The sequence below is a fragment of the Coturnix japonica genome, chromosome 1, assembly GCF_054131305.1.
Source record: "Coturnix japonica strain WE chromosome 1, WE-NBRP24, whole genome shotgun sequence".
Classification (NCBI taxonomy): domain Eukaryota; kingdom Metazoa; phylum Chordata; class Aves; order Galliformes; family Phasianidae; genus Coturnix; species Coturnix japonica.
Window position 1 is genome coordinate 140,616,372 of NC_140663.1, and position 144,179 is coordinate 140,760,550.

The 144,179-nt window shown below is 37.8% G+C and overlaps 2 long non-coding RNA genes across 2 annotated transcripts; one reads left to right on the forward strand and one right to left on the reverse strand.

The window, feature by feature from the left end:
* Window positions 1–14,319: 14,319 nt before the first annotated feature.
* LOC146762754 (uncharacterized) lies at window positions 14,320–19,529 on the forward strand. The gene is made up of 2 exons (XR_014948333.1): window positions 14,320–14,696; window positions 16,480–19,529. It is a non-coding gene; the product is annotated as an uncharacterized LOC146762754 (long non-coding RNA).
* Window positions 18,227–76,074, reverse strand: LOC146762755 (uncharacterized). The gene is made up of 3 exons (XR_014948332.1): window positions 75,994–76,074; window positions 75,853–75,911; window positions 18,227–18,326 (listed from the first exon to the last, which is right to left on the reverse strand). It is a non-coding gene; the product is annotated as an uncharacterized LOC146762755 (long non-coding RNA).
* Between the last annotated feature and the right edge of the window lie 68,105 nt (window positions 76,075–144,179).

The window sequence follows — 144,179 nt, forward strand, 5'->3', positions numbered from 1 at the left end:
TTCCAGAATAGAGACTGTAAAATCAGTGTGCTAATTTGAAGAGAGAGAGAAAAGAATATTAATTCTAACAGAAACCTGTTTCATTTGGTCACAGAAAATGGGACTCCATATGTACAGTAACTGAATTATTAAATGGACAGATTATTTGCCTGAGGGCATATTTATTTGGCCTAGAAAAAAAATCTGTGCATTGTGTTGTAGTAAATGAGTTCTGGCTAATATAAAGGCACAAGCTATGGTTTCATCACCCTTTCTTTCTAGCTCGCATTTTGATGATTATTGTTCTAAACATTAGTGTTCAGAAAGACATGCTTTAGAGATCTATGAAAAACCTTGTAAAGATTTGGATACTCAGTTTATCCCATCATAGACTGGGACTCATGTTTGCTGCGCCTCTTGGTCTCTGGTTCACCCATAATTTGATGAGTTTAAACATGTGGCCACACCAGCTGGGGACAGTGCGGCTGGGCATGAACACAAAGCTGGGCACATGTTTAAATTCATTGTGGAATTATGCCTCCAGCTATCAGATGAGTGCTACAAATTCTACAGCTCTTTGAATCCACATTTTTTACCTTGCAAACAGTCATGTATAAAATCACTCTTTACAGCCAATGCTAATTTCAAATTCTGATTATCAAAAGCAGAACACCTCTGTAATTTATGTAATATTTATTTAAACCATTACAAGAGAATCTGCTAACATCAAGAAGTGCTAACAGAAATTACTATGCAAAGGTTTTTAGCAGAAATGAAGCCTTCTTCATAATAGAGTTATGTAAAACATTCAGACTCTCTAATTTGCTGAGTTTCATTTTTAAATTTCACTTTGCTTCTGTACGGCTGTAACAATTTACTGGCCCTAGTTAAAATGTATTTTTATTGTAGGGTTTCAGTAATAACATACACATCTATTTCTGATTCTGTGAGTTTACTCGACAGCAGGAATGTAATTTTTATCCAGTCTCTTTCTTGTCTTTGTTTTCAAATTATTCCAAGTTTCCAATGGCAATGTTAATATATTAATAAATTAATATTAATTTTATTTTATTTACCCATCCCTGTGGAAAAAAAGAAAGAATAAAAGAACAAAAGAACGAAAGAGGAAAGGTAAAAGCCATGATGAAAAATAGTTTTTCAGAAACTTTACTTGTATTATAAACTTAGGAAACTGTTGTAACTAGATTATATTAGACAGATATAGAGAGAAGTTTAGAACAATACCATGTTTTCTTAGAGGCCTCAAATGAATTAGCATGAACAAAGGATAACCTGTTGTGGGACATGAATGCACCTACGTCATCTTTGAGAAAATACACTACAAAAATGTCATCTGACATATTTACACTTTTTGCAAAAATAATCACTTTCAGATGGAAGAGACTTAAACATAATCTGTATACACTTTACTATCTATCTCTCTGTTTTTGGCCAACTGAGATAAGCTGTTGTATATACGTATGTATATTATACATCCTATATGTACATATGTACATGCACACAAACATGAATACTAGCATGCATTTATGGGCATGTAGAATAAGATATATTGCTGATTCAGACTGGCAAGCAGATCCAACACCACCATGCTGTGAGTGCTCTCCAGCTCCCAGCTGGTGTTTGTTCCTGCTGTGCCCTGCCCATATGTCAGGCTAGTATCAAGACATGCACTCTCTTTTCCCCTATTCTGAAACCTCTGTGCTTTGCTTTCTGCAGGAGGGGGACACTGTGCTCTCCAGCACACCACCCTCTACAGAGGGCGAGGGCTTAGTAAAGACACTAGGATACAGGGATTTTAGCAACCTGTACTGGTAATCAAAGAGGACCAGTTAGCATTCTTCGGGACATGGCATCTGCTGCTACTTAGTATTTATCTGTCTGTCCCTGTCTGTCTTAGATTAACCCAGTCATTTTCACCTAGATATTCCCTGAGAAGGCAGTAGTCCTAAGTAGTCTGACCATAAGCCAAATCAATGCCATTTTCTTCCAAAGACAAAGATCAGCACATAACTTGCCTTTGTCCATCAGTGAAGACAGGCAGGGAGACTCATAGGTCTGGAAGTAGGCAGGAGTTCAGAAGATCAGACTGTAAGAGGTTACAACAGTGTACACCAATAAGACACAGATGAAGAGGCATGCAGTGGTCTATTTTAGAGAGAACTTGGCATCTTGGAAGTAGGTGCAATTTTCTTCTGAGGGATCTGAGAAATGCATAAGCTTATGATGAAAGGACTATAGTGTTAAGAAAGCATAAGGTAAGAGAAAATTTATAACATGCTACAGGGGTCATGGTTTAGGGCGAATAGGAGGTGGAAAGGGAAGAGAGAATGGTGAAAGTTGTTATATTGTAAACATCTGAAGTGAAAGGAACTTGAAACTTGGCGGATCAAGGGCTTGGCCACTCCCCGTCTCTAGCAAAGAATATTTATGAGTAAAAAGCATTTTCAAAAGAGCTACCGTATATGAAAAATACTGGTGTTACTACCTAAGGATTGTTTCTTGCAGCAGTCAAATATGGCATATTGGATATTCAGTCTGAGAAGTGGACAACATGATGAAAGAAATTCAGACAACATGCCTGCTAAGGAATGAATGCCAGAACAAGAGTGATTATGGCCAGCCAGCCTCCAGCCCCTAACATCTATCCAACTAATCAGTTGCCCTACAGCCTTAAAAATTTAAACCAAAAGATCTATTTCCTAATGCAATGCATGTGATTTTTAAAAATCTTTTATACATCCCTCTTGTCAGAAGCTAACAAAATTAATCCCAACTATCAACTCAAAGCTGAACTGCTGAATTATGTTTCTCCACTCTGTTGATGAAGACTGATATTAATAAGATAATTTGAGTAATAAATTAAGAGATTTATGGATATCTTATTTTTAAATGGTCTTTGATACAATCCCTTTAAATTTATTGCATTTCCACTCTCACTGAATTTTATTTTTTCTGTTGTGTTCTAATTGATAATTCCGCACCTCTGTGAATTTTCAAGATTTGCTTGCAATGTAATGGAAACAGCTAGGGTTACTTCCCTTCAAAGAGAAGTCTTCAGTGTTTTCAATTGGAAAATGCTAAGGTGAAAAAAAACATATTTGGCATCTTGTCTGATGAATTAAACAGAAAAAAAAAATACACAGAAAGGTGACTTTGGGGGTATTTTTAGATGATTATATTATTTGAATGTTTCCAGAAATCCAGAAGGTTTTGAAAAAATCCTGAAATACACAAGAGTTCAAGTGAAATAATGGCCAATTGGTCTCATTGGTCTCAGTCTTTTAAAAGATTTTTGTGGAGCCAATGCTTTATTTTGCTATTTATAAACAAAGCCAAACTTCTACATAGTCTAGGAGAAACATATAGCAGTTAAGTACATTCTGCGTACTTGATGAATAGCTCTGAGTTACAGATCAAACTGGATGACTTTTCTCTTCCAAAGCTTTTATTTGAGTCTATGAGTTGATCTACATATTTCAGTCTTCTCATTTGACTGCATAAGCCTGAAAATGTACTAGTGAAAACACTACTAAAATACAAGAAAACACAAGAAAAGAAACTAACTGTTCACCATTACAGCTCACCAGACCTGTTATTTTTCAATTTATATGACTCTTGACTATGGGGTATGGGGAGAGATATCTGACTTCTATATATCGATAAAATATGAGAGATTTCCCAGAGAAAATGTTCTTGAAATTAAAATCTATAATTTTGTGCATTTTATTAAGAGATATTAAGATGACTGCATCTTTAGTATGTATTCTGCAGAATAGGCTTTCATTTAAAAGTGTGCTCTGGGATATATTTGTATGTGATTTTGAAGTCATAACTAGAATCAACAGAATGAATTAGTTCCTTATTTAATAATCATTACAAATTCCAAGAGATATTATAAAGTATTATAGTCTATATACGTCAGCGCACATGAGGGGACAAGCATCTCAGTATTTTCCATTTATCTAAGTACTTTTCTGTACCTACGTACTTTAACTGTACTTATATATGTGCATTCCAATTCCCACTGCAACAAAAGAAGGCCTTGCAATTCACTTTGAAGGTACCTGAATCTAGTTGTATTTTGATAAGGAGATATGTTACAAATTAAATAAATAAATAAATAAATATCTAGCTCAAATAATAGTTCACACAGCATAAGAGCAAACCTAAGGCCTACTGTTCTGACCAAATTTGGTACCATGCCACACTGAATATGAGCATCTTGCTGCAGAGTTTCCCACACGTAAGTTTAATTTTCAATTTGTTAAAATTTAGGTACCTGAGGTGTCTCTAAGTAATCAGCCTGAAGTTTGTTTGTAGTATATTGTGAGAAAATGGTAGTTTCAGACTGATTCATCACTCCTGAACTTGGCTATCTACTACAGAGTGTGAAGGACGATGTTTCTAATTTTCATACCTTACTTCAGGTATTATTAAATTGTCTTTTCAAAATACCACACATGTATATAAACTGAGCAAGTATTTTCTACTCAAAATAAAGAAATGGAGGTCAACCAAATAGAGAATACTTGTACATTCCTGCACGTTTTTAAGTAAGCCGTATCGACTGACCGACAGCTGACCTGTACAAGGCAATTTTAAATTTTCAGTAATTCTGTTTATACTCTACATAGCCATCATTATCACACAAAGCAATTATTTTTGCCTTATTATTTAATGTTATTCATTCCCTCCATAATTATGAGAAAAAGGTATTGTTTTAATCGTTGTACAAATAAGAAATGCTTAGCTTCTCGGCTTGCAAGAAATAGAGAACTTGTGTTTGTTACCCAAGGGACTGTTACTTACACCACCTTCTGTGTATGCTAATAGGAACATTTACTAATTTATTTATTTAATTTTATGTATTAAAATGTGCTCTTAGTCATACTTTTCTAAAAAAAGCCAAATCTTCCACTTGTAACATAATAACTGGTTGCTATGGGAATTATTATGATGCCCTGAAATGACTTTGGGTGAAAGAGAGATGAAATCTTAAGAAGCAAGGATATTCTCATGCAGCTATAATATTGTCATGTCCCTAATGATAAAAATGATAGAAGAAAAAACAGAAGCTAAATGACACACCGACAAAATGTTTTTAAGTAGAACATTTTTCAAAGTTTTCCAGAAGACATCAATTGCTTTTTAAGCAAATTATTTTGTACAGAACTCCAATGGGAACATTATAAAATGACCCTCTTCAGCCTACAATTAGATTAATCATGTAACTGAGGACTTGAATTTGTGCACATCCTAATTCAACAAGAACATCAGTCCCCATCAATTTACAGCAAGAAAAAGGCTCTGTGAAAGCAGTTTTCACATAAACACCTACCCTGCAATGGCTCCAAGTTCTTTCTGTTCTTAAGAATCATATTTTTAAGTAATACTATTTTTGAAAAAGGGATTATCTCTTAATAGATAATTTAAAAAATTAAATAGAGGTAAAAATATTTACTATGAAAGATGATTTATTGAATTGAATAACAGAAGTCAGAATATCTGAAAATTTCCCTTATACATACATAACTTGGTGTAATAAAATTGCAGGTCTGGGATGTTTAAGTTACATGAAAATTGATGAGGGTGCTTTTGTATCTACTCTATGATTTGATGGCATGATGTTCTTTTTTCTGTCTTGTGTACTTAAAATAAATGTAATTGCAATATGAGAGGATGCATTAAGCCATCTACGGTCTCCTTCCTAGAGTGAAAAAGTCATTTCTTACAAGTAATCAATACCAGCACAGATATTCATTGGAATAAATGGGAAAGAATTGACAATCTCCCTTGTCTTCATACTTTACAGATACTGGGAGCTGTGAGGTTTCCACACACATATGGAAGTAAATTCAATTTCTCTGGCTTCTAGATAGAATAACAACAATCATGAAGTGAATAGGGATTGAACATCAAAATCGTGGGACCACTCTCCATTAGAAGGAGGTAGTATTCCTCTTAGGATTATCGTGGCTTTTTCAGGAGTAACGTCATAGAATCATAGAATCATAGAATCATAGAATGGTTGAACAGGACCATAATGATCATTTAGTTTCAACCTCCCTGCAATAGGCAGGGCCACCAACTACTAGACAAGGCTGTCCAGAGCCATATCCAGCCTGGCATTCAATGCATCCAGGGCTGGAACATCCACAACCTCCTTGGGCAAACTGTTCCAGCGATTCACCACCCTCTGAGTGAAAAACTTCCTCCTAATATATCACCTAAACACCCCGTCTCAGTTCAAAACAATTCTCCCTTGTTCTATCACTATCCACCCTCATAAACGTTTAGATGTTTGTTGTTTGGGATAGTTTGAACACATGCAGACCTCAGTTCACTTAGAATACTTCAGGCATAACTAAAAGCTATGTAAACTATGTATGTAGGAAGGGAACTGCAATTGCAGTATTGCACTCGGATACCTTAGACTTGCCTACACGTTTAGGTGTAGGTGTTTCATAAACTCTCAGAAGGAATTCTGGCACCTCCTGAAATCACTAGCAGTTCTTCGGCTGACTTAAAGTGCACTAGAATGGCACCCTTTAAACTCAGGGGAGGGTAAAGGTGAAGAGAACTTACATGTTACAGCTCTATAAGCTGTCCGGCACAAATAGATTTTATTCTGACCCTAAGCAGAACTGGAATACGAACAACAATGATAAAGAAGAAATTAAGTGAGAACTGTCAAATAATTTAGACATTGTATCAGCTTTTACATTTGTAATGTTTTGTATTATACTTGCAATTTCAGGTATATTTATCAGTCTGATACATACTACTTAGTCTGACACCAGGGAGGTTTCATTGACAGCAATTAGTATTATCCATGCTATCAACTCAACATTTTTCATTGCAGAAAATATATGGTTAATCTCTTTTAAATTATGTGGACTGCTTGAGGAATAACTTGCTCTAAAAAATGCACTGGGCTGATTTTGGAACTGCAGGGAATGCCTTCCTCATTTGTTACAAGACAGTTCTTTCATAATATCTGAGCCAAGCAGGAACTCTCTTCATGCCTCTTTCACATCTAATGATTTCATAAACTAATGATTCCCAAGCTTGCAGAGGTGACTGAACTTGTATATTTTTACAAGAATAGAACAGTCAGATTTGAATTTGTTGATGGAGATTGCAATGGATATCTTAAGCATTGTGATGTTTAACTGTGAAGGCAGATATGCTGAATCTGTACCTAAGAACTGAAATAATGATTTTAGTGGATAAATACCAAAGATCAGCTTTTTCTTTTCCTACTTACAACTCCTTTAGTATATAATCTTGCAGGTACGCACTTGAAACACTTCCAAGATGAGATGTCTTAAGAAATACAGACAGAAGACCATTCAGGATGTGATTTCTGCCAGGCAAAAAATGTAGAGCCTGCAGGAGAATTTTGACTGGCATTACTCAGAATTGCTGGGAGAAAGAGGATTAGACAGACTAGCAGAGCTTCATGGTGAAAATCTTATTCTCTGGAAGACTTTAACTAGATATAGTGCAGTAAAGTCTCGGTGTGTCTGTACTTAGATGCATATTTTTTATTTCTTAGCAAAAGCAACAGGTTTAGGATACTATGCTAGTCTTTACGATGCCATGTTACACAAGGAAACTAGCACATAATCCTGAACCATGTAACCTGAACACTTTACATGATTTTTAGACTAGTCAACCAGCTTTAAGAATTGCTGAACGTATACATATTCTTTTATTTGGACCTAAATAACTACCAAGATCTAGATGAATGTTCTATTATTGAGCTATCTTGTTTTCTCTTCTTAGCCTACTAGACAGATATCAATAAAATGTTCTGGATATTTACTACTTTGACATTTCCTAATCTTTGCTTTTGAGAAAAACAGATGAAATTTAGGCAGATTTGTGAAGGTATATACTATAAGGAAGTATAAAAAAGAATCTTATAGGCTGAGCTGATTTCATTCAAATCATGCTTGGACCATGTACTAGTCACAGTATATGCTTTATAGAGTTATGAACAACTGCTTTCAGGGCTGAAACACAAGAAGAGTAACATCTCATAAAAAATATCTCATGAACAGATATTAGTGAGAATTTACTAATTAGTGAGAATTCACTAAGAACTGCAGCCACTTCCATCAAGTCAGAATGATGCATTAGTTTCACAAAAGCAAATATCCTAATAGTTTTATGTTTTTGTTCCTTTAAAAAAACGTTTTAAGAAAAAATATATTTAACAAGTTTTGTTGATTATATAAACAAACTATATTATATATTTTGTATGTGGCCCAAAACAATTCCTCTTCATTCAAGGAAGAGACCCAAAAAAGCCAAAAAATTGGACACCAATTATATAGAAGATACCAAAAGATTTTTCTGTCACAAACCTCCAACTAAATCAGCTGTGAAAATTGATCCCTATAATAAAAGAAATAATCAACATCATACCCAAATTTACGTCCTAAGAATTTTAAATTATTACAGTTATTAATTATTTAAATCCCTGCAAAATAAGAGCGCTATTAATTGTGTCATTTTTTTGTCAATTTTTGCTGTTCTGTTTTGATTCAGATACAGGATAAAAAAAACATCACATCCTGGAACAGAGAGACCATGGCCCAGTGGTTGGATCATAGAAAAACACAAAGTAAAGAAATCTAAAACTAATCTCGAGGTAAGAAAAGGTAACAGCTTTTGCTGAGTAAACAAGTCATTTCTCCCTTAATAAAACCCAGTGGTCTAATGATTTCCTCTGATCACTGGAACAGGCTGCCCAGGGGGGTTGTGAAGTCTCCTTCTCTGGAGGTATTCAAAACCCGCCTGGACGCCTACCTGTGTGACCTGTTGTAGGGAACTTGCTTTGGCAGGGGTTGAGTTGGACTCAATGATCTCTGGAGGTCCCTTCCAACCCCTACAATTCTGTGATTATATGATTCTGTGAAGAAGCCAGTGATGAAGTTTGTTGTCCCCAAGGTTCCTGTACTTATTGAATAGACACAACTTTACTGAGCGTGTGGCGTTGCTCTTCAATTTGTGAAGTAACTGCGATTTTCAAATTTTGATTATAGGTGGAATTCTTTCTATCAAATCACAATGCCATTAGTAGCATAAATTGCAGTTGTAGCTGTTAGGTCCATCAGGTTGCTTCCCAGCAGTCATGGAACTGTACGTTTTTAAAGATGCAATGAACACCATTCACATATACCAAACTCTATATGACATTACCAGTAAAAACATTTCCAATATCTGATCTAGCCACTAGATTTTACTGGTACGAGATACACTTTTAGTCTTCTTACTAATGCAGTTCCCTTTTAGCATTCAATGTATGAATATGTTTATAGTCACTTTTCACTTCTTCACTTAAAAGTATTTTTCTCTGTGTTAAAAGATCAAGTGAAGTCATCTGTGTATATAGCTTCCATCCTCAAAGAAAGTTTATCTATTATAATTTCATTCTGCTAAATATGTGAAATGTTTTGATTTCCAAGACAAGCAAACATACAAACAAAACAAAACAAAACCAACCAAACAAACAAACAAAACCAAACATTTACTGAATACATAGAGCATTTGAAATATTTTGGTAGAGCTTCTTTCACCATTTCTTTATGAAGATATCCACCGCTTAAATCAGGTAAGATTATTATTACATCATATAAAATAGAACTTACAGGAGAAAGAGAGTATTGATTTGCCTTAAAGAGCTGTTTTCTGCAAAGCTCTGTGAGGTTTCATCTGACATTTTCAAAGCAGAATCTTCTGTTTTCCTTCCCTGCTCCAGATGATATTCTGATATGTGGATTACTTTACTAGGATATTACTTGACTTCACAACATTTCAGCATTTAATCAGATCTCTGTTATGCTTTGACAACACTGTGGCACTGAGATGTCACTTTAAGTTAACTAATTCAAATATTCAAATATCCTCCCCTATAAAGTTGTCAACTGAGACTTTGGTTCCAAACACCATGAAAAACTGAGTACCTACACATGAAAACTGTCTCCGTCTTCTGGCTGCCCACTTATTTATCATCCTCACTTTTTTTTAACTTATCAGTTTTACCCCAGTCACTCAGTTTCTCATCTACACACAAAAAAGTGGCAATCAGAAAGACACATCCTTATCTGCAAACTATCCTTTAGTGCCCCAGTGGTGCAAGTGGTAGGAATGCTGCCTTGCAACACCAGGGCCCTGGGTTCGCATCCCCCCTGTGGCGCAAGTGGTAGAAGTGCCGCTCTGCTACACTGAGGCTGGAATCCCAGGGGGTTGGACTTGATGATCTCTAAGGTCCCTTCCAACCCGCACCAGACTATGATACTATGATGAACACTTCAAACTTTTATCACTTTTAACTTAAGTTAATCCCCCTAAAAGTATGTGTTACCCTGTGACATGAGGGAGAGGATTTCATGTGCAATAGTACTCTCACTGAAGGCCCAAGGTCTTGCCATGTGTATGCCAATATGCTTGACAAATATTATAATCTGTTTACATTTGCTTCTTAGGAATCATAGAATCATAGAATTGCTCAGGTTGGAAAACACCTTGAAGATCATCGAGTTCAACCACAACCTAACCATACTACCCTAACTAACAACCTTCTGCTAAATCATGTCCCTGAGCACCAGATCCAAACAGTTTTTAAACACATCCAAAGATGGTGACTCAACCACCTCCCTGGGGAGCCTATTCCAGTGCTAAACAACCCTTTTTGTAAAAACTGTTTCCTATATCCAACCTGAGGCCATTTCCCCTCATAATGTTACCTGTTACCAGGGAGAAGAGACCAACCCCCCTCTTGCTGTAAACACCTTTCAGGTATTGGAAGAGAGCAATAACATCTCCTGTCAGCCTCCTCTTCCCAGACCAAACAGCCCCAGTTCCTTCAGTCTCTCCTCATAGGGCATATTTTCCAAGCCTCTCACAAGCCTTGTTGCCCTTCTTTGGACCTGTTCCAGCACCTCCATGTCCTTTCTGTACTGAGGTGCCCAAAACTGATCACAGCATTCAAGGTGGGGCCTCACCAGTGCTGAGTACAGGGGCAGGATGCCATTGGCCTTCTTGGACACCTGGGCACACTGTTGGCTCGTATTCAGCTGACTGTCCATCAGCACACCAAGGTTCCTTTCCATCAGCAGCTTTCCAGCCACTCCTCCCCAAGTCTTTAGGGTTGCCTGGAGTTGTTGTGACCAAAATGCAGGACCTGACACTTGGCCCTACTTAAACTCAGTTAACCTTGGCTCATTGATGCTGTCTAGGTCCCTCTGTAGTGACTTTCTCTCCTCTGGCAGATCAACACTCCCTCACAACTTGGTGTCATCTGCAGACTTACTGAGGGTGCACTCAATCCCCTCATCAAAATCATTAATAAGGATGTTAAATAGAAGCGGCCCCAGTACCAAGCCCTGCGGGACACCGCTCATGACCCGCCGCCAACTGGATTTAACTCCAATGATGACAACTTTTGGGGCCTGGCCATCCAGCCAGTGTTTCACCCAGCAGAGTGCACGCCCATCTAAACCATGGGCAGCCAGCTTCTCCACAAGGATGCTCTGGGGGACAGTTTAAAAGGCTTTACTGAAGTCCAGGAGACAGTCTTACCCTCATCCACTGAGTCACCTTGTCATAGAATGAAATCAGGTTTTTCAAAAAGGATCTACCATTCATAAACCCATGCTGACTAGGCCTTTAACTGGTCCATAATGGCTGCTGAGATTATCCATTCCATAACATTCTCCAGCACCTAGGTGAGACTGACAGGCCTGTAGCTACCAGGATTGTTTTTTCAGCCCTTTGTGAAGTTAGGCGTCACATCTGCCAGTCTCCAGTCAGCCAGAACATCTCCGGTCAGCCAGGTCTGCCAAAGAATGATGCAGAGTGGCTTGGCAACCACATCCACCAACTCCCTCAGCACTCTAGGTTGCAATCCACCCGGCCCCACAGACTTGTGAGCATCCAGCTTTTAGAGCAGGTCCAAAACCATCTCAACATGCATCATGCAGGGCCTATTCTGTTCCCCATCCCTATCTACCAGTGCAGGGGGCTGTGTTCCCAGGGACTAACAAGAATGAGGCTAAGAAGCTATTAAGCACCTCAGCCTTATCGTGATCCTTGGTCACCAAGTTTTCCTCGACATCCAACAAGGGATTGAGATTCTCCCTAGCCCTCCATCTGCTGTTGATGAATTTATAGAAATATTTCTTGTTGTCCTGTACCTTTGTGGCCAAATTCATTTCTAGCTGGGCTTTGGCTTTTTTAATTTTCTCCCTGCATGGCTTCACTACGTATCTATAATCATCTTAAGTAGCTTGCCCACTCTTCCAGAGACTGTAAGCTTTCCTTTTGCTCTTGAGATACAGCCAAAGGTCTTTGTTCAGCCAGTCTGGCCTCTTTGCCCATTGGCTCATCTTCTGTGACTTGGGGACGGTCAGCTCCTGCACCTTTAAAGTTACTTCCTAAAAGTATTCCCAGCCTTCCTGGGCTCCCATGCTCTCCAAAACTACCTCCAAAGCAGCCCTCTCAACCATGGTCCTAAAGAGGTTAAAGTCTGCCCTCCAGAAGTCCAAGGTAACAGTTCTGCTGACTCCCCTATGTGGTTCAACAAGGATCAAGAAATCTAGCATCTCATGATCACTGTGGTCTATACAGATGGTCTCCAACATTTACACTCCCCACAAGACCTTTTATGTTAACAAAAAGCAAGTCCAGGATTTTGCTTCCTCTTGTTGGCTCCTTCACCAGCTGTGTCAAGAGGTTATTTCCCACACACTCTAGGAACCTCTGGGACTGTTCCCTATCTGCTGTATTATAAATCCAGCAGATGTCTGGGAAGTTGAAGTCCCCCACAAGAACAAGGGGTAGTGACCGTGAGACCTCTTCCAACTGTCTATAAAGTGTCTTGTCAACCTCTTCATCCAGGCTGGGTGGCCTGTAGCAGACTCCCACAATAATATCAGTCTTATTGGCTTTCACTTTTATTCTGATCCATTATCTCTCAGCCCTATCATCACAATCATTAATTTCCATATGTTCATATTCTTTCTTAGCACAGGGGGCTACACCATCACCTTTCTTGCCTTGAATTGTATGCTCACATAAAAACTTTGACTGAATTTCTTCATAACCTAAAGAAAAGCAAAAGAACTAACAAACTTTTGCATCTTGTTAGTGGGAAGTGTATTGCTCACTTTACAACCCAGTCTGCATTAAGTTTAGCAAGATCGGATATCCTCCTCCCTCTGAAATCCAAAATCTTAAAATGTTAATTCTTGTATAACTGATCTTTTCGGAGAGATAAACTCTCTGAAAAAAATCAGACAGCTTAAAAAAAAAAAAACAACAAAAAAACACCCTCACATCATGCCTGACTGATATCAGCCATCTACATAAATGAGAATTTTCAGAGTTTCTGCACCCTTGCCTAAATTATAAAATAGGAGTGATGGAAGATTCCCACTGGGAACAAACAGAATCAACAGAAGACCTGGCACCATAGTGCTCTGATCCCAGAGGAGAGGCAGGTAAAGAGCTGGGAGAAAAATGTGTACTTTAATCTTTCTAATGAATATTTTCTTCTCTGAACATGCTATGTTATACTCTCCACACTATATAAAACTTCAGTTTTCTAATAGTCCCATAAATGTTATTGGTATACGACTCACAGAAGTACAAAAATTTCACAAGTGTCTGTTAATTAACTGGCAGCTACTGCATTTGTCTTCACTTCCTGGTGTGCTTACATGAAATCTGCAACCAGTGAAGGCACTAACAAAGCCTTTAAAAATTATGCAGGAATTTTGTGTTTAGAAATGTCCTGATCTTGGCAGGAGTTCTAAACAATGTAGTGTATCTAACAGTTGTTGATTAACAATTCCTAATAAAAGTTTCTCTTAGAAATGTCCCTACTCTTTCAGGTCTGAGTGATCTGTAGAACGCATGTGTTACAGACTTTATATTCTACAGAAATGTGGTGTTCCTGGTTTTTTTTTGTAACTACAGTTAGTGAAGGAGACTCTCCTCTTTTTATATGTGTTTTATTAATAGAACCCAATGGGATGTACCTCTGTCTTCAACATCCAGTTCATAACCTTTCCCTTATTTTTGACTTCACAATCACATTTCTCAGGATATTTGTTTGCAAATGGTTGAAAATCCACTCACATCTGGACAAATGAATGACAATGGATCTCAAACCTACATGCAGCTATAACAAGATATATTTCATAGAATCATGGAATCATAGAATTGCCTGGGTTGAAAAGGACCTCAAAGATCATCTCGTTTCAACCCCCTGCCATAGGCAGGGCCACCAACCATCAGACCAGGCTGCCCATATTTCTTTACATATTGTAGCCACTTGCTGAATAACATTTTCTTCTGTTGTTACAGCTGGTAATGTGAAATCAGTTTGGGAACAGAAGTTAGTAAATGTGAATGAATACTGTTGCCATACTGACTATATAATTTAATCCACATATTCATTCAACAATTTCCATTCAGCATAAAATGGGAAGAAATGCAACATAAACCATTTACATATTTGTTATTAATATTTGTACAGGAAGCCTTCTAGCTCCTTGGTGGATTTGCATTCCTATCTCTGATACTAGCAAGTTCAACTGTACCTCTGTCATCTTGCATTTGGAGGCCTGGAAGGACTGACAGAAAGTCTCTGTAAAAGATGACAGTTTGCATTCTCAACAAAGGTACTTCCTGTCTTCACATTTGAGCCACCAGTCCATTTGATACATCAGTCACAGACCTTAAGCATAAAAATCTGTCAAATACCCTTGAAGTATATGTTCATATGCTGAGTTGGTAAAGTGCTTCTCAGATAAGAGCATTTTAGTTATTTAAGGGCCGCTTCTGCCACCAGGAGTATTTTTATATTAGTAAACCCCATTTACTGATGACACCACAAGTCACAGTCAGAAGTCCAGACCAAGAAGAAAAAAAACAAAACAACAACAAACAAAAAACAAAAAACAAAAAACAAACAAACACAGAAAAAAAATTTCAATAAGAATTTTACTGAATTCTTCAAAATCCATGCTTATAGTACAGGGTATCAAATTAATGTACAAAGACATCTGTCACTGGAGATATTGGTCATGTATTCCCCATCTTGTTCAACTATTTTAATTATCTCAGGTTAAGTAAAGGAAGAATCTTTCTCCCTGCCATAAACAAAAACCTGTCATACACTTCAACAGGAGTGATCATGCACCCATTCAGTATGAAGAGATACTAATGAATCCCTTGACTTTCCTCATCAGCACCCCCAAAAAGATCACTCACATCCTGTGTAGTGTGGTATCTGAAGGGAGCCTACAGAAAAGCTGGGGAAGGTCTTTTTATAAGGTCATACAGTGACAGCATGAGGGGAAATGCCTTTACAAGAGGCAGAAGAGGGTAGATTTAGACTAAATATCAGGAAGAAATTCTTTACTGTGAGGGTGCTGAGACACTACAGCAGGTTGGTGCCCTCCCCCTGGAGGCATAAAAGTCCAGGCTGGATGGGGCATTGAGCAACCTGGTCTAGAGGGAGGTGCCCCTGCCTATGGCAGGGGGCTTGGAACTAGATGTTCTTAAAGGTCCCTTCCAACCAAACCATTCAGTGATTCTATGATTCTATGATATGCCCCCTTCCCCATGTAGACCGTGACCTTTATTCTACCTGTCTACATCCAAGCACTCTAACTTTAGATGTCTAATCAGCTCCAGCTTTTTTTTTTTTTTTAATAGAAAAGGGAGAGAGAGCATTTACAGATCATGGTGTAATTTTTGGTGAGTAGAATGGCCTCTACAGTTTTCTTGTAGGGATAGAGGGTAACTGTGCTTCCACTTTGGTTAGGTGGAAGGTAAATCTAATAATCTCAGGTGACATAGGCTCAATCTGCCTTGAGCTCATCAATCCCCATGCAAAACTTTCAGAAAGTTGCAAAAGGTTAAAATAAAGAAAAAAGACTTAGGGTGGGGTTTTGCTATTCAACACATGGAAAAAAGAAAAAAACAAACGACAAACTCACAAGTCCCAAACTGTACAGTTCCCAGCCTTAAAAAGGAGCATGGCATTTGGTTCACTGCATCTCACTCAACAACCAGAAGTTCTCCTCCAGTGCAGTACTCCCACATGCTGTAGTTACTAATGCCATAGAAAACCTGTAAGTCAGGAATTCTCTGACTGAACTAGGTGGACAGCTTTTCACTGCTCGCCCCTTCTCTACTTCAGGATTTTATATGTATCTTTAAGTACATAAATAACATTGATTTTTTTTCCATGTCACCAGTGTTCCCAGAAATTCACATTAATGTTGTGGACAAGCAGAACTATTCATGAACACTCAGTTTTGCACAAAAGTTTGAGATCTCCTGCTACCTACGCATGATACTGCAAAGCACATGTATGGTTTAGGAGGACTGGAGAAATCACTTATGCCCGGTACTTTTTATATCTCTACTTTTTAACTTTCTTTCTGTTACTCTTAGGATCACAGACCAAATCCGGTTCTGGCGTAGTTGTTCTCAAGCCAGTGAAGTTACTACAGGGATGAATTTGACCCATTTAAAGCTTTTCAAGAACCCAGGTAACAATAAATGCCACAACTCTGCCACAGTTCTAATGCTGTTCAGCAAAGGGATGTACAATACATCTTTGTCTTCTTCCTGCTCATAACGAGCAGTGTAAGGTCATCTGCATCATTAACATTTGCAGCTGATGCATTTGTGTAGTCTGTATACACTTCTTGGAACTGCACAGACCTTCTCATTGTTTTCAGAACCTTGATTTTTCTTAGCATTATCAACATCCAAATGTATTTAAGGATGAAACTATTAGAAACACAATTGGTGAATTAATGTCATGAGGACTGCTGCTGGCAGCTCATCAATTTTTGATATGCCACTCAGACAAATGAAACATAAGCCACCCAGAACAAGGGGACCTTTTGACACTTCAAAGGAAACCCCTATGGGTGGTTTCCTCTTGAAGCTGCACTAAACTGGCTCAATCTCCTCAGCTGGAAGCTGCCAATGTCTCATTAACCCCTAAACAGGCCCTGCATGAGCTTTTCTTTTCAGCTATAATTATGCCATGCACTTCTGTTATGCTGTACTGAATTGCAACACTGTCACCAGCACATTATAAACATCCACCCTAATTGAAAAGCAGATTAGACTCGTGTTAATTAGCCAAAAAGCCCGCCCACTTGCATGCATTATGATTGCCTCTTAAATACTGAGGATGTTGAAATCCCTCAGAAAGACAAGGCAGACTTAATTGCAATAACCTGCAAATTAAGTTTAATTTACTTTAAATTTACCGGTTTAGCAGGCTCATTTGATGGCGTTAATGTTCTAGCAAATTAATTATCTGAATTAGTCATGCCTGCTGGAGTTTTGCAGCAGAATACGTTGTACAGTGGCCTATTAATAACAGACAAACAGGACAGGATTAATGAGAAGATTACGGTAAAGTTCTTTTTTAAAAATAGGGATCTTGCATGAATTCAAATATAATCACCAAAGTGCAAATACAGACACATAATATAAACAAACTGAAATTTATTATACTCTATGGCATGCCATCTAAGAGAAATGGTAAAACATTACCCGTGAAATATTTGATAGAAAGAGGCCTCTTCTATGCACTCAAGTAGATCGCTTCTCACAGCAAACCATTTCCCATTAACTGGTATCTCTACAAGACTTCAAATATGTAAGTGCTTTTGAGAGTACTTGTAGTACAGAGAGAGAGGAGATAAATTAGAAATAACATCTCATACGTTAATTCCATAGTCCACTTTGTAGCTTATGAGGCAGTAGAATTGCTTTTTTGTATTCCATTGCTAACCACAGTCTGCTCCAGTTAAAAACAAAAACAAAAACAAAAACAAAAACAAAAAAAAAAAAAAAAAAAAAAGAGAGAGAGAGAGAGAGAGAGATAGGGAGAGAGCACAAAGAAGACCTCCACGGAGATATAGCTGCAAGTAAACTGTAAAAGAAGCATCCTTGCTTTCTCAGCTTTCTACACATACAACAAGAGGGGGAAAAAAAATCTCTTCTAATAGCCTTTGGAATAGCTCTGAAAATAAAGATATAATTGGCCTTGTAAACAATGTCAAGGTACAATCATTCACCCAGCAGAAAGTGCTGGTTAACACTGTGGGGGAAATGAAAATACTAGTTACAAATATCCCTTTTAGATGATCTTGATCATGAAACTTTAGTCTGCTTACTTGCTAAGTATTGCCTCTTCCATTAGGGTCCACAGCCATCCCAAATATAATGAGGTATATTCAATTCAACTCTGGCTCCCTGGGGAGGGCAGGAATAGCCTATGGGAGCATAAAAGATAATCCATGATGAATATGAAAGGAATGTGATTGAAAATAAGATTCTAGATTATTTATTGGACTTTGTATGTTAAAGCCATCATTCACTGACAGTAGTTGCTTCTTGTTCTGGGTTCAAAGGGCTTTCAGGCTCTTGTGTGGCACTGGCAAAAAAAAGGGCCAAATGTACATCATCCTTGCATAGACTGTATTGCATGGAAAATAAAAATGTCACTCTTTGGAAAGAAGGACTGAATGATGCATTCCTTAAAAACAAATTACTTCATTACAGAATGAAATGTTTGGTGAAAGTAAAAATATTCATAGTGTCTATATGGTACATATTTTAATTTTTGAAGAAAAAAAATGAAAATAAAAGAAATGATTTCAATATTTTTTTTGTATTATAATGATATATCATGTAGACTCTTTCTGACTTCCTTATTATTTCTTCCTCTGTCTTTCAAATAAAATTACAGTTTGAAGCACTAAATGAAACCAGCACAAAGGCAACCATTATTAAAACCAGGCAGAAAAATAAAAAGAGAGAAAAAAAAGAAAAAAAAAAGAAGGAAAGTAATTCCACTTTAAAAAGCTTCTACATGAAGGGCTGAGATGACTTTAGTAAGAACCCATTGGGAATTGGAACTGAACCGGGAAGAAAATGGATTCCTGTGACACATAAACAAAAGGCAAATGACTAATATATTTACATATAACATGTGGTGTATTCATTGCACACCATGGTGACAGAATTGTTTATTTCATTTATAATTTATACAGCAAAACCTTATTATATGTGTAACTAATTTACCTGATGATAATATACAGTAGAAGAATTAGGTTTCCATTATATTCTGTCATTAAGAACAAAAGATTTTCATGTGTTGGTTAATTTTTTCCTCTTGGTTCCTATCCCACAGCACACACCCTGCATGTGAGTATGTATTTCTGAAATCATTATGATGCTGAGCTAAGTAAAAAGTGGCAAGGAACTTCTAAAAAAAAACAACAAAAACCTGTAAAATCTCTCACACATGAATCCACTTTAAATACTCTTCAGTTTTAGAATTTCTTATGATATCAGTAACGACAATATACAAAGAACCTCTTACAGGCAATGTGTATGCACCAAAAAAAGAAATGTCAGAATAAATATAGGCTCCAGAAGCGCTTTGCTCTGAGAAGGGGAAAAAAAAAATCAAACATCTTACCAGAAGCAGCATTACAATGTGTGACTAGACAGTTCATCTCAGACTACAGGGAGCGGGTGGGTGGGTAGGCAGTGATGAGGGAATTATCTTGATGTATTTTCCACTGTGGCACACAAGACAGCGCAATTCTCTGAAAGGAATTGTTACCACCAAGCCAGTAATTTCCCTCTGTGGTGTTACAAAGTGTATGCATTACAAAGGGAGTGAAATAGCCTGCAAAGTACTATGTATGTTTCCAGTACTAGAGCATATATGACCTTGAGTCAATTCGAATATTCTTATCAAAACACGAATACTGTGCCAAAAGAACATGCACATGTACATGTTTTGAACTTATTTCTTTGTTACCCTCCAGAAAGCAAAAATCTAACAAATCTGTTAAGATGCCCAGCTGCTTAATCCTTCAAAAATCTAATTTGTATTGCACAGTGAATTCAGCCAATTGCAGAAAAAAGATGTCTGAAGAGAAAAATGTTTTTAGATGATAAAGCAATATTTTCCTGTAACTTGGAGCTGTTAAGTACTTTAAATACAGTGGATCACAACTGCTCAGCAGAAAACTCTATGAGAAGCTTTGGTAGTTTCAGAAGACTTTGTTAATGTAAGACTTTTGTTTGGATAAAGTGGTAAGCATTAGTGAAGCTGTACATAAAATGCTAAAACCTTTTACTACCTAAATGAACATACTGCACAAATATTTCCTCAGGAACAGCCTATCAGTTGCCAGATTTATAGTTTGATGACCATCAACACCAACAAGCCTGAAAGTTCAGGCACTGCATGAGATAGTGCATCTCAGTGAGCAGGTAACAAGCACTGTAAGTTTTTGGGAGCAGCCTGTGGTCACCTCAAGTCAGTCCTGACTAGAAAGTAGCTCTGCAGAAGAGGACTAAAAAGAAGTGTTCTGGTGGGCACTCAAGATGACCATAAGCCCACAGGGCTTTCTTGCAGGAAAGAAGGCTAACTTCCTCCATTGCTGTATCGGGCAAGACATAGCCAGAGGTCAAGGTAGGTGATGCTTACCCTGTAAAAAGCACTGGTAAAACAAATTTAAAGTGCTGGGTCCAGTTGTGGACTCTCCCAAAACACATGGAAGTACTGGACCAGCAATGGGGCAGGAAGATGATAAAAGTGCTGGAGTATGTCAGTTGAGGCTGAGAGCTGGGACTGATCAGCCCAGAGCAGAGAAAGCTTTCAGGAATTTGATGAGGAGGGATGTAAATGGAGCCGCACTCATCTCAGTGTGCACAGTGACAAGAGGCAATAGGAACAAACTGAAACACTGAAGCTTTAATTTAAAATTAAGGGAAGACTTTTTCACTATGAGAGAGGTCAAATTCTGGATCAGAATGACTACAGAGGCTGTGGAGTCACCTTTCTTTGAAATATTCAAAACCAAAACATGCTCCTGAACAACCTGCTCTAGAAGTCCCTTTTTGTGCAACAGAGTTTCTCTAAATCTCCAGAAATTCCTTCTTACCTCAGTAAATCAATACTCAGAAGAGTATTGAAAGTTGAGAAGCCTTAGCTGAATATTGCAGATAGTTTTACTCATGTAAATAGATTAAAAAAAAACTTGTGCATTCATTCTCCAGCTGCACTCAGATGAATAAGGACCTTGTCTCGTCAAGGCTGCTCTACTACTGTGCAGCATATACAATTTATTAATGATTCTGATACCCAAGGAGCATAAACCTCAGCTGGAACACACAGGATTATGCAGGACTGTTACTTCTGCAGAGTTTTGCAAGGGCTGGAAAAGGTCTAAATATCTGTGAAAGATCATAGAGATGCTTCCTTTCCCAAACATTGAATCTACATAATATTATGAAAAGAAGGGCTTGAGGGGTATTCACAATACATCACACATTTTTTAAGGGTTATAAGTTAGCAACCTAGGTTTCCTACTTGGAAAAGAACTGTGTTCTTACAGGAGATGCTTCAGAGCACCTGACTATGACTGTATCCATCACTGAAGCCTCCAGATAAACACCTAAAGACAGCATTAACACCCCATCTGGTATTTTAAACTTATCTAAGAATCAAAATAAAACTATTCACATAGTCACTGACATCAGAATATTTTCTCCATTGTTATCCTTTCTTTGTACATATCAGAAGGTGAGGCAACCACAGGTTCTGACAAAATCTGACATTTCGTGGTATGCTGAATCAACAGTAATTTCAGTATCATATCAGCAGTTGACTGAGTGTTTCCTTCTTGCATTCAGTTTTGTAAGAAAACATGAATTATGTTAATGTCTGTGTGACTGCAAGTGACTACCATACTTATATTCCATTCCCCTAAACACCATAAGAAAAGCCCTATCATTTATTACTGTTAAAAGTTCAAGGCCAAAACCCCTCCTAGGTAGTAGATCTTCTCAATATGACTCTCTCTTAGGATGCCTGTCACATATGTGTAGGTTTTAAAATTAGTTTTCTTCATGTCCATACATGAAGTCAGACACTGTAAAAAAGAAGATGGCTACAGAAAGATAGACTTTTGGTTGGTTGTCTAATGGACAGAATGGATTTCTGTTGAATCTTTTCCATTTCATAGTCCTCCCTACGCGGTGAAGAACATCAGTATCCAAATTCAGCAGTCTGGGAAGCCCAATGGGGTTTAGCTGTCACTATTCAGTTGCCTTTTCCTCTAAACAGTGTGTGAAAAACTCATGCAATCTGGTCTTGATAGTATAAAAAATAGCGATTTGTACTGTACAGTTGTTCTGGTATTGCAATGTTTTGGAAATAAATTTTATATCCAAGACATGAAACTTGTGTTCATTATGTAGATACTGAGCTATTCTCCAAAGAAAGAGACAAAAGAACATGAACATTTTCTCTACAATTTAAGAGACTTTAGAAGGAAAATCTTTTATTTTTTTGGCCAAAACTAACCCAGTTCCAAACTTCTCAAAAACTTTTAAAACTCATTTATTTTTCTTTAAAACTTAGAATAACTTTGAAGAAAACATTGGTAATTTTTTTTTTTAAATTTTATTTTTATTTTTTCACTCTAGCTTTGGTTTGGGCTGTGTTGGAATGGCTTTAGTAAAACTGATTATTTCTACTAGATCCATTTCTGGACACAAATATGAAGACTACAATCTACTTAAATGACAATTGCAAAAAATCTTTTTTCCTATATTTGAATGAAGTTTAATTCTTACTTAACACCAGAAAAGAGATGACAGTTGTTAAGAACATCACTCATGACAGTATAATAAAAGGGCATAAAGTGTTAGCTGCTTGTGCAGGAGAAAATAAACCTGTGAAGCACACAAGGAGAGGCAAAAGAAGATTGTCATGGTTTTGTAATTTTTGCTATTGGTGTTCCACATCATAACATCACATAGAGCAGAGAGAAGAAAAACTACACGTCCCAGAAGACCTCACTGTCAAAGAGGAAAATAAGACACAGAAGAGACGCTCAGTCTCACAACCTGGCAGCAGCTGTGGGTGTGCTTCCAAGCCATGCGTCTTTAATTTCAATAGACCCAGTTCACTTAGCCTTTCTTCACAGGGGAGATGCTCCAGGCTCTTCACCATCTTTGCAGCCCTCTGCTGGACTCTTTCCAAGAGATCCCTGTCTTTTTTGTACTGGGGAGCCCAGAACTGGACCCATTCTTCAGATGAGACCTTACCAGGTCAGAATGGAGGGGAGGATCACCTCCCTCGACCAGCTGGTCATGATATTTTTAATGTACCCCAGAATGCCATTGGCCTTTTTGGCCACCAGGGCACACTGCTGGTTCATGTCCAACCTGCCATCCACCAGAACGCCCAGGTCCCTCTCTGCAGGGCTCCTCTCCAGCAGGTCTTCCCCAAACCTGTACTGGTGCATGCAATTATTCCTCCCTAGGTGCAAGACTCCATGCTTGCTTTTGTTAAACCTCATCCGGTTTCTTTCTGCCCAGCTCTCCAGTCCATCCAGGTCTCGCTGAATGGCAGCGCATCCTTCAGGTGTGTCAGCCAATCCTCCCAACTTTGTATCATCAGCAAATTTGCTGAGGGAGGCCACAATCCCCTCGTCAAGGTCATTGATGAAGATGTTGAACATGACCAGACCCAGCACTGACCCCTGGGGAACACCACTAGTTACAGGTCTCCAACCAGACTCTGCACCACCAATGACAACCCTCTGTGCTGTGCTAGTCAGCCAGTTCTCAACCCACCTCACTGTCCACTCATTTATCCCACACTTCCTCAGCTTTGTTATAAGGATGTCATGGGAGACAGTATCAAAAGCCTTACTGAAATCAAGGTGGACTACATCCACCGCTCTCCCCCCGTCCACCCAGCCAGTGGCAATATCATACAAGGCTGTCAGGTTGGTTGAGCATGACCTCCCCTTGGTGAAACCATGCTGAATACTCTGGATAACCTCCTTTTCTTCCAATTGTCTGGAGATGGCATCTAGTACAAGCTGTTCTGTCACCTTTCCAGGCTCAGAGGTGAGGCTGACTAACCTGTAATTACCTGGATCCTCCCTCTTGCCCTTTTTGAAGACCAGAGTGACACTAGTTATCCTCCAGTCTTCAGGCACCTCCCCCATTCTCCAAGACCTCTCAAGGATGATAGAGAGTGGTTCAGCAATCACCTCTGACAGCTTTCTCAGCACCTGTGGATGCACCCCATTGGGTCCCATGGATTTATGAACATTGGTGTTGCCTAGGCATTCACAGACCACCTCTTCCCTGACTAAAGGGAAGTCTTCCAGTCCCCAGACACTCTCATTAAACTCCAGGGTCTGGGGAATAGACTCATTCCAAGAGGTTCTCGCATGGAGATAATTTCTACAGTTCAACTGGGAGGACAGTTGTGCCAGTACATGACCAGGAAAACAGTCTTGCAGCCGATTCCTATAAGAATAGGCAGATAAAATACCTATTCACAGGGGGGCCCTTGGTATCAAAGAGCTGGTTTACAGTGCCTACATCCCAAATAACTCAAAGTCATTAGATGTTTATTTTTAACTTCTTGCCTTCCTGCCTCTTCTAATTTCAAGAGATGTATATTTACAAACTTTGTTGCTAAGCACAATTGGGCCCAGCAGACAAGTCGGTAGCACCTTGGGGAAGTGTATTTAAGAAAGCACAGAAAAAGACAAATGGACAGAGTAGGAGTTAGAAATAAACACCAAAGAAGAGAAGTAGGAGAGGGAGGAAGTGGTGTAGCTCTCCAAGCAGAAATTTCCTTGCGGCCCATGGAGCATGCGGGAACAGTATTAACACTGTAGTCCATGGAGGACTTCACACCAGAGCAGGAAAAGCTCATGCTGGAGTAGTCTTATCCTGAAAGATGGCAGCCTTGGAAGAGCTTACTCTGGAGCATTTCTCGAAGGACTGCAGACTGTGGATAGGACACATCATGGAGCAGAGGATAAATGTGACAAAGAAGTAGTGAAGATGAACTGCTGTGGATGGATCACAACCCTATTTCCCTCCACTTTGAGTTGCCTTGTGCTCCTGCAAAGGAATCAGAATTGCTCGAGTTGGAAGCAACCTATAAAGGTTGTGAGAAAAAAAAAGTGGGTGGGAGGAAGGTGCTGGTACTTTTTTAATTAATTTTTTTGTCTTTGCTTCTCGTAGCTCTAAACTATTTTAACTGGTAATAAATCATTATTCCCCAAGACAAATCCATTTGGACCATGGCAATGTCTGGTAAGTGATCTCACTGTCTTCATGTTGAACCATCCTATTCTCTTTCCTTTTCCAATGAGGAGAAGGAGAGATAAACTGAGTCAGCATTTGGCAGCTGGCCAAGATCGATTAACCATACAATTTTCCTTTAACTCCTATTTGCCCATTTGCTTTTCTGTTATTAGTTCTCTGTATTTAAGCAATCCAAAGATTTATACTGAAATAACATTGAAACATTTCTATTCATCTATTTATCTACTTGTGATGAACAATGTATTTTTTGAAAAATCCCCTTTTGGAAGAAGTATTTAAAATCTGAGTCAAGTCCATGGTTTCAGAAAAGAAACGGATACATTTTGATATTGTCTTAAATGTTATGTTAATCTCACTTTTTTCTCAATACTGTTTATGTTTTTGGTGAAATTATTATTATTATTATTTATGAAAATTCCAGGAGTATAATATGCTTATGGAAAAGTGTTACATATCAATGTTTTCGTAGAATCATAAAATGATAGAATGGGAAGAGTCTTTAAAAGTATCCAGTTCCAACACTCCTGCCATAGGCAGGGACACTCTCCAATAGATTTCTTGTTTCTTGTCATTGTATTGACCCTATGACATACAAAAAAATTAGGTGCCATGGCAGCTATGGAAGCTTGCAGTCACAGATGTAATATAAATGAGAAAGTACAGTGTACTCTTCTCAGGGTGACAGTCTACAGTCAGTCCACAAGGCATTCTGGCCCATGGTGAAATCACAGTAGGAGAACCACGAACAGTAAAATCCATCTATAACTCCTGAAGAAAACACACAGGGCAAAGTAATCCAAAGATATGATCAGTCTCAGTGAATAAACACTACACTACTGCATATATAACTCCCACTTCTGTGTACTGTAGCTCATGTAGTTGAAATAGAAAAGAATTGAATTCTTTCATAGCCATGATAAAACAAGTTTTGATACTTGGAATGATGAATCAGAAGATCAGCCTTTACTCAGTATTGAGCTGTCCTGTGAGCTCTGAGCTTTCATCTTATAATCATAGAATGGCTTGGGCTGGAAGGGAGCTTAAAGATCATCGAGTTCCAAGCCCCCTGCTGTGGGCAGTGTTGCCACCCACTATTTTCCAAGGGCTCCATTTTGTCTTTAGAACAAAAAAGTCTTCTTCCTTCTTTCTCCCCTGATGAGGAGGAATGTTCCCAATTCATAAATCCCAGTCATTCTACATGGCAGCGTGAAGGACTGAAAAGGTCAAAAACTAACTTTCAAATGACTTAGATATTGTACCTGCTCATAATTAAGATATGCCAATAACAATAAAATATTTGAACGCTTCCCACAGTGCTGGAGTAGTCAGTGTATTTTTATGTAAAAACATATGCCTTAAGTAAAAAGGTACGAGTGGTATCTATTCCAAAGCAGAAAATGCACAAGAGATGAAAATAGAGGCTGATAAATATTCAGGTTGCATTATATATTGGACTGCATTATATATTGACAAATGGATAAAAGAGAACTGGCTGTCTTGGGGGTTGGTAATGAGATATGGACTCTTTCACCTTTAGGTCACCCATGTGATTCTCAACAAGGTCAGGAACGAAATGTGGTCTGAATTGGTGATTGCAATCCAGTTCCTCACTGCCAGATGTTCAGATAATAAAAATAACTGCAGCGACTGGCATTACACTACAGCTTTGTTGGGGAATCCAAATTAGCCTCCTCACTGGCTACTCAAAGTCCATGGAAAAGTGGATCCTCCAAAATCCAGGCTGAAGCATAACAGATCAGATGGCCGCTCAGATTGTATCTGTTCTATGGTTGAACAAATGGCTCCCATTTCTACAGTTATCAAATCAACACTGAATTCATTTCCATTGCAGATTTAAAACAAGAACAAAACTCAGTCTGTTCAATGCAAACATCGAAAATGAAAGTGAGTATACAGTTAACATACCCTTTCTTTCACGCAGGATTTATTGTTCACACTTAATTAGTATGTAATGGACAACCAGCACCATACCATTCAGTTTATTTCTGTGTTGTTGCCCGAGTATCTGAAGTTCCTTTCAGTGGACTAATCAGCCCTCTTTATTAGATATGACTGCATATTCATGATCCTATTGGGATAGATAGATTTTCTGTAGTTTGATAATAAAAAAATATGCTAATGGGTCTCCTTGCTCTTGATTTCTTGTATGAAGAAAGTGTGAGCATTAATTACCCACAGGTAGAGTAAAAACTATAAAGGTAAAAGCCTTTCCCATGCAGTATACCACTCAAATGTAATAATTCCTGTGATGCTTATTTTAGTAAATGAATCAGTCATACTGAGCCAAGGAAAGGAACCATCTATTATTATGCTATAAATGTTAAAGGCTCTATTTAGAGCCTTTATCTCTAGAAGAAACAAAGCAATTTTCACTGATATTTGTATGACATCAACAATAGTACCTCACTATATAGTGAATAGACATTGCAGTTGCAGTTTGCCCAATGTTTTTTCACTGGTCATCAGGGAAATTCATGTAAAACAAGCGAAAAACATAGATATGTTTGCATCATATTAATAAGAGGAGAAAGCGAGGTAGCTGCCAATTGGCAGCAGAGTATGTTTTGGTGGTTTGATAAGGATACTAAAGAGTTTATGATGTGACAGATGTTTCACTACACTATTGTGAAATGAATAGATTATGAGAAGTAATTAGATGTACATTGGAATCAATGCTGTTATCATCGAGGCCTTCGGGCGATGCAATAGATGAGAGTCATGGCAGCAGGTGGTCCAATGGCTCGGAGACAGGAAGACACACCGCAGGAGACTGAGTGACAGGTTTCACAGATCCAGGGGGTGAGAGATCTGAGCTATTGCCTGCATTTGTAATCTTTACTCATGTATAAATAATAACAACTACACTATTGACTTCATATGCTATGTCATAGCCTCTGCTACCCCCTACACACACACACACCATTCTGGAACTATTTCTCTCAGTAAAAGCTTTTATTTCATTTTCAGGTGAAAAAATATGCATGCATCCCTTAGATGCTAGAGCCAACTCCATGTTTTTTTTATTAAAACACCTAAATAAGAAATCTGACATCAGCTTCAAATACAGTGCAGTATATTCTGCATATTGTGTTTTAGTGCAGAAATGTGTCTGCATGTTTACACAGGACTTAGCAGAAACCGAGGGACAAAAGGTAGAGTTACTGTTATGCTGCTTTTCTTCAAGGTTTTCCCTATTTTACTTCTTTGCCCAGAAGGTCCAAAACTTAAAGAAACATCACTATTGTGCCTAAATTTACTTTGCAAAGGAACTGGCAAACTGAGTTGTCAAGGCGGATATCATATGAAAACTGCTGAATTTGGAATGATTTAGATCCTGACCATGCAACCTCAGTTGTTCTCTGTGCCCAGTGCTTTGACCTGGAATTTCTGGGCTCTCCTTCATCAGGTGAGGTGAAGGATAGCAACAGCAGGAACCTAAATTAAGTGCTTTAGCACTCAGCTTCTAACTCTGTGAGTGAATTTGAGTAACAGGAGGCAGCTCTGGAAAGCCCTTTGGTGCTCCACCTTGTCAGTTCCCATGTGCAAGTGTTCTCTGAACAATCTTATATTTTATTGTTGAGGAGAGAAATAGTGGGATAAAAGGGAATACTGAAACATAAAAACATTTATTTAAATATTCTGAGTGTAAACATAAATACCAAAATATTTATTTGAGGTATCTGAATATCAGCAGGAACAGTTAAGCTTACATTTGTGATGTGTGGAGGATACATCATTTGTTCTGTACAAATTCCTAACATGGATCGAGGTCCACACAATTTAACGGGGTGAAAAGAAGTAAATTACATTTTTAATATTTATCCGCCAGAGAAATGGGGTTTGTATGATGGAGTTTGTTAAAGGAGAACATGGGGCAAAAAAGTGCAGATACACATGTGCATTTATATATATGAAAAGCATAACAACAACTACATTGATTTAGTATTGCAATCTATGGAAACTTGACTTAGAAAAAAACAGAATTCATGTAGTCTGTAAGAATATTTAATTAACTGTCCCTACAGTGATGTTTATCTTCAAGTGGATTGGTCCAGGGGAAAACATAGAGTTTGGGACATTGTACAAATGCCAGACAGTCCCTTGAGATCAGAAGCATATGTTTTCCCTGTGTGAGACAATATACAAACAATTACCCACTTATCAACAGATATCTCCTATTACTCATGTCTTCTCACATCATATAGAGTTATTCCAATATACCACTACTGAAATCAATCACAGAATCATAGAAGAAGCTGTTCAACCTGTTGAGCCAACTTCCAGTTAAGTGACATCTTAGTGGGATAAGTGGCATCAAGGAGCAAGCTGGATATCAAACAGAGCTTATCCAGCGTGATGGGATTGCAAATCCAAATTCCCTTTTGAAAATCTTGATCACTGCATGTACCTCTACCTGCCATAAAGCTGCACATTTAAATTATGGGGCCTCAGGAGACTTGTATATTGGGATAGCCATTCTGTATCAAAAAAAGTGAGGAAACCTATTGTTTGGTTGATTGAATCTAACGAGGTTCAAGTTTCTGTACTGATAAACTCCTCTTGAATTATTTTGTTCCTCCTCTCCAAAATACCTACACCCTCTGGTACTGTAGAAAAAAATAAAGAAAAATAAAGAAAAGAAGAAAGAAAGAAAAAAAAAAGGATCTTTTCCACTGATATTTGTGCTTTTTTTGGCCTGATTTCTTCCCTGAGAGGGATGGGAGCAGTAGCACTATCACCAGTGAACACTTACTGCTTGCTTCAGAACTGAACTGGTCCAACTAATTTCAGAATATCAACTGTCTTTTGGGAGTTTGCTCAGAAAGAGCTTGGTAACCATGACCAAACTAGCTCTTGGTGAAATAAATTGCAAATATTAAACACATTAAAAATAAATGTGTGTCTTCTTTAAATTATACAGCAATATACAGTGCACAATAGAGTTCCCAGAAAGGGAAATGCTTTATTCCTCTAATTATGAATTCCGAGATCCTTCTTATTAGTTTTGGAATAGACAGATGTTCCAATTTTTTGGACTTCAAAGCATCCTGAGTACTACCAGACATTCAGTTTCTACCAGACATCCCAGAAAGGCCACCTGGAGGGAAGTTCTACTAATCAGATTTCATGGGTCAGTGAAATGCCCTGAGAGGAGGAAACTGAGTTCAGCTCTCTCCCTCTCCAAGCAGGAACCAAATCTCGGTGGGGCATTGTCTTAACTGTATTGATATTTCAGACCTCTAAAAGGAATGGTCTCTCATTTGTTCCTGAAGTCTTTAGTGCCAATGAAGATCTCAGGAAGACTGTGAAGTTTAACAGCCTCTCCCAGTTTCTTTACCTGCTACCCTGCTCTCACTTATAGCAGAATTAACTCTATTGCAGCCAAAATCAGTACAGGTAATAACACTTAAAGGAAAAGTTCCTCAGTAAGGTCACTTGAACACACCAATATGAGTCATTCTGAGATATCCTTCATCTCAACCTTCTTATCTCTTTCTCCTAGTATCCCTTGTTCACTATGCCTGTTTCCCTTAGCTCACCTTTCCTTACTTCTTTTTCCTCTTCACTTCTAGATCCCACCAACAGGTCACATCATACTTACATTTATATCATGTTCACGAACATATAAAGTAGTAAAAAAATCAGTGACCAGAAAGGAGAAACTCTAGAGAACTGGCTAATGTAAAAGCAGTGAGTCTCAGTAACTAAAATAGCACAAAAGAAAATCTTACGTTCTTGATGCATAGCTTTCCAAGTATCTGTCTTAAGCTTTGTCCCTAATTAAAAGTTGAGCTCATTTTCAAAGATCTCCATCTCATATAAATGCTAGAAAGTGCTCGTGTAAACACAGGTACTTGTCACAGAAGAATGATTAGGGTCATGCTTTTAGGAACACTGCTGCCTTAACTTGCAAATAATCTCGGATAAGACTTGTGTTACCCTACAATTTTTGAGTACTGTTTAGCTAAAAAGGCTGTTGGAAACAAAAGACAAAAGATAATAGGAGTCATAAATAATATCAGTTTCGTGACAGTAGGTCTCTTATGGTTAAGGTTCAAAGGCTCTTCTACTGTAAAAATGATGTTGAAACATCCACCATTTGCTGAACTTCCTGACAAAGCTCATGCCTAGAGGAAAAAATCAGTTGAGAGAGACTTTGAGGTTAATTACACAAGCTTTTATTTTGAGTTGCTGTGCAATAATAATTAATACATACTTAGCACTTGCCGTAGGTTTTGCTGCAGTCTTACCTTTCTAATATATGAGAGGCTTTTTGTCCTGTCACAGTTCCTTTGTTTTTCACATCATTGTTCTATATACTCATTCTTTTTCAAGAACTGCTTCACAGGCTCCTTTTGCTAGAATACTAATATTTTTACTTTGAGGAAGTGATGTCTCACAAATGCCAGGGAAAGCACTGTGACTACTATACATATCTACTTCTCGTATTCTAAATCTTTAAAAATCCCTACTCTTTTCATGGTATGCTTGTCTCTAGACATCAAGAGGTATACATTCCATACCAGCCATATTTGAACATGAGTTTGTGCATATGATATGCATGGCCAAACATAAACTAATGGCTTTAATTTCTCCAATCTTTTAACTGTCATCAGTTTAACGGCTAAATCTATTTTCACAGCAATACTGGGAGAGTAGAACTTTGTATTCAAAACGCACTGTGGTAGACTGACACTGACAATGCAAGAATGGTAATGCTCATGCTAGCACTGAACATAACTATCACAGAACTGTGATTGCTTGGATAAATTTCCTTGGATAAATTTTTGTATGTAGCTTCACCTTCTCTTTCTCTCCATCAAATAAACAGATATGATGGAGAAAGTAAACTTCTTCCATAAAACCTGTAATACTCAACATGGAAATAAGAGATGGTTGTAAAAATACTCATCTAAATTGCAAGATGTAGTAAGTGCTAAATGAGTAATGCAGTGTCTAACACTAATTACATGCACGTCTCTGTTTTACTTTTTACTAAATAAAATTTTCTGATTTGAACAACTCAAATAGCAAAGGTAGGAGCAATGTAAATTGCATTATTTTGTTCAGCTCTGAAACTAAGTCTAACGAAAAACAACTTAATTATGCTGGAGAGTTCATATGCAATTGCCTAGTAATTCCATCTACTCTTGGACTCCAGCATATCCGCTTTTCTTGCATGGCTAATATGACCTGGCCTTTCATAAGGCTGAAAGTGAACAAACAAACAAACAAACAGAAAAGATAGTTCTACATATGTTTTTTTCTGTCTGATTATTGAGAAGTAGCAGGAAGACAGCAACAATGCTAAAAGATCACTCGTGGTCTAACACAACTTTACATGATACCTGTTGTGTGTATGCTCAAATAATTGTGTTTCTAGGTCAAAGAGCACCTCTGACTCACTCCAGTTAGAGAGCTTGTCCAAAGGAAGTAACAGCCAGAAACAATGATGTTTTAGAATTATAAAAACAGCAAATAAATATTGTCTTCTACTATGAAAACTCTAAACCTTTGAGTCGGCATGCCTTAGTTTCCTGAAACTGTAAGAACATTGTTGGTTCATTTGATTTACTTTAGTAGAACTTTTTCTGCTTCTCTATTTTCTGCTTTTCATAACTGGTATATAAGATGCTGCTTCTACATATAACAGGCAAGACACAGTGACATGGAATATGCTGCCCTTTATTTGTTGGACTGTATAGTAGGGAAACTACAATTGCAGAATAAATTTCTGGTCAGTTTTCAGTTCCAGGGACAACAGCTTGCTCTGCACACTCCTTAATAAAAATATCTGAGTATAATTAGTTTATAAAACTAAATTAGCCATAGGAATTTTAAAGGAATCTGAACACTTTTTGACTTAAATGAATGTGCCACAGAATAAGATGTATGGAAGGTGCGCTGGAACTGGATACTACTGCAGTTGCAAAAAAGTTTTGTACAGACAGTCATATCAGTGACAGAACTTAGCTTGTTCTCTGATAATACCTCAGGTCAAACTGAGAGTAAGGAATCCTTGTTCTATCTCTGAAATAACTGAAACCATATAAAAATACTGTCTGAGAACTACATCACAAATTAATGTGTCAGACAGTAGTAACTTCTCTGAAATTAGTGAAATCAAACTAGTATAAATGGAAGTAGGATAATATCATGTACCAAGAGTTAAAGACAATGATGTATCCTGGTCACAAAGACATATCCTGGGTAGATGAACAATTAGAGGCATCTACTTTATGATAATGAATAATGTTTCAGAATGCTCTTAACTCTCTGCTGGCACTCTTTTCATCTGCACACAACAACAAAGCTAGACGCCTTTTTAGGATATTTAAACATACACAGCAATGTCTTGCTTTTAATGTTAGAACTAATAATAGATGCTATGTTCAAAAAATATAGGCAATCCATAAGATACGCTAATCAAGGAAGGAGTCATATGTACAAAACAAATGGAATCTTCCTCACCTTTGGCTTGTGAAAACAAAAAGGAAGGGATTTCAGAAGCATTGTCTTTAATCCAATTTACTTTGGATTTAATCTCCAAAACAAGGCTGGTCTGCTAATTCCCAATTATAATGGCACATGTAATCAGAGCCCTCATTAACAAAGACTTACTATATTGTCTATTAGGAATGGAAATCTGAAATGCAAATTCAGCAAATCAAAACATTAAATGAGCTCTACCCAAGATGCTTAGAGCTCCTGCCAGGGCAGCACATGCTGGCCAACACCTGCCCTGAATTCTCCCTCCAGCTGAATGTTTCATTCTGTTCCAGTCTTTGCCTCCTAATTGACCTGTTTATGATCTCTGCTACAATTAACATATGCTTATTAGTAATGGCTGGTTAAAGATTTCAAACTGCCGCAGTTTACAAAGTCTAATAGAGATGGCACACCACAGGAAAGATGAGACCACTATTTCCCTCATCAGCAATGTCTTAGTGGTTTGGTTTCATGTGATTCAAATGAGATAATTTTTCACATCATCTGATGTCTGAAAATCCATTCTAATTGAAACTGGAAATCTGCACACAAAGTGGCTTAAGGCTCCTGATGCACTAAATGAAAATCAGTTAGTGAATATAATTTTTCCCCCTTTAACCACATGCTTAGCTGCCATGGGAAAAAGATTTTCTTTTAAAAAGGGGAGGAAAGGGGAGACAGTACAGGAATAAAGGAGAGAGGGAGGGAAAAAAAACTGCCTTAAATAATAACACACACACACACACACAAAAAAAAAAAAAAAAAAAAAGAGAGATTTTATGTCTAATTCCTTAGTCCATTTCTTAACTGTTAATGAAGGTTTACAGACAGATCTATGAACAGAACAGTTGTGGGGTTTTTACACTGTGGCAAGAGAATCATAATTCTGACAGTACCAGAATACTGATCATTACTTTTGTTCATGTCCCTTATCCACGAAAACAGTCTTAATAATAATGAAAATATTCACTCCCTACTTTCCCCCCCCACCCCCAAAATACAAGCAGTTAAATACGTGAGTGAACTCTTATATGACAACCACTGAAAATATCTAATTAGTGCTAGTTAATCACATTACTTATAATTCTTTATATGGAAAAGAATATAACATTACTGTTGTTTTGGCAAGACAGTCTACTTTCATTAAATTTTCCTCTGTCTTGAATGTTTTTCTGTATTACTATCTCCAGCCTGCAGGAGCCAATGGGCAACACATAGATCTATTCCACCTGGTTTCTTTCCAGGTTCATTAGCAATGCACTAGTACAGCAATTATGTCTAATTCTTCTCTACTAGCTGCATTATTATTATTTATCTAAGTTTTTTTGCCCACTTTATTTGTTCCCTCTAATTTTCTCCCTTGATCTCACTTTATCATACCAGACTCTTAATCAGAGGATTGGACATTTTGTAGTCTTCCTTAACACTATCTTTGCTTATATAAATCACTTACTCCACTCTTTGAAATCTCACTCTAATGAAATTCCAGGAAAGAGAGAAGGGGCACGACAGTATTTGGGTCTTGTATTGCTCCTATAACACCAACAACTTCTTCTTACAGACAAACACAGATTATATATATATATATATATATATATATATATATATATATATATATAATTTTATTTTTTTGCGGAGACTTCAGTTCTAGTCCCAAATAAATTCGGTGGCAATTTTGTCTTTATTTCCTGAATGACATTTCTAAAAAACTAATGCTTTATGCTTCATTAAAAAAACATGCTCTCGACAACAATTCTTAAACTCAGAATGCAGGATTGTGCTGTTGGTATAATCCACACAGGCTTTGCAAAGGCATAACAAGACACTCACTGCTCCCAAAAGGTTACAGTTTAAGTCAGACAAATACAATAGGAAGAAAAGATTAGGTTCAAGCAAAGGGGAGGAGAACACCAGAGAGCAAATTTATGCTCAGCTGTATGCTGGACTTGCTGTCTTTATGAAAGGATGTAAAGAAGATGGAGGCTATATCGCTCAGTAAGCAAGGAAGAAAATAATAATAATAATAAAAAGGCATTACTGCAAGATATAGGAAGAGATACACATCAGAAAACAAAAGAAATAACCAAAGGAGTCTCCAAAAACTTGCTGTAACAACTCTTATGCTTCATAATACATGGATAGTTTTTGAGAGTGACGTTCCCATTGACTTTTCAGCCTTTACTCTAAAGCAGATAGAAAACTGGTTGCCTCAGATGTTTTGACGTCATCAAAGTGAATTGAGTTATAGTAACAACAACTGGATAGATTCCTTGACAAAAAAAAAAAAATGGTTCTGTGGCTCTCAGCTTGCTGGACATTATAATCAGCTTTACGCTCTGTTAACGATGCAAAACTGATTCAGAATTTTAGCACTAAATACAGAATTAGCCAAAACTACCTGCAATGCTCCAAGAACTTATGCCGCCCTTTCTGCATCTGGTTATTAACTTTACAGGACGTGTGACTGATCCTGCTTACATCAGAACTACCTTTTCACTTTTCACTGTAATAAAACCAAGTATGGGATTTAATTTACTGAAAATTAGCAAAGTCAGAGCTCTTACTTCTTAGAGCTGTTCACTAAGCCTCAGACTCTGACTGGCAGAGGGAAAGACGCAGGCAGACTGTGATTCATCCCATCCCAAGATATGTGTTAAAGACAGATAGTTTTGCGTTTTGTATCTCAAATGACTGTATGGGAAGGCTCGCTGTTGAATTCCAGTCACACACTTAATTTCAAATGGCTCCTGAAAAAGCAAGTTACTATATCCCCTGTAAGAGAAGCAAATTGAATTAGGAGTATGATCAAGGTAAATGGTGCAAAAAGCTTCTCATTGCTGGTCCTACTGCCATTCCGCCTAGTGCCACAGCTTTAAAATGGTTTGTTTAAATAGCCTCCTACTATTTCATGTATCCAAAGTGGATAGTATAATACTGTTTTACAACTAGCCTATGACAGATAGTTAAAAATCAGTAATATACTTAGATTCAATCTAACAGACTCTGTAACTGCTCAGCAGTGCATTGTGTGGGTGTACCACTGTGGTTTTTTCAAAGCAAGACACTTGAACTGCATTCCTGAAACTCATTGGTCAAGATTCTATATGAAGTTCTTGCCCACATTTATTAGAGATCAAAGAGTAAGGGAAAAAATGAGCGCTGGTACTTTTTAATTCTTGATATTAAATCAGATACAGAACAATGAGGTTATCTGATTGCTTAGAAATTCAAAGAGGAAGGAATTACTTGTAGCAAAACTCCTGTCTGTTCATTACGTTTGAGACTGAGATGTGCTTAAAGTTCTCAGAATCTTCCACAACTTAAGAAACTTACTTGGACAGCTGCATTACAGACTATTTGTGGCTACTAGCCTTAGAGGGTCAGAGTATGCTACCAAAAGTCAGCTAGACCAGGTCTCTGTGTGCTCCTTCCATTGCCCCAATAGGCAGGCTGAGTGTGTCTGTGTACATCCGAATTCTCTCGTGCAGGAAGCTGGAAGAGACCCTCCAAGAGTGCACCTGGCATGTGGGCAACAACTGCTTCCAGGTAACGATATTTAACAGAGATACCTTGATTTTAGCTTCCATGTTCAACATTGGGAGAACCTTTCTGCCTAGAATCACAGAATTATAGAATAGCTTGAATTGGAATGGACCCACATGGAACATCAAGTCCAACCCCTGGCTCCATACAGGACCACCCAAAATCCAGAGCGGGACAGCCCCTCCCCTCACTTGCTGGCAGTGCTGGTCCTGCCACACTGCAGGGTATTGTTGGCCCTTTGGGCTGACAGGGCACACTGCTGGCTCACATTCAGCTTGTTGCTGACCATAGTGATTCATCATGATACACCAGTCACAGAACTCTTCACAGTAGGATTCTCCAATTCCAACAGTGCCCTGGGACTGAGCCAAAACTTCTCGCTCCTACTGCTTGTTCCTCATGCTTCCCATTGGCCTCCATCCTCTCCAGATGCTCCATTCACTTATGGGAAGACTGCTAAAGTAAAGACTGCTTCCTAGATCTTCTCCTTGTTAGAGAACTAATCACAACATCTAACTTAACATTCTTATGAAGGAACATTTATGACTGAAAGTAGTCAGAGGAGATCTACTTTTCCAGCCTGGGTAATTCTACTCAACACACGCAGTAGATGTGGGTCATGATATGACCCATCTGAAGTAGGTGCCTATACCTCATAGAATTAATTCTTTTCACAAAATACCTATTTCTGTCACTGATTCTGAAGGGAGCCTGTGGTGACCTACATAGTGGCAGATGTCAACTCTGTAGGTAAGTCAGGCCAACCCTGCAATTGTGTTTTACCCCTGAAAAATGATGCATTATGTATCACTACTGTCTTTTGATTGTGCAGACAAAACCTTCAACAACCTGGAATGGCTGCAATCTGAATCAGGCACCTCTCTCTTGGATTTAAAAGTCATAGTAATTATGACACCTCTGTTAAACACATTCAGTAGGTGACCTACACAGAATTCAAAGTGAATATAAATGTAATCATTAATTGCTAGAAAGTTTTTTCCTGTAGTTACATCTTGCTTGTGCAAAAGAAATAAAACTTTAAGAAAAAATGTAATGCTAAAATTGAAATAAAAATCCACAGTTGCTTTCTGTGACAAACAGGTTGGAACTACACTGCCTTTTAAAATAAAATATTTTATGCTTAATTATGAATGAATAAAAATATTACTAAAACCCCAGGAAATTTATGCACATCATAAATCAATACAGACTGTTATTTGCATTTAATTTTCATCTGTGCTTATGCTTTTAAGGACACTTTCTCAAATTTAAGTGTAATAAAATTAGAAGCAGATTATCACCTAAAGATGAAATATAACAGGAGGTTTTACTTTTTGTTGTGAAGAAAATCTTTAAAATATGAAAATGATATCCTAGGTATAAGTAAATTGGTATTGAAAGTGGAAAGGAGTCCATATCAACCATGGTACATAGTTTCTACAATTTAATATACATCTAGACATTTCTCTGAGAGCAGAGTTCAGCATACATACAAATAAAACGGGAATGCAATAAGTGTAAATGAGTTTTATTTTTTTAATCATTTTTTTGTGGAGGGGATTCACAAAATTTGAAGTATAATTTCACTCATTCATGTGCCATTATCTGTGGTGCTTTAAGGTAACATGTGAGGTTCTTCCTGAAAATAAGCCCTAACTCTCTTTATGTCCTCTGCATAGTGACAAATGCTCTTCTACTAAGTCATTCAATTAGAACTGTGTAAAATCAGGCTTACAGTTCCAACTTTGCCACAGGCTTTTCAACAATCTGGTACAACTCACTTGACGGGATCTAACGTGAAGAGCTACTGAGAGCCAAAAATTCAGGATGAAGGTGATGTCTATGGTAGATACTCGGCACCTCAGAAATGCAGGCACCTAAACTCTTTGTACTCGGTGCCCACTTACTGGTTAAAAGATAAAAAATAAAAAAGATATTCCCCAGCTTTACAGTTTTCTGGAAAATTGTTCCTTCTTGTTTATGAAGTACTTGGATAGTGCAGTAATGTGGGCTCACAGAACACCTAAACAAATTCTTGTTCTACAGTTGCTAATGAAGTTAGCTCTTGCATGTGGATTTATCTGTCTATAACGGTGGAATAGTAGTACCAGCTATCAGGGACAGCTGAGTCTGTATGGGCACTCTGGGAATCTCCTACTTCTCATAGCACAAACAGTGACAACTTCTGCTCATCTGTTTCCCCTGACTGTATGGAAGATTATATGCCTGATTAAATTGCTATATTCCAAGGAAATTAATGTAATATATTTGCAGTGAAATTACTCCAGTCTGTAAAAAAGGTTAAAATTCACTTAAATACATGAAAATAATACAAGTTTTTAACTCCAAGTGGAACTTCACTTGCAATGAAATCATATATTTTAATAATCTATGTGTGGTTTGTGATGTTGTTTTTTTCTTTGTTTTTTTCTTCTTCCTTTTTTTTTTTTTTTTTAATGCAACACACATTTGGTACAATTGTTTTGTTTTTTTTTATACACTTTACTACTTCAAAGATCAAACTGCATGAAAGTAAATGGACAAAATTTCTTTTTAGTGTGCAGATCTTTCATTAAAAAAATTACTGTGGTTTAACTAGCACCCTTATGATATATCAAGTCTACATTATACATGCATTAAATTTACACAGGGAAATTATTATGTTGCTTATACTCACTTTTCTCTATGTTCATTGATATATACACAGATATGTACTAAAAATGTATAAAATTACAGGGAAAAAGAGGAAGATTTCATCTTTCATCTTTTTTCAAAAAAAAATTATTATTAAATTTCATTTATGCAGATGCTGTTTTACAGTTGGGTAGAACATTGGGGAAAGTGGATGTAAGTTTTTCCCCTCATGTAACCTAAAACTGTTCAGATGGATATATATTTTTTTCTATTATTTTTTTAAAGTAAAAAGAAAGCACTCGCTCCTGGGATTTGACTTTGTATGCCAAGCTCATGCCTTGAAATAGAATTTTAAAAATAGAAACTCTTGTATATATTGTAGAATAAATGGTGCTGCTTTAATAAGAACTCTTGGAATGCAAATGAATCCTGGAAACAGCATATGAAAAAACACTCAAAATGAAAGAAAAAAAAGAAGAAAGCAATATAGATGATGATTTATTTACTACCCCTCAACTCCTAATTATAATTATTTTTGCACTATGACGTCCTCTCCAGCCTTTTTGTTCACAGTATCATCACTAAAGTTAAGAAAGGTCTATTAAATAAATATGTTTTATCATATTTTTATTTCAAGATGAAGGATGGTATCCTTGGAATCTCAGAAGACTTCATTCTGCCATTCCAAAATTTCACATGCAGCATCAAAGTATAACATGTCTATATTCTTATTTAACGAGGAATTATTTTCTCCTAATTGTTCAGACAGACTACCACTACAAAATCTGTAACACACAGGAGTCTGATCTTAGCACTTTCAGGTCTGCAGCTTTCCATCATAGCAGCTGTACAAACAAAGATCAGAAAGATAGTTCTGTGCTCTAAACTCCAAATCCCCTTCTTCTGTTGACACTGGAAAGACTTCAGCCCCAACCACCTCAACATTCAGTCATTCTGGATCTGTCACATCTGAGTTCCAAAGCTCACAAAGTAGAGTAGAGTAGAGTAGAGTACAGTACAGTAGAGAATTATTTTTTCTGCTTTGAGACTGAAGCACCTAAAATTTCCTTGTAAAGATTTCTCAAACAGGGTACATTCCTTGACCCCAGTGAAAAAGTTGAGGGCATTGATTCAATACTTGCTTGAGTGTTTTCAACTTCATAACCATTATTAAAAGCAAACTGACAGCAACAAAACCCTTAAAATTTGTGTTATAGTAATATAAACTGTTTTCCCTCTTTACTGCATTGCTTTGCAAAATGGATGTCTGTTGTCCCATACTTAAGCATGTGATGTGCAACTTAGGATGAGTTAAATAATTTCCAGAACCCTGAGATGCATCTTCATTTATCACGGCAATGACACCAATTCTACATTAAGCTGTGAGACAGCAAAGATAGTCAGAAGGATTTCTATGATATATTAACATAGGCAAGAAGTATACCCAGATGTCTTCAGTTTTTCACTACACATCATGGGAATTATATCTGCTTTCTCCAAACCAGGAGTAAAAGTATCTGAGAACTTCTTCAGTCATTCTAAAAAGATTTTGTGACCCTTCTGTACTCTTAATACTATCCACTAACACAGCAAAATAAAAATCAAGTTACTAAACCAAAAAAATTGTTGGTGCTCCTGATTGTCTGATAAATAACCGTTTTGGTTTTTGATTACTGTACATCAGAGAACAAGAGGAAAAGTCATTAAATTTTAGCTTTTAATGAAAACTCTGTTTTCTTAATAATTTTGAGAAGACCTCAGTATCAGCAAAGTCTTTTGAATCAAGATTTTACCATATCTAACAAAACCACCATAGCAATGCTGAGTCAGTCTAGCTCATTTAATTAGTACCCAAATCACTAACAACTAGGTCAGCTAAGCAGATATATTCCCCTGACATCTCAGTGCTGAAATATCTTATACATTGCTGTAGAAGTGTTAAACAGAATTGTAAGGGAAATTATTTTGCGTCATATGATTTTTGAAAATATCCTTTTTTTTTCCTTTGTCATTACCGATACGAGTTTGATTTTTGGAAACGATACTGATATCTATGCTAGGGAGACTATATAGTCTACATCCTGCTTCTATTTACAGTCCTCTGAAAAGAGGAAGACCTGGGTTCATCTGTTGTTCAAATGAAGAAGAGTGGAGGCATGAACCTGTATCCCATAAAAGCATTTTACTTCAATGGGTCACCTCTCCTGGTGGAGATCTCTGATTAAAACGTCACTGGGTAAGAAATAGACACTAAAAATACAAAAGGTTAGGACACTGATGTTAAATTTCTCACCTCAAGTATCTTATTTTTCTTCATCTCACACAATTGCCTCAATCAGAATGACTCTTCAATGCCATAAGCAGATTTGCTGCACTCGTTGCCGCAGTCTGGTTGTGTGCTGTAGTTACTCATAGCCAATGGAGAAAGGCCAGCACTCCTAGAGGACAGTTCTCCCCACCTCAGAGCACTTGCTTTGTATGGTCCAGAAAAGTCACTTGACTTTTTTCTTGATTACAGAGGGAGATTGGCTGAGATCAGGCACCTAATTTTGGTTGACAAAATGTTAGTGGGAAAAATATCACTCATCATAGTATCATAGTCTCGTGCGGGTTGGAAGGGACCTTAGAGATCATCGAGTCCAGCCCCCGGGATTCGAGCCTCCTGTGTAGCAGAGCAGCACTTCTACCACTTGCGCCACAGGGGGGATTCGAACCCAAGGCCTCCAGTGTTGCAACACGGCATTCCTACCACTTGCGCCACCGGGGCACACAAAGCATACTTACACACTCATAGCAAACTTACGGTACTTCTGTTGAAATCTGATTAATAGAGATTAGCCCAGTAAGGTGACATAAGTCCTAGAACATGTATAAGTTATGTGTACTTATGTCAGTATTTGACTGCTGTATATTTCTATCAATGAATGCTAATCATGATAAGTGATGATATTATTTGGCTCCTCCAACTTCTTACAAACCCTAACTAGTCAAAGTACTCGCAATGAAGTCACTTCACTTTTTAATAGATGAAGAAACTGATGTACAGATGAATAAAATACTTACTTTCCCACAAGTACAAGCATCAGGTTAATGACTGAACAAGACCAAATGCCTCGCCTACTACCTGCCAGTTTCATGGCATCATCACTCAGTACAGGAATATTCTGTTCTTTTTTTTTCCTACTTAATCACTTATCATTGCTATTCCAGTATCAATGGGCATCCTGAAAAACACATCCTGAGGCTTTTTCCTCAGTGCTTCATTGTCCTACACTTCTGTTAAGTCTTGGGTAAGGATCTAAATAATCAGTGCAAACCTTGTCTTAAATGAAAATTAATGTTTGCTGGCTTCAAAGCTTTGTGTGTGTGTTTGTGACTTTGTTTTTCTTTTTGCCTAATGTCTTTTTGTGAGATTGGCAAAGGGACAGTTATTACTCTGGGGAGGATCTCTTTCTTGTCAGCCTCAGTCCTGTTTCTTTTTTCTTTCCTATCTATGCAGATCTCACAATGCCTTTTATGTATTTTTTGCAGAGTTCAGTGTTCCTAGCGGAACATGGTGTGTAGTTTAAATATGTTTCTCTCCTGATATTTTAAATGACATCCAATTGACCTCATAAATGTCTTATGAGACCAAACAAACTCCATACTTGAGCAAAAACTGTCAACCACTTCTACCCTACTTGTCCCCAGGCTGCTCTGGCATGTTGCCATAAAGCATCTGTATTGATATTTTGTGGCATTCAAATTGTTAAGTACCTAGACTAAGCAACAAGAGCAGAAATATTAATACAATCTGGCCGTGTCACTGATAATTACACCAATATAAACTAAATTTATAGCTCATGACATCTTTGATATGAATTGGCAGCAGGCATCAAAACCTTTTCTTGACATTATCGTGTAAACCTAGGAGGCACAGAGATAGCATTTTATCTAAGGTGTTTTTAGAGAGAAGCATAAGAGATGCAGCAAAACTTCTGCATAGGTTTATCATACCCTTCACGAAGACCTGTTCATTGTCAGTAGTGACTTTCAAAGTGGCAAAAAAAATTTCTCATAATGTTTTATAATTTTATCTGAATAAACTCATAAATTCATTCAAAGCATCAAAGGACACAGCTACACTAAGCAGTAACATGATAATTCAGCTTAAAAAGCTGCCTCTAGTTTTCTTGATTGAAATTTTTTTTTTTTAAATATGAAAAAAAACACCACCACCACCAACAACAACAACAAAAAACAACCCTATCTGAAGGGAGTCTTTTATGCTATACTTTTGCATTAAAACTTATCAGGTGTCTAGGGAAATGTGTTCTTGAAATCCCGTCATGATCCATGTGTCATTGAAGACAAAGATCTGATGTGCTATGGAAATTTCTTGATGCATATTATGAGCTGTTGTTTGCCGTAGTGTCTGGATAATCCTGCTTCATTTATTGGAGGGCCATCTCAGCTGCACTGTCAACAGCCTGGGATGTTCGGGTCACCTTTCCCTAGAAAATTATGTAAAAGCTGTCAAATGGGCAGGATTATAGGCACATTAAAGGTGCTTTAAGATTTCATGCCTATAAATATTAGCAAAGAAGATTTAAAGGCAAATTTGTCATCAGTACATGTCCACGTTTCTACAACCTTGCTTTACAGCACTGCAATGTTAACAATGTTTTATCATGTAACTGTGAAATACTGTGGTAGGGAGCAGCTGCTGGCAGCCTTATCTGTTTAACGCATATAGCAGGAATTAAGCATTATATTATTAAAACTAATAATTTTTGAAAAGCAGCAGTCTACTATTTGTCAGTCTTTGGAAAGGAGTTCTCAACACTTTTATTTTCCAGCAAAACAAATCCAGTGGATCAATGTAAACATTTTGTATTTGGAGGGTCATCTTATTAAAAGCCATTATATATTTAATAAAGACGTTTTCATTATGGTAGCGATTATGAAGATCTTTGCATGAAAGTAATAATGCAGCAGATCATTTTGCTTAGTATTTACTTTTAAGTGGTGAACATTTTACTACAGTGTTTTGGAATGACTGCTCTTATTTATTGTACATTATGAATGCCACAGACATCTCCAACATAAATAGATATTGGCAGCCCCCAAGCATTTCTTTAGAGCTCTCTGGTATTTTTGATAGACGAGTGTAGCATTTTAGTCATATTTTTGTGCTGACAGGTTGCTAGCCAATCTTTCTATTAAACAGACCTAAACATCTCAGAGGAGAAAGCAAACTTCTTCACCCCCCAAGTTGTTCAGGGAAAAAAATGATCTCAAATCCCTACTAAGGAGAACAGTAAATTGTGAGCAAAGCTATGTCAATTGCAAATGTCTGCTCTGGGGTTTCATTCAAACTCCACAGACATCAATAGAAAGTTTCCCATTTCAATAAGCTTTGAAACTGGCTGTTGTTAAGCCAACATACATCTCTCTCCTCTCTATCACAAGCATCCAGGTCAGAGGGCAACACTAGATGGAAACCTGCGTGTAAGTCATAACTGGTACATCAGTCAGTAGAGCATATCTCCAATGAATTTGCTGTTGCAATGCGAGTTATGGAAGGAAAATGCTTGAAAAATCCTGAATGCAATTAGGCACAACATGGTTGTTCTCTCCAAGCTTCATTAGGCTTTGCTCTTGGTTTTCACATTCCCTGTTGGTTTGGGTAAATGGCCAATCTCTAGCTAGCTTCATTGGGAACAGAAACAGCGCAGAGGGAGAAGATTCACCTGAAAACAGAGGGGGAAAAAAAAAAGATACGCTGTCTGAGCTGAGGTCTGGCTGGGGGAATATGGGAAGGGAGGAGGAGAAAAGGGAAACAAATGGTGATCAGTACACCAGGAATAAAGCAAATTTAGCAGCTGCCTATGGGGAGGCAGCAGAGGAACCTACTAACTTGCGTATGGATGCAAAGGCTTGTTTCTTTCAGGAGTCCCTTTCAAGATAAGCTGGGGAGCTGGTTGAAATGTCCTGTAAATTCACAGTGAGGAGATTGGTGACTGACATCCAACAGCAGTGGGACTCAAAGAAGAAATTAAGTGTAAAATTTCCTAGGAGGTGGGCAAGTAGGAACTAGAGCAGCGTGGCTGATACTTCCACTGAAGTTTTTTTTATGGTTTGTTCACTCTGCTCTGAGACAGAAGCTATGTGTGTAGGAAGCTCTGGGCTATGAGTTAACCGCGAGTAATAATAGTCCTAGAGGAAAACGGAAAAGTAATTTCAGCACACAAAGAAGATTAAATACAGAAGTTAATGGGATTTATTTTGTCCTTGCTCCATGCAGTCCGGAAGGGACAGAAACCTACAAGATCTTGGATTCTCCATGCTGGGACTGATCAGCTTCTAGGGAGTAATCCCTCAGAAGCTGAGAAAGCTGTGGCACAAGAAACTGGGATGAAAGTAGTGAAAATCAGCTCAGAAAGTACAATGTTTCAGCTTCAGTACCTAAGATCCAATTTGAAGAAAGAATATAGAAACAATAATCAGAAACTACTGAGAGATCTGTTACTACATGGAATAGTTATTTGGCAAAAGAAACATCCCCTTAGGTGACAACCTGCCTCTGCATGAAACCAAGCAAAAGATGCTTTTGGTAAGCAGTTTTTATGGTGAAGAAACTCACTTAAATCTCAATAAAGAGAAATCCACACTTGGAGACACCAAGTTACAACTGTCCAAAGCAAAAATGAAGATCCAGGAAAATAAATAAATAAATAAATAAATAAATAAATAAATAAATAAATAAATAAATAAATGAAGGAGAGAAGAAAGGAAAGGAAAGGAAAGGAAAGGAAAGGAAAGGAAAGGAAAGGAAAGGAAAGGAAAGGAAAGGAAAGGAAAGGAAAGGAAAGGAAAGGAAAGGAAAGGAAAGGAAAGGAAAGGAAAGGAAAGGAAAGGAAAGGAAAGGAAAGGAAAGGAAAGGAAAGGAAAGGAAAGGAAAGGAAAGGAAAGGAAAGGAAAGGAAAGGAAAGGAAAGGAAAGGAAAGGAAAGGAAAGAAAAGAAAAGAAAAGAAAAGAAAAGAAAAGAAAAGAAAAGAAAAGAAAAGAAAAGAAAAGAAAAGAAAAGAAAAGAAAAGAAAAGAAAAGAAAAGAAAAGAAAAAACGTGGAAGATACTGCAACAGTTGTTAAGTTTAGGGACTTACTGATATGAAAGAATCAATTCAACTGCCTGTGGAGTTGTCTACTATATTTGAGACACCCCACAGTATTGAATAAATCCTCTTAGATTTACTAGATATGACACAGAAATCCTTTGCCCTTCTGGAGTAGCAGAAATAAAGTCACAGAACATTTCAAAGGGTAATAGACATCTATGGTTAGATATATCAATTGAGCCCTAAGAGAAGAAAATGTTTCAGCTAAGCTCTCTGTCAAAACTGAGAATGAAAACTGAATGTTGTGAGATGCCTGTGCAGATGTAGCTAAGGCCTCAATCTACACCTGGTAAACTGAGGCATCTTGTGTGCATGCAACAGAGCTCAAAAATTTCCATCAAGGTGTCCCTGGAGATTAAAGGGATGCTGTTATTCCTTTACCTAGGAGACACTGAGTTAGCTTGTCTTTCTGGTAGATACTTCAGGAAAAGATGATTTAAAAACACCTGGAATCCAACACATACAACGCAGCTGCTGGTTGGGAGAAGCACCAATGAAAGAAATGGGGAACTCTTGCTCCATCTTCACTCCCATCCCTGAGATATCCTGTGCAGTTTAGAGACAGCAGGTACTTCTGCACATTCTTAATAAATTGGCAGGATTTCAGACATTGACTAAGACAGCTGGGGATACAGCAACCTCCTCATTCCTGGCTAGAACTTATTTATTATTAAAGACAAATTAAGTGATAGAAGGTGGGCCTTGAATGTTGGATAATCTATTTACAAGTTCAATAGGATTCCCCTGAAAGGAGTTTCTGTGCCAGAAGTAGTTTATAGTGAGGTTTGTAAGTTGAGTTAGTGCTGTGAGTACGTGAGGATGTTTGTAAGGATAGCAGGAGCAGTGTGCTCTAAGACCAAGAGGTCTGAACAGATGAGCAGAACGTGAAGAACCACAAGATGTCAAGAGATTAAGTGTGTTCAGGGATGGGAATGGCACTTAGACAGTCCAAAACCAAATAGTAATCAATGGGATAAATAAGCCATCCTGGGGAGAGGGTTCTACCTGCTCATGTGTATTTCTGGCTGATGTGAGAATGATTAGCTCTCTGGGAACCTGAGTGGGACAGCCTATCTAATTGCTGGTGTTTCCTTGTGGCATGTGATCAGTGCCTGTGTTTGTTCCCCAGGGCACCTGCTTTCTCAATCAACCTGAGATGAAGCAAATTGAAATCTCCCGCTAAAGAGGCAAAAGAGGCTCTAGTAACAAATAGGCAGCACCCTCTTTACAGCCTCTTAACCTTCCTCACAGGGGAGGGCAGTGGGGTCCTAGCTCTGAGTGACAGCTCTCCCCGAATATGTGGAAACAAGTGAAGAAGAAATGATGACCTGCACTACGTATTATTGCTGAATGATTCCCAGGTGAGTTCAGTCAATAAAGTCACAGACAAATTAAACCACATCACTCACATCTTGTCATTATTTCTGCATGTCAGGAACTGATTTTTTTTTTTTTGGTGAAAATGCAGCAAATGGAGTTTAGTATGTAGAAAAGCTGGAGGGCTGGATCTCTATAAAATATTTTCACAACAAAACTCACTTAGAATGTGTATAGGCTTATTTTATTGGACAGGTGTTTTTATTTTCTTATTATAGATGTGGATGATAATGTCCTCCTTCATAAATCAGCTTCTCTGTTTTAATTCCAGGCCAGTTATTAGGACCTTCCCATATTTTATCACTATATCACAGAGAGCCTCCTGGCTTCTTCTTCAGTGTTGTTTGTTTTCTTTTTTTTCCCAAAATTAAATGTTTCTGCCAGCTATCCCCCTTCCCACAAACAGAGACAATGATGTTTGGTACGCAATTCAGAAGCCCTGCCCAAGCAGCAGGCAACACAAGGTCCACAAATGTGGTTTTGAATCTTTCTAAAAAAAGGCCTGACAGAGAATGAGGCAAGCTGATGATAGGAACATATACATTTGTACATCAGCCCTGACTTCTGCAACCTTTGCTAGAGACATGGCATAGTTTGAGTCCCATCACACATGCTGAGGCTGTTTTTCAAAATTACATTTTAAACATATATCATCAATGTCACTGTTTACTTTGCGCATACTTTCTGTAGTCATACATATTCTATGAATAACATTAAATATAAACATTTGGTGTCTTACACTAATGGAGATTGTTTTTGTTTGATTACATATCTCAATCCATTCTTCATCAGAGAATTCTTGATCCAGATCGCTTTTGCACTTGATCTTAGCTTTTATCTCCCCTGAATTTATTCAGCCTAAAAGGATATCAAGTGCAGATTCTTTTTACTGTCTTTATCCATAATTAAAAGCTAGCATTCGAAGGGAATGAACTCAGGGGTACAAAAATTCCTCAATTTATTTCCCACAGATAATGTCTTATTTGTAAATATCTATAAACGTGTTGTTTTGGTGTATGGCATATATTTCACTAATCTCTCAAAGGGCCCAAATATTCTTTCATTACAAATATCCTTGAGAGTCGTCATGTCAGAATCATTCTGCAATTAATAGAGGTTGGCTCCAAAGGCCTCGGGGAGAAGCAGAGTGTTAGTAAGTGGACAAATAGGAGATACTCTCTGTCCTGCTTTAAAATGCTTGAAGACATTATGCCATGTGCTGGCAGGGTAATCTTTGGTAAATTCTCAAAAATCCTTTCTGTTCATGTGTGTTTCCATGGTAGCAGAAAAATTTTACCAATGACAGGACGATGCGAGGTCTTGTAATATTTTCTTACAGTCACCAAAAATATAGGAGGCAGAATCACCGGCTTAAGTGAAGCTGGGACAGTCCCTGAGATTTGTCAGCCAGAGGTGTAGCCCATAACTAGACAGAAACTGATAAATTATGTTCTTTTCATAGAGAAGCATTAATTTTGAGGCAAGAAAAGGGAACATGTTATTGTGTTTAATTTTTAGAATGGGTGAGAATCACTGGTTATTGTAGCAGTTCTGACCACTGTTCATTTAACCAAAGTTCATACAGGATTTTTCTGATGGAAATGTAATTTCTATCTCACTGCGATCACTGCTTAATCTAGTTGGAGAACATTTAGTCTGGTTAAATAAAACTTCTCTGCATTGTCAGTTGAACAAGTTATTTTTTTAAGAGTTAAGTCATCGTAACTAATAAGTCATCATAACTAAACCAAAGGTGCCTTTCTCCTTTTGTTTGCAGGAAGGGGTCTGGCAAGATAAGGTAGTTGTTTCTGAGAACAATACTTAGGCAACGTGAAAGAAATCTTTTTTTATCTGCTTGTGGTTTTAAAAAAAAAAAATAAAAATCTGCATCTGTGTGGTTTTGAACTTGTGATTAAAAATATGTTATTAATACACATTTATGTAAGACTGGATCAAATTCTCTATTTACTTTGCATGACTTTATCAAGCAGTCATATGGAAGTTTCACATGGAAGATCAAAATCAGCCGTAAAATGAGACTGTGATTGTAACCTTAATTATCGAAAAGATATCCCCTCCAGAGGATCATAATCTGGTTTGAGAAGCAGAAAGACGGTTGCTTCCCTATGGGAGTCTGGAAGCGATCCTCTCTGAAAAGCTTGGTGACATAGTCCTGTAAGGCTGATATGATTTCACTTTCAAATGTATTTAAAAATTCTACAGTAAATCCATTGGGGGCATAGGCTTTCCCGCTTTCCAACACAAATACTGTTTCCTTAATTTCATTCTCTGTCCTGGGAATCTGCAACAGTTCTTTTTGCTCTTGTGTTGGTTGTAGCTGCTGTTATTCCACAGCTGATGAAAGAATTGGATTTTAATGTTTGTTCAGAGGTATGTAAGTTGGCATAATAATTGTGAATAACTGCAATTCTCCGGGGTCAAGAGGAGTTCGGCCTTTGTATTTCCCATTTTACTGGGTTAGTTTGTATTCTTGCTTCTTTGTTTATCAAACCAGCTGACAATGAGTTTGCTTAAGGAACAACTGTCAAAAACATACGCCTCTTTTTTCAAATCTTTGTGTAAGGATAAGTTTCATAGATTCATAGATTTTTCACATGAATTATCATGCTCCCATGCTTTAAATTTGTTGAAGACAAAGTTGTCTAAAGTCAGAAAATATAGCATGAATTGTTGTCTCAACTTTTTGTTTAAATAGAATAAATGCTTTATTTTCAAATCAAAATATCTGTCAAACTCCATGACCCCATAGAAAGGGACCAACCCCCTAAATCAAGGCAAAACTACAAAGTCACAGAGGAACTCCCTGAAAATTCAAGGAAGATGGGATCCAGCTGACCTTGGTTTGGGTGTTAGTGGAAAAAAGATAAGCTCCTGTTCTACAATATCAATCAAAATTACCAGGGATAGGCCAACTTCTGGAAAAGCTTATTTATTTCAATCAACTTTAGAGAGCATAAAGATCTATTTTAAATTACAAACAACTGACCTTCATGTTGCTAAAGTTGGTTAGTTAGTTGACACCATGCCTGTCAGTATTCTAGAAACATTTGGACAATGCCCTCATTAATAAGATTCAACTTTTGGTTAGTCCCAAAGATGTCAAGCAGTTGGATTAGATGAACTTTGGGGTCCCTTCCAAGTGAACAATTCTACTCATTCTATACTATTCCACCTTGAATATCTTCATATATCCAGTACAGATTTTCCATGTTCCACCTCTTCATTCCACTACTGTTGCTAGACTTTCAAGGCAAGGACTAGTCCATCACTATTTTTGTAATATCTTTGTTTCCTAAAAGCCCACTCTCAATTAAGCAACCCAAAGTACAGTTTTTCTACAGATTGTTTCCTCCTCTCAATGTAGACTCACACTTTCATGTTGCTGAAAGATCTGGTAGCTCTCAACCTGCTGTCTAGGCAAGGTGCAGAGTGGAAAATAATTGTTTTTATAGTCTGTTCTCACCATTTTTCTGGATACTAACCCAGAAGTCTTAAGTTGTGGTTTTTTTTTGAGTTCTAATTTTCAATAAGAAAAGCTGTATCTTCTGTTCTTGTGAATTCATGCTCATAGGTAGCCTCCAGCTATCCAGATTTATGCCACTAAGACCCACTGGACAAATTGCCCATTGAGTTTTTAGGCATAAAACAGCTTTACTCCTTTTACTGCTCAGATATTATTTCCTGTTTGATCCCTTAAGCATTTTGAAAACTATATATGGGCATGATTTCAAAGCTGTCTCATTACAAAACTTTCTCTACTTGTTCCACTTTGCTTGTACAGTTTGGCTAAAACAATAACCCCCTACCTTGAACCCTGATACCTGTACCAACAGTTTCTGGTAATTCAAGATTTCTGTTTACAACCTAGGGATAAAAACTGACTTCTTCTCAACATCTTACTCCTCACCATGGTTATACCATTTTGCTATAATTGTCAGAACCCAGAACATTTTAGAGAAAGAAAAAAAAACAAAAAACAGGCCACTTCCTCCCCCTCTACCAACAGGAGACCCTGGCAGTCATCTTGTTTCTTTGCAGGGTTTTCCTTTAGGCACTCCATTTTCTGTTTTGCTTGTCTCCATCCTGGTAGAAAGGAACTCCAACCCTGTGGTTGTTCTCACTCTTTCCATTCCTGCTGCCAAATCTGCTACTGCTTAACTTAAACTGTTTTGAACAGATCATCTCCAGTAGCACATTGATTAAGTACAGGAAGCATTAGTGACCAGCAGCTCAGGGCATTGGGTTGATATTGACTCTGACAGAACAATTTGTTTCTCCGATGTTCATTATTCTACAGAAGGGGAATATCAGACAAGGCAATTGGAATGTACAATGTTGCCACCTATCTCTTTTCTACCTTGATTATGTACAGCCCAAAGCTCAACTCCAACATACACCAGGACCTCAGAGATTTGAATCATAAAAACGAAGGTAATTAGGATTCCAGACTGGCCCAACTTGGAACAAAGATAATTAATGCTGGAAGTTCCAAATGAGCACACACACAAGTAAAAAAAAAAATAAAATAAAAAAAAATCAAAATTAGACAAAAGTTTCTATATTTCTTAGAATTATTAGTGTGTGGTCACAGTGACACTTTGTGTTCATTGCTAGGGAATGCACTCTGCTGAAACACTGCAATGTGCTGGAGTTAACATCTATTATCTATTACGCTCATTAACAGTAAGTGACCCAACGTCTGCAGTGAGAAAGCTGCAGCTAAATTATGGTGAGGTCAGTAGCTATTTATGAAGCAGAAGCTATTGGACATAAAAAGAAAACCAAGCAGAACATGCTGCAGGTTGAAACATACTCACAGTTAAACTAAAATATAGTGCACAGTGTACTGCTACTTCATTTTTAATGCATGTACCAACATGTTTGTCCTTCGCCATGAAATAGACGAGATTTTTCCCCATCTTCACCTTCTGTCCTTCTCTGTCAATAGACATTTGTTCTGCGAATCTCCATTCATAAAACATACAGACCTCCTAACAAGACATTCCTGGTAAGAACAAAGATATTAAAATTCCTTAGGAGTTGCTTCTAGATGCAGCTAGAGATAAAACTTAATACCACTAGTACATACTGAAACTAATTCCCATTGTCATCCATCATTTTTGCTTTCGACTAGTGAATTAGCAGAGAATAAGTTAGAAATTCTGTGGTAGTAACTAAATGTGGAAAAATACTCCAGAGAAGTTTTAGTTGCTTGATTTCTCTTCCTTAGAAGTGCTGATATCAGCGTGGAAAAAGATCTATTTTCCTCCCACTGCTTTTGTAAAATTGTTTCCCATTAGAAGTGATACTTCCTTATCACCAGTGACTTCTTGCACACTCTCCTGTCCCTCACACTTGTGAGAAGGGACACACAATTCTGCTTTGACTTTCTGCACTGCTCTGGCAGCGGAAGCAGCTGTAAACCTGACATGGAGCCAACCCCAACCAGCCCAGTTAATTCAAGTTTACAGCTGCTTGACACCACCAAAGCAGCACAGCACAGCCAAAGCCTACCAGTCAATCTGGCCCTCCAGCTGTGTGTTGATTTTAAAACTGGAACTTGCAAAATGAATAGATTATTTGGAATGGGTATTCAATAAAATTCATTTGATTTCCATAAGCTCTCGCAAGGACCTCCAGGCTCTGACAGCAGATTTGATTTTCTTCCTAACCAGATTTAAACCCAGATGCTGCTTTTAATGAATGTGACACATACTTATGGTGGAGGCAAAAGCCGTACATTTCCCTGTGCTTTATGAAAGCAAGAAAAAAATATGCCTTTCCTTAGTATTTTGGTAAAGAAAGACATTTACTGAGTCCATATGAGCTCAGTTAAGACATGTAGCATAGCACCCCTGCCAACCTGCAGGGGACAGCTACACCTGTCTGGTGTCCTCTGACTTCCAAGGGGCACTTAGAGTTAGGCAAAGTGAATTCTGCAAAAATATCAAAAACAGTGTCAGCTTCACTGGTGTGTGGAACAATTTTGCTGTTGAGTAGTAACTAGATTTTCCTGTGAGTGAGCTCCCAGTAACCACAAGTTTCTTTCCTAAAGGTGAGGTGAATTTTCAGACTGCACAAATCAACATGTACAGCAGTTGGGAAAACCCTGAAGCAGAATACCCAGAAAATTTGAACCCAGTTATTCGACAGAGAAGTTATTTTGAAAGAATCTTTGCCTAAGCCCTCTTTCAGACTGGCCGTACTAAACACTCTTTTAAGACAGGTGACTTAATTAAAATGCTTGTAAGCAAAACTTAAACTTACAGAAATTTGACAAGTTGAAAGCTTCCTGACCTTATGTTTCCTGAAAGGTGTGTGTGTGCATCTAGGAAAGCAAATAAATCTTTTGAGCATTCAACACCCTGTAAATTACTTCCATCCGCAAAGTTCTTGCTGATGTGTGAGTGGATTTGAAAGCACTAGGTACCAGAGGATGCTCATTCTGTGACTTCATAGAGATTTACGTATTGTATGAAAGGTGGCAAAGGCAATTTAAAAATATGTGAAATTAGTGTGTTCCATTGATTAAACAGTGATTAGTACAATTATTATTCTTGCTTTTCCTTATAAGCTTCAAAAGCATTGTTTTTCTATCCAGAAAGCCCAGTAGTAAGGCTCAGAAAGCCTGCTGACAAGATCCAAACCTTCTATAAGAGTAATCCTGGCCTTTTCAAAAACAAAAGAGGGGCTTAACAGCTGGGGGGAGAAGAAGGAGTGAGGGGGTGTTGCTTGCCTTTGCCATATATTTTCCTTCCCCTTTTCATTTATTCTCTTTTGATTTTATTTTTCTTTTCTTTTTAATATTTTGTTTCCATTTCCTTTTCTCTCTTTTTTTTTTTCCTCTTTCTTTTTCTTTCTTTCTTTCTTTCTTTTAATTAATGAGCTTACTGTGCACTGGCTGTTGTTATCTTGGAAAAACAGAACTGTAAGTGCTTTTTCAGCCTAGGTGCACATGTACAGCAGTGTTTCTCCCTGCTGTGCCTTCCTACCTCTTATTTGTAAGGAGATGATATTTTGAAATTTACAGGACATCTCTATCATTTTTTAAGAGACATACAACCCCAGTTCCTCCTTGCAGGATGCAAGTTATGCCCATTGACTTCAGTGAGAGTTATTCATAACGTGCAGCAGGAGGTGCAGGCTCCTACTTCCATGTAACTGCTTGTGGGGCTGCAGTCCTAGACACAAAGCTGCTCTACACCAGGGCCACTCATGCCCACGGGAAGGTGCCCACAGGACCAGGTTCAGAATGCCAGGCAGCCCAAAGGTCACCCCTCCTGACATACACCTGCACAAGGCACACAGTCATCTCCAGCAGTGGCAGAAAGCCAGGCACCGGGACACAGTCTTAACAAAATGTGGTTTTTGGTCAAAACAGACACATAGTGTTATCCACAGTCACATCAACTGATAAGCTGATTTATCACAGAATAGTGCATTTTAAAATATCTCTAAATGTCTACACTGAGAGAACACCAGCCCCAGCTGCTACTTCAGCGGCTGGCTGCATGCCATTTAATTCTTGTCAATCAGCATCCATAAATGGCAGAAGAAGGTGGGGAAGAGGAAGTAAAAGGGTAGTGGGAGAAGGAGTAAACACTGGAGAGAGGGGAGGAAAGATCTGTAGGAATATATGATATACCAAGTGAATGTGAAGAGGCTAATATACCACCAGAGCCCCTCCCTATACAGCTAAGCCTTGTGTCAGACCTCATTTAAAATTCTTACTCATGCACTCCAAAGCAGTGTTAGCTGGCTTCCTGCTATTGCTTTTAGTTTGCTTCAGTTTGGCTCATGAACTGAATAAATATAATGGATGATTTTTATGTTTTTAAAAAGGCAATCATAAAACAGCTTTTTATTTAGCTCCACACTTGCAATCAGATCTCTGAGGATCATTACCCCTCATATCTAAGGGTATCAGTAGTTCTGTATGAAACTGTAATTTTGAAAGATGTAGGTGGGTTTTGGGTTCTGAGGAGAGGAGAGAAGAAGAGAGGAGAGGAGAAGAGAAGAGAGGAGAGGAGAGGAGAGGAGAGGAGAGGAGAGGAGAGGAGAGGAGAGGAGAGGAGAGGAGAGGAGAGGAGAGGAGAGGAGAGGAGAGGAGAGGAGAGGAGAGGAGAGGAGAGGAGAGGAGAGGAGAGGAGAGGAGAGGAGAGGAGAGGAGAGGAGAGGAGAGGAGAGGAGAGGAGAGGAGAGGAGAGGAGAGGAGAGGTAAAAGGAAAAAGTTTTTGTAGACAGCATATATTTTAATATATTTTTATATCTTGAATGATTGCTTGAACATGCCCTGAAAGTGTAAATGTTGACATTCAGAAACAATCTATGATAAAAAAGAAAACATGCAAGTAATTGAAAATACATGGCAAGAATGGATTATAAAAAAACTCCAGTTTCACCACAAGTGAATTTAAAATATATATATATACAAGGCAAATGTTTCTTCTGTGAAAACCTCTCCCACAGCCTCCTCCCCTTTCCTCACATATTACATAGATCTGCAAGCCAGTGCTACAGACAATACACTTTTGTTGCCATGCAACACATGGCAGCAGAGAGGCAATCTGACAAAATGGCGCCTGACATGGAAGTGCAGATGAAGCAAAGGGGTGTGATTGAATTCCTCCAGGAGGAAAAACATGGCACCCACTGATATTCATTGACATTTGGTGGGCGTTTATGGAGATCCAGCAGTGGATGTGAGCACAGTGAGGTGGTGGGTGTTGCATTTCAGTAGCTGTGACAGCGACAGCGGGTCACCTCTGCTGGTGCAGATGCTTCTCATTCATTGCTGGCAAAAATGCACAACTAGTGGTGGTGGTTATGTTGAAAAACAGCATTTTGTAGCTAAGAATTTTCTTTGTCAAGTAGTGTTACTGTGCTCTTTGTATCTGCTGTAGTTTCCATGGAAATAAATAGGCGGTATTCCTTTCAGAGCAACTAATATATTTCTCTTTCCAACACCAAGCACTAAATCTTGCTTCCTTCCTCCTGCTGGTTTAATAAGATCCCAAAAACCCTATCAGCAACACCTTCAACTGCCGACTGTAGGTAGATGTCAGAACAGGGCTAATGATCATGATAAGTTACGTAGGTCAACAGATAAAAGTCCTTCTCCTTCCTTCTAATCCTTAGATTGATTCATCTATATTAGAGACAGTGAAGCATACTTAAAGTTTGATGTGTCTGTTATCTATCTGCTGGTTTTGAAACAGAGTTATTAGCCACAGTCCCATGAGGAGAAAGACTTGTGAAGAAGACTGTGAACTAGAAACGTCCCTGAAAATCTGTCCTCCTATTGAAAATGTCCCTGTGTAGGAGATGCTCCCACTGACTGGACAGAGGAGGAAGAGTGTCACTGGTGTGAAGGCAGTTGCCTGGGGTATGGAAGCTTGAGGGAGGAAAGAGACAAAATTAGCAGTGTATCAGTTCATTACTCTTCAAAAGTAATAACTTTTATCTCTGACGAATAATTTTTAAACTACTAAATTTTAGTAGTCTTCTACCCTGTTTTTCCTCACGGTGAAAAACTGTCCCAAATTTAGAACTACACTTGCATGCATTAGGTGGCTGCTGCAAATAGCACACATCAGCAATGCTGAGTCATGAGAGCAAATGTTACTTATGTTAAAGAAATGTTAGATTTGTCATTTTACACCACGGCATTAAATCATTTTCTCTTTGGCTTTCCACACCAATGGTTTTCTATATAATATATCCCTCATTTTGACTTTAACTGAGAAATATTTTCTGTGTTAACAGTATTTATCTTTCTATCTCTATCTATCTATCTATCTATAGATACATATAGATAGATAGATACAGATAGATTAACAGTATATATATGTATATATATAGTTAATGTGGGTCAGAAATAGTCTCTGTAGCAAAGAGAAAAATACCAGTGTATTTCATCCTCCATGAATTATTTCTCCAAAATGACTTTTAGGAAGTTGGCTCACACCTTAAAAATAGTTAACATAAAAATGCAAATGATAAGACTTGCAGAGTAACATTTGGACTACTGGAGCAGAATTCTGCAGCCAGCTCTTAAAAATCAGTAAATAATCATGTAAACACTGTAGATTGCAAACCCTATGGCACAAGGACTATTATTTGTTTTCTGTGTTACAAACTGTGTTTAGCAGAGGTCTATCAGACCAAGCCAATGGTATTTGGTAACAACTTACTAAATAAATTATAAACTCATCACCTAAATCAAAATAATGCTAATTCCTCTAGCTTATATAGTTTTATATGCTCTTTAAACTACTGCATTCATGCTTTCTGTGTTCTGCTATACAGCTCTTTTTGCTGTACTGTGATTAGCTACAGTCTGAATTTCAGCTATACAGTCTGAGGACCATGTCTGAAGTGGTTTCAGAAAGCTCAATTTTGTTCAGTGCTCAAGCCCTATCAGCAATTAATAAGTTAAAAAAAAATAGTGAAAACCTCACAGCCTATGCAGTTTATCTGTTTGCTGCTCTGTTCCTGGTTTGAATCTGTTCTTTTTTGTGGTTTTAAGTTCCAGCAAGATATGAAAGCAGAGAGGCATTTGTGGAGATATTACAGACTCCCCATCATGTGTAGAATATCTGAAGGATTAGTAGGATATTACATTTGTTGTTTGGAGAAAACTGTGGCTGTCACACAAACAAATGGCATCAGGGTTGAATACATTTGAATACATGACACTACCTGTAGTCATCTGAACTAGTCCTTCTTTGTCTGGAGAACTTTTCAAATCAATAATTCCATGAGCTGAATTGCTCATGGGGTAGCAGCACACTGCCTTTCCCTTCACTACTGAGTGAGAATTGCTGACTACTTAAAACTCAGTGACCACCATTATACTTCTAAGAAGTGACCCAGAAGTGATTTGACTTTTAGGAAGTGATATAATTCTTGCTTTAATTCCAAAGTGTATTTTCTTTCCTTTTCTTTCCTTACTTTTTTTTCTTTTTTCTTCTTCTTCCCCTCCCCCCCCAAGAACCTCAAAAAGGACAGACGGAACTGCAAAATTCCAGTGAAAAAGTACAGCATTATTTATTTTGTTAGTACCTGTATACTTTTTTCTATTCAAGAGAAGTGAAAAGAAAGAGGGAAAGGAATAAATGTGTGTTAAGTGTCTACCTTTTAAAATTAAAAAATAATAAGAAGAAGAAATTTTGAGAAAAATATTCAGAATTTTCTGCTTTTATTGCAATACAGAAGGGAAACAGCCTTCAGAATTTTAAACACTGACATTATTTGAATAATTTTCTGAAATTAGGAAAAGTCAAATACTTTAGATTAAATTCTCATTTTATGAATACAACTTAGTGCCAAATATCTAATATATCTAATGATGTCTGGAATTTTACAGCCCAAACTACAGTCATGAGCTTCCCGGTTCCTTCAGGTTTGGATTATTTTGGGTTTCTGTTTCTGTTTTAATGGTGATTTTCCTGCAAATCTTTAAACCTGATCTAGCATTCCACACTCAGTTTAAACTTATACTCTTTGCATAGCAAGAATCACAATAACAAACCTTTAGCCACAGTCTGGGGGCTTCTGTTTATCACATAAATCCATGAAGAAAATGTTTAGCAAAGATACATTAGGGTGTATTCTAATTCCAATTTGCAGCCATCCACCTTTTCTCCTCCTCCTGTGGCCTTATTGGCCAGACACTAAAAAGACCAACTAACCAAAAAGACAAGATTCTGGGGGAAAAAATATTGCTTATGATTACAGGCACTATTCTGGGTATTAAAATTCCAGTATTGTATCCTTGCCAGATTACGGGAAGGAAAACAGGAAATAGTGCAGCTCAGAGCCATTCCCATAGCAAACAGTGAAAAGAGGAACCACAATGGTAAAAAAAAACTCAGCCCATTTACATTACAGCTGTATTAGCTTGCCTTCTTTGCTGTTTATCGGATTCCAGAAAGTAATGTGGTTATAATCAAGTTGTAGTGATATATTCCCTCACGGAACTCTAGTATCTTGGCCACGAATTTCAAAATAACTGCTCAAAGGGATGATAAAAAGTAGATTTTTCTACTGGAAGTAATGGTGATTCCTTCCATGGTTTTGCACAGCATATGCTGTTCATAAATAATGTCAGAATTGGGCCAAGTCTCCTTAAGAAAGGTGGTCATTTAATGTAAGTAAATCCACATTAAATATTGAAGATCAGAAAAAAGCTGCCTTTTCAAGGAGGTCACTTTTAAGTGAAGGAAACAACAATGCATGTGTGCGGATGGCCAGCTCCACACTGGGTGACACAGAGTTAATGGCTCATAGAGAGCATATACATGTTTTTTAAAGATGTTTTATTGCTTACAAAAGGAAGTAGTCTAGAGAGACTGGATACATAAACTGGCTCCAGCCAGCTGCGGCTGTCAGGCTAGGAAGGATCCTGTTCAATTAGTGTTGTAAAATAAAATACTTTGTAAAGGAAATAAACACTATGAGAGCTAAGATTCATGCTTTCAAATATACACAAGGTTTGAATTTTTAATTAGGGCTGCTAATTACAGTCATCAGAAAGCAGAACAGAATAGATTTTACCTTACATTTAGCAGACAAGCCTTCAACCCCAGTGTATTTTTCAATTTCATTAATATTTTATGAAAATGGCCCTTGCAGCTTCAGCCTATTCTGTGCCTCCTACAAAACTGCCCCACATTATGGATGCCAATGCCTTTAAGCCATGTGCATTAGTGAGATGACAAAATGCAAAACAGCATCTTGTCAACCATTGCATCAATTGATTCTATTAGATAGTGTAAAAACAGTTGGGTGTGAGTTATAATCTAGCTGACACTAATGATGAAACAAGACACTGGCTGGGAGCAGCCATTAGCTATAAGCAAGAAATTAATGCTTCTAATATTTTTGAACAAATTAACCTTAATGAACTGGCCATGTATATACTGTAGTATATAGTGATAAGTCAATTAGCAGAGAATAGAGGTTATGTATATATAGATATATTTAGAAAAAAAATATGTATGGTTATAGAAAGTTTCATGTACATAATGCTATAACAGCAATTCTACAGTAAAATCAGGTCTTTTTATTTTTTATTCTTTTTAACCTTTACATACATAATAATTCTAATGTGCAAATGTCCAGCCTTGTACCTTTCAGCAATTTCTGCATGCAGGAGCATAAATAATCAAACACAAAATTCAGTGTAATATCAGATCAGACGCAGTGTTGGTATGTTTATAAATACCTTAATTTCACCAATATTTAACTGCAACGAAGTTCGGGACCAGGTTGTCTGGATTTCCTGTTGAATTCAAAATTCAGTATGTTTCCTTTCTGATTAACACTAATTCAGAGTATTTTCTAATTAATAAGTGCTCTAAAGCTGGTGACTGCCTAGAAGACTTAGACTGTCTATATATATATTTAAAATAACATACCTAATGTGAGACCCTAACCTCTAGGAATTTCATTTACAAGCAACCTAGAAAACACAAGTGGCTAATTTATAAAGAAGCACAGAACAAAGGTAAGGCACTTGCCAACAGTAGTTTGTTGGTTTAACTTTGACTTGCTTTCCTGGGAAAGAAGAAAACAGAATTTTCAATGTGAACTGTCAGCCCCAGTTATGACAGGGTTTCACTAGTTAGAAATTCAGAGTTCCTCCTCCATTGGCAGAATGATGTAAAGAAAACCACCAAACAGAATTCTTTCAAGTTTCAACTACAACTCTACTTAAATAATTTACTTTTTAGTTTTACTCAGACTATTCTTTTTAAACTTGGTTGACATTTTCGTTGACAAGCACATTTTATTGCACAAGATCAGTAGTAAAATTGGCAGCAAAAAAGAGAAAGAGAAAAAAAAGCTGGCTCTACTCAATGAGAGCTACTATCTTGCCTTTGGGAAAAACAGTGTTGGCAGTGACCCCTTCTGAAGCCAACAAGGACTGGTAAACCAGTCAATGTAAGTAAAATATTTGGTCACTTATAATGTTTCCTTTTACTATAAGAAGACTAGGGGCTGTTTAGCTAACATATCTAGATCAAGACAGCACTAAAAATGTTATGTGTGAACATCAAACCTTTAAATTAATCCATTAGAAACAAATAAAATGATGAAATCAGTGAAAACTTAAGCATTGAAGCATTTCTTTATGAACTACTGACAGCTGCAGTTAAAACTGGTGGAGACACACCCCCCCCCATCACCCTCCCTTCTGACACCTCCCCTCCACCCCCCACCAAAAAAAAATTTGAAATAACATCTTAAGTGTAGTTTCTGGTTTCCACAACATGTAGGTCTCATATTCTAAATTTACGATACCTCTAGATTCCAAAATATAAGGCAGAAAAAAGCAATAGATATCTTCAAGAATCTCATATTTATGTAGATCATGAACTGAATGACTCATGCTTTGTAATTATCTTTAGTAGGCTGCAAATTCAAAAGGGTTACAGTAACATCCTGGTCGGCATTACCCTCAAATAGATTTACTCCAAAAAAGAAGTGGCATGCTAAGGTTGCTCCGTGAGCTCTGAAACCTTAGGCTCTTATTAACATTACATTCATTTGGGAAGAGTATGTATTAAATTGGAAATATGGGTTTTGTGTGTTGTGTACAGTAGTTGAAAGGGAGGCAAATTTATTGGATTCTGAGCAAATGGTATCCCGGGCTTCATCAGAAGAGGGTGGCCAGCAGGGACAGGGAGGTGATTGTCCCTCTTTGCTTTGTCCTCGTCAGGCCCCATCTGGAGAACTGTGTCCAGGTCTGGGGCCCTCAGTACAAGAAAGACAGAGAGCTTTTGGAGAGTCTCCAGAGGAGGGCCACAGAGACGATCAGGGGGCTGGAGCACCTCCCTTACAAAGACAGGCTGAGGGAGCTGGGCTTGTTCAGCCTGGATAAGAGTGGCTGCAATGAGGTCACCCTGCAGCCTTTCTGTACCTGAAGGGAGCCTGTAAACAGGAGGGGAGTCAACTTTCTACAAGGGTGGATAATGGCAAAACAAAGGGAAATTGTTTGAAGTTGAAGCAGGGAGGATTTAGGTTGGATATCATGGGGAAGTTCTTTACTATGAGAGTGGTGAGGTGCTGGAACAGGCTGCCCAGAGAGGTTGTGGATGCCCCATCCCTGGAGGTATTCAAGTCCAGGTTGAATGGGGCCCTGGGCAGCCTGGTCTGGTATTAGATATGGAGGTTGGTGGCCCTGCTTGCTGTGAGGGGGTTGAAGCTTGATAATCATTGAGGTCTCTTCCAACCTGGACCATTCTGTGATGTGATTCTGTGATGCCAATTCCATCAGAAAATGGTTTTGGTTAATATCCAGAATTTACAAGAGTGACCTCAGGAGACAATGTCAAATACTTATGATAGTAGCCTGCTCTCAAGTCACTGAAGTATAACATTTAACCAAGCCACAGTATCAGCAAGACAACTATCCTTGTCCTAAAATGTTTTTCCTAAAGCATTCTCTTTTCTCATTTTTATCATCCTGCTAAACACCTTCACCACCATTACCGCCACTGCTTTACTGAATGTGTTGGCTTTTGGGATAGTTTCTCAGGACAGTCTCTGAAGAGAAGTGATGAACTCAGATAAGACAGCCATCCCTAGGGAATACATTCAGGTGCCTGGTAGACATGCAGTTGGGTCTGACCCAAGAGCTCCCAGACAGATCACTTGGAGCCCAGTCATCCTATATTGCTGAAATCCTGTCATCTTTTAAATCAGTGGTCCTCAACGTAGAGTAATACAGCTGTTTCTATGGCTGTGCTAGGAAATACAAAAATGCATAGGGCAGATACAGACATTGTCATCATCTGATATGGTTAATTGTTAGCACACTATCTGGCATAGTCTCGACCTCTGATGATTAGCGCTGTACCAAATAATGATCAGGGATTTTTCAAGAGATGGAAAGCACTGCGGATCCCTCTTGAAAGAAGATTCAAAAATAGTCTCCCTATTTTTTTCAAGAGAAAATTTAAAAACACAGAATCACAGAATCACAGAATTGTAGGGGTTGGAAGGGACCTCTAGAGATCATCGAGTCCAACCCCCCTGCCAAAGCAGGCTCCCTGCACCATGTCACACAGGTAGGCGTCCAGGCGGGTCTTAAATATCTCCAGAGAAGGAGACTCCACCACCTCCCTGGGCAGCCTGTTCCAGTGCTCCATCACCCTCACTGTAAAAAAGTTCTTCCGCACATTCGTGCGGAACTTCCTATGCTGTACTTTCATCCCATTACCCCTAGTCCTATCCCCACGCACTACTGAAAAGAGACCAGACTTGCCACTATGGCTCCCACACCTCAGGTATTTATAAACCTGGATCAAATCCCCTCTCAGCCTTCTTTTCTCAAGGCTAAACAGACCCAGTTCCCTAAGTCTCTCCTCACAAGGGAGATGCTCCAGGCCCTTCACCATCTTAGTGGCCCACCACTGGACTATTTCCAAGAGATCCCTGTCTTTTTTGTACTGGGGAGCCCAGAACTGGACACAAACACCAGATAGACTCAAGCCCTGCTGCATGGGTTGGCTTCAAAGAATGAGAATGGTGGCTGAACTGTGTTATTTAAGGCTGGAGATGCTAAAATTTATTTAGTATCTGTAGCCATTTCTTGATATGTTTTTGATAATGGCCACAGCTGTATGAATTACACATGGCTTTGGAGCACAAAGGAATGTTCTGTTTGAGGTCCTTGTCTAGAATAAGAGAATGGAAATGTTGAGTTGTGGAAATCTACTTCCTTTGAGGAGGAATGTAAAAGCTTCTCACAATCCTGTCCCACATATTTTCCCATTCCTGAAATGTCCCCCTTTACCTCTATAACATGTTCATAAAATTTACACGAGTGTCTAATATACTTCACAGAACAAAAAAAGGGAAATTTAATTCAAAAAAAGATCTCCATTTAATTTCCCTAGTGCGAATGTGCATATCGAAATGTGTTGCAAAATTTCCCAGGCTTCTTTAATCTGATTGGATCAAGAAGGTTGTGTGATGCAGGTGGTTTAACTATTAATTTTCTGTGCTCAAAGACTCTACATTATAATAATCATTTTTAAGTTCTTAGTGAGGTAAATCTCTTTGTGGGGTAAAAGTGAGTTTTTTCTAATCTAAAAGCTTAGCTTTTTAGAAAATGATTTAATGCCCTACTGTCGGCAGATTCCTCCTTCTGTGCACCTTGTTTATAAAGGATCCATAGTGAAAAATGTATCTTTAAAGATATTCACATGAGAATAGCCTGTAAAAGTCATTTCTTTCAGTACTTCTGGTTGTTGTTTTTTCTCTCTCAGTGTAGAGCACTGGTTGAATTTGCATGGAGGTATAAGGCTCATAAACTTCCTGAAGTAGTTTGAACCACAGAGCACAATTCTTCCCTCAGCCTGTCATTCAGACTGCCACATGTCATTACATTTAAAGTAGACTAGGGCCAAAGCGTAGTGCAGTCTAGTTGTGGCCCCCTCACCACTGCAGATCCACAGGCCAGAGGAGATGAACAAGTACTATGTTCCTATCTTGCTGAATCTGTCTACAGTGATCTAGCGTCTTCCAGCCCTCATAAGAGCACAACAAGGATTCTGACCATTCACATCCACCTCCCATAGGAGTTGTGGGTACTTCTGGGCTGAACTCTCTGCACACTGCACAGACACAGAAATGAAACTGCTGTCCAAGCAGAAAGGAACACTTATGGAATTCTCTGCTTTGTCATGGTTTTACCATGCAAGCAATCAGGAGAAAAAACTAATAATAATAATCATAACACTGTACGTAAGGTTTGATCCTGCTGGCTCTTCTAACTTCATTAAGAGCTACATAGAAGGTCACAGCTCTGATGGTCAGTTTTCAGCACTTAAAACAGGGTTAAACCCCTTGGCAGTCTTTAAGCCAAATTACAGAACAAAGAGGAAAAAGTATTTCTGTCCCATCAACAAGCACTGATGCTCTGTCATTACTTCAATTTGAATAGGTTACAAATATAAATCAGCTTCCTTAATGAACCCCAGAATGATCCAAAATTAATCTTGGAAGCTCTTAAGTTCATCTACAGAATTCTGATTATCAGATCCCATTTCAGTTATAACCTGACAGCAGTTGTTCTCATGCAGTGAGCTCAATCCCTATTTAATTCTAACAAATACATCTATAAAGTTCAAGGTAACATCTTGCCCTAGGAGATACTTGACTCTCCAGACTCTCACTGGTGTCAGTGGGTCCTGAAGCCCCTTAGCTACAGGCTGAATTGCTCTGGGAGAGCATTTTTCCACTCTTAAATCTTTACCCAGTAGGTGTTTTTTTGTTGTTTTTTACCCCTTGTTTATTTTCTCTTAAATAAATACCAAAGACAATTTTTGTAGAAGAATCTATTATCGTGTAACTTAGTAATGGCAGATGATATACAAATGTAGTTTAATCTTTCTTAGGGAATGGTTCTGGTAATTCTACTACAGAGTGGTTTGAGTTTGTCACACTCCTCTGTATAGGCAGCCATGTGGAGTCTTGGCAAACAGTTATACGAGACTTTATTGAAAGAAAAATGTAGGGTCTGTTCAAGCCTGGTTTAAAACCCTCATTTGGGGTTTATCTCTTGCATTGAATTGCTATTCTGCCCATTTCTGTTCTGGTGACAGATCAGAAGAATAGTTTACAAAGAGCACATTTTTGGTGAAATAGTCCATTTCTCATTTCATTAACGTATATAATGAGAATACAGTCTACAATAAGACCTGTTTATTTGCACCCCAGCTCTGCTGAACCTATTTAATTTTGCTCGAATAGAAATGTACTCTGGAGCACACACACTTTCACCTGTTAAATAAGACCACAGAATGGGAGGAAAAAGTGTCCCCAGGATCCAAACCTGGAAAAAAGAGGGAACAACAGAGATTTTGTGGAAATACACAGAAGCTAAAAGTGAAGGCAGCAAGCACAAGGGTAGGTAAAAGAGGAAAGCTGTTCAAATATTTCTTTCCCTCTATCCTCCAAAAGCTGGGTCTTATTAACTAGATGGGATTCTCTCATTGCTAGGCTCCTCCCCCTCAAGTCAATGCTGTAAGTGTCTTAGTGGACTAAGAAGTAATTACAGCCATAGTACTAACTCCTGGAACACTTCATTGCAGTTTTCTGCCACCAGACCATGCTATACTCAGTATGTCACTGCTATTTATATTTGTAAACACTTGAAAGTCTACACTGATGTAACACCTCCCTGAAGGCAGAGTGGGAACCATAAAAGTGGGGAAAGATGAACTGGGTGGTTTTTTTGGTGGTTTTTTTTTTTTTTTCTATAATTTGTGAAGCAATTGGGTAAGCATCAAAAACTCAAGTTTCAATTTTCACTTAGGATGTAATAAGAATCTAAATGAATAAAGACCTTGCCAATCACTGTGTATTGTCAGGTATGTCTAAAAGTGATCCTGCCGCAGCGATATCTGCTGAGGCAAACCTTTTGTCAACAGTAATTGGAGTTTTGCTCATGTAAAGAATAAGACTTAAAAGTAAGCACTGCAACAATAGATACTACAAGCACTGTAATTTAAGGAAATTAATAGAACTGCAAGGTACACCTCCCTCTCTTGTACTGTATGTGAATGTATGTGACCACAGCTCTGGTCCTTACAAATCAAACTCCCATTAATTTCAGCTGAAATTTTACCCAAGATCTGAATACATACCAAGATGAAAACTGCAGACTTTAGCTCTATGTTCACAAAGAAGGTTTTTGTTTTCATGTGGGCATTACAGAGTTATGTTTCAGAAATATATCTTTTCAAATTTGTCCAGAAACACTGTTTTTTAGACCTTTTAAACTTAAAATTTAATAAAATACTCCGTTCAGAAAATAGGATAATGCAGACCAAATGACCGGGGGTGGAGGGAGAAATGAAAATCACACATTATCACAGAATGGAAGGGGTTGGAAGGGACCTCAGGAGATCACTTACTCCAAATACCCTGCTAAAGCAGGTTCCCTACAATAAAATGGGGAGGAAGAATGAAAAAAAAACAACAACAAATGGTGCATTTTTTCATGTAATCACTAGAAGAAGCATTTTATAGTGTTTCCAAGGAATTACTGCCAGACCTGTTTAGCAAATGTGAAATACTCATTAGCAATTACTTAACTATACATATATTAAAGCTTAATTAGTAAATAAATTAAGCACATAATTAATTGCTTTAATCAGTAGGCTTTTAATATAGTAATTATCACTTGATACATAAAGGGCATGTTAAGAATACTTTTCTCCAAAAAATACATTGTTAATTAATCATTAAAACTTATCTTACTACATGCTCATTAATGATTTATTACAGATGCTGGGCCAAATTCTTCTCTCAATTACAGCAGAGCCACCTCTGTAGAAGCCAACAGAGCTTCATGTGCATAAATTAAGGGAGAATTTGGTCCTATTAATTAAATGTAATATGTTTGTCAGAGTATATCACCACAGATAGAAGGCTGAAGTGCCCTGCTTGCTTTAACCTGGCTTTCTTTTATACTCCTTTGCTGCAGCTGAACAATATCCTTCCACAGCCCAGGCTCCAAGGCAGCATGTTGCAATAGCGGCACAATGAGGTGGGCTCATAGAGGTCGAGTTTTATTTCTAGCCCTGCCACTACTTGTGAATTCTGGGTCAGTGTCTGGGTAACAGCTTCACCTCAGCTAGTTGCCCAAATGCTCCTTAAGGAGACAAATAGTTGCTTTTAGGGTCAGTTAACTTTTTCCCAAATATTGAAATCTAAAACAGATCTTAATAATTGGGGTCTGAGGTGATAAATTGAAGAAATTGTAGAGTGACTATCAGACCCAGAAGACAAAGGAACAATAAGGTGAATCCCAAATGCAAACTCTGTGACCGTGTTTTTTTCTTGTCCTGGACTATATTAGTCTATATAACCTCCTCAGGAAGGAAATTTTTTTCTTGATTTTGCCTATGTGAAGTATCTGACAAAAGGAAACAAATAGGTCTTAATTAAGCTTTCTTGAGGCACCTAAATAACAGTATTGTTTACAAAGGTCTTCATATATAAACAGTCCTGCTTTCAGTTGTTACAGAGAACACAGGATGGGCAGAGTGAAGGAACTACTGATTTTTGTGCAGGAGGCATCTATTTGTAAACACAGGGCACCGTTCTGTTGCAGAAGCCTTTGAAATGCGAATGTGAGGACCTCTATGGATTTCCATTCACAATCCCAGTAGGACTCCCCTATGCACAACTTATTTGCACAGATGCAAAAGCTTGGTCAAATAAATCTAAATATATAGTAAATGAGTAAACTGAGATTTAATGACAGAGATCTGAATGTGGGATATGTGGTATGCTTTTTGCGCATACGCATATCTCCTGGTAAAACTCTGATGAAAACAGAACTTATAGTTTTGTTGAAAGTATTTATAGTAGCTGAAGTTAAACAGCATTCAGGGCTTAGTAGAAGGATCCGTCTAAGGTCTATATTGAAAAATAGTACTATCCACTTATTTCTGTGTTTTGGGAGTGCTTCCAAGAGGTCTTTGAACACATGAAAACCTTGATTTCCTCCCTAAGCACAGAACTTCAGATACTAGGGCGCACGTATTCCATCTCTCTTTCAGTGACTGTTCCAGACAAAAGGACAGAAAGAAAATATATTATTTAAAATGTGCTATGATGAAGCAGGTATTTCTTAATCTTAATTTACAACAAAACGTTTCACTGTGGGGTGAATAAAAGAAAAGCACTGTCCTGGAACCATCCATGAATTCAGAAATCATTGTAGGTTCTATGAAAGAAGTCCTTTCCTTTAGTCACTTTTCCACAGAGGAAGGGAAAACAAGTAATTAAAAAAAATAATAATTTGGAAAAAGAAAAGATTATGGAAGCTACCTTCAGGAAAATCTGTCTCATCACATTGGAGTAATCTATTACACTAACAGCTACCGTAGTCTTGTAGACTTTCTGAACATCTTTTACACATTTAGAGATGTTTAGATGATCTTTTCCCAAGCAGAAAAATCAATGAGCATGATGAGTCTTACCTAGATATCCTTTCCTAGGTTTAGAGGCCAAATCCAAGCAAGATCATTATGCAATCTTGTCATTGCTAAGGGAATTCTAGGGCAGGTGAAATGCATAGAGATTTGGCAACAGAAGCTGTGTTATCCAAAGGGATCAAGAGGAGTATTTTCACTTATGTGATACTATTCTACATGTTTTAGAGAGTTAAATACCAACAACAGAATGACAGAAACTTCCTAGTTACTCCACCATTATAGAAACACACAAAGTCAGAAAGCAAGTTCACAGTTTGCCTGGATAAAATCTTTAAAATAAAAATTAAAGATGGCTGCCTGATGAAAATAAGTTTATGAGTAACTCCAGTGCACCATTAAAAAAAAAATAAAAAAATCTGAGATTCTTCTTAGCAATGAGTTCTTTGTGCTTCTGACACAGTATATTCATGAAAGCTTTTGCTGTAAAAAATCATTATATATTATCTTATCCTGAAGGCATGAGTGTCATTCCTATGTGCAACTTATAGATAGAAACTTTGCTGAATATACATTGAGAGAAACGCTTCATTCATCTTTAAAATTACATAAAAGAAATTTGCTTTTGACAGAGGCAGAAGATATATTAAAGCAGACTTTTTCAAGTATACAATATTTAATATAGCAAAGAGGACAATATAGATAGAAGTTCTTTAGTGATATGAACCATCTATTCTTTACCATCCTTATGCAGAGGGATTCTCATGATTTTGGGAAATAGATGTGAGAAGTTGAACTTGGCTGTTTTGATAGTATTTCTTCATACACATTATGAGTCTGAAGGTATATGTGATTCACTGTAGAAATCAAATGCTCTCAAAAGCAAAATAAAAATATATATATTTGATAGAAAAAAAGCTGACAATTAAGCAAGTAAGTAGCATTGGTTTGTGTCCTGCCAGAGGAAAGTGGTAATTATTTTCATGCTTTAGTCTAAACTTTTTCAACAAATTAGCATCCCCACCACGTGGCAAGGTTACAGTGGTTTAAATGAATTTAGTTAAACTGATTTAGATTCTTAATATAGACTTGTCTAAGCTGGATTCTCACATATTCACATGTGTGCTGCGTGTTTGTTGGTTTAACTTAAAGCAGCAAATAACTGGCAAACAAAATCAAGGTAGGCAAGAGCTAAATCAGTGTAAAATGATCCAGAATAGGACTTATACCGGTTTAATTTGAAAACTATACTTTTGATTAAACAAATGCAGCTTTTTTGTGCTCAGAAGTTCTTTGGAGATACAGAAGTTAATTGATATTGTCTGCATTATTGTACATATTATAATTTACATGAAAAGCCACGTGAAGCTATGTTGGTTGCCATGTATTATTAGGATGGTTTACTGGTATTTGCTTCATGTGGAAAAGGCAATATACTGGAACAGAGAGCTCCACTTCTCCTTTTTTCTGATTATTCCAGCTACAATAATTTGAGGAGTGGTTTGAAGCAGGCTCCCCAGAGAAGCACTGAAACTTGCCAAACAGGCACCAGGGCCACTGAGGGCCTCCAGACGCCTGACTCAAGGGTCTCCTTACCTAACTTGTATGCCAAACACAGCCAGATGGGACCTCTCTTCAAGCTTCCAGGGCACACCACTCTCCCCTTTAAATATACATAGAATTTCAGCACTTCTTTCAGAGGGTTGCTGGTTGGCACAAGTACTTAGTACAAGGGAGAGTGGCAAAGGACAATGCCCAGTAATGTCCAATGCAGCATTGACAGCATTTGTCTTCAGGTGAGGCAAACACTGCACTCTGCCTCATGAGGAGTTTACTTTTGTAAACATGAATGCCCTGGCATTCCTGAATCAAAAAGACTCGTCCTAGAGTAAAGGTACATGTTTCTTTCTCGTTCAGATGGAAATTCTCCATTAAAACAAGGATCCCAGGTGGACCTCAGTTTATCTCAGATGAGTGTGGAGTTTCCAAAGTACACTAGGGGAAATCTGAGAGTCTAATTCAGGTCACATTTTGAAGTGAAATAATTTTTTATTAATAATCGCTGCATCTATATTTCCTTGGATGTCACCAGTGGAGGCAATAAGAAAAACAACTATAAACTTATAAAAAGAAGCATTTTATTCCTGCCCTTGTCGCCACATGCTCTGGAAAGGAACCATATTGGCTCTTTTTTAGCTAGTAATGTCTAATGCAGGAAGACAGGAATAAGCAGAGTAGAAAGCACCTGTCAGCTCTATTTCCCACTCTCCTTGATTAGCATGAAACATTAATAGGGCTCTCAGAAATTCTGGTCTGAAATGGGCTTTGCTTGAAAACGTGTCTGCCGTTACTGCACTAAAGCCGCTGTCATTAAAAAAGGGCAGATAACTAAAGAAGACTCTTTCTTGAAATTTATACCATTTTTTCATACAATGACAAATTATTTTAATAATGGGAATCGCACACTCTGCCATTTGTATAATGTTTCCCATAAAAACCCCCCATTAAATTTGCTCCTCTACTTGACTCATATCTTTTTAAAAAAATGACACACACAAAATGATACATCACGCATTCTTACAAAGAATTGGAAGTGAACATACTGTAATGGGTTAACATACGTTTTAATAAAATTTTCATTGTTGCACATTTCACTTTTCGGTACTGAGAGCCAGGGCTGTACCAGTAACCCCAGGCAATGCCTTAGGATAAAACAAATCATATGGTAGTGAACTATTTTCACCTATTTATCCTTCTACTGAAAATATATTCATAAATACAAAATGAAGCTAAGATACGTAGCCAGTAACGCTGTATATAACAAAGATATTCCTTACTATTTGTATTCTATTATTTTTTAATAATGTACCTTCTGCATTCCTAAGATGCTTTGGCTTTTGTTTTTATTGCTTACATACATTGAAAGCCACCAAAACATTTTAATTTTGTCTCCCCAAAGTAGGCACTAACACATACTTGAATAGTTAAATGAAATCCTATTACACAACCTATTATGGAATATGCACTACATGCCAAAAATGTATGCAGGTCTATTTATATATATCAGCTGTAGTTTTCTGAAGTAGAAACTTTTGATTTGTGGCATATGTAGGTTTATTTATGTGTAGACAATCTGTTTTATATGAACTGCCTCATCAAAAATGTTCCTGTATACATCAACATATTAACTGCTTATTAGATGGGATTATCTCAGAGAACAAATATTGAAAAAAAAAATCCCTGAATATTCATTTTAATATGGAGATTCGGTAGGGATTCAAAACCAATAGTTTTAATTTCTTTGTTATTTTATAAGAATTCTGGAATAAGAACCATGTTTCATTACCACAAAGGTAACGTGGCAACAATAAATAAAGCCAATTCAACTCACACCAGATCTCCAGATTTCATGCTTGTTTATTTTGTTGTCTACCTGCAGAAATGTAAAGGTGGAATCAAAAAGGCAGATGCAGAGAATAATTTGTTTAAAAGGGGTGGGGGGGGGGTGGGGGGGGAGGCTGTAGTTATTCTTCTTCATTTGCTTACGTGCATTTTAGGATTTCCAAGATTATTTCAAATTTAAAAATAACAAAAATAGCCATCTTTTCTTCCCCCTTCTCCTAATCTAATTCTGCTAAAAGAAAGATACTTCTGCTTAACTTTCTTAGTATGTTACTGAAAACAGATTCTTCTATGAGAACGATGTTATAAATAATGAAATGCAAGCCTTCGTAAGAAAACAAAACTAAGTGAGTTATCAACCAACTTGTAAGTTAAAAAATTTACTTCTATTAGCAAGAAATTATTGGAAGTACATAAATCAAAGAGACGTAGTATGAATAAAACTTGTAATTTCCATAATTTTGAACTAATTCTTTTTTTTTTAATGGATGAAAAAATATTTTTTCTTTGTGTTATTTTATAAATTGATAACTGCTCATGGAAAGCAGAACTGAGGATGAAATTACTGAGACTTTTATCACTCTGCCTGTATATGAACAATGCTGATGAGGAACTTGCTCCTGTTCACAGACTCCGGTAACATTAGTAGGATTTACATTTGCATGTTTCTGAATGCATCTCGATAGTATAACACTGAACCTGAGAAAATGAATTGAAGAAAAGCCTACATAATTTTACATGAAACAATCAGTAATAACACATGAAAAACAGCTAGAGAGAATTCTAATGCATGTGTATGTTACTGTCTTTCTTTCTCTCTCTCTCTTTTCTTTTTACATCATGCAAATTCTTCCTAGTCAAATATTAACCAATAACTCTGTAAGAAATAACAACAACAACAAAATCAACTCTAAAACTGTTAAAATATAGCATCAGAATAAAAAGTATAATGCATATTTGCTATCCACAGTGCATTTTCTAGTAGAAATGCTTTGCAGTCTGCCGGCTTGTCAATCTTTAATAGAAACTCATCAATTATTTGTAGGCAGGAGATTGAAGCGGCTAATAGCTCAAATATATTCCTCCATTTCATTGCATCAGTAGCTCTAAATTAATGCCTGCATTTTCCCCCTCTAAAATAAGTTAAAATAAATAAATAAATGAAGATGTAAAAATGTATATGCATCATTTGAATAAACAGTTAAGCATCACAGCACTATGAAATAGAAATACGAGCCACAGAGCTTTTGTTGTTAGACATATTCGTTAGAATGCAGAGCAAAAGGTAATTTCCTAGCAATCTGACTAATCCATATTAAAGAAATTTTCCAATATCAAAATTACCAATGGATTTGCCAAATATATCAAAGCACTCAAACGTTTTCTCTTAAAAAACACCCTCCCTACTTTGACTTTTCACTTGAGTGACATCATTCCTTAACCTGAACTATGTACATATATATATCTATACCTCTCTCCCCCCTCTCTCTCCAGGAAGATTGTAGGTGGGACATATAGCATTCCTCATAAAACAAAGTCTACTCATTTCACCTAATTAAAAATGAAACTTCTCTGACATTAATAGGCAGTAAAGCAAATTTATAGTCAGACACAGAACATTTCAGTCAAAAAAGTTAGCCTACAACTTGATAGAAGGCAGGTTTTGCCAATCACATGCCATGAATCTACCCCCCCTGACCCCAGCCTTCTCTCAGATAGCGGATACTGGCATTCTTTGCACATCAGAAATGCGCCAGCAGAGACCATTCATGAGGGAAATAGGAAAGCAAGTCACATTTGAGCAGACAACAAATGCTCCGAAACCTTGACCCACTGCATGCAACAGTGAGTGAGCCACAAACCCAGCACCCAGCAATATCAGGATGAACAGCAGCTGCAGCTTTCCTGACCTAGGACCCGGTCCTGCTGCTCCCTGCGCACAGCTGCTACTTAAAAAATAAAAGGAGCCTTGCATTATCATTTTTAAGCTAGTAACCGTAGAACAGCGCAGAATAGATGACACACTTACTGTAATGTCCCATGGAGCAAAGTTCCCATCTAGAGAGAGAGGCACTCTTATTCCACTCCCTGCAAAAGGGTTAACCATTATGAAGAAACATTATGCCAGACATTAGCAGACAGCCTACTTAGCTATTACATTTTTCCATACATGATAAATCCCGGGTAAACCTGTTTTTCTTTTTAAACACCTTGCAGAGTGAAGCCTAGCACTGCATCTAGTTGCCAAAGCACAATCAATATGGAAGGAGCGGTATTTTATGATTGGAGAAGTTGTTGTGTTTTTGGTGGTGAAATTCATTATTTAGTATCTGAACCCTCAGCATTTCAGTATCATTTATTCATAAAGTCCCTTTTTGCCAGGAGGAAATGGATACAGCTGTAGAGAGAGAGAGTGCGAGAGAGGGAGAGGCAGAGGGAGTGAGACGGATTGATGATATTGATCAGGTACCATCTTGAAACAAAGGCTAGGTGCTCTATTTTAGTTGACAACTGTGACACATAAAAAACAAGCAAGAGAGGGGGAAGGCTAGGGCCTTGAACATCACAGGCTTTAAAAAGCGTTTGAAGAAACCATTATGACAAGCAGGTCTAGGCAAGCTGCTGCAAAAATGTATTCAGAAGAGTCATTAAAAAATGATGCTTTGTTTGCCTTGTGAATATGAGGTTTGTAGCTAGCTGCACAGCACTCTCCTACAGAGGAAATGATGAGGTTTTTCATGCTGCACAGTCGCCTCTCTCCTCTTTTTTTTCGCCTTTTAAAAACAGAAACTTTTTTTGATGTGTTTATACTCTAGACTTAAAACACAATATTTTGGGATTCAGAGTCAATCAATCACATTCACTGTCAGCTGTCCTCAAGCTCCTCAGGTTTGCTATTAAGAATGTTGGGATCGAAATAAAAGCAGTGATTTCCTACACTTTCCAAGAGTTCAAATTGCTACTTTCTGTCCTGCCTATACCTCCAGAAAGGTAGCATACTTCTGATGGGCTGATCTGTGATAGCCAAGCATTCTAGTGCAGAGAGGTGTTACTGGCATCAGCAGATGTTGGACTTTCTTTTTTTCCTTTCTATCCCCACAAACGTAAATCCCTGTCTGCCACCAGTTTCTTTGTGTGCTCAGTCCTATTTAAAAGGGAGAGGAGCAAGCCCTTATACTTAAGGCAAACCCTAAGTGTTGGGCAGAAATAGCTCACGTCTGTCACAGATATCTCAAGTGCCTTAAAGAGGTACCTAATGCAGAAGAGACAGTGGCTAGCTTTTAATCTTCTTATAATTCAGAATCTTTGAAGACCCTTGTCCAAACAGAAGAATAAGCCATACAAGAAGTGGAAAGCTTTTAACATCAAGAAAGGCATTCCCTTGCCTCAGAAAACATTCCCCTTGGTATGCTGTTGCTTTCTGAGCATTGCCATTTCTTGTTATATTCAGTTTTGAAGGAAAAGAAAAGAGAAAGGAAGGGGAGCATGGAGCTAGTTTTGAGAAGTGAAGAAGTACTGCATTAATGTTAAGGAAAGTTTCCAATCCGGCTGCAGGTTCCATGCTGGTTAAATTTTCAGAAAAGAAGTATATGATATTTTGAATGATAAAAATAAAAACTAAAAATCCATAGATGCTGAAATAAATGGAAAGGCTCCCACTAACCTAAATAGTCTTTAAATTACTTTTTTGGATGCCAAATTGTGCTTGAACCCTCATAGAGCTGCTGTGGTAATACACATGAGGGATCTAATTATTTCCATGTCTAAAATTGTCCAGTGGTCAGTTGAAGGAATCCTGTGTGGAAACTGCACCTGAGAGATCTCACAAAAACTCCCAGTTTCTGTGGCCATTGGCCATCACTAGGGAGATATATCTGTAGGCTCATACAATTTCCTGTTAACAGCAGGGTATGGCTCTGCATGTGTGCTTTTTTTGTGTGTGAATTAAAGAGAAGCTGAGAGCTGTACAAAAGCTTATTTCCCCCTCATCTTCACGTCCATTTGAGCACAGTTATAAAGGAAACCTCTGAATGTTCAACATTACACTTGCCCCAGTAATTCTACCATCTTGAGGATGAAGCTGACCCAGGAGAATGGGCTTTACACTTGTTTCAGGTTATTCTGAATGCTACTTGACTCAACCTGAAAGGAAAGGAAGAAAGAAAAAGAAAATCAATCTTCCTGCTGCTGACTTCCAAGAGTACGCTAAGGAAAACACCTTTGTGCCAAAATTGTACAGGTCTATGTATCTCACAAACAATTCATACATCCTTTACTTTGCCTAGATGGGAGAGGATCAATATCATATATATACAAGATATGCTATTGTGAGGCTCTTCTTCTGAAGTACTTTGTGCTTTGAGTCAAGAGAAAAATAACAGGAGAGCCCATACCTGCCAGCTGGTTTACTGTGAACATCATACTTTGTCCAAAGTTACCAGAAATAGCAGCAACAAAAAGATGTGAATGGAGTCATAATGGAAAAAGAGGCCAGGGCTGGTAGCAGAACCAGGGAGCACTAGAAAAGCTGCTTAGGGATGAAGCTGTTTAATTGAGATGTTCTTCAGGTTTAAGAGTGAATTTACTAAGAGGGCTAAATAAGAGTTTAACTCTGCTCAGACCAGAGTTGGAATCAGTGTTTGTGAAATTATTAGTTCTAAATCAAATAGCACAACATTTCTGAAATTAATTTTATTTTGTTAAGTATCTTTGATACTCAGTTAAAGGAAGCTTTTTTGGAAGCAGAATGCATAGAAACAGAAGTATATTCTACCATATTCCCTTTTCAAATGGCAAGTTGAAATATTTTATAGCAGATACACTTTTAATGTTTCTAGTTCTCCTTAATCAACTTCTTCTCTCTTTAATCATTCTTTCATACTCTCCCCTTTTCCTGCTCTTATGGTACTGATCCAAAATTCACCAGAATGCATCCTCACCAACTGACATAGCTCCTGTTGAGCCACTCCAATTCATTCATTCGTAGTTTGTCATCAGCTTCATTTCCCTGGTTCACACACCTCTTCCTGTGATATCACTGTGGTTTTATCCCACCTCTGTCTAGCCACATCTCTTTTTGGCCACATTAATCAGACTTTACAGTTATTATTTTCTTCATTCCTGGCCCTCAAACAGAGTTAACAATCAGGCTCAAAAATCTACCTAAAAGCTATCATGTCCACATTCACCTTTGTAAGAAGCTTTTTCCAAATATCACAAGACTATCTAATAGATTAAAAAACATAAATGTGTGAAAACATGGACTTAAGAGTGAGAGCTGGAGACATATTCTCATGGCATATAAAGCATGCATCCATATCTGCCCATATTCCTATGGAGAACTTGTATTTTTTATTCAATGCTTTGCTATTCATATTCAGAAATTCCTTTTCAGTACCAATATTTGGAAAAGAGGAATATTTTGTTTGTCAGTTCTCAAGTTTTAATTTGAAGATTTTAACAGAATTTGGGATGACAGTATGGGAAAATGTGGAACATTATTAACAATTACTACTCTAAATCTCTGGGGAGTTATGAGCTCAGATTTATTAAATACTGCAAGATCCTAAGATATTGCAATAATAGTCTCATATGTAGTATGTCTAAAAAGATGGACCTGGGATCAGTTCAGAATTACTGCATTCCTCTCCAACACTCATGAGGAGGAAAGAATGGAAGGTGTCTTACAGCGACACAGAATCATATAACTATATTACCCTAACTCTAACAGCCCTCCCCTAAATCACATCCCTGAGCACCACATCCAAACTGTTCTTAAACATCTAGCACTGTAAGCAATACAGGACAAGTTTTAAAAGCAACCTACAAACTTTTATTTGAACTTCTCCATTTAAACTGGTTGGAAATGAAAAATAAAAATAATAGAAACTCCATCCTGAACTTTGAAATTGCTTCTAATTAATAACTGTGAGGAAGGAATTTTAAGGAAAATAAGGAGAAGTGGTAAGATCTTTGCCTGGCCTTCTCTGTTTTATTTCAAATGAGAAAAACAATTGTTCATCAAAATAGCCTGTCTGATTTGGACATTGTAGGATTTGTTTTCCCCTTGTTAATGCAACAGCCCTCAATCTTGGTGCAGCCTCTGGGTGCAACAGTAAAAAAGAATAAAAAATTAGAAAAAACAATTTTTTAAAGGAGTAATAGATAGGATTGGGGAACAGCAAGAAAAGTAATGCTTGAGGGATTAGCTTCATATAATTCTGTCAAGGCAATTGCATAAAACTTTTCAGCTGGTAATTTTTACATTCAAGCCACACATTTCTTTCCTTCTAGCAGTCAGTTGCCAGGTCATACAGAAAAGAAGGTTCTTTTCAGTGATACCTCTTTAATTAATCAACTGAATATTAGCCAAGAAACTGTATTACATATCAAATGGATGACATGAAAATTATGTATTGGGGAAAAGTATTCCACTGGCACTGTAAAGAAAAAAAATAAATAGCTAATAGGGTTTAAGGTCTGCTTAAGGAACAGTCATGTTTTCCTCATAGGGCAGCTGCCCCTGTCAAGCTCACTTTGTTGTGCATTCTTCCATTCCACTTGGGGTGTGAACACATAACCAAACTCCTAAATCCTGGTAGAGGTCCCCAAGGACATTTCAATTGGCCTTCAGTATTTGTCAGGAACAGTAATTTGGGTCTCAGAATAATTTATATAGTGTATCACTCCCTACCTGCTCTGCAGAATGAGAAGCATTATTATATTAAAAATATGCTTCAAAAGAAAGGAACTAAACAGGCTGCCTGATTGATAGCGCTTGAACAGATATTAACCACTTTTGCTTTCTGGATGAGGGACTGGGAACACCACACCACTAGATGTTGCAAAATATTATTTCTTAAGGTCTGGCCTCACAGTGCAACCTATATTAGTGCCTGAGGTACCAAGGTGTCCTATGCAGTACACAAGGAGAATCAGGTATACCGGGAGATCTTCAGACAGGATTCAGAATAACAGTTGCTTTGAGCTTGCGCTAGATAAATATTTTTGCTGGGAGGGACTGGTGTCACATTAGCTAAAAGAGGAAAGACTTCAAATAAGGTTATCCCCAGGGCTTAGAGTATTTGGGAGTCATTTGTCTTCACTCATGCTGTTCAACCCAAAAGCCTCATCTGGTATTAAGCATCTAGGCTCAGATCCACGATAATGTGAATGTGATTCAGTAGATCCAAAGGACCCCCAACTGTTATGTAGCAAATGAACTTGGGATTTCATGATACTGGACAGTGATGTGTTCAGTCCTGGCTGGATGGGGACACAGGCAGCCTTGTCTAGTAGTTGGCAATCCTGCCTATGGCACAGGAGTTGAAGCTTGATCATCTTTAAGATCCCTTCCAACTCAAGTCATTTTATGATTCTGCAGTTCTGTGGAACTCACCCATGTCTGATTTTGTTACTTTTTAGAGATATTGTGCCTTGTGATTCAGTAATTTAAAGCCCAAGCAACTCCAGAGACCTCAATAAACTATTATAGAATATACAAAATCTGGCCCTTGGTCATATCTGTGGAATAAATGAATTTCTATCATTTTTACTGAAGGACAGATGAGCAATCATTTTGGAAGCCTCTCATTAAATAACAGGAAAATATAATTTCCAATAGAGAAGATCAAAATGAACTTCAGAACTGTTGAGATGGAACCATACTGAGCAGAAAATTTTGATTACAGAGCTAGTAACTTCTGTCGGCCTTTATGAATATTTAAACAGCCTTTCCAGATGTGTCACCACTGCTCATGTTCTTCAAAAGAATTTTGGTGGCTCACACTGCAGCTTGCACAACCATATCTAGGGGTTGAAGCTAGATGATATTTAAAGTCCCTTCCACCTCAAGCCATTCTGTGATTCTATGATTTGCATTGCTTATCCATGCCGGATTTCATTTGCTAAGTGGCAATTATAAGTGGAACCGTCTGGAAAATGCAGAAAGAGCTAGTAAAAAATATAATGCTTTCAGGAATGAAACAAAAGTATGTTGAACATACTCTTCAATGGAGTCCAGTTTTTCCTCCCTTGGAGTTAACTATCATGCTCAAGAACTCAGATTTCTGCAGGCATAACAAAGGAACATTTAAATAACCATATAATAATCACTAAACTGGGGATATCTCTGAAGACTCCATTTAGGGAGTAGATAAGTGAATTTTGTCTAAATGTCATATCATAAACTGTTTGTGGTTAGAGAAGAAAGCACTTTAGGACAGGATTACCTAGGAAATGACTTTTATTGATATATTTAGCATCATTAACATGTACCAAGAGATCTTTAGCATCTGTTATTACTTTTGAAAGCAACTACTGGCCTTACAGCAAAAAATATTTTTATTTTGTATTGTTTTATTTTTTATTATTTTTGAAATATGCCAATATATAGTCTAAGCCCCATTGACAGATGGTAATTAAAGTGACATTGTCTAACAAACAAATTGCTGTCTTCTGTCAGCAATTTTCTTGAGTTAGATGATTTTGTCTCTTGTTCAGTGAACAGTGTAGCAAATTTGCCACAAAATGGGTCAATGAGGTTAAAATTGGAATCCACCAGTGGTCACCCAGGTCAAATTGGGATCTCCCACCTATAGAGAAGACTGTGATAATGACTTCTTTGGGAATGCTATATAAAGACAGAAAATTTGTAACAAGAATGCAAGAAGGCAATATTCAGCCAAAGGGATGTACAGAACCATCATCTCTTCCAGATCATCTTTCAGTTTTGGGCTCCCTGGTTCCCTGAAAACAGCTACAGTCCCAATTGAGTGGGTTTGTAAAATCCCTGTGATGCCAAAAAATCTGCTTTTGCTGGACATATTACTCCACATACATTTTTCCATAATGCTAGGGCAAGGGTGATTTCACTGAGATACTACAGACCAAGAACTCCTTTGAGGATTATGGTTGTATCTTGAATTAAACAATTATGTTACTTATTATTTGAAGGACTTTAATTTTATTTTTTTTTATTTATTTATTTTCAGTGACTATTTCTATTCCATCTGCATAAAAGCAAAATATGCTCTGCTATCACTGGGATCAAATCAGTGTCTGACTTACATCAAGATAGCTAACAATTTTCTGACTCTGCTTTCCATCAAACATAATGGTGAGGTATAAATTATTCAGCTCCATAATAAACCTTTCCAGCAAGTTACAATCATTTTTCCAAATCAGAAAAATATCACTGGTATGCTATAACCATTACAAAAATTGTTTAAATTTCTTAAGGGTGTATAACAATTCTTCTTCAAATATCCTCATTTCAATCACTGCTTGTTTCATTCCATTGAGAGGATTCTCGTATTTGTTTTTGTACTAATCATGACCATCAAATGTCATTTGTCTTTTTTTGGGTAATACTTACGTATTATAAGGATAATTCCTTTATCCTTTTGTCTTCATGGGATATTTGAATAATATTATGCTTCATATTCTAATGCTACAAGATGGATTAAAAATGGGCCAAATTTAACTGAACTCAACAGAGACTACTTTCAGTCTAAACTGAACAAATGTCCTGTGGTTTCTTTCTGTGTCTTGACTGGACATGCAGTGTCAGAGGTAATCTTCACACTGTAATAAACAGCACTCAGATTGGGCCTACAGAGTAAAGATTACAGACTTTATAAGTTTGTAGGCCAATGTGGTGAAAGTGCGGTTCTGATTCTTTACCATTTATATATTTATTCAAAACTGTATTTCTGGATGAGGGAAATAAATGCAAGTGTTAGTTATGACTGAAATTGTGGAAGGCTGACATGCAGCCACATAGTAACAGTTTTATGACATAGCTACCCATCATCTGGTCTTCATGTTTGTTCTCTTTCTCTCTGAAATATTCAGGCATCGGGAATCAGACCTTTGGAAATCTGTCAAGATATTTATATTAAATGATGATATTAAAAAAAAAAAAACCAGAGCATTGTACTTCTGAACTTTATTCTCTTGACTGTCTCGTCTTCCCTTAGTATCGCAAATCTATATCCTGTCAATTGAAGGATCTTGAAAACAAGAACCTTTTATTATACAGCTATTAATATACAGATTCAATTCTAGAATAATTAAATATTTATGTATACATGTATACTTTTACAAGTATATGTATGCATATGCAGTGTAACCACTCAACTAGTTGAATGGAGAAAAATGGTACCATTCCACTGTGTGTGAAATACACGGAGTACCTTTCCGTTTATTTTTTGGGTGGATCATCAGACATCTCTTCTAATGCCATTTACTTCTAATTATTCTTGAAGAGCTGGTCTTTCTTAGTCTCTATATTTCCATTTCTTTTACCTCAGAAGTTTCTCCTGGCTGTTTTCCCTCTCTGATATGTCTGACTTCCTTGCTACAAATTGGAATGTATCCCATTCTCGGTATCCCTTTCATATGTTTTTTGCATCTCACATTCAACTTCTCACTAATTTTTTTTTTTTTAATTTTTAAATCCACATCATTCTGTCCTTATTATAGCTTTTACAATCTACTTCAAGGCATCCTCACATTCTTCTGTCTACTAACTTGTCCTTAGACAATGTCTAATTGACTGTCTTCCTCCTGAAGAGTATTTTGACTTTACCCCCAGTAAGAAACTATGAGATTTTGGTGGATGGTTGTTACTGTGGGACTTTGTCAGCTCTTCTTCTTAAATCAATTGGAGCTGATCACATTAATTTTTACCCTCCTATTGCATTAATGGGATTTGGGCATTGATTGCATTCTATCAACTTATATTCATACTAAATGCATCTGCAACTGAAACTCTATGGGTATGAAGGAAATTACATTTTGTTTTAACTCACACTAGGATGACCCATACTCCTACCCCACCACTAATTCGCATGTATTAAATTGACAACTCTCCTCCAAATTCACAGTGGACTTTTTGTTAGATTAGAAAAAAAAAAAAAGAGAGACAGACTTGAATAAACCCAGGATGTGTCTTCATAAATATTAGAAATGTTGTAAAGGAAAATTCTTTCTCTTTTATCAGCGATATAGAATAACTGCAGAGCCAGTGTATTTCGTAGCACAGGGACAAGGATCACAACAGTATGAATGACTTGAATTACCTTGGGTATTTTCGTAGCTATAAAGAGATTTATTCCTTATTGCTGGAAGGTAATACTTGTGCTGAAAAATGGGACACAATGCTTAATTGAATTTTTTTTTTATGTACATAGAGGCTGCTTTACATTTCTTAGAACTGAACGGCATAACAGTGCTTCAATACTGAAGTACACAGAGTGCTGTCACTTACTGTTACTACAGGGGAAAGTACTGAAATAATCTTGCACATAATGAATGATCATGGGAATGTTCAAACAGGCAGAGGGAAACAGAGATTTCAGTCAACATCATAGATGCATAGCCTTTGTCCCATATAGGGCTAATTACATCCTCATGTTACAATTTTCAAAGTAATTTCTAAGACTTCTGACTGTGAATCTGTAGACTTTATGTACAAAAGAAGTTCTTTGTCCCCAGGTACAGGTCCCTCTCTATAAGTTAATCCGGTCTTGTGAGGGGAATATTCAGAGATTTTTGTAAGAAACCCAGACAGGCAAGAGGATACAAAGGCATAAATTCCTAATTTTGTAAATACTGGATGGGCTGTGCATATTCCACATTTGTCTGATTAATGTTTGTAGTCTTTGTTGGACAGGTCTTCCCTCATCAGGCTTCCAAAGCTCCAGTCTCCATAGTCTAGAAAGACTATGACATTTAAAATTTAGATATCTAACACAGTTAAGTTTGATCTCATTCGTTGTTACTGAAGTCATGACTATTCCTTGTATCAGTCAGTATAAATAGATCTCATGTCTTCAGAAACAGGAATCCAATGGATACCAATTTGTCAGGAAGAGAGTTCATTTAATTACCAGAGTAATAGAACAGAAAACAAGATCTAGTACATTATCAGATGTATAATTCTGCCAGAAGAAGAGCAGGAAAGCTGTATATAGATTTTTCCTATTCTCATAATGAAAACAGCAAAATATACATATATTTACATCTTTCCATCTAGTACTGCCATTCTGAATTGCATGACAAGAAGACTGTTTTGAATTCTGTATCCCTAAAATCTGCAGTAGTAGTAAAATAGCAATAATAATAATGCCCAAGGAATGCTCTTACTCAAAATATACAATTAATATTCTTAGCATACTGCTTAAAACACGTGCACAATAATAAAACTGCTCTCATTTGTCTCCAATGAGTGCTGAGGTACTGTGGATCACATCCCATAGACTAGTGAAGATAAGAATATACACACTATATAGCATGGACAGAACAAACAGACTAGAAAAATTCCGAAATACAGTACAGATATTCAGATATTTTCAGAACAAATGTTCTTCAGATATCATGGAGATTTTTGTAAATGTAAAAGAGGAAAGTTTCATATTCATCCCATCAGACCCGTTTTTTAATCCCAGTTAATCCATTCTTGGGCTGAATGTACTACTGATAAAAAAGATTTTTCTTTCTGATTTACATATTTAATATTTGAGTTATAGAACCAAGAAATTATTTACTTTTTACAGCATCTTGCTAATCAGTTGGTGAGCTTTTGCTAGTGTTTACACCTTGAGACAAGATTTATATGTACACATTTATTTTACTTAATTGTCCTGCTATTCAGAATTGCAAAAGAAATCTAAATATTTAGGAAGTGAAATTGTATATATTAACTTCAAATTGTCTGTGACTTCTAATCAAATGTGATACTTAGAGTGATGCCTCTGTAGGTAGAATTTGACTAATTTCAGTTTTGTAAGTACCAGCATTTCTTGTGGGACTATGCTTTCACTATTAATGTCAAAAAAGTTTCAAAAATATTGAAGCAATTTTGGGCACACATAGTTTAATCAGGTCCTAGATTTAACTAAATGGCATTCAGCATTCTTTTAATGTTAATGCTATTATTGCTTATTATGTTAACTAGTGGACTGGTGTAACCTTTTGACTGTTGCTGGAGACGGAAAAAAAAAAAAAAAAAAAAAGACAAATTTTATAACTTCATTGTCAGCCAGGATAGATTCCTGCATCAATTTGAGCAAATGCAATGGTGGTGTTCAGGGCACAGTAAGAGCAAAATTATGGCCTGAAGAAAGCAGAGGTGGAAAAATTGCTGCTATAGACATTGTGGCATACATAATTTCTAAAGGCAAAGAATTTATTTTTTTAAATGCACAGAAAGCTGTCCTGCAGATGCCTGGATAAGCTGGAAGACACTGCTGACCTACACCTTCAGAAGTAGTCCTTGCAGGCTACAGCACCTAAAATGACATTACTCGTCTGTGTTTATCATAGCATACCCAGGAAATGGGATCTATCTAGCTTGTATATTTGATTCCTATAGCAACAACAGGTATCTAACATGTCTGTCTGTCAGTCATATATGTGAGGTAGTTTTGATATTCAGATGACCAGATTTGGGTGTCCAGTTTAACAGGTAGGTTCACCTAAATTTAGGCACTCTGAGAAGTTAGTGTAATTGCCCATATACATCTCCGGAAACATGCTAGAACAATGTGATTAACTGCCAAGTTGTCAGTGGGTTTCCACAGTCACGTCTGTCAGCCCCATAGGAATACCCTGGGTGGTCTGGGCAATCTCATATAGCAATATTTGTCTTCAGGTGAACAAGTAAATAAACTGACATTTCTCTTATTTTTCCCCATGGATTAAAAAAGTCCAGCTCCACTTAAACCATTTGCACTATTTCCAGTAATTTCAATGGTGCCCAAGATATGTTAAATTAATTTAGTTGTGGTTTAACCCAGCAGGTAGCTAAGCACCACACAGCTGTTTGCTCTTTGCTCACTCTCCCAGCCTCTCCCTGTGGGATGTGGGAGAGCACTGAAAAAAAACAAAAAACAAACAAACAAACAAACAAAAAAAGCCCACAACATAGAACTCAAAGATTGAGATAAAATCTAAGGTAGAAAAGGAAGGGGGGGGGGGGGGAAAGATAGCAATAATGATATTTATATATGCATATATACATATAAAAAACAAGTGATGCACAAAGCATTTGCTCCACCATCCACTGACCAATACACAGCCAGTCCCCATGTGGATGCCCCAATTCCAACTCCCCACTGTTTTTCAAGGTTTTTTGCATTATGTCGTATGGTATGGAATATCCCTTTGGACAGTTTAAGTTAACTGTCCTGGTTCTGTCCCCTTCCAACTCCTTGTGGTCCCTAACCACCCTCACTAGCACGGCAGTATAAGGAGCTGAAATATCTTTGGCTTTGTACAGCACTGCTCTGCAGCAACTAAAACATCAGTGTTATCAACACTGTTTTCTCCTAAAGCCAAACTGAGCATCATACCAGCCACTACGAAAGAAAAATCAACTCTTTCCCAAGTGAAACAAGGACATATTAAATGAACAGGGTCTATATTTTAAAAGGATATTTAAGTACTATAAAAAGTAAAAAGAATTTCCAAGTCTCCCTGAATACCTAACTTCTACTGACATCATGAGACATTACTGCTGATTTTGAAAAATTCAGTCATTGTTATCTGTATCCTTAGACATCTATTAAAAATCCCCAAACCTGTTACAGATAGTCAAAATCTAGAAAAAAGTCAATAGATCAGACTCCTTTTCAGTTAAACTACAATGTAAACACATTGGCTTATAAATTTCAGTAGTTTAGAATAGAATTCAATTCAAAACGCTTTAAATGCTAGAACATTTTTCATCTTCTGTTGTTATCGTCGTCGTTGTTGTAGGAGACATGACAAGTTTCACTAGAACAGAGATGAACTAATGGATCATCTAAATCCCTAAGAAATAGGCATCCTTCAAAAAATCCATCCCCTACTTTCTACACACACATTCATTCTTATGAAGCTGCATATAAAGCTTAACATAGTGCAATTGTTATAAACACACCCCTGCCTGGCTTAAGCCCTGTATGACAAGTTAAAGCTCCAGGGACATTCTGTATCTTAAAATTACATATGGATCCATAATAGAAGCCCAAGACTCAATACAGCTTTAAATGTAACTTCATGAACATGATGTCCGTATCAGTCAGCAGTATTTCTAAACTTTTACAAAGGGAAAACATCACACTCAAATTACTGGAACCATTTCTATTTTCTTGCTTGACTATAATGCTAGATGTATACATTATTTATTAATGGAGAATGGATTTTTCTTTTGATTAAATGCAACTGTTACTTTAACAAACAGATATGAGATCCCCAAGCTCTCAGTGTGCAGGGAATTTTGTCCACACATACCATGCAAGTGGATTCTCAGTAATGGAAAATGATGGAGTGTGGAGGGGAAGGGCGTTTGTTGGAACACCCTTACTTTCATGGTAATCTAGTAGCTACAAATCCTTATCTCAAAGGACTCCACCTTGCTGTAATTGCAACATTTTGTCTGAAACTATAAAATATTTTTCTCCTCACCAAACCCGTGGGAATAAATTTCACTGTTGCAGTGCTAGGGGAAAGAAAAAGAAAAAAAAGAAAGAAAGAAAAAAGAAAAACAAACAAGCAAACAAAAAAAAAGAAACAAAAACAAAAATAAATCTATCTAAATTTACAATCCAGCTTTGAGTTAATAATCTGCTGTAGCGTATCTTCTAGTCCTTGATATTTTTCTGATGGGTGAGATAATTGTGGGATATCTTCTATGGTAGTCAGATTGCTGTAAGATAACAAAAATAAGAAAACAAATAAACAAAAGAAATCTCAAGATAACCTCGTCCATTCTATTTCATTCTATTCCATAATGTTATTACATAATATTTTTATTGTGGTTTTTTTTTTTTTTTTTAACATCTAAGTTACGTACTTGAATGATCTCGGTTTCTATGATGATGTTCCAACTACATCTGTCTGGTGTAGAGATTCATTTGGACACTTTGTAGTACCTGAAAATCTTTACCATAGCTCATTCTTGGCACCAGGGGTATAATTAACTTCACTTGATTTCTGCCAGCTGAATACCAATTGTCTACATTATCTCTACTGTTATGGAAGAAAGGCAACTCCAGAAAGTAAGTTATCTGCTAAGTGCAATTTTTCTATATTAAGTAGATTTTGGAACTGATTGTCTTCCTGCTTCATACCTGTCAGATTTTATATGACTAGATGCCTAACTTGTAAATGGCAAAACCTTGCAGACACTAATTTCAATCTCCATCTACTGACTATGCATGAAAGCGTGTAATGTTCATTTCATTAACAAGCATATGTCAAAGCATAATTGCAAAATTGTAGAACTTTTTCGTAAATCTATTACTACCTACTGTTTATTAATTAATATTTAAAGCTTATTTAATAATTTAATACAAAATTTCATTCAGTTGCAATATTGAGTCATGACCTTTTGCAAAAGTTCGAAATACTTTGCAACATGGTAACTGAGCTGCAAGCAAATCTGTTTTCTACAAGGAAGTTAGCTGGTACAAAAATACAAAATATTTATATGAGGTTTGAAGTGCCGCTCTTCTGCAAAATGAAAGCATTCCTCTCCGCTGACCTGAACTAGAGTTCTGTCTGTCTAATACATAATGCGCAAATTTAGAAGTGTAAAGGGCCATAACAAAGAAGATGGATGGCAGCATCCTCACCACTGGAGCAGAAAGGCTCATTATCATCACCAAGATGTCATCAAGAAGTTACAAACAGTGGAATATCAGACAGTGACATTTATGATTGAAATTCATAATATCCTGAAATAGAATAAATGACATCTTTGGTTATGTAAAGGTGATAGCCGCCACTGCCCTCTCAGCAAGATTATTTGCATATTAGAAGTTACATGGAAACTAACAGATAAAAGGTTTGACAAAGGAGCACTTCCGTTATGAGTTGAAAGTCAGAGCTGGAGTATGGTGAAAATATCAGTGATAACAAAAGAAAGTTTATTGTGTAACTGGACAAATTCTTGATGGGTAGATTTGCTATAGCTAATCTAGTTCTGACAGCAGACTTAAAGCAGTCAAAATCAAGCAAGAGAATTCCAGAGAATCAGATGTCAAAAAGGGGTTTTTCTTTCCTAACCCCTTGAACTACATTAGAATGCAAAAAATAAATAAACCTCTTCCAGTCACATTCTATCTTTTTAAAGTATTAGAAGGAGTGGACAAGCCTTGCATTGATCAGCCAGGTATAAAACAAGCTACAATCCTTCAAATGAAATTCAATTAGTGAATGTGCAAAAGAAAAAATAACATCCATGGAAAAGTAATAGGTTCTTGACTCTCATATGTGTGGACATTATACTTGATCCTCTGTATTGCTTAACTGTTAAGTTCATTTTCTGATTTGCTTTGGATGACTCCAGTTTTTTGTCTTCCAAGCTCTGCATAGATCTGGTTTTGAGAACAGATTACACATACCCTTCCAGCTGGCCCCCGAATGGCCCCACCACAGGACAGAGCTGAGCCCATCAGCCAAGATAGTGATGTCTACATAGAAAGGACTGAAACTGAACTGAGGCTGAAAAAGGTATTGGTTTTATTTTTGTTTTGGTTTCTCGCTATCCAAATCTATTTTTAATTGTTAATAAATCAAATTAATTTTCCCCAAGCCAAGTACATTTTGCCTCTAGCAGTAATTTGTAAGTGATCTCCCTGTCTTTAACTCAACCCACAAGATTTTTCATCTTATTTAGGAGTCCTTGTCTGAATGGGAAGCTAGCAGCCAACCAAAGTCAACCTGCCAAAGTCTAAGAAAGAAATTAACTGTGTTAGAACACTAGACTTCAATGGATACATTCACATGTCTTTTAAAAAGATCATTATCCTTTGCTGTTTCATATAATTCCAGTATCTGTTATTAATGATCCCAGTCTGTTGACTATACTGTCCACAACCTATGAGCAAACACTTTCCAAGAAAGGAGAGAAATAAGGAATTTACATAACAGGAAAGGAAGTTTAAATGTGATGCAAAATTTTATATCAGAATGAGGCTTTATAGTCAAATCAACCACAGAGAATTTAGAGGTAGTATTTCTTGCCTCTGACTTTAGCTGCCTACACCATAGATGACTACAATTGTAGCCGTTATGGTCAGTGAAGAGAAATGGGGAATTTTAGGAACCTACTACTTTGAATATAAGTATACACATTCATTGCCATGAAGCTCAGTATCTAATAGACAATTCAAGTGCCACCACACTCCTCGGATTTGTTGCTTCTTGACTGTGAATGCTGAAGGAATACTCAGTAGCACATTCAAGCACCCCTAAGACTTGAGAACACTGAATTATGTGGAGCCTTGTTATGATTCATCAGTTGCCTCTGAATCATCCTCCCTGTTATTCTGCCTCTAGGACATGGCTGTGCATCCTTCCATAAGTGCAATCAGTAAATTACTATTTACAGAATCACAGAATCACAGGGGTTGGAAGGAACCTCAAGGGATCATCAAGTCCAACCCCCCTGCCAAAGCAGGTATCCTACAGTAGGTTGCACAGGCATGCATCCAGATGGATCTTGAATTTCTCGGTGGAAGGAGACTCCACAACCTCTCTGGGCAACCTGCTCCAATGCTCTGTCACTGTTACTTACTTACTGTCACCCTTAAAGACATTCTTCCGCATGTTAGCATGGAATTTCTTATGTTCAAGTTTATGACCATTAATCCTTGTCTTACTGCTATGCACCACTAGGAAGAGCCTGGTCTCATCCATTTGCCTTCTACCTTTCTTAAGATATTTATAAACACTAATCAGATAACCTCTCAGTTTTCCTTTCCCCAGGCTGATCAGACTCCGGTTAATCAGCCTTTCCTCATACAGAAGATACTCTCGGCCCTTTATCATCTTCATGGCCCTCCACAGGACTCCTTCTAGGAGACCTCTGTCTTTTTTGAACTGGGAAGCCCAGAACTGGATACAGTAGTCTAAGTGTGGTCTTACTAGAGCAGAGTAGAATGGGAGAATCACCTCCCTCAATCTGCTGGCCACACTCTTTCTAATGCACTGCAGGATACGACCGGCCATCTTGGCCACAAGGCCACTTGATACAGGAAAAATCTGATAATAACCACTTTGAGCGTGGAAGTTTACATCCCAGCTTCGTCACATTCCAATCATTATCCTATTGCATATAATTATGTGGTCTTTTTTTGTCTCCACTCATCCCTCAGTTTTTCATTTTGAAGGACTTAGTTGCTTTAAATCTCCATCTCAATAGGGAACATTAAATAGATGGAGGATTCTTTGCTCAGACCTGCTAGGAGACAATTCCTTACTCATTTTACTGCTTTCTGTGTCTCACTGACTCTTCCAGTGTTGTGTAGACAACTTGGGCAAGCAGTTCTTGCTTCTGAATTCAGATTGTGCCCAGAGTTAATAATCAGGCTGAGAAGATTTTACTTTTGGAGTATGTTCTTTCCCATATCTCACTATGTCTCGTGTTTGTGCAGATGTCTGTTAAACCAGATTTAAAAAAAAAAATAAAATCAAAACCATTCTAAGTATGTAGCCCAATTCTTCCTTCAGTAAAAGCAATTATTAATTTAATTGCTAGCATACTAAAAAAGTGAGAGAAATGCTACTCACCCCATTGTGGACACACACTGACAAGAAAGCACTGTTCCACTTCAGATCAAGGCAATAAGAAATGAATGATTTACTGGTTTAATATAAATTCACACCTCTTTGACAAGTATCAGTTCTTAAGATGTGACTAAGAGCATATCTGAGTCATTAAATAAAAGCACCAGCTTTGGAAAATATTCACTAGCAGTCCATAAAGTTGAAAAGTCTAAGGGATAGTTCCGCAAGCTATTTTCTCCATTTATATTGCTGACTTAGGAGACTGCCAAAGTCAGAAAATGTTACTGCCATGCTGGGATATAGATCAATGGTACAGTTGAGCTGCTTTCAGCTAGGAAGTCACAGAATCAAATAATGGTCTGGATTGGAAGGGATATTAAATATCATCTACTTCCAATCACAGTACTGTGGACAGGGATGCCACCCACTAGATCTGGCCACCCGGGGCCTCATCCAACCTGATTTTGAACACTTCCATTGATGGGGCATCTTCAGTTATGCTGGGCAAGCTGTTCCTGTGCCTCACAACTCTTGAAGTTAAGAATTTCCTCCTTATGCCTCTAATCAAAATCTACCCTCTGTTAGTTTAAAGCCACAACTCCCTAATCTATCACTACACTCCCTGATTTAGATTTCCTCTCCAGCTTTCTTGCAGGCCCCCTATTAGCAGAAGTCTAGTATCTAGAGCTGTGCTGGCTCCAGCATAAGAAGTTGTCTAACAAATTCTTTTTTTCTTTTTCAAGGGAAAAGACCTGGAGTGAGTAGTAAAGGAAGGAGCATGAAAAAGACATTAAGTGGGCTCAGCTGTATTTTCAAACTATACTTCAGCTTCTATTTCAGTTCTCAACTACAGGTATAAAGGTAGTGAGCTTTATGATTCCCCTAAGGACAACTAATGGGCTGAGAATGACACAGTTTGGCTCTGCTTACTTGCAATAAATCCTTAGGAGTTATGAGGCTACATGCTTTTTATGCCAACAGCATTTGAGGCCAGCCTTCTTAACCATTAAATCAGTTGTTTTGTTTGAGGAAATAAATGGTTGAAGCCACCTGGAGGCTAGTTGGGAGGCTCTTACATCTGCAGTAACCTGTGAAGAGTCCCTTTTTTTCAGTCATAGTATTTTGTGCTGTGTATGCTGAAGTTGTGCCTAACAAGAAATAAGTTCTATCACAAGCAGTGTGATTCAATCACACAAGCAAATAGGGTGGTACATGTTAGGAAGATCTGTAGAGTGAAGCCCTTGTCATGTTAGGGTTGCATATCATATTAGTTGCAGTCAACCACCCTGTATTATTTCATGAAAGTTAAACCCAGCTTAAGCACTGAGCACTGAGGAGGTGAGAATCAAAGCATGGTAAGCTGGGCTCACCTGACAGTTCATTTAGAAAACAGATGTAAAAACCAATTTAGACAAAATAAGCATTTTCAAATTCGTTTAGATAACTTAAATGATCCATTAATTTAAATATATATATATATGTATATACAATTGAGCATGCTACTCCAGTTCACTTGGTTAACATATACCTGTTGTTTTAACTCATAGTGTGTGGGAGTATAAGTCTGAGAAAATGAGATATGGAGCAACAACAACAAAAAGGATAGTTTCACTAAGGTTTACATTTGTAGATCATTTGTTTCTTATAGAATGTTTCCTTCTGGGTATTGCCACTTTTAACATTGGTCCCTTTTCAGACAAGAATGTCACAAGCACAGAGATATATGTAGAAGAGAACTGGTAGAGTAAGTCATTCTAGAGCCATCTGAAGTACAACTGAAATATCCTGGACTGCAGCAAGACCTGAAGGAAGGTGTTAAAATGTATAAAGTAGCACCATATAACCAGATCACTTTTTAAGCAGCCTCTAATATTTATAACTCTCCCAAAGTATTTGGAACAGAATGCCATTTTGGCTTCTGGGCCCACCCCTGCTCTGCAATGGGCCCACTGGAGCCAGCTGAAGTTGTCTGTGTCTGGTATGAAGCAGCCCCTCGCCTCACAGAGGCGTTTCCCCAGTGCCAAATCTTCACACCTGCATCCTACACAATGACAAAAACCTTATTCTCAATTGCTTTGTCAGTTGTACATTTGTATTCCAAGCTGAGTTATTACTGTGCTATCAGTAAACTGATGGCAGCTAAGATACATTTTAAAATGAGGATGCAATGGAAGAACGTACAGCATAGGAAGTTCCGCACAAATGTGCGGAAGAACTTCTTTACAGTGAGGGTGACGGAGCACTGGAACAGGCTGCCCAGGGAGGTGGTGGAGTCTCCTTCTCTGGAGATATTTAAGACCCGCCTGGACGCCTTCCTGTGTGACACGGTGTAGGGAGCCTGCCTTGGCAGGGGGGTTGGACTCGATGATCTCTAGAGGTCCCTTCCAACCCCTACAATTCTGTGATTCTGTGATTCTGTAATTCTGTGAACTAAAGGTAAACTGAGGGATCTTTAGGCAGTGTCTACCTGAAAGAGTGGTCTTGTTTTATTCCACCAAATCACACTATCCAAATTTGGAAGCATGTAAGAAGATGTGGCATGAATTTTACAGGCATCTTCCTGTATTCATTATACAGTTTATGCTTATAATGGGTCTAAATTATATTTGAAAAAAAATGTGAACTGCAACCTGAACAGGCCATTGTTTGTGTGATTTGGAAGGACAGGATTGTGCACAGAGCACACAAATGCAACTCCCCAGCAGCTGAGTGCATGCAGCATTGCTAGGAACTGAGACAAACAAAACCTCATCCAATAGTACCATGTTTTTAGTATGCCTTTGATACATTCCAAAAGTTCAATTGCTGATATCAGCTATCTAAACATTTCCACAAATCACTGTGAGCAAATTTCTATAGTTCATTTGCTGGATGTATTATTGTATTCAAATTATTGTTGGTTTTCATTTTCTTTTTCCATTAGAACTGGAAAGAATTGTAATTTCTCTTTCTGTCTGTAATCATTGTTCAAGATCTGATGAACAAACATAAACCTTCAGTGCAGACTAAACTGGTGCCACAACTACAGTTTCTCACTATTATCAGAGATAGGAACAGAGCAATCAGCTTTTAACAGATAATTATTGGTTTGACAGCTGGGAAAACAAGTAAATATTTCTTAGAAGTACTTAAAATTTTACAGAACCAAGGTTCAGCCACCTGAAAATGAAGCTGGAGAGTTTGACTGCAAAACTGATTGAAAATAATGGAGGTTAGATTGCCCATGGGAAGTTAATTTTCAAAGGAACATACTGCAAGGCTGTGGAACATGAAGTACCTGTTAACAGGCATAAAATATATTTGTTCACTCTGCTGCTAGTAGCTTCAATGTCATAACTATACCTGATCCCAGTTGAGAGCAGATAACATTTGCTTGTGTAAGTCACAAAAAAAACTTGTTCTTCTATCAAAATAGGCAGCTGACATAGCATTTGAAGAAGAGCACCAAATAGCAAATAAATACCAACATACAGTCAGGAGTTCAAGTTTGGTAAGCATCAATGACACACAATGTTGCATAGCCCCCTTTACTTTCATCTCCTTTCTGGAAGGATAAATCAGTTTGGTTTATCTACTAAAGCAGTTTATAAAGTAGTCTTTTGAAGAACTGTGCTGGCAAAATAGAAATGAGCTGGTACATGCCTGGAATCTGGAAAGATCTACCAGGGTAAAGGAGCTGGATAGCTTATTTTGTTGCTTATAAGGCAAAGTATTACAATCCGTGTCAAACCTTCAGGTCTGAGATACAATAGTTTCGTGGGGTGTGAACCTATGCATGGTGTAAGATATGGCAGGTCCATCCCTGACAAAGTTCTGAGAAAGCGTGCCACAGAAGCCTTTAAAACCACAATAGCTTACTTGAAATAATGTCTCAAGGATGCCTATTCACCTCTCTTTATTCTTGGTTCAAAATCTTAGAGTTTTCTCACTTTTGTCTCATTATTTGAAAGAGTACCTTTTCAGGTATACTGATGCATTATGGAGCTAATGAGCAACTTCATTGAAGTTGAAACAAAAGATAATTAATGAAAAGAATTTCACACAACCCCATGGAAAACAAGTGTGCTAGTCAGGGTAAAATCTGGCAAACATTAAAAGTGAGATTTGTTTTCACTGCTCTTTGTCAGGAATTAATACTTTTCAATATTCTCAAAGATTATTTACGTATTCAGCATTAGCCAGCTGGGTTTTGTGTTACCCACAGTGTATTTCTTCTGGCTGAAAATATCCCTGGAAGTGATTTTTAAATTTATGTGTCACATCAGATTGCATGGAGTTACGTGGAGGTGAACCTCTCATCCCATGACCTCACAGCACTTCCCATGAAGCTCAGTTCACAGAAGTTGAACAGCAAAAGAATTTACTTCTGTTCACAGCACAAGGGGAAGCGGGTCAAAAAAGGTGGGGGGGAAAGGGTGTAAGTAACTCAAATTGCTCTATGGATTTCCACACTGATTCTCTAAAGCTGTAACTTGGCTTCATGGTGATTGCCTTTCAGTGATTTTATACCAGTGTTTAAACTCCTTGGGGACAATACTGATATGACAGTGTCAGATTCACTGCCTTTTATCAAGAGCCTCTCCAGGTTCAGAAAGTGTGTTGAGGAGCATAATAAACCACTAAGAGTAGCACAATCTGAATTTCTCACTGTATCTGAGTATACTGGGGGTAGGAGGGTCCCTATTGCCAAACAGGAAGTTGAATGCTGTGAAAAGCAGTAAATGTTCCTGTATTTTGAAAACACATTTCCATTTAATGAAGACAGCACTTGTAAATGTTTTGTGGCTTGGATGAAAACACACTTATCTTGCAGCTTTAGGTGATTGGTTTAGGTCCAAGTTGACATTTTCAGCTCATTGAGTCCCTGGTGGACAAAAGTTCACCACACAAAACCACTGTACATAATCTTGTAAACTTGACAGTGAGTGAATTGGAGGGCTTAATACTAGTACTGGCACAGAATAAATTATGCAGAACAATAGGGAAGGGTTTGTGTCTATGATGGAACAGATGAGAAGGAGGAACAGAAAGGAAGAAATCCTTATTTTGTCACCAGCTACTTTTGCCCTAAATTAGCTTTCTTTAACAGTTTTCTTCATTACACTTTCAAAATGGAATAAAATTGAGACAAACATCTCTCATTTCACAGTTTTTAAGGCAGTTCTATTCTTATGGCTATTGACACAATAAGAGAGTCGTGTTCAAGAAATGTAATAGGATCTCTGACAGGAAATTCTTCATACATTTGTGAAATTAGTAAGAGCAATTTGCTACAGAATCTCACATAAGTTTTTGTTTACATAGTGAATTAAGAAAGAAGAGTACCAAGTCCTTTGCTCTTAAAAGTAAAAAAAAAAAAAAATGATCACATTTGTTCTCCTTATAATGGACGCACAGAATCACATGTACGACTGCTATGTGGACATCATTTTACAGATACTGACTCACCTCAATATCTTTGCTTCTGAAAATTAGAGCACAGTCAAATATTGAAGAAACCATCCAATCACTGCAGAATAGAAGTGCTTAAGTCTTTATATCTTATCTTATCTTATCTTAGCCCTCACTTAGGTAGGAGATACTTACATGAGTAAAAATATTCAGTCTTCAGTGAGGTTGGTGGGAATGCATTCTTAAAGTGCTTTGGAACTAAGCCCATCCACTGCTGGGGAAAAAAAGAAAAAAGGGACAAAATTTGGGAAAAATCCTAGAAGAGCCCTCCATGGGGAAACTAGTTTTGCACAGGACTAGTTGCAGTCTTCGTCTTTCACAGCCAGTAGGAAATATAGAACAAGCTTATACCATTTTTTAAGAGATAAAGTAATCTATTAGAACAATTACCAACAGATAAAAAATAATTTAAAAATCTATTCCATGCCTGCTCAGGTGACAAAACACATAGCTGAATCCCGCACTTGAAGAAAATGGTTAGGCAGAAGTTAGGTTAATGAGAAAACTTCGGAATTTCAAAACCAAGAGTAAGGCAATATCTCAATAAGAGATTCTTTTAGGTGATAGCAAAAAACACAGTAATCAAGAGAGTGAACATTTCTAGCTTTAATTTTCTGACAAACTAGAATATCTAATCTATAATAGTATGAAACTGAGGCAATCTTGATTTATGAGCTAGAAAGTAAGTCATAGCTAGTAGTGGTATAAATACCATTACCTATACATTTGAAATCCAGCTTTTCACGAATTGTCTTCTTGGCATTATGTTCAAATAATGTTAGACCTTTCTTGATCTCAAGAATGCCTTTCAGTCTCCGGATAACAAGGGAATTAATTAAGAAAAATGGAAAAGGGAGGGTCCCCAATGGGTCATGCTCAGATTTATGCAAGGGAAGAAGTGATCTGAAAGAAGGAGGAGCAAGTTCTTACACTTTTTTTATGAAATCCTTTAGAGGGTGAATTTATAACCAATACATTCAGATGACGTAGGACGGCTTTCTATCGACATCTTAAAAACCTCACTCTTTGAATGAAATGAGCAGTTGCTTGCACTCACTAAAGGATTATCTATTTTACATTTTCAAAAGGGATTACAGTGCCTTTAAAGGACAAGTATCTTTTGGGCTAATTAATTTCCTCAGACTAACCTGCAATGTATGGTGAACACTTGATTAAATATTAATACAGGGTACAGGGTCACACTTTTTGCAATATTCTAAATCTGTTAGTGTATTGTCAGTGGGTTCAAAATGTAAGTATTTGCATGAATGCGTTTATGTTTATGTGTTGTGAGAGAAGAGAATAAAAGAAGAGGACTAAGGCTATAACTGACTCATGCTGGGGAATATGGGGAAATTAACAGAAAGTAAAGAGAATGCCATGCATTAATCTCTATAGATAGCACAATGTGATTTTAGAATCCAGGAAATTCTGAACACTGTAGAGTTGTGTGCACAGATACACGACATTTAATGTAAAATTTTCACATACACATTCAAAAAGCATCAGGCTGAAGAGTGTGATATCTTAGATCAAGGAAAAGCCCCACACTACCCCCTAGTGATCAAAGTTTTGTGACCTCCAAATAACAGAAAACACAGTAAGTGGACTTTAGATCACAAGAACAAAAAAATGCCCAGAAGCAATGCAAGTCACTGCTGGTGTTCTTTACTTAGGATCCTTTTTATGATAGAAGAATAAAGCAATGGCTGTCGAAAGGCTGCAACTTCCAATTCCTTGGTCTGAAGCCTCAGTCATAGTAACCAAACAAATATAAAAATGTATATATTCAGAAGGAGAAAAACACAAATCCTCAGGGGAGATATCTCAAGTGTTAGAATTTGTAAAAATAAAATAGAAGGTTTTCTTGCAATCTTACAGTTGCAAAAAATGCTTTTCCAGTTTTGTGAGCTATTTGCATAGTTCATATGCACTGATTTATCAAATATCACACATACACACATTTCTTAGTGTTACATAATCTTGAAATTAAACAAACCAAATCCCAGGCTCATTTATGTATGCACAGCAGAACTGAAAGTAAATAATCGCTGATGTATGCATCTGAGGCCAGAATCAGAAGAAAAAGGAATCATGACCAACAGTTTCAGTACAGCCTTATAGAGATTTAGGCCATGTTACACCAAAATAATTAAGAATATATAAAAATAAAACCAGGAGCAGTTTGTATTCAAAATTAAATTAGTTGAGGACTCTATATATTTAATGTTAAAAGCTCACAGTATCAGGCTTTTACATATATATATATTTAATAAAGATGTACCTACATATACTGAAATAAAAATGAAAAGCCTTCTGTTTTCATTTTGTCTTGCTATTTGTTCTTCTTTGAGTGATTAAGCAGTCAGTTCTTCACAAGTTATTGTAGAGGTTCTCTGAGACTGATCATGGTTTTGCTAACATAGATTTTATGCACTATGCACAGGTGCATAGTCTGCAGAGGGTGCTCTCTCTTATGTTCTACCTAAAGCCATAGCACAACAAGATGAAAATCCTTCAGTATCTTTTGAAGAAGACAGAAGACGTTGACCTGGCCAGATTCTAGTGTAGCTGAATTTTAAATTTTCATTAAAATTAATATACTGTATCTTAGAACCTCTAAAATCAATATTTACATAGCATCACATTCATTCTATAAGCTATACTCCTCTTACCTTCCCAGAGGTCACCAGTTATCTGTTACCATCTGTTTTTTGTTGGGTTTTTTTTTGTTTGTTTTTTTCCTTCTAGCAACTTGTGCTTGTTGTGCCTTCTTTTTTCATTTGTTGCAATTATGACAAAATTTCATCCTCTAACTGATCATTTCATGGTATGTGGGATTGTTTGGAAAATCCACGGCATCTGAAAGAAGAATAAGCTAGAGAAAAAGTATTTGGGTGTTACTGAGTATTGTGCCACACTCAACTTGGTGCTGTGTTAGACGCACAAAAATCCAAAACTATTTGAAAATATGCTTTCAAAATGTAATACCAAGTATACATTCTTTTCCTAACACTACTTGGAAAAGGAAAGTAAAAGAATCATGCTTGGCCTCAAGTCCATGTGGCATAGACTAGGCCACATCCAAACTGCTTAGAGATACCTCTGTGTAAAGATCTGTTGGATAAAATTAACTTTAGCTATCCTAAAAAGAGGATGCCAATTGAGGCAATCAGGATTTCAGTGCTTGACTCCTTCCTTCCCCCACCCCCAGACCCCACCCGCATTTAGCTGTATAGGTAGAGCTAAAATTTCTGCAATGAATTTTACACAAAATGAAGCAATTTTAAATAGTGTGAGGGATTTTCCTCAATGTCTGTACAGAAAATATAAAAGGGAGATAGGAGGACTGTATGTAATGATAAACACAAAATGTAGGCATGCTACTACTACTTCTGTGGCTGACCTAGTCAGTTATTAAATTACTTTTCAGTCCCTCACAAAACTCTGGGACAGTATCATAAAGCCCAGCTCTAGCGAGAGCGGCTGACATGAAGTGGGCGTTGCCAGAGCCACACGGTGATGAGCTGCTGTTAAAAGGGACATAGAGACTCAGACTGAAAGCTTGAGCGTCCGTGCTGCAGTTGAGGTCTCAGGCTGCAGAGAATGCCTGACCCTGTCACTGCTACTGGAGGGCATCTGGGATGCCACCTGTGTGTTGTGTAAGCAGATGGGTGATCTGCTCGGCCTGGTGATAGAGCTGAAGGAGGAATTAAGAAAGGCTGAAGAGTATCTGGGATTGTGGGAAGGGGATTGACTGGGGGAGCTGCACTCTGCCAGCCCTACAGGAAGGGTGTGGTGGAGGTGCTCTTAAATCAATAGGGAGACTGCTGTCTCCCAGTCAGGTGGGGAGGGGTGACCTCAAAGACAGTGAGGGATGGAAACAAGTCCCTGTTGGAGACAACAAGTGGGCTGCCCATCAGCCTGTCCCATCTTCCCAGGTTCTTTTACATGACAGGTATGAGGCTTTGGAGCTGGAGAGTCTGGGGGGTGCAGGTGTTGGGGATAGTCTGTCTTTGCAGGACAGGTTGCCCAAGGCTTGTCAGTCTGCTCCTTGTCCTGCTACAAGGTCAGTCAGGAAAAAAAAAGGGTTGTCATCATAGGGGACTTCTTTCTGAGGGAAACCATGGGCCTGATGTGGGCTTTGTGAATGGTGTTTATCCTCAGGGGTACTATGGTTTGGGATGCAGCTTTGAGAAAGCAGGAATGCTGACAGCAGACAGGAGCTGGCTGACTAGAAGGGCCACAAGTATCCTTGGGAACAAGCTGGCTGAGCTGGTTAGCAGGGCTTTAAACTAGATATGATTGGGGTAGGGAGTGTACTGGGTGACAGATAAATGTGTAGGAATGCTGACACACTGGGAGGTGGTAAGGGAAAACCCAGACTCCTCCTGGAGGTAGTGGGGGGGCTCCTCTGAGAAGGTGACTAGGTCAATGGCTAAGCTTAAGTGCCTCTATACTAATGCATGCAGCATGGGAAATAAAAAGGAGGAGCTAGAGACCATGGCACAACTGGGAAAGTATGACCTAATTGCTAACACAGAAACATGGTGGAATGAATCCCATGATTGGAATACCCTGATTGAGGACTGCAGGCTTTTCAAATGGGATAGGCAGGGTAGGAGGGGTGGTAGAGTTGCTCTCAATGTTAGGAAGTGGGTAGATTACGAAGAGCTGTGTCTGAGGAGCAGCCGTGAGAGCTTGTGGGTAAAAATCAAGGACTGGTCTAGTAAGGGGCATCTAGTGGTTGGAGTCTGCTACAGGACACCATATCAGGGGGAGCCTGTTGATGAGGCCTTCTTGCTTCAGCTGCAGGAGGTGTTGAGCTCACAGGCTCTTGTCCTGATGGGGGATTTCAGCCACCTGGATATCTGCTGGGATAGTGGCAAGGTGACTGGCAGAAAATCCAGGAGATTGCTGGAGTCTGTCAAGGACAACTTCCTGGTCCAGGTAATAGGTAGACCAACCCAAGGTGAAGCCTTACTGGACCTGTTACTCACTAATGCAGAGGAGAGCATTAGAGAGGTTAAGATCAGAGGCAGCCTGGGCTGTAGTGACCGTGCCTTGGTGGAGTTTGTGGTCTTGAAGAATGCAGGCCTGGCAAAAAGCAGAGCTAGGGCCTGTGCTTTAGGAGAGCAAAGTTCTGGCTGCTCAAGGGACTGCTGGGAGGGATCCCCTGGGAAATGGTCCTTAAGGGCATAGGTACAGAACAGAGATGGCAGCTCCTTAAGACCACCCTTCTGAGAGCTCAGTGGCTCTCCAACTCCCAGCAGAAGTGGAGCAGGGAAGGCAGGTGACCGTCATGTCTGTGCAAGGACTTGCAACTTAAATTCAGGGAAAAGAGGGAAATGTACAGAAAGTAGAAGCAGGGTTGTGTAGCCTGGGAGGAATACAGGGCTGTTGTCTGTGTGTGTAGAGATAGGATTAGGAAAGCCAAGGTGCAGATGGAGCTGAACTTGGCAAGGATTATGAAAAATAACAAGAAGGGGTTCTGCAGATACATATAGACAGGAGGAGTCAGGCCAAGGAGAGTGTTCCCTCTCTGATGAAATGTAATGGGGAGCTGGCTTCCTCAGACATGGAAAAAGCTGAGGTACTCAGTAAGTGCTCTACCTCAGTCTTCACGGGTGGTCAGTCTTCCCATGTCTGCCAGGACCCCGAACCTCTTGGTGAGGGTGTGGGACTGAAACCACTCCACACTGTAATGGTGGAAGGAGTCAGAGTCTTCCTCATGAAATTGCACGTATATGTGTCTATGGGGCCGGATGATATCCATCCTAGGGTTCTGAAAGAGGTGGCTGATGTGTTTGCTGAGCTGCTCTCCATCATATTTGAAGAATCATGGCTGTTGGATGAGATCTCTGGAGACTGGAAAAAGGGAAATATTACTCCCATTTTTAGGAAAGGAAGAAAGGAAGACCTGGGGAACTACAGGCTGGTGAGCCTCACCTCTGTGCCCGGGAAGATCATGGAGCAGATCCTCCTAGAAGCTATGTTAAGGCACATATGAGATAAAGAGGTGAGTGAAGACAGCCAGCATAGCTTCACCAAGGACAGCTCTTGCCTGGCCAATCTGGTGGCCTTCTATGATGGAGTGATGGCTTCTGAAGATGGGGAATGGCAATGGATGTTATCCACCTGGACTTGTGCAAAGCCTTTGACATGGTCCTTCACCACATCCTTCTCTCGAAATTGCAGAGGCGTGGATTTGTTCAGTGGATTATGAATTGGCTGGCTGGGTGCAGCCAAAGGGTTGTGATTAATGGTTGTCACGGTGGAGGCCAGTCACAAGCAGTGTCTCTCAAGGGTCGGTCTTGGGACTGGTACACTTCAACATCTTCATCAGTGATGCAGACGATGGCATTGAATGCAACCTCAGCAAATTTGCAAATGAGCGGGCAGTGGATACACTGGAAGGAAGGGAAGCCATCCAGAGGGAGCTGAACAGGCTGAAGAAGTGGGCCCATGAAAGCCTAATGAGGTTCAATAAGGCCAGGTGCAAGGTGCTGCACGTTGGTCAGAGCAATCCCAGGTATTTGTACAAGGGGGAAGATCTCCTTGAGAGCATCCCTCTGAAGAAGGATTTGGGTTTACTGGTGGGCAAAAAGCTGGACATGAGCCAGCACTGTGTGCTTGCAGCCCAGAAGGCCAACTGTGTTCTGGGCAGCTTTTAAAAAAGGGGTGGCCAGCAGGGAGAAGGGCATGATTGTTCCCATCTACTCAGCTGTTGTGAGGCCCTATCTGAAGTACTGCATCCAGGCCTGAAGCCCCCAATACAAGAAGGACACAGAGCTCTTGGACCGGATCCAGAGGAGGACCACTTAGATGATCAGAGGGCTGGAGCACCTCTACTATGAGGAAAGGTGAGAGAACTAGGCTTGTTTAGCTTGGGGAAGAAAAGGCTCTGGGGAGACCTCATTGTGGCCTTCCAGTGCTTGAAGAGAGTGTATGAACAGGAGGGGGAACAGATGTTGACGAGGGTGGACACTGATAGCACAAGGGGAGTGCTCTTAAAGTGAGACGGGGAAGGTTCAGGTTAGATATAACGAACATGGTTTTCATTAAGAGTGTGGTGGCACACTGGAACAGTTTGCCCAAGCAGGTTGTGAATGCCCTATCCCTGGAGGCGTTGAAGGCAGGGCTGGATGAGGCTCTGGGCAGCCTGGTCTAGTGGTTGGGTACCCTACACATACCAGCAGAGTTGAAACTAGGTCATCTTTGAGGTCCTTTTGAACAGAGGCCATTCTATGTATATATTACTTGTTTATTCATAGAATTCAACTTAATTATTCGTCTCTTTCCTTCCTGCTTCCCTCGAGATTGATTTGTATCTATTCCTATCACCATATATCTATATTTATTTTGTTTCTCACATGCATGTTCAAATTTAATCTGACTGTGTCCTAAGGCTTCTTGTTGATAATTAAAACCACGTATTTTATTCCCTACAGCATGCATTGCGAACTATGTCACTAAAAATGTGTTGGAAGATCCCACTGATCTCAATAAAATTATAGTTTGGTTTCCCTTCAAATACATTTTATATTGGACGCTATTTTGCATTTCCAGGCAGGATAAACATACATTCCTGTTGGTAAGTATAAAGAAGTTCCTCAAATGAATGTCAGGTGAGTATCTAACCAGAAATTAAAACCTGTATATTGGTAAGGAAAACAACAATAACAAGGTTGCGCCTTCCCTGCGTTGCGCCTTCCCCTTAATTTTTCTTTTTTGTTGGACTGTCATTGTGTGCAAGAAATTCTTTGCATATTTTTTTCAGCGTTACTATCGAGTTTCATGATATTTTGTGATATGCTGTGCAAACATATATATCACACCGATGGAGGTTGAGCCCTTACCTTTTCATTATTTGATAATGTGAACAAGAGTCTGTTAGTTTCTTTTAGCTGCCTTCTTTTGTTTTTTCCCTTTATCTCCTGGTTTTCTAGAATGTGAAAAATTCCATGAAAAAACTTGAGGGAAGTGTTTATACTGAGTCAACTGCAGGAGACCCTGTAATTAGGAAAACTGATTTCAAGCTCAAGTTGAGTAGTATTTATCCGTAGGCCTTCCTTGTTGGCAGCTGTATGTTTTAACGTTAGTGATTTCATTGCTGAGCATGGACTTTGACATTCATACATGTTGCCCTTAACAGTGCCGTTGGTGTGTAAAATCTCATTGCTGCGAGATGTGTAAGAGCACAACACTCATCAAGTAGTGTAGTGCATCATCCAGAAAGTTTAGTATTATGCTGATGAATGACTGATATCTTTCCTGGCTGTAAATAATGTTATAAGATGAGAGGAAAAGTGAGATTGTTGAACACAACCATGGATGTGATTTGTGTATTGTCCTTTAAACAGCGTGACAGTGTTCATGTGAGGCTACAACAATAGGGATTTCCAGCATTGGAAAGGTTATGACCTTTTCTACTACTTTTACAAAACCAGTTCACCAGTTTGGATTATCTGTGCCTTTTTCATCGCACATGTCCCTCGAAGTCCCGAAAGAACAGGGACCTTCTCAGTGCAAAACAGTACTGAAGAACGAAGGGCAAGTGAGCTTAATACTGCAAGAAGCACTGTTCAGAAACATACACCTTCCTTCCCAGTGAACTCCCTTAAATATGAGCGCACTTGATGCTTCTGTGTTACTGTGGTTATTTGCTTCCTTTGTGATTTTTTTTTTTTTTCATGTAACTGTTGAAAACACTGTAGTACACAGGACACCCTTGGGCTGATCATGTTATTGGGCAGGTTGTCACTAGTGAGAGACAGCACTCCTACACTCATAGCCTTACGGTTGAATACTGTAAGTGCTGGTGTTTCCTTGAATTCAGGCCATGGTTCTTATAGTTCAGCACAGTGCTATTGAAGTAAAAGGTGTTACATAGTTTTTCATGGATTTGCAAATTATCTAGGTATCTTTTCTTTTGTTTTTAATTGAAAAATTCTACAAACTTAAACATGGCTAGCATACACTAGGACCTTACTGCTTTTTAATTATGAATTACAAAGCAACAAATTGTACAGTCCCTTCATCTTGCGTTGTTTGGATTTCTATAGAGATTGTGGAATTCTGATGATGAAATTCCTGTGGATATTTTAGAGGCTGGAGTACATGAAGTCAGGAGTTTAAATTTGGGAGAGACCAGTGACTGTGCAACCATCAGCCTTTTTATCTACCAAATGTATGCAGCTACTTAGCATATTTCCTTGTCCACGGTTTTGAAGTGTCTGTGTCAAATAATTCTTTTGAAATATCTCAGTCACAGCAGTTCTGTGCTTTATGGATACCTCCAGTGTCCCAGATGCCTGAGTTTACGCCACCTCAGCAGCAAACACCATGGCGCCTCTTGGAGGCAAAACATAACTGTGAATACAGAGCTCCCCTGCTTGTCTCAGCTGTGGAGAAAAAAAAAGATCTTTTTATTTAAAGACATGTTAATTGAATGGTTTGGGTAAGTAAGACAGATTAACTTCTTTCCCAGCACTGTAGCCATGCGAACAGTAACTTACAGAATTAGAACAGTGCTAGATAATGTGTAAATACCTTAAAGCAACTAATACTACATATCCTGTCTTTATCCTGTCTTTAACGAGATTGGAAAAGGAAAAGGTGTGACTGAAAGAAGTTTCTGCCTTCCACATTCCTTCTGCCCCCTGTGAATCTGTATTGCAGTGAACAGAGCTGTGTGTCAGAGGGATGATAGGGAGTGTAGTGCAGCAATGGCTCTGGAGGGCTGCAGTCCTCATGCTCAGGGGAAAAAAAGCACAGTGATTAGGAGATAGGGCACAGTTGGTCTTGGAAAGAAACCCTGGGGACAGCCAAGTTTGGAGAAGTTGTTTTAATACCATTGTTGCGGTTATTGTTGCCAAGTTTCCAATGAAGACAAATCCCAGGAATGCAGAAATTACAGAACTGCTCAGGTCTTGATGTGGAAAGGTTATGGACTCAAATGCTGTGTTACCACCTGCACAGGGACATATTATCAACATGTGGCTATCTCAGAAGACACACTTCTGATTTATTTTTTTCTTTTATTGTATGTCGGAGACGAGGAGAGAGCAAAAGCCAGTTTTTGATAACTCAGCAACAGGGTTTTATATAATGTCTTTGTGTTTCTTAAATCAATTTCAGTGAACAAAACCAAAACTCTGCTGAATTGAATTCAATGAGTGTGTACTCTGTATACATGCACCTTCATAGAGGTTTTCAGAAATTTGACTTGTTTGTCAATAATGTTCTCCACATTTCACTTCTGGTTCCTTTATAGTAAAGTGTTCAGTATTAAGATTTCATTTGAGATATGCCCATGAATTTTAACACTAAACTGAAATGCATTTATTGCAAGCTGGTGTTTAAAGGCAACTTTTTGCTCCACTGCACCGTCTTCATGACGGTAGCATATGCTTAAAAACCTCAGCATCAGCTCTTATTTACCTTCAAAATGGGAAAAAAGCACAAAGCTCATGTGAACAGGTTCTGAATACAGTATATCCAAAGCCCCTCCTCCCCCAGTCCAATGTTTCAGTTTCTGCAAATTTTGTATTGTAATTAGAGTAATTCCATTTGAGAGAGTACAATCACAGATACGGGGCTATCTGTAATTTTTCATCTCTTTTATTCTCTGAATACACGGTGCTCCTATATCTTGATATTTTAATCTTTGTGAGGTTATGAGAAATAGTGAGCATAAGGATCTGCTTGCCAGTGAGTGATCTGTTCAAAGCTTCATTAACTAAAATCTGAGCTATTTCTTGTTTCTGACCACAGTTGTGTATACCAGCATCTGATAAAATATGCAGAAAGTACAGAGAATGGGGTGAGTTAATCATCAACTTTTATGCTAGGAATATTTTGCTCTGTGATTCAGCGTAAAAGGCAGCCATAAGCCTTTCAATGCTTTCTTTTGTTGGAAAGGAAAAGAAATGATCATCTGGCTTTCTAAATTACATACCTTCTTTCCAACTTTAGTTAGATTCGTTTTTACATTTTCTCTCAGTCTTTGTTAGAAAAGAAAAACAAAAGAAATCTAATGATACAATTCTCATTATACAACTATCAGTTGCATAAAATATCTTTGTTTAGAGGCCTAATAAAATTGGTCATATAAAGAGGAAATAAGATTTTTAATGTAAAACGAAGCTGACAGTGCTCTTCTATTACTATGGTCTTATTAGGGAAAAATTCTCTGACATCTGTTTATCCCCTGCAGCCAACCTTGTATTCAGAATACAGTAATTGATTCACAGCATCCACTGGGGATCTAACTGGCTCACTTTTCCACACCGCACTACACAGGTATCTCTGCAGCTAATTCTGAATGTACATCTACATCGTTATCTCCTGGTGAACTGTGACCCGAAACACTTTGGAGGCCCAGATGAAAGTGCTTCCTCACCCCTCCAGTGCTGGGGGTGCAGGCATTTCTGCAGCACGGCAATTCACCCAGGACACCCAATCACAACCAGCCCCTTTGAAGCCCCGCTCAGCTGGGAGACCATGAATGATTCATGGCTTCTCTACACACACTAAAGGGGGAAGAGCAAAGCTGGTGTGTATTATTCAGGACTGCATCCTCAATAAGCCTCCGTGTTCAGCAAATTGCTACAACATTTTCTGCTTAGTCCTCACCTGTATACAACATCTCTTTCTGTGTGCATCCTGCTCATTTTAACAAAGATAGGTTGATTATTTAGGATGCCATGTTAACTAGCAGCAACACAAATAAAAAAGTTTAGTATCAGTTCATGAGGGCAACAAGGAAAGCATTATAAAGAAATTAAGGAAGACAGTAATTTCATGGCAGTTGAACTATGAATTTCTTATTTATCCACTTTTCACCACAGTCACTGTCATCACACAGAACGATTTGTATCCCAGTGTAGTTTTGGTTTGCAGATCCTGTACTGTCTGTTATCTGTTTGATGAAAGACAGTTACATGCTATAGCAATCAAATGTGACAAAAGTTGATATTTACAATTAGTATCTGTAACAGAGCCTCCAAATTTATGTGCATCCAGGTAACAGAGCCAGAGAGCATCCTGGAAACACCTTACAGCAAAGAAGTGCACTATAATCTCATTCACAAACAAGTTTCCAGTACAAGAGATAATAGTTGCTTGAATAACAATCTTTCTCTTTTGTTTTGAAGACCTCAGAGCATACCTGGGCAGGTGAAATCACAACACTGCAGATATGTATGAGACAGATCTCCTGGATCCCTTTGGGGTCAGAAGCTGAAAAACCTGCTACTTAGAAGTCTAATAAGTACATGGCAAATGCATAAGGTATTAACTTCTCATTGTCCTCATTCCTTCATTCCTAGCACACAGAGGAATCTGCTTAACTAAAAGTCACTCATAAGAAAATGACACAAAGTGATGAGGAGGAATATGATAAACTGTTCTCATAGCTGCAACTGCATCATTCTGAGATGCTTGCTTGTAATCAGAAATCACATGCAAATGCTCGTCATCAGTTTCTCTTCTTTTGAAGCACAATAATTAAGAGATTAATGAATTAAGTAAATAAATACCTACACACACACACACAAAAAAAAAAAAAAAAAAAAAAAAAATCAACAAACCACCACAGGTGATGCTTATCACTGAAGGAACAGGATCTCTTGGCTTCAGAAGACATTACTGTAAGGCTGATGATTCACCTGCTTATTCAACATTTGCTATCGCTTATTTTGGTGCTTCTTCATATCTTGCCCTTTGTGAAAGGTAACATTTATTAGGACAAAGATATTATAATATTTTCAGAGGCGAAGTATAATTTCATTAACTTTCTGTGGACTGGCTCATGGAGAAAAGTGAGGACACTGTCAAAGAGCACCAGTATTATAGATCCAAGCCTTCCTGTGGTCATAAGTGTCTGACTCTTAATATATGAATGTTAACTTACCACATGTATAAATAACCAAGTCTGTAATTACATTGATGTGAAAATAAGATAACACCCACAGGGAGCACAGCTAGGAGAGATTGCTTGGAATTATTTGACTGACTTTGTAGAAATACTTTTTTTTTAAATACTGGTGCAAGTATGAATGCTAGTAAACAATCCTCACAGTAAGATCAGGGGGAAATGGTGCCATACACAGCAACAAAGAAACAATATGATGCTGCTGCCCCGCTGCTGTTTGCACTTCTAGTCTTGTGTACAGAAATATAATTTCAAAAGGTGGACTGGTACTTTTGACATATTTGTTACCTCTTCATATGAGAAGTATCTGCTTTGTTATAGTAAATACCAAATTTAAGGAGCTGCTTAAAAGAGAATCCATCTCACTTAACATGAACTGATAGAGTTGGCATTTCCACAGAAAACGTAGACACTTCTATTTCTCTTAAAACATGAGAGAAGGAAGAAGAGGAAACGTTTATTGTTCCTTGGAAACAGTAATTTTCAGGGTAGCTCTGTCTGCCCTATGAAAACCGCACACACTATGGTACAGAGACTGGCTCCTTGTGTGTGTCCCTCATGGCCTTGTGAACGTAGTACACCTCATCTTATGGTTGTCCAGATTCAGTAAGAGCCAAGAGCTCTTAGTCAGTGAGAAATGTGATCGGAAAAAGAATGTATGTCTTTTTCATCATGAAGAATTAGCTGCAAAGATGAGACGTACCACCTCTGTACTTTGAAATGAGGGAGCCATGTCCAAGATGAGCAGGAGCTATATTTAGAAGAAGATTTTACAGAGTCAAGAAGCACTTGCTTTGTTGTTTGGGTACAGGTTATAAACTCAGGAAATGGTCAGGCTAACAGGGAAACCCTATTCCTCAGCACTTTTCAAAAGAAAACAGCTTCTGATTCAGCGTATGTGGTTTAGGCATTAATTTTCTGAGATGTAGAGATGCTCCTTATGTAGAGCACAGAATTTAGGTTTGTAGTTGTGAATTTTGGACTCCATTCAGACAGATATTTGCAATTCTGAAGGTCAATGAAATATTTTAACAATTTTGTACTAAGTGATACAGTCTCCCTATACATATTTCAATTGTTTCAGTTATCATTGATTTTATATATGCAAAAGCAAATGAATTGAAATTAGAATCACACTCAAAGGGTAAACAGTGAAATAAAAAGTCAAAGATTTCCATACTTGGAGTTTTAAAGCAATGAGTAAAACAGTAATGGTAGTTAAAGATCAATGACTGATTAGAGGAATTTGATAAACCAAACCTATGTCTTCAGAACTCTGAACAAGCTATGCCTTTGCATTTGCATCTGACCATAAACCCCACCTTAGAACACAGCCTAGTTATAACCCACAACTTTGTTCTGTTTCTCAGCCCACTCTCTTCCCCAGGAGACTTTCTCAGCTACATGCAAGAAGTTGGTATATCGCTGAATCAGACTGAAGCAGAGCTTCGGGGATGAGTTTACAACACTACCATCCACTGAACTGGCTGCAAAACAATTTTATTTTTTTTTTAAAGAAAAATTCCCAATTCCAGAAGTTGACTGCCCTGCAGTTTGGTTTGAAAGGAACTTTCACAGGGCAATGAAAATTCTGGGCCACATTGCAAGGATCACCTAAACTAAATTTAACATGGAATGATCAAGGCAAACAGTAACTAGTAGGGCTTTGTATACATGTATGCATACTTGCAAACATATATATGGAGAAATTATGAAAATAAACTCTTTATATCCCAAACTAGAAGAGTAGTGACAGATATCTTGTATTCAATGGCTGCATATTCTAAGTGGGAGATTCAGCTTTACCCCTTATTTTCCCTCTGTTCCCTGCGAATGTATCCCTGGGTGCATAGTGCCTCTGATCCAACAGAGAAAAGCAAATCTGTGGCCATTGATGGACTAATCAATATCTGGTGATTAGGGAACCCTAACCTCAAAAAGTGCATGGAAAATACTCCCTCATTTCTAGAAGCTGTCTAGGAGAGATCTGTAATTAGACTAGGTTTCTAGTTTCAACATTATTATATAGAAGTAAGTTCAGTGGTCAGTCTCAGAGGTTATGGTAGTGTTAGACTCCTGACAAGTTCTCACAGTTTACTAGTGATCTTAAAGTTCATTGTGAAGTATCGTTCCTATGCACTATTTAGAGAAGTTGTCCTAATATGGATGCTTGAATTGTATCTAAGGGCTGGACAACTGAAGATTAGTCAATGCAGCACTGAGCTCTGATGTGTCACATCCCATTTTAGGATATAGTTTTGAGACTTAAAGGCTTGCATCTCTGCTGAACACAGCAAGCCTGACATCCAAGCAGTAGCTGGGGACTGAAACTGATCTGTAATTTAAATGCTTTAAGACTGATCAAATGTTAGTCTCTGAAACAGATATTCTAATGTAAATTAAAACTCATTAGTTGAGAGTGTTATTGTAAAAACTGTTTCTAAGGTTTTCAATTTAATACACAGTTAGTTTCATTGTACCCAGTTAGCTAAGCATTCATTTTCAGAATACTTTCAATTTAGATTTCTGTCATCTCTAAGTTAGTCTAAATTACTAATGACTTTTAGGCATAAGGTTTTGTTACACTGAGCATGTAACTTTGGTGGCATAAACTGTTAAGCCTGAAGTTTAAAGGATTTGATGCAGCTTTACTGACAGATTTAATAAGACTCCTTAAGAAAACACTTTATTTTAAATCATAATTAAACTGAAATTTTGGCTGAGAGGGAACCAGCCTTACAGATTTGCCTTTTCTAAATACTGCTGTATTTTCTTTTAATCTATGACCAACTGGATGGCCTTTCTGATTGTATATTAAAACTCTAAATTTTTTCTGCAGAGTCCAAATTTTTTTCCTTGTTGCTCAGTATGATGCAAAATATGCAAAGAAATGCTGGTCCATGATGTGCCCCTAGACATTAAACCAGAAATATTAATAAGAGTAGTACAGAAGGCTATAAAGATTATTGAACATATTCAATTATTTATTAGATTATACCACTCAGGAAATTATCTTGAGTGTCAAATTAAGAATGTGGACATAATTTACCGCTTATTTACAATAGGATTGTTCAGGTCTGACTGTCTTCACCTCTGTCTCTTATTTGAGAGAATAAAAGAAATATCTGCTCCTTCTAACAAAGCATAGAGAGAAAATATAATCTTCTGTCTCTTTGTACTTTAATTCTCACTGTTTTACACCTGACTTTTAAGTCAATATAAGCTAATATTCTCTTAAATATAAAATCTGAAATTTAGCAGTGTTTATTTCCTTAGTACAGTACTTAATTAAAGCGTTCATATGTATGGTGAACTCTTCTGCAGATTTAGTGTCTGCAGAAGATACATCTGTGTGTCTCATCCCATAAGGTTGGGTTTTATACCCATTGCAGAGAAGCAGGCATTTCTGGCGTGGAATTAATAAGAATTATTTTAGTTGCCTCCTTGTGGTGAGGTGTTCATACCCAAAGTCCTGGTGTTGGGAAGGTGATAATTTAGATCAGATTCATTTCCGGTCTCTATAGTTCTAAGCTCATGATGCTGTACTTTCATTCTTCATGTGAGGATGAAAAATGCTTTGAGAATGGATCTGAAAGAAGGAAGGATGCAAAGACAGAAATGTTGCAAATATAAGGGGATAGTAAGAAAAAAAGGCTTTAACAAGAGGAGGATTTCATATGAATAGGAAGTTGGAGAGAAGTTAGAAAGTTATGGCATCAAAGTAGAGAGCAGAAGAAGTGACATGGGTGGCAATAGGACAGTATTAAGAGCCATCAAGATGAACATAAAAGGCTTCAGTTTGATGGGAAAGCAAAGGCTGATCTAACAAATGAAGTAGAAGAGCAAAAGCTCACCAAAGGATAAACAAGCAAGACATGTAGACACTGTTTGAGTGCCATGAATGCGGAAACTCTATGGTGCAGAAACTTACAAGTATAGAATGAGGAAACACAGCAACATGGGTATATTGTGAATCATCTATGTGCATACAGTAAGAAGCTACAAAGGCTAGAGTTTCAAACTTTCCCTTTGCTATAATATGGTATTTGTTAACAGATCTGGTTTAGGAGGTGAAAGGGAGAGATCTTAACTGGAAGGAGGAGAAAGTTGTTCAAATATTTTTTGTTGCTGTCCTCTTTTGGCCTTACTGTTCACTGTTTTCATTATAAAATTTCAGGCCATTTCATGCCTCTAAGTAATTGGGCAGTTTAACCAAACCACTGATCACGACACTATTCTTGTCTAAGCAAGCACAATAAAAGATTCTGAGTAAATAAACCTGCCTTTGTGAATGTAACTTGTCCTTTCAGGATGACAAATTGGGAGAAGACTGATGAAAAGAAACAGAATGATACAGGAATGGATAATCTTTTTCTGACACTAAAAGAGGAATTCCTTGTATGTAAGGAGGACAGGGAAAGGCAAAAACTACTGCAATAGAAGCAACCAGTTACATGCTTTTCTTACATACCAGCATTTCTCAAATCTGTTGCAATATTTTTAGAGTATTTATCAGATCAGTCACAGAAGCCTTGCAAAAAGATTTTTAGGAACACTGAAAATTTCACAGGCCATCCTGATATATCTGTGAGCCTTTTAGCTGTGCACCTCCTCATGTCCTCCAATGTGCCCGAACTATAAATGTAAACTTCAGCTTTACACAATTCTTTATACATCCTAAAATCAGAGAGGTAATGTCTCAACATTGCAAATGGAACCATATTAAATTCACCATTCCTGTTCAATCTTTGAGGACATCTGCTTATTGCCAGGAGAAACAAATTGGTGTGTAATCTTCCAAGGAATACTGTTTCTATTTTAATTGTACTGGTATTGAGATGATGGAGTATTTTGCAAGTAATATGGTTACAGCTATCAAGTCATTTACTTACGTGAAAAATTACCAATATGCAAGCAAAAGGAATATTCATAAGGTACTAAATGTTGATAGTGTAAAGAATGGAACAAACTTGTTTGCTTCATGACACATTTTATTTCATTGAGTCTTTATTAATGTCTATAATTTCCTGAAAAGAATACCTATCATCTAAACAATTAAATTCATAAATTTCCTAAAGTGTATATTTGTCTCATTCTGACAGAACAAAATCCTGCTAAAATGAGAGCAATAAAATTTAAATGAGGAAAAATTGGGATAGGAAAGGCATTAAACCCTTCAGTAAGTATCTAACGGACAAAATGGAAATACGGAGTAGATACCAGTGCTCATGCTTAAATAAAATTCAAAGTCAGCAGTCTGGTCATGATGTCAAGCAAAGTTTTGTTTAGGTATGTAAGCTACAAGCATTCAGAGAAGCTTCTGCTTTTTCTGATTCAATTAAAAAGAAAAAAAAGAAAAAAAAGAAAAAAAAGAAAAAAAAAAAAAAGAAAAAGAAAAAAAAAAAGAAGAAGAAGCTAGAACCTGTTCTTGAAGGCCAGAAAGACATTTCAACAATACAGGAATGGAGCCAATATAGAATAAATGATTTGCCTGACTTTCTGTAAAAGCAAGACCAAAATTGCAAGTTCAGCAAGGGAATATTTAGTACAATGTACTGAGCAATACACTGGATGAGGAGTTTTGGACAGTTCATGTGCATATGTATTACAGTTTAGATGCTGCAGTGCCATACAGATATAGACAGGCTGCATAAGCTGTGAAAAAGTAAAGTAAGGTGTTAGCTAAACCCAGCCCCCTCCTCTCTTTAACAGCCTATACATTTTCACTTACTTTTTCTCTGAAAGTTTTCTGGATGCACTTTGACATTTCAGTAGAATAAGGAACAATTTCAGTCAGCAGAGCATTAGGTAAAATTTCATCTTTTGGGAAAGTGTGTGAAGAGAACTTCAGAACATTTTGAAGTGTATGAATTAGTGCTGCTAACTCTGAACCAAGGCACTAAAACCAAAGGAGGGGAAGGAAAAAAAAAAAAAGGTAATATTGATTTTTCTTCAGGGAAAAAAGCTGCATTTCTACTGATCCTTATCTGCTGAGCTCTCCCATTTGGGGGCTGTGCCCATTGCTTGGAAAATATGGAATACAAACTATGAGCAGATGAAACTCCTAGGGAACAGTTGGTTCGCACAACGTCCAGAGACTTTCTTGTGCATCCTTGCTAACAGCCCATCCTCTCATAGCAGACTTTCCCTGTTATTAATTCACCTCACTTCCTAGACTTGCAGAGACTTGGCAGTGAGGATATTACTAGAGTTCTCTTAGCTAGTACATGCTCATTTTTGTTTAGATGTGTCTGTGCCCTGCAATAAAGATATTCCTACCCAGCTATGAGTGAGCTGGCCACAGAGCTAATTAAAGGAAAATATAGTTCACAGCTGCCTCACTGAGAGAGGATTTTGGCCACGGGGCTGCACTGATGAGTGTCCTGCTCAGCTTAACCCCTTGCACTGGAGCTTTGCTGTAAGTGTGCCAGCCCTCTGAGAATAATCTGGAATTTCAGTGGAGATATATCACTTGGAAAGCATTCTTAGAATCAAATCCTGTTCCTTTACTTTCCATTCCCTTTGTAAATTGGTGGTTGCTACAGTAAGAAGAGTCAAATCACAGCTGTGGCTGCAGCAGGTCAGCAGGGCAAGAGCCTGGAGAAGGGACTCCTTTTCTGAAGCAGAAAATGTAAAATTAATATTAAAACTAACCTTAATATACGTAGGCCCTATCAATTAAAACTAAACAGATAAGAATGTGTGAAGTTGTATTTGTGATACTGGTCACAACAGAAATAACCCAAAATCAAAATCAGGGGTCCATCTTGTCCTATGTGTTGAGAGCTTCAGAAATGGCATTACTCAAAATCTCTCAAAGATGTAAGAATCATGCAGTTAAAAATTATTTTTAACACTTTTCCTCCCTCTGAAACTATCTCTTTAAGAGACTCACGCTTAATTTTATTAATTTGGAGACGAAAGAAAACAGACAGGTGCGTAACATTGACATCTTTATAAAATATTTAACAAAGGTATCTGCCAAGGTTTTCTTTATTTACATTTTCACACCATCAGCTTCCATCTACTGCTTGACATAGAAAATAAATAAATAAATAAATAAACAAAACAAGACTTGAGTCAAACGGAAAGAGCATATCGAATCTCCAATCACATCAGCAGACAAGAGAATCATTTTTGGACTTTCAGATGTGCAAGACAAGACTACTGTTAACTCCTCACTGGACATAGGGGGTCATTTTCAAGCACTCTTATGTCTTTTTTTCTCACTAGACTTAAATCTTATCCATGAAATCAAACAGGGATCACCTGAAAATTCATTAGCATTATGGCTGGACTTCACTCAGAGGAAGCAATTTAGAATAACTAGGGCTCATTTAAGGTAGACGTAGATGGAGACATGAATAGCTGAATTTCATTTCCTCCTTTAACGTGCATGAATGTTTTAAAAACTAGCTTGATATGTACCTGGAATGCATAAAGGCCTATGAGTAAGAATAATATTCAAAATTAATCTAAGAGGCAAAGGAAGATGGCAAAGGGGGCATGAACCGGGTTAATCAGCTAATCTTCTCTAGCAGCGGATGTTCACCTGAAAGAAAAGAAAACGTCATTTGAAGGGAAAAGCTTTAGACACCGGCAGATTGAACTTCTTTTCTTTGTGGGTATATGTTTAGGAGAAAACACTATATTAAAAAGAAACATAAGCTGCATACTCACAAGGAAATGAATCTGCTCACACATACACGTATGTGCAAATAGAAATGTTATTAATGTAAATATTGTTGATGGGAGAAGAGATATTCATATCTCACAGGTTCTTAGTGCAGTACATTAAATATTCCTCATTCAGAGCCACATAAAAAAAGGCAATCTGTGCCAAAACTAGCAAAGTGAGTAGTTTGGATACACATTCAAGTCACTCTGTCTCTACTTTCTACCTGTGTTGGCCTTCATGTATGTTAAGCAAGATTTCACATTTCAGAATATGAATGAGTTCTTGAAATCTCTTGCCCAGATACATCACTTACATAATGCTTAAATCTTAGCAGGTCCCATTATCAGAAATCATCTCAAATATCTCCATTATATGAAAAGCAAAAGGCAGATCTGGTGAGAGAGTTCTTCGGTAAAAATGGTCATAATACCTTCTACTCAATGGACCATTTCCTGTGCAGAACAGAACTATGTTAACAAAATGTGAGATCTTCTCCCCTTTCAGCAACAGTGAATGTTCACAATGCCGGCTGCTTACTTAGGAGCTCTGCTTCTGCTAAGCAGGGATTAAATTATGTGCTTAGATAGATGGCATTTCAATTGAAGCAATAAAGTCAGGTATCTTAGAGCCAAGGCGACTCTTTTCTCCTTTTCATGTAGTATTCCATATTATTGTGTATTACGTTACAGCAAAAACTTCTGCCTTTGGAGTCTGTTGCATGTTTTACTTAATTATTTTGTCATTTACTAGAATTACACTGCGCTCAGTGAATTTTCATCCTAAATACCTTAGATTAGTTTGACATCATTGATTCATAGTATCATGGCAGGGAACATTTCGGATAACAGACCACAGTGAAGCAAGCAGTCCTAGAAGGCTATCAGATTTTCCAAACAAAAGAGGGGCTCATTCTGACTGTGTTGGATTTATGTGCTTACCTGAAAGAAGTTTTTCAAATGCATTGCTACAACCTTTGTAAATATGTTCATTACTTTAGCACTGTATCTTTTGCAAAACTGTGACTCAGTTCTTTGATCAAGTGCTAACAAATGTGCCCTCCTGCTTCAAATAAACTTCGTTGCTACTTTTTTTGTACAAAAAGATGGTAAGCATTTTACAAAACTAGAAGGGAGAAATTAGAGTTAACTGCATATTATCTTTAAAATGCTCTGGTTGGGAAGGCGCAAGATTCTTTCCGACTCCTCTTGCAGAATTCAACAGCCCCACGTGGGCTTAGTCCTCATCAAACTCCCCACTACCATGACATGAAAACAAATCTTACTCCCAGTCGGTTCATGCTGTTGATAACTGCCAAGAATTCTGCACCAGAGAATAAGATGACTGGGTCAGTGTGTGCCTGGATCTCATTAAAACTAAGGAGCCATTTTTATGTATAGTGAACAATTAACTTTATGCAAAATTCTTCCTGTATGTACTTGCCTTGGGGCATTGTTTGTTATGAAAGACAAAATAAAAATTGGGGTCTTGATCTGTCAAAGTGCTGAGAAACTCAGCCACTGTTGAATTTAATGCGCGTTCAATACCTTCCATTCTTGTTTAATTCATTGTCAGTTTAAGGTGCTCAGCCTATCTATGAGGTTCCCAGAGACCTGGGGTTGCGGCACTGCAGTTCTTGTGCTGTGCAGTGTCACTTCTTGTACATACAATGCAGACAAAGCTCTCCTTTAAAGCAGCAAAGCCTTCCAATGCCAGCCATGTTGGATCAGATACTTCCAGAGGATTTGTGGGGCTTTTTTTCCCCACTGTCACCATAAATTTTGAAATACTAACAGCATTAGACTCTTTTCATTTGTTCATAGTCTTTATGCCAAGCCATAGGAATTTTGTGCCTCACAATGATTCCTACCACATTTTATAGTGCCTTCTAACACGATAACTGAAACATATGAATCTTTTTCTTAAACGTTGTTAATAAAATATTAAATTGCGTATTAAAATGTTCGGAATGACATCCTCATGTCTTGAATTAATTTATAGGGGAAATAAAAGAAAACTTTCTGAACATGCAGTGATTCAACCCGTCCATATATTAGTACCGAATATGTGGAATGGAATACAAACACATTTATGTATGTACAGTTCATATTTCCATTATCTATATATCTTAACATAATTTAGAAACATGAATCACAGTAATTTTCCAGGCAATAAAAATAACTGTTCTGAACCTCTTTTATGTTTATTGCTTGTAATGTTACCTTGATTTTTTATGCTGAAGTACCTTCTGATAAATCCCTTTTTTTTTTTTTAATGAGGACCAATTGTTTTGGCTTTCTTTATATTTCACCCTACTCCTTTTCTCTTTGTTTTTATACAGATATGTATCTGTATGAAAGCATAGTTCTATCTTTGAGATAAAGTAAATCTGACCTGTTAACAAAGAATTTCTTGAGTTACTCTTCATTGAAATACTGAATAACTATTTATCAACACCATTGCTTTCTGTGTATCTACTACATAATAACCATGTAAAAAAGGCACAGAATCACAGAATGGTTTGGGTTGGAAAGGACCTTAATGATCACCTAGCTCTGCAAACCCCGTGCCATGCGCAGGGCTGCCACCCACCAGCTCAGGCTGCCAAGGGCCCCATCCAATCTGGCCTTGAGCACCTCCAGGGATGGGGCATCCACAGCCTTTATGGGCAGCTGTGCCAGTGAAAAATTATTTAGCTCTGCTGCTAGGGATCATCAAATACAAAAATAATATATCTTACAATGAAAAAATACTGTTTAGAATTATGAACATTTAAACAGAAATACAATACACAAGTGTTTAAATTCTATTTCCAGTCTATAAACTGCATGTTTAAATAGCTCGATTACGGTGTCAGTCACTCCTTTACAAACCGGTGCTACTTCCGTGACTGACAAAATTTCAGCTTAATTTCATTGCTTTTGCTTTTCGCCATTATAAATTTGCCTTCTTTTTAGTTTCTTTGTTTTGTTTTGTTTGTTTGTTTGTTTTTTTAATGAGAAAGGACGACTTTCAAGTTGCAATGAATTTGTATGAATCTATTTTTATGCATTCTTTTGCCTTTCTCAGAAAAAAAAAAATGTGAACGAAAAATGTGTATGTTATCTGGTTGTTCTGTGTGCACCTGTTATTCTGTCATCTGTTTTCAGTATTCCAAGGGACTCATTCCAAGATCTCTTAACACACTTCCAATGCAGCTATCCTCATGGAAATGCAGTTACTGGCAAAAAGAGAACACACTCCTGTAAATGGCAGTTTAGTCTGAGTGGGAAAAGCAGAATTAAACCAGTTGATGTGCTTTCAAATTGTGTTTGTAGGCGTTATAAAAGAACTTCCAAAATACCTCTGCTTTTGTTTTTTGGTGGTTTTTTTTTTCATTTTATATTGTACACTATTTTTTGTTCTATTTCTTAGGAAATAATATTTAGATAATGCCATCTCCAACTCTTTTTCTTTTTCTCTCTTTCTCTCTTTCTTTCTCTTTCTTTCTTTCTTTCTTTCTTTCTTTCTTTCTTTCTTTCTTTCTTTCTTTCTTTCTTTCTTTCTTTCTTTCTTTCTTTCTTTCTTTCTTTCTTTCTTTCTTTCTTTCTTTCTTTCTTTCTTTCTTTCTTTCTTTTTCTTTCTCACTCTCTCTTTTTAAATGTGAGAGAGCATGTTGTATGTCCATTTCGCGTGGTTTATTTTTCCTTAGAGAATTCCCAAGACTATGCACTGACAGATCTTGCTATCCAAGGGGGAGTCTACTCACAGGATTAAAGGCGAGAACCTCAATTAGGCTATCTCTGATTTCTTCAGATGTTTTTTCTAATCTTTTAATATGGGATTAAAGTCAAGAAGAACCTAGCTTGCTTTTTTCTTAGCTGAGATCTTTGTGCACTGAGAGCCAGATGTATTTTTTTTTTGTTGTTGTTTCTATATTAAAGAAAAAGAAAGGAAAAGAATAAAAAACAAAAAAGCATTTCTCTTTTTCCTTAATTTGGAGTTATTCTAGTCCAGATGAGGATAATGAACTTTTGTCAGCTCTTATGTGATACTGCATAGCTTGATAAGCAATGTGAAGCATACACACGCTTCTCAATGATCTGCAGGAAAACTCCCTCAGAGACTGATTAGCCCAAGCTTGTCACAAGTAGGGGAGATAATTATGGGGGCTTAACAGTCTATATGGTGGATCTTTTGAGAGGAGAAGGGTAGATCTAAGACTGTCTTGTGGATCAACCATAATTTTTAATATTACAGAGAACGTGTGTGGTTTTTTTAGTGTGTCCCTGGAGCCTGGGTAGTGACTCTTCCCATAGAGTGACATCATATTACTTTTTGAGAAGATAAAAATTGTTCAAATTAGATTATCCCTAATTAGTATAATCTTATGAACCATTCTGAAAAGTTTATTGCACCCATGCTGGCAGTCTCTGATTCCATATTGAGAACTTCTTATTACAGTGTGTACACTAATCCTTAACTGTGGAAATGAATACACAGTACATAAAAGTAATGTTGTATTTCTTCATTTAATAAACGCCATGCTCTACATTCATTTAAAAGATAATAGCTACTTTTATAGATCTCTGTATATTAGATATCAAAATACTTCTAGTTTATTTTATTTTTTTTTAAGCAAAGAACTTGTTATTCCAGCAGTAATTTACATTCATTACACTAATGTGCTTATTAAGTTGTGCTGGCAATATTGGAATGGAGGGAGGAGCTTTAACAAATAATTAAAGAAAAACACTTGCTCTTTATTTTTGTTTATGAACACAGACAACCTTAGTCCTTTGTATAATATGTATGAAGGTATATATTACATTCCTGGGCAGGACAGCCTCTAACAGAACCACATTCCTGCCTTCTTGTCTGCTTTCATTGACTTCAGTGGTGTTTGTGGATGCTCAACACTCCAAAAATAAAGATACAACTTTCCCTCCAGACAGCAGTGAGTTTCTGACAGAGGTAGTTTTTCCCATGAACACTGCACTGAGGTTTGAGAACCATGACTCTCACAAAACCTCTTTGTGCCATTTTACGCAGGCTGCACCTCCCACTAATTGTGCATGCCTTCCAGGTGTTATCAAGGTGATGTCCCGAACCATTTTATGATCCTGTATTTCCCTTTTGTCTTCTTCCTTGCTTTTCCCCACCTTTGTCCACTGCATTTGGATAGTGTGTGTGTGTGACTCTGTAGGCACACCAGCCCACTTGCTTGGGCTGCAGTGCTGCGCTGTTACACGGGCAGAATAAAGCAGCTGCTCACACCCTTACAAAGCCAGGAAGACTTACTTACAGGATGCACATCTTGCCCCGAAGGCACCATCCACTTGGAGCAGGTTAGCTTGCACCGCACAGCGGGTATGGGCTTTGCTCTGTACCCTTCCCGTTCAGGGGAGTGCTCAGTATATAGCCTCACTGTAACAACTGCACAGTAAATTCAAGCCATAATAGTTATTTTTCTACCTCTACTTTGTATTCTGAAGGGTATTCAGAGTTATCGACAACAAAGCCAGAGTTTCATCAGACACATGGGCTTCTACAAACAGCCCTCAGCAACACAGTGGGAAGATCCCAAGTGGGAGTAAAGCGAAGTAACTGTGTTACATCAAGTGATGATTCTCTGACTCCTGCCATACAGAGGTTTATCCCTCTCTCTTCTTGCACGTACTTCTCTGTTTCTAGCTATGGTGACATAGCTCCTAAGTTTGCCAGTATTACTCAAACTCTTCTTTGCAGACAGTGCTAGCACAATATTTTGTCTGCCTCCCTCAGCAGAGAACTTAAAGGCTAAACCCTCCATTATTTGCATGGTAGTGTTGCTCTTGCTCTGTCAAAAGTTTCTCTACCACAGAATGGCAGCAGGATTGTAAATAGTGTTTTAAAAGAGTAGAAAGATTCTCATGATTATGTCTGAGTCTAATCTCTGTAACAGAATAAGGCCAAGATAATGCACTCTATAGTGACCTGTGGATCAGCTACATTTACTGAGACATGTTTCCTTGCTTTCTGACTATGAGCTGATCCTGCAACTCACTGGTACCACTGCAAAGCTTAGCAGTGCCACTAATCCTCTTAAACAGCAGTCAAGGATGCAGATAAAAACCGATGATTCACCTTGGTTCAAATAACGGAGTGCTTAAAAGGAATATAAAAAGTTCATTTCTTGGATGTAAAAAATATATATAATCTGCATGCTGACTGCATGTTGTGACACAGTGAAGTGTGTTTCAAGGCAATTAGCTAAGACAATAATATATAGAGAGCTCAAAAAGCAACTGATACTAAAGAAGGGATAAATCTGTTTTTACACCTGAAAACATATATAAGACCAAATACAGGTGATTTTGTACACAACAATTTCACTTAGGTGACCTGGGAGCACAGGAGGTAACTGTTCTTACAGAGCCAACTTTTTTATTTCCAGACAAAGGAAAGTGGTTTGCAGGAACCACAGAGTATCTGAGTGCAACGTTTCGGTATCAGGCATAGCATGTGAAGAAGACTGCTGTGTAAGGGGGAAATTTGACCTACAATCAGACAAGAAAGTATCAGAATAAAAACATCAGAGAAGATCATGAAGATAATGTGGACAAAGGTGGAAAAAAAACATGCTTAGATTAAACCTACAATTTTATTTTTTTTTCTAATGGCATTTACAGCTTTTTTGTTATGTCTACTATGAAAATACACATAAACAGTATTATATAGTACCAAGGAGATAAAGGAGAGTGAAAGTCAGATAAAGATCTCCTTGAGCATGTTCACATGAGGGGGTTATTGGGAGTATTTATCAGATGATCAGTAGTTCTCTTTCACCTCCTGAAAACAAAATTTTAGAATTCCTTCTTTTCTACAGCACAGATTTGTCTTCCTCTGTGTTTCCCTTTTGTTCCCTTTGTGCTGGCACTGGGCAGCTCTGTCACATCCTAGGACTCTGTCCATGCTTGACTCCAAAGTCTCAGGTGGTTCAGGAAGGAAATATCTTTTTCTTTGTAACACCACCAGCCTGAAGCTCAAGGACTTATTTATGGTGAGGGTGACAGAGCACTGGAACAGGCTGCCCAGGGGTGTTGTGGAGTCTCCTTCTCTGGAGATATTCAAGACCCTCCTGGACGCCTACCAGTGTGACCTGGTGTAGGGAACCTGCTTTGGCAGGAGGGTTGGACTCGATCTCTGGAGGTCCCTGCCAACCCCTACGATTCTGTGATTCTGTGATCCAGTGTGATGTTCCAAGATGGACCCAATGACACACATTTCTTCAAATGAACTTAGGAACATAGAGGCGCAGAGGTTTATCTCATCCTAGGCTCCCTGATATTCACTGGGGAAAAACAGGATCCTGCAATGGCAGTTCACATCCTAAGTCAGATCCCGTCTTCGGATAGCAGCCTTCAATTCCAATTCTGCACTAATCATCCTCGGATCAGGTAGTCTGATTTTCCCCAGAGGTTCTGTGTTAGTGGCCAAAATATCTCCTTAAATCATTAAGAGACAGACGGATCATTTTCTGCCTCTGTAGTATTTCTGGCAATAAAAAGTTCTTTTCACCCTACAAAGCTGATGAAAGATATTTAGAAAGGAAGAGTACAAATCTTTTAATTATAACTTCTGAAATGTACTAGAATGTAATATTTAAAACTGCCCACAATCATCACATGGTTTACAGCTCGAATTTTCATCAGCCCTGAGCATGTTGTCCCAAACGAACTCGTAAGGAACCACCAGTCCTCAATACCTCCAAGAGCTGTGAGCTCTCTCCAGTAGAACACAATGCCACCAACGCAAACAAAATGAAGAAAAATGTTCTGAACAAGCTCAACTGTCTTAGCCTGTCTTCTTAGGAGAGGTGCTCTTTTTCATAGTCACCACAAACAGAATTGACACGTGCTCTCGTTTTGCTGTAATGTCAGTTTTTTGTACTTGAACCCATTTCAGAAATTCCGTTTCTTTTTGCTTTCATTGTTTGAACTCCTAATTCTGAAGTTCTATTTCAGCAGTGTACTATTTCAGCAGTCATGCTAGCTTAAAAATATATGCTTGGAAATAGATTTTGGCAGATAAGAATCAGTGTTTTCTTGGTGTTTTTTCTTCCTGAGAATTAAAAGAATGTAACACATTTATACAAATATATATATGTATACAAATTTGCAGGAAAATGTGTCTGTAGTGAAAACCTGTGAGGATGTGACAGAATAAAAACAAACAGTCCAAGTGCTATTGTCAAATCTCTTCAACTATGCATTGTTTAGGGAAAAGAAGTAGGTGGTCTCCAAGGTGCTCTTATTTTTGAACAATGTCATTGATCTTATTTTGTAGGTGGGACTTTGTAAACATTTTAACTTCAAATATTAATTAGAAAAAAGATTTTTAGTCATCACAGAGTCATAGAATGGCTTGGGTTGGAAGGGACCTCAAGGATCACGAATCTCCAACCCCCCTGCCACAGGTAGGGCCATCAACCTCCTCATTTAATACTAGATCAGGCACCCAGGGCCCCATCCAGCCTGGCCTTAAACACCTGCACCTCGGGGCACCTCCGGTGGTGCAGTGGTAGGAACACCGCTTTGCAACACCGGGGCCCGGGTTCGAATCTCCCCTGTGGCGCAAGTGGTAGAAGTGCCGCTCTGCTACACTGGAGGCTCGAATCCTGGGGGTTGGACTCAATGATCTCTAAGGTCCCTTCCAACCTGCACAAGACTGTGATACTGTGTCTGTGAGACCTCCAGGAATGGGGCATCCACAACCTCTCTGGGCAGCCAGCCTGTTTCAGCACCTCACCACTCATCACTCATCAAGTCTCTGCTCTTAAAGAAAGATTCAACAAAATTAACATGGATTTGATGAAATTAAGGAAAATATTACACAAAATTACTTTTAAAACTATGGTATTCAAAATACCATAGCATTCTGTATAATTCCATAGCAGAGCTATTAAACTGAATTCTGAAATATCTAGTGTCAAAAAAGAGACAAGCAAAGCATATTAAAAAGCTCCTATTTTGTTAAATTTTACAGCATTGCTCCATAATGGACAAAACAACAATTCCTTTTTTATTGTAACAGAAATGGATAAGCTTTCAGTGTTTCTATTGATCTTAAATATGTCTATTGTAGATGATATTTGGGTGCTTAGAGACCAGCTATTTACAACAGCTGGTTACAGAGCTAGCACATACGGATATGGGCATATTTTTTGCACATTTTATTTTGAAAACCATCTTTTGTGTTGTCTGCCTTATCTAACCAGCCAAAATTCAGTGTGATGTCATTATTTCAGAGAGAAAAATAAATTAATGATAGGATGAGATCTGTTTGCTATATTTCTCTAAGCATATAAAAAGTTCTGTTTTACAGAGCACAGAAGAAATCACCCAAAACTGTTTCCTTGCTTGCCACTCTAAATCTCTTTCAGCCAACACTTTAACTTAGTCTTCCAATTTATGATTTTCTTCCAGGTTCATAGCCAAAGGCAGAATGGGCTTTCTTGAAGTTTTGTATTTGCCTTTGGGCTGCAACATGAGCTCAACTGTCTCTTACAGCAAGCTACCTGAAATAAAAGTATGCTTCAACAATATTCACCTCGCATTTTTATTATTATCACCGTCATTTTTAAGGGGAGCTTTTATTACAAGACTGTCTGTGAGCTATCACAGAATGCTTTGTACAAATATAACTTGTCCAAAAGAAATCTCGTTCAAAGAGTAAAATGAGAGACAACAGGTGAAAGAAGCCATCAGCTGGAAGGGGAACACAGGGGAACAATGAAGCAATTAAGAACAGTTGACAAAGCAGCAGTCAGAGAACACCAGCTGCTTAACTACTGTGGGAGCTCTAATTACAATTCTTCTTAGCAGAGTGAATTACTCTTGGAGTGCTCTGCCCAGAACCCTCCCTCAGGAAAGAATACGTGATATTGGGAAGAAGGAAAATGCAGCAGGGAGAAGTGTAAGGTCTTCCTGTCTTGGCAGGCAGAGCAAGCCAGGCTCACATGAGTGCAGTGTACTCCTCTTTATGTATTCAGAGCAATACAACATGCACTGCAGTAGCGGTCCTTGAGCTGTTAACATGTGGATCTCTAACATGATCAAATGTGTTTTTCAGTGCAGATATGGAGCTATTAAGATAGATCATGTCAGAAATCTTAGCGTTAATGGCTCCATACTATGCATTGACATGATCTATCTTAATGGCTTCTTTCCTTCACAGCTGCTACAATGTACTATGTCAAAGCATAATATTGAGCCTTTCATTTGATGTGCTACATCATATCAAACCTTCTTTTGGAGTTATTCAAATGTATAATGTCAGCGCATAATATGGAGTTCATAAGCAGATCTTTGACAAGATGCATCATGTCAATGCACAGTAATGACTGTTATGACACCAAGCAGTGCTTAGGAAAAATGAAGAAGTTACTTTGTGTAAGCACAGTAAATTAAATTCAAAAGATCTGGATTTTGTTTTGTATTTAATCACAACATATATGGAATGCACTAGCAATGAAGGACATTGCATATCTTTTGCCTCTTTACTAAGCTTTAACCTTTCTGATTAGAAGTGTATAATTTCAAGCAAGGTTAAAAGGAAGGTGAGAAGCCTATCCCTGCACACGCCACTCAGGAAAGATAATGAAATGTTTCTATGGATTATCGTTAAACTATCTTTCTTTTCCCTCAACACTTACTGTTTTGGTTTGTTTGTTTGTTTTTTCACTTAAAACTGAAGCATGTCAGGTTTTGATCATTCATCTGACAACGTGCATGCATCAAAACAGCCTTCCAAAATGTGAAAAGAGAAATTGCATGGAAATCTTAATTCAAATTACTCTTGTTTTTTTGTGGAGCAGGGAAGAGTGTTTTACACTACTGTCTTAATCCCACATCCATTATGAGGACTGAAACCATGAAGCCTTGTTTCAGCTTGTCTTTTATCTGTATGTATTTTCACAGCTACGTGTAGCTGCAAAAATAAAGAAGAATTCTAATAGCAGAGGTCAAGTTCTTTCTGTGCTCCCAGTGTGAAGATATTTGTTTTTACAGGATTTCAGCATTTGCAACAAAGAATCGTGAATTGATCATATGAAGTACAACAGTTTTGTCTGGAAAACAGAACAAGCAGCATTGGGACACAGAGTCTCTTCAAAAATAGAAGCAATAGTGTTTTGCATGCTTCCATAAGGGGTTCAGAATAACCATAAGGTATAGTCATTCTAGAATAAAACATGAAAAATCCACTTATTTGGCTTTCTCTATCCTTGTCAGCCTACATAGAAATGTAATAGGATATAACAGAGAAGGGAAAAAAAAGGAAGAGAGAGAAAAGCCTCCATGTTTATGTCTGCTCATATTATGAAGAGACTGAGATAACTGCCCAACTCTGAGGTGATATTTGCTATCAGCTCTGTTGTCAGAGGTCTGTTGTCAGTCAGATGAGAGGCCAGAGCTGTCCTTTTCTAGGGGGGACAATATATTTCCTCCCATTCCTCCACGAAGTCATTAGACTGTAACATTTTTTCAGTCAGATTATCTCAACAAGACAACCTGGGGTTGGACCAATGTGCACTCTCAATAACTGAAACTGTTGAGGAACAGCAGCCCAAATAAGAACTTCATTCAAGTGTAAGGTAGAGGCCACTAAGACATGAGCAAGAAGAGGAAAAAATGTAAACTCATAAAAGGTCTACACATAATGAGTATCTGTCCTTGTTCAGGTATGAGATTTCTAAATCTGAGCTACGGCCTCTTTGTAGCAAAGGGAAGTGTGGCCCAGGGCTCCCAGCACAAGAAAGGCACAAAGTTCTTGGAACGTGTCCAGACGAGTGCTACTAAGATGATCAGAGGGCTGGAGCACCTCTCCTATGAAGAAAAGTTGAAGGAACTGGGCTTATTTAGCTTGCAGAAGGCTCCAGGGAGACCTTATTGTGGCCATCCAATATTTGAAGGGAGCATAAACGGGAGAGGGAATGGCTGTTTACAAGAGTGGATAGTGATAGGACAAGGGGGAATGGTTTTAAACTAAGGCAGGGTAGGTTTAGGTTAGATATTAGGAAGAAATTTTTGATACAGAGGGTGGTGACGCACCAGAACAGGTTGCCCAAGGTGGCTGTGGATGCCCCATCCCTGGAGGCATTCAAGGCCAGGCTGGATGTGGATCTGGGCAGCCTGGTCCGGTGGTTGGCAACCGGAGGGGCTGAATGGGCAGGGGGGCTGAAACTAGATGATCTTGGATGTCCTTTTCAATAACAGCCATTCTATGATTCTATGATTATAGGGTATCGCTAGATAATGATTAATTCTGGGATAGATGACTTGTGTCATAGAAATCACTATTTGCTTGTGTTTCTTTCTCTCCTCGTACTTTCATATAAAGGGATCCATTGTGACTAGTTCTGACAAGGATTCATATTTGAATTCTAAGACACCTGGAGTCAAGCCAGTTGCCTAAACTATTTGTAGTTTGCTATGAATCTGAAACAAACCTTAGACTTTCTCATTTGATTTCACCTCTGATTGCAGCAGTGTGAATCCTAAATGTTATTGTGAGCACCATGTGGATGTCTCTAATACCCAGAAACTAACTGAATTTCTATCAAAACATAGTCCACACAGAGCTAATCAGGAAGTCAGTATGCATGAAAATTCTACAGTGCATTACAGTGACCGCACAAGGTAATATTTAGTTCATAAATCATTACACAAAAGTGAAAAAACAATTCAGTTAGTGTCTCCTTTTAGTCAGTAATACAGTACATACATGGCTAGTCATGATTAAGAATTAAAAATCAGCAATAAAAATGTATGTAGATGTACATGAGAGATTGTGCCTCTAAAACTGAAATAATCAGTCAAGAGGATAACGTTCTTGATTAATCTACATGTCCAAATTGAGAAGGTAGCCTCCATTTGGTTGTAATTTTAAATAACTAATCACAGTCTTAACACTGAGTTATTTTGACAGTGAAGTAACTTGAACAATTAAATATTCATCCAAAATATCCAAACATGGGTGAGTCTTCCTCAGAGGATTTTTTTTTTTCAGCTTTGAGAAGATATTTCTCTACTGTATGAGAACAGTCAGATGTGTATTTGCAAAATACTCCTACACAGACATATGAAACGTTCATTCCATGTTATGTTTTCTGTATCACTGTGATATAAAACACAGGACCACCTAGAAGATATCCAAAAACTCAGGTGTTCTTTTTCTGATAAGGAAATGACACATCTGTGCATCTGAAATTGAAAGGGTGCATTTGGAAGGAAAGTTCTTGTAAAAAGTGCAGATAAGAGCAGAAGCAACTAGCTGAATAAACCCACACCTGTTTCGGGGCATGATGCTGCTCTGCTGGATTTCAGTGGCACAGGGCCAGAAGTGTAAAGCTTCAGCTACTGGACAAGAACAGTTAATAACCAAAGACTGCAGGGGAAGGAGAGGAAGGGAAACATCCCATCTGACATTGTTTTCATGTGCTGCAAATGAATTAATACCTGTGTTTTAGCACAGAAAGACAGCAATACTGACACCAATTTTAACCTATCATGTACATTATTCATTTCAAAGATACCTAGGAGATTTTATCAGACTTCCCACTCAAGCTGTATTTACAATATAAATTAAAAGGACCCTAATTCTATGCAAAAAGTCTGTCTGTTACCAACAAACTCTCCCCGGAGGTTGCATAGCAACCTCTGTCACTGAGCACATGTGGTCAGCCTCCCCGGGCTGCCTTTGTTTGGCTTCCTAGAGCATGGCCCTTGATAGAGATATGGTAGGAATTCCCTTTGTTTTTGGCTAGTTTTGTGTGCAAGTGAAGTGCTCTCTACAGACAGCTGAGACAGATACCTACCGTAGAGATTTCTTACATGTACGTGTTTAAACGTACTTTCTTATGAATGTCCCAAATTCCTGGGCCTTTGGGAAACAACTCTTCTTTTTTTTTATTGGCTTCTGGCTTTCAGATGTCACATCAAGAAGGAAATTTACTTCCGGCAAGAGAAAGAAAGTCCCCAGTGTTTAAAGCACTACAAAAAACCCCGACATTTTGAAACAAACTTCATTGTATCATTATATTCAGTATTTTTCGGTGTCACTTTTGAAATATCTACGAATATAAAACTGTGAAAACACAGACAGTACAAGTTTGTTTTAAGAAGGTATGAGCAATTCAATGTGACAAATAATCTGCACTGCTACACAACACCTTCAGTACATTCTGTTCAGTGGAAGGTGGAGAAAGTTTCACATAGCATTCCTCAATAAACATTATTCTCACTAAAATATCAGTTGAATATTTTTAAATTGTCACTGCGTATAGAATGAATGTCTTAGCAGACATTTTTAATAGAAAATGCTGCATCAGAAAACTCTGTACCCATACTTCATCTTATGTCACAATCTCTGAAGTTTGTGAAAGACAGTACATATTTTCCTAACCATTGTCTTGAGAGAAGAACCAGAGATCCAGGAAGACAATTAATGAAGAGAATGCATAATTCATATACCTTAAGACTAGTGTTTATGGAGTATTAAAGCAAAGACAGTAAAGTGACAGGCACAGATAATAGAGAGGTGAATTCTTCAAGATACTGGAGACAAAAAGAGACAGTATGAATTCAGTATAATAAACATGCTATACTTCTGTTGGATCTGATAAAAAATTCTCAGACAAACAAACAAACAAAAACTTTATTCCTTTCTATAAATAAGTAAATACATTCTGTTTCTTACATACTGATTTATATTTGTTTGTTAGTAGTTCTTGTTCAGTTGAACATTATCATGTTTGACTAAACCATATTTGGTTGCTAAAATTGCTATGCATTTGCCATTCATTTTCCACTTTCATAATTTCCACTCCTTTTCTTACATATTTGAAAACAAAAACAAAACAAAACAACAACAATAAAAACAACCTTGGCTACCATATGACTCCTAATTGAAGTCTTAAATGTATTTGTTACCCTGCCACACAAGCAGAAGCATTTCTTCAGTGCATGGCAGAAGAAGTAACAAAGAAATAAAAACAGCAGTGAAAAATTCTGGCAGGTAACCTATTTCTGGTTTGAATGTTTATTTCAAAACATAAAACATTAGAATATGTAAATTAATTTCCTGGTCCTTCTCAGACATTTAACACTAACTAGCTTCCATTTATGCTGAGTCTTCAGCAAGGACATAGTTTTACAACCAGACTTGGAGACCACAGACACTTTACTGCACTACCAACTGCAGCCACCTTGCTCAGGAAAACAAAAGATCAAAATGATATTGAAATTATCTTTAATGATCAGTTACCGGTCAAATTTCATGTGCCTATTCTAGTCAGAACATAGATACAACAGCTGACATTCAAGTATCGGTATTGCATTTTCCCACTATAAATAAAAGTCAATGGGAGATATTCAAAGAATATGGTGAGATTTGTATGGGATATGTGCGTGCAGTTGTTGACATTCTGTATTTGAATGAATGTCTAAATAATACTGAGTCAAAATTATTGGGAGCTGATTACATAAAATAAAAGTGAAATGAAGAGAATTCTTGTGTGACAGTTTCTTTGAAAACTATTGCCAGTTGGACAAACCTATCATCAGTATACTACAAGGATTTATTTTAAAATTCAAAAAGTTGTGTGTCAAAGTCTAGATGAGTCTCATTTAATTATCCTTTCTCTGAGTATATCACCTTTCATGAGAGATCAGATGAAGCAGATATTAATTTCCAGCTTCCCCTGGATTCTGTTTTTGACATATATATTTGATTTGCAGATCCATTAACTAAATGTCTCTGGACTAATCTTTGCCTTATTTGGCATACTGAACACACAGCCAAGTGTAAGTTAAAATGCCTGAAGGCATTTCTGTTTGGAAAAGGAAAATAATAATGCTCAAAAAGTAGACTTATATAATTTCGAAACATGTTAATTAAAATAATGACAATAATAACAACAACAACAACAATAACAATAAATAATAATAATAAAGAAGGCAGTATCTTTTCACATACTCAAGGAAATTTCCTAAGCAGGCAATCTCAATTTAAGTACAGTCTGAGTAGTCATATGAACTCTTCTACATGTACTTACATGCTTTCTTACACATACTTATTGAAACATTTGTAGTGTTGCCATAATACAATCTCAGATTGCTTGTAATAAGCAGAGAGACAGTGTTTTATCATTGTTTAGTTAAACATATTTTGCCACATTTTCAAAAGAGAATAAGAGAAGCCAAAAGAAAACACACCACATTTTTTATAAAGACAGTACCAACTTTGCATGCTGCTAAGACAGATTAATGCACAGAAATGAGATAAGGAAAGACAAAGCACAGATGGAACTGAACTTGGTGAGAGACGTGAAAAGCAAGAAGGGATTCTACTGGTAGACTGCTCTGACAATCACTTCCCTTTCCCAGCTGACCACCCCTCTTTTGATGCAGTTCAGAATACTGTTGACCTTCTGGACTGCAAACACATACTGATGGATCAGGTCAAGATTTTTTGTCAACCAAAATGCCCAAGTGTCAACAGGTTACCTAGATTTACCTGTGCCCATGGCAGGGGGCAGCCTCCCTGTAGGGCCCCCGCCCCAGAAAGGAAGGGAAAAGGGGAATGGGAAAAAGAACAGCATCAGCAATCTAAGGAGGAAAACTTATTTTACTAAATATGATATCGGAATACAAGATAACACAATATAATACAATATGATTGAGGCTAATAAATCGAACAAAACAGAGAGTCCCTGAAAACTGAGAGGCCTACTGTGAACTCTAGGCGACACGGCTGGAACGCTTCTCACTCTCCGAGAGTCCGAGAGAGAAAGAGAGAAATCCAGCCTGGGAGCGAGATTATATATGTCCTCCTCCCGTGACTTATCTCTGGCCGCGATGTCCTCTGGGATATGTAGTTCTCCTCCGAGAGCTGAGTACTTGGGACGCTGCCATTCCATGGAACTGGAGCATGAATGATCCATACTGCACATGATGTTATAATGTAGAATACTGACATCAACACCACAAAACCATGACACCAAGTCTTCCTCAGCAGGACTGATCTCAAGGAGTTCCTTTTCCTAGGCTGTACTCAAGCTTAGGATTGCTTTGGCCAAGCTGCAGCACCTTGTGCTTGGCCTTGTTGAACCTTATTATGTTAACACGGTACCATTTTTCAAACTTGTCCAGATCCCTTTGGATGACATTATTTCCTTCTGTTGCATCATCTGTCCCACTCAGTTTAGTGTGATCTGCAAACCTGATGAGAGTGCGCCCAATCCCACCATATAGGCCCTTGGTAAAAATGGTGAAGAGCACCATTTCCAAGATGGACTCCTGAGGGAAAACACTTGTCACCAGCCTCCGCCTGGGCCTAAACCTCTGGCTGTGACTATCCAACTGTTTCATTATCCACTGAATAATCCAACCATCAAATCCATACATCTCCCATGCAGGGAGAATGTCATGTGGGACCATGCTAAAGGCTTTGCAGAAGTTAATTAATAAGTTAATAGTAAATGAATAAATTTATGTAAGTATATTTTCATTTTGTTGTTCTGTCAAAGCATCAAACATAAGAGACTGCTAAGTTTAGAAGTCAGATTGACTACAAGAAATTATTTATTTCTCATCTAGTTCATTGGATTAAGGTGTTCTCACCTCAAATTATGGACATCAAATTGAATAAATATTTTGCAGACATCTTATAACACCAAATGGAGTACTCTAGAGGTCAGTGACTAAACATGAAACTAAATGAATTTGATCTATCAACTCCAATTGCAACCAATTTTTCATTGTCCTTGAAATAACAGTTTGTGGGGGGAAAAAACAAAACAAAACAAAACAAAACAAAAAAAAAACAACAGAACATTTTCTCCTCCATAAATACAAAACAAATCCATGGCTCGAATCCCGGGGGCTGGACTCAATGATCTCTAAGGTCCCTTCCAACTCGCACAAGACTGTGATACTGTGATACTGTGTAACCAGTAGATTTATAAGTAAATTTCTAATTTTGTAATGTGGTGGTATATTCTTCTTATCTCACTGTATGTGACACCTAACTTAGCCAAAGTGTATTTCAATCTACTCAGTGTCTTAGGGAATAGGACATATATTTTACACATAGGTATTTTCATGATTCCATGAGCATGTATCAAAGTTCTGACAGTGCACTGAAAATAACTAAAATGCATTTGGAAGATCTGGGCCTGGGCATTAGTGCCAATTCTATAACATGCATCTTGCTACAAAATGCAAAATTTCTTCTTTCCCAGACCACCCTGTTGGAAAGATAGTGACCAGAAATGATAATGATCTCCACAAAGAAAAACTCTTAACTGGACTTTTAAGCTGTGCAGATATTTTCATAAGCTGTTAAATAAGGAGATATTTTATAAAATCAATCCCTTAATCTGTCTGAGACAAATATTTTAACTTTCAGCTGAAATGGCACAACATATGAGATGGTAACATTCTAAAAATACAGAAATCTGATGTTATTCTCATATCTGGTTTGGCTGAGGTAGGATTCTGTGGCAACCTTTTGGTCCAGTAAACATGCACAGTAAGTTAATTTTTCCCTTCTCATTTTTATTAGAAACAGCAATTATTTTCATTTACTAAAGTATAAACTGTATTATACTCTGTAATTTTTTAAATGCTGTTCTGTAAGAACAGTAGGTTTTATTTTCTACCAGTTCTACTCCATCCTCATTCCTTTTTGCCCTTCTGCCACTGAATTTATGTGTTATTGTTATTTTTTCCCTCTCTCAACATTCACTTTTTTGTACTCTCGAAGAAACTGATATTGCATTATGATATTTTAAATTTATATATATATAATTTTTTTTTTCTGGTGAGAAATGTGCCTGCAAATGAGTCTATTGACTGCTTTACTTTCAAGCAAGTTGTCTTATACAAAATTATCTACGAGTACTGGTGTATTCATTATAGCTGACCTGCTGGGACATCAGCAATGTGCTAATGCAGGGTTTTTGCTTATTTTAAGCTCTGTATAAAGCTTGTAACATATTTTGTTTATATTATTGATAATAACCAGGATTCAGCTGGCTTTGTTCCAAGGGAAGCACACTGACATAAGTTTCTTTTATTTCTCAGAACATATGCTGTGTTGTTTTTTTATATTTCTACTTCAGTACAATTTCAGCAGATCATTGCATTACATATATAGAATTTGTGAGTCTGAAAAGATTATGGTAAGAGTAAAATTTCCAATGCCTTCTCATTCAATTAATGCTTATTGCTGTTACAGTCTGCTTGTCTGTGTGAAGCCTTGGTACCATAGTGAGACGGAGAAGGCCATTTTATACATGCAACTAATTTTTAGAAATGCAGGAACACTTAAAAAGAAATAAAATGAGATTTGGTACTTTGTAAGGGGAAAACATTTTGCGTGAAAGGTAATTTTATTTGGGCAGTAACGAGGTAAGTCCATACCCCATGGGTTCGTGTCTTACAAAGCATATCGGTGACTGATGCACCTGCCTCCCAGTAGTATTTATCTTGAAGGTGATATATTCTGGTATCCCCCTTCATAGCTCTGAAAATGAACCCCTCAGTTCAATGGGACCAGATGGTAATAAATTCACATAATTATATACTTGTTAAGAAGGTTAAGGTTATTTTGTTTGGATAACGTGACTATAATTTATTTTATCTGTAAGGTTTGAGGTTAAACAATATTAATGGTTAGTTAATGGCCTAATGAGTCAGCTACAAGCCATTTAGGCATGCAATGAACCTTTGGTTTTCAGTGACTCCCTCTAATGAAAGATCTATATGAGCGCTTGTCTACTGTCACAATAGAGATAGCAAGAGAGTCTCCTAATCGATTGTGATGGTAAATCAATTGATCTGTAACCCTCTTTTCATACAGTGAAAAAGATATGGAGGAAACATTTTACTGATCCCTTATTTCCAGCCGAATATCTATAAATAAAGGAGACAGTTCCCCATTTGAAAATATTCCCTTTATTACTGTGATTCAAAAGCAGAGAGAATCTGATTGATGTCCTATTTTATAGATGTGTCGGTTACTTTTGTCATTTCCAGGAGATTTAAAGTTCTTAGAAATTAAATATGTGATGCAGAACATCAGAGAGAGAGGCTTGCTCTTCACTGTCATGTGTAAGGTTAAGGATTAAGACAAAGCTGATATGTGCTCTATTTCTATCTCTGAACAGCATCCAAAAATGCATCGGGATGATGTAGAAAGAAATTCGGAAATTCGATTTATAAAAAAAAAAAGTCTTTGAAGCTTCTTCTAAATAGCAACTGGATTAAAGAGTGTTTCAGGACAGCAGTGTTTCAGTCTGTGCTACTGCCGCCGGTTTGATATCCAAATTTCATTATATTCTGTGGGCTTCATTACGTATTTTTTCCATCTTCATAGTGTCCTTAGAACAAACAGATTCTTTTTATTATAATCACAAGCCACCAGAAACACCAGTGGTCATGAAGGCCTTGTTAGACCTATGCATCCATTCTTTCCAAACATGTAATATGACTTCATGGCTTTTTTAAAACTTACTGTTCTCATTCTTTTTCTACACTGAAATATCCTGAAAAATACGAATTTTCAGAAACGTTGGTCATCCTTCTCCTTCCTCACTTAAAAAAATCAGAGGTTTTTTAAGGAAGTCTCATAAAGGGCAAAAAACTGATATAATTAGGCAAGGTACTTTAGGTTTTAAAATTTGAGCCTGTCATCAACAATCCAATCTTAGGATTTCTGATAGGGTGCATAACAAGAACCAGTGTATTTCTACTACTTTATGGCAACATGGGACATGCTGTTACTCTTTCACTCAAGTGTCACGGTGTCTTAAACATGAACTGGGTGATCATGTTCCCATTCTGAAAATATTTGAAAAGAAGGAAACCAGATTCATATTCCCATTTTTAGGAACCAGAAAACCTTACATTTTAAATAGTTGACATTTGATAGGGAGCTGTTATGTGCACCATGAAAAGACAAATAATATATAGTGTGTTGAATATACAGAGTAGAGCGAAATGATTGAGCTTGTAACCCAAGGCACTGTCTGTACTACAGAAGATGCCTAGAACTTTTCAGATGACACAGAACAGCCTGTGTAAGTATACATAAAACCCTTTCACCACATGAAAGAGTGTGACTGTGCTCAACCTGCCTGCTAGAAATTGTTCCTTAACCACGTTATCTGTCAAGGTGAGAACTGTTTGGAGAAAATGCAAAGTAGCCCAAGAGAGAACTACTCTGGGACCATTCCAAATATTTAACAGCATGGATGATCAAGCTGAGCACCTGGTAGTGTCCCTCGACACTGTTTAATTTGCTGGAATAGGCATACCATAAATACCTAAATCAGACACCAGAGAAATACTGGTGTTTTTTTTGTTTGTTTGTTTGTTTTTGTTTGTGTGTGTGTGTTGTTTTGTTGTTGTTTCCTTTGTTTTTTTTGCCTTCATACTGATTTATAAGTGCATTCAATAGTCAGATATTCAAAATATCACACACAATCAAAAAATCATATAATCATAGAATTACTCAGGTTGGAAAAGACCTTAAAGATCATCACATCCAACAACAGCCTAACCATAGTACCCAAACTCTAACAACCCTCTGCCAAATCATATTTCTGAGCACCACATCCAAATGGCTCTTAGACACATCCAGGGATGGTGACTCAACCACCTCCCTGGGGAGCCTATTCCAGTGTTTAACTACCCTTTCTGTAAAGAAATGTTTCCTAATGTCCAACATAAACTTACCCTGGTGCAACTTGAGGCCATTTCCCGTCATCCTGTCACCTGTCACCAATGAGAAGAGACTTGCCCTGCTCTCACTGTAAGCACCTTTCAGATACCTGAAGGAATAATCCTCTTTCCAGATGGCTGGGCATGGAAAACTATATTCTCCTAATCTGCAAATTAATATCCTGTCTCACAATATGACAATTCATTGGCAACCCACAGCAAAAGACTGATCCCGCAGAACACGCATCTTAGTCATCTGATAACTTAGCCAAAGGCCTCTCATGCCATTCTCCTATCTCCTCTACTTCAAACTAACATGCTGATATTCAGCATTTTCTCCGGGAATAATAGCTGTCATATCATCACTTAAATGATTAGAAAACAGATTTTGATATTTAAAAGAATGCACATTTGTAGCTGTCATAGAGGCAAGCTGATGTAGATTATTCTGATTATTTGTTTGTTTACTACAGCATGCATACAATGACAATCCAAGCATCAGTTTGGTAAAAGAAAGACAAGTGCTTCAACTTGCACAACTGTCACCACCCAAAGTTATTGCTTCAGTATTTTTTCTGATGGAGGCATTGCTGTAGATCACATGAAGAAATGTGCGATCACATTTCAAATATTTTTCCTTCTATAATGGTGACATGGAGACAATTAGGAAAGAATGTGAGCCAAGATTTTCTTAAATGAAAGCACTGGATCATAGTATAGATTGTTCTTTTCTGTTTTAAAAACCTAAAACCTCCTCTACTGTTCTGCTGAGGCTTAAAAATATTTATGTCAGGCTATTTGGTGTATCATCCAGCACAGCATACTTCAAGATTTATAGTTCCCTTTCCTTAGCTTTTAGAAAGGTCTTTAGCTGTTTTCCATATGGTCTTATCTCCCACATAGGATAAATTTGAATAGAATAATTATTTTTACTGATGTATTGTGGAAAATGTTTCTTCATGGATGAAAAGGGCACTCTTTAATCAGGGAAAACACAGATGGAAATAATTTTCTTTGTGCCTTTAAAAGCATGTTCTTCTTACCAGTAATAAAGAACTTAGATAGAACTGGTTCACCCTATGCCTGTATTTTAACTGCAGAGCCAGGAAGGAGGGTTACACACTTAGTATCAGTTATGAACCTAGGTGAGGCTCTAAGGGTCAGACTTTAGGTCAAAACTCAGTTGCCCAAACATGACTGTGCTACTGCACTTCAGGTATCCTAAGATTTCCAAGACATAGGCTTTGTGGGTGGATCAAAGAACAGAACTACTGAGACCTGGAGTTTCCCAGCTACATTCAGTAGACATCTAGAACTGGATATAGACATGCGAGTGTTCACATGTGTGCCAGCTGTCAACACTTCCACACAGTCAATGAAAATCAGAAATGTATACCAGAAGACTGCTATTGCCATTTGACTTGACCTAAATCAGAGACTCCAAAAGGCATTCTTTTTGTTCTCATGGATCAAATCATTCTGAAAGTCTTGGACTACACATAGGCAAATGAAAGAAGTGTAATGGTAAGAACAAGTAATTGAATAGAAATCAAACAGGACAGAAACCTAATATCTCCTTAGACACCATAAGATCTGACAGTCCTGGGTTCCTAGTTAGTTTACAGTTGCTGGTCGCAAGGATTTATGTCTCCCATGGGTTTAATGTCATGTCTCCACTAGAACTTTCAAATAGTCCTTGAAATTCATATGTAGGTAGGTAGGTGAATTAAGTCATTAATTTCTACATCTGAACTAGTCATTTAGGGTTCCCTTATGGCCAATACAAAGATAAAAGAAGTTATACAGAGGGCATGAATTTAATCACATGGCTAAAGTAAACCATTTCTAATAATCCCTGTGAGGTCTACCTCCCTTCATTAGTTCAAAGGCAGTGCAGACTGGATACCTCAAATGTAGAGGCCTTCAGTGTTAAAGGAGAGTTCTATTCAAAATGTTTGTCACACAGAAAACTATATGTTAATATCTCCTTCACTTCCATGTAGGTATATAATTTAGGGGGAAGTCACTTTTTTTTGATGTTTATTCCAGTAGAACATCAGGTTCTACCTATAAATCTTTCTGTCTTCCAAATGCCATAAGTGGATGTTAGAAAATCTTAAATTGATGTTTAATGTTCTTTAGATATTTCAGTTAGTTAGACTACTGTGTGCATTAAAAAACTGTGGATTTGAATATCAAAAGTATCTGACCATACACTGAAATGAGGTCAAACATCTTATGAATATTCAGTCTACTGTCACATCAAATGTACAACGCTTCTCCAGGAAACCCATCTTTGGAACTGACAGAACAACCACCATTGAAAACTGTATGACCTAAGCACCTAACCAGAAATTACTTTCTCTGTTCTCTAAGTTCTTGTATGGATAGCATATAGAAGAAAATGGTATCCTTTTGGCTTGGTAGATTCAAAATTCATTTATAAACACTTACATAGTGCTTTTGGGGTATGACTACTGATAAGTCTTGTTTCATGGAATATACTGTGGAAAGTGAACAATTATTAAGCAGAACTGCCAAATAATATTTACCTATAATTATTAGTAGGTTTTCCTTATATTTAATGATTCTAGAACTTAAAAGTTTTGAATTTTAAATTTTCTAGCCAGTGAACTTAGCCAAGGATCTTTCCAGCCAAATAATTTATTCATATACTCATCTATTATCAGAAGAAACTAGACATGTCTAACTCACAAACTTTGTTGATATAAATGTAGTTTAAAAAACTAATCCAATTATTCCCTCTCATGAATGTCTCCCTCACCTTTTTCTCCCCTCAGTACTCCACTTCATCTTTTTGTTTTTGAGGAAAGGATAATGACATGTAAGAAGAAATAGTAGCTCATCTGTTATTGATGAAGAAGCAGTACGTAAAGATAACCTGTGATCTCCCAGAAGACCACATTGCGGTCAAGCAACACTCTGATTTGTATTCTCGTTTTGTAGTTATCCTCAAGGAGTCAGGT